The sequence below is a fragment of the Coturnix japonica genome, chromosome 21 (genome assembly GCF_001577835.2).
Source record: "Coturnix japonica isolate 7356 chromosome 21, Coturnix japonica 2.1, whole genome shotgun sequence".
NCBI lineage: Eukaryota > Metazoa > Chordata > Aves > Galliformes > Phasianidae > Coturnix > Coturnix japonica.
In genome coordinates, this window is record NC_029536.1 from 1,665,507 (window position 1) to 1,777,937 (window position 112,431).

The following is a 112,431-nucleotide window of genomic DNA, read 5'->3' on the forward strand; positions in this document are numbered from 1 at the left end:
TGAAAAAGAAGGAAGTAGTTGTTTTTATCTTTACTCTGAAGGCAGAAAAACTGACTCTGAGTCATGCAAGGACGGACAGAAGCACCTCCCGAAACCCCAAGTTGTAGCCCAAGCCCTTCTCTGTAGTTTCTGTTGTTTTATATCCTGCTGTAAGATAGGAAGTAAGTCCTGGGTGTCTATTTTCATATAGAACAAGATTGATTTGCATCCTTGTTTACGCTGTATTTCCATATGGAGAACAGCATAGAGGTGGAAGAGATCTTCTGCTTGGAGTAGTTCCTACTGCTGATGAAGACTTAGAAAACACATGTACATCTTTTTGAATTTCTAGTTGACTTTAGTATGCAATAACAGTGCCAAAATGTCCTTTCACACTCACTCAGTTTACCAGTTTCCCCTTTGCAATACTCTTTACATGTCAGATTTCTCCTACATCTCTCCACTCCCTGTGTTACCTAAGCTTTCTTTACTGGCTGCCAACAGCTCTCAGCTCTATCCTTGTGTTACCAAAGTCAGTCTGTATTGTTGAGTGGATTGAGTGTGGGGCTACACGCCAGCATTCCTGATTGCTTATCTCAGCCATGGCACAGCTTTGTCAACCCTTGTGCAATTCAATTAATCTAGTTCCCAGTCTTTAAAACGAGGATGAAGACATTTACGTAACTATTGGAGATGTTTGTAATTAGCCTGAATACTGATGTGGCATGAGTTTCTCTATACCCTTCTATGTCTTGTGGCACTTTGGTCTGTATAGAAGGGATGTTGGCAGTCTCTCTGTGCTCTATTGCTGATCTGGATGGATAGAGCTCTCCCAGTGGCTGCTGTTGTAACTGTAGCTCTTTATAAATAGGATGTGCTCAGCTGATTAGCGCTCTGATCTGATCTTGGTCTGTTAATGAGGATAAGTGTTCATCAGCTCTGCAGTCGGCTCTTACAAAATATCCAGCAACCACATGAAGTTATTGCTCTAAAGGGGAAACTAAGCTGCCACTTGGTCTGTTAGTCATTGTAGGATCTATGAGCATGAAGTCAATATCTCCATATATTGACTATATAGACCTGTATCTCTGAGGTATTGGCTTCATAGCACTGTGTGCTGTTTCCACTGCAGGCCCTTAAGATACCTCAGAAGTAGCGAAGTTTGGGCTCAAAATAAGCTACTTCCTAAAAAGCACTATAGGATTTCCCCATATCCAGCAAACACTTCCTCTTTTTCAACTCTGCTTCTTCCTTTACCGTCTATCACTGCTAATTCTGCAACTGCTTTCCTGGAAACAAGTGTCATGCAAAATGAGGAAGAGAGAAAACTCCCAAATTGCTGCAATTTGTTAATTGCAAAACTTTGTAGGTTTGCTACAAAGCTGCTCTGAGGGGAGCACTCCATAAGCACCAGTGCGCATGCGCGGCGACACCCTGGCCTGCAGGCCGCCACGTCGCGCATGCGCGCTGCCCCGCCCCCGGGGCCGACTGTGGTGAGGAGGCGGGGAGAGGACGATGGAGGCGCGCAGGGTCCGCCGGTCCCGCTCAGTGCTCGGGGGCAGCCGGTGCCTCCACCACCACCGTTACTACACACATCGCCGCGGCCGGCGCCTCGGGCTCTGAGGGAGCAGAGAGGGAGAGCAGCCGGGTGGTGAGTGCTGGGCAGTGAGGGGAGACCACAAGGGAGGGTGGGCCGCGGCCTCCCGCCGGGCTGAGGGCCGGGCCCACCCGCCCCTCGTTTACCTCAGGGCTGTGTGGGGATGTGAGGTGGGACCGGGTGGGTGGGTGAGTGCGGAGCTGCTTCAGACAGCGAGGAGTTAACGAATGAACTTGTTTGCCCCTGGTGTGAGACATGTGAGAGTCATACTAGCGCTTTTTTTCTTTCTTTCTCATTTATTTTTGGTACGATGTAATCAAAACCACACCCCTGTATTCTGTATTTCACTCAGGAACGCTGTTTGTTTTTTACTGTCAGACGCTGCTGTGTGCTCCGTGCAGTGCTGCCAGCGAGGGTTTGTGCCTCGGAGATGGAGCTGTGTGTGTATGAGTGTTGGAGTGGCTTCTTCAGTAAAACATCATCATTATAAAACCTTATTTACAGAGTTAGAGCACTAAGCAGAGGGGGGATCGGCAGCAAGGTGTGGCCATGTGGTGTTTGGATGCAGTGTGGTCCCTTCCTGCTATAACACAAGTGTTGATAATACGCTAGAGAATTAGGAGTTTTCAGCAGCTGATGCAACCCTAAGAAACGGGCAGAACTGCTGCAGCCTTGGAATCCTATAAAACAGTGTTTGGTTGGAATGGACCCTGTGGTAACCCCCTGTGATGGTTTAGGGCCGTGCCTTTGACAGAGGGAAACTTCCTCACTAAACAGTCACTGACCTGCAATGCTCAACAAAAAATGGTTTAAAGTTCTTAGTGATTCACAGCCTTGTGTTTCATGTGTAGCTCTTTGGAAGGGCACGTTTGTGTGCTATTCCCTGTTATCTAACAGCAGAGAAGATCACGGTTTAAGATGCAGGCACATAACTCTTGGCCAACAGGATGTGGATTACATCTGAATGGAGGCTTAGTAAAATTGTTTCAGGCTTGTTTTATAACCAGGATTCTTACGGTAGATCTGGAGTGTGATTCCTTAGTCTAACAGTGCAGTAAAACATCTGGGATGCTCTGTTGTTCTTTCCTCCCATCTGAAGCCGGTTTGACAAAGCCGCTCTGAAGTTGTGGTTTGTGACGGCGATCATTTGTAGCAACAGAGGAACTGAAGATGGGATATATGACATTAGAAAGGAAACAGCTGGATACTGAGAGAGAGGTGACTCAGCTTGCTATTGTGTGTCACAGTTTGGAGTATCAAAGTGCTCACTCTCAATTGACATTTATTCTGCAATGCTGAACTTCTCAATCTTTTCTCTTTCCTTAATCCGGGGCATGACTTTGACCAGAGCAGCCTCTTTGCTGGTTTGTTGACTCGTGCTTTGTGTTTTTGGATCCAGTCCTGGGAGCTGGTCGGTGATAGTTTTGTCCTTATGTCAGATCTGCTTATTTAATGAAGGTCTTATGAGGGGATGTGAATTAAACAGTACGTGGCGTAAGCTGGAGTTTAAAATGTTCTGAACTGGAAAACGTTACATGGGAGGAATATCAAGTTCTCAGGCTGCGTGTAGCAGTAGATCTGTGCAACATCTTACTGCCAGTTTTATTTTCTTTACTGATAGTATCTGCCAGATGAAGGTGTTTGCTTCCCCCCTCCACCAGTTCCAGTGTATTTTTTTCCTATGCAGCTTATTCTTGAGGGGGAGATCGGTGCCATGGATGAGGAATTATCTCCTGCGTTTTTGTTGGTTATATCTAAGAAACTGAATGCATTTACTCTTAAACACTGATCTCTTTACAAGTGTAAGATCTTATCAATTATTACTGGTTGAGTCTAACTGCAAGTCTCCGGGTAAACCTGATCTGCTGTGAGAGCAAAGCTGTGCTCTGCTGCCATTAGGTGATTATTCTGTCTAGTTTAGTAACGAGCCGCTATTCCTGATAAATTACTGTTTCTTCATGCTTTTGTTATCTGCAAGTTGAGCTGCTGTGAAGTGCAGTGCTTATAAAATGGGTGACATTTCTCATTCTATGTTAACCTTACGGACAAATATTATTCTGTGTTCTCCAGAGCCAAAGTCTATTTTAACAGTTACAGTGATGTCCTGATCTGTTCTGTACGTGATACAGTAAGAAGCTGTTACAGTGTGCAAAAAGCTGCTTGAAAAACATGTGCAAATATCTAATGAGCCAACGTTTTGCCCTGGGTTGAAGTAATTTGAGGAACGTACTGTTCCTTTAGGCTTCATCTGAGATGGTATTTGTTCACACTATATATGTATATTTCTGTATATGTATATTTCTGGATGTAGCAGGAAGTGTGATGCCCTCCAACTAACAGTTTTATGTGGAAACTTCTGTAAATCTAGGAGCACTGGAGTTTGAGCTCTGGTCTCTTTTTCCTTCTACTGTCTTGTGATGACCTTGAAGAACTTCTCAGCTGCCCAGATCTTATTGAGAAGTATCTACCAAAGGGTGACAATTCACACCTAATTCACAACTAACTTTGCTAATACTGGATTTTTCCTTCTTTCCCTTACCTGTCTCTTTTCCCCTGATGTTTTTTCACAGGAATTAAATTTTTCCCTCACTGAGGTTCTTTCACTTCCAGTATGGAGATGAATCGGGAGAAGCTGTGTACCAGTAAGGCTGATGTGAGCTCAGATTCTGCATATCATTGCTCAGCGTGTCATGATGACGAGGAGTGGAGCAGTACGAGCCGGGGACGAGCGAAGTCACGGAGCTTGTCTGCTTCACCAGCCTTAGGAAGCACCAAAGAATTCCGGTATGGCTTCTGTTTCTTCCCTCTTGCAAGAAAAATGGAAGAAGTTCAGATATCCAGTTTTTGCTTCTGGTTTTGTATGTCTGTAATCTTCCTTTTAAGGTAACCTTAAAATGCACTTTAAAAGGTGGTTAGTCCAAAATGAAATCAGGAAGTTAAAGGCTGTGGCTACACCAGGGTCAGACCTGTAATCAAAATGGTACAGCTGTCAAAACCGATATCTGCAGAGTTCACAGTCTCAAAAGAATAGCAGAGGCACACCTGTAATTTTGCATAAATGCTCTAACTAGAGCTGTGGTGCTGTGTATTGAAAGCTGGGTGAGAACTGGGGTTATATCGTAACATGAGGCAGCACAAATAAGCAGGTGCTTGCAAATCTAATCACAACGCTGAGAAACACCCATTTCTTTCATTGAGCCAAATTCCTGATGTATTCGCAATACTCTTTGTCATGTGGACAACTTGGATGGAACTTTTGATTCTGTGATCTTTGGACCTGTTGTAAATACCAGATGGTGTCCTGTGGTAACAGTGAGTCTTGATGACAGCAGAACTTTACCTTGCTCATATTGTGATCCAGTATAAGGCTGAAGCATGGACAGAATCACGAAGGAGTTGCTCAACAAATGAAATTCTCTTCCAGAGTTTCTGCTTTGCTGGCAGGATTGTTATTGCAAGTCAGAGCTTATGTGGGTGAGACCTGAAGATCCCAGGGGAAGCTTTGTGGTGAAAGGAGGGGTAATAAAAGCCTTTCACTCAAGAGATTAATGCTTGGAAATACTTGCTTTGCATAAGTAGCTCAGCTGATACGTTGTATTTGGGAAATATTCACAGAGGACCATACTGTTCTAGCTACTATGTTATGTATCACAGCCGCTAGGTAAGTCTTTACATTAAAAGCCTTCTGTGAAATGTGATTTTCCTGCTCTGCTTAAATCTTCAAACGTGGATGTTTGATGCCTCTTTGTAGGACAAGAGTTTAGCTAAACAGTGACATGTAATACGTACCTCTGTTTAAAGAAGACAGAAAAGGCAGTGAGTGGTAGAGGCTTGAGTGGAGTGAAACGTGGCAGGTGATGTTACCAGAATATTGGTTATCTGTGCTAATTTCATGTTTAACTTCTCATAAATAGAGACTTGGATTTCCCCTTTGCACAAACTGCTACATGCGTTAATCTCTAAGAATGTGCGTATTTGCTCATTTTCCTCTTGTAATATAAATAAGGTAAATTTTTAACATGCTTACGTAATAGTCGTGTGTGTCTGAAAAAACTGTTTGAACATAAGTTAAACAAAACTTCTATGTATTTGTTATGGGACATTAAATAATGTTAATTATCGTAATTAAAATCTGGCACAAACATATTTTCTTAGACATGGAAAAAATATTATGACTTTAATCTGTCATCTGTTTTTGATTTTCAGTAGAAATCTGATGTGTGGGATTTTATAGTGCTCCAAGTGAGTCATCAGGCCAGTCTGAGCTACTGCACAATACACACTATAATAGGCAGAACAGCAGTGAGTTATTACTAGCAAGGAATAGGTTAATTACCAGTTCCTGTGTTAATTGAATTAAGCACAGGAAAGGCATATTTCCCACTTGATTTTAATGAAATAATTTTAATAGCATTTACTTGTTTCAACATGACGCAATGAGTTTTACTCCCATGTACAGATCTGTTGCAGGAGGGAGGCGGGTAAAGCAGAACAGCTCTGACTTGCTCCACATAATCTCATCCTGGAGCTCGGAGCAGCCCTGTGTTCTGGGTGGAATTTAAGTTTGAGGAGAAATGACTCCACATGTATTAACTGTTATTAAATACATGGAAAAAATAGTGATTTTTTTCTCCATACTCAAAGAAATTGTTTGTTTAAGATCTGAGGGGTTTTATACCTTCCTGTTTGTTCCCTCTCTCACTTATTGCTGGAGCTTCTAATTCAGGTTCAGTGCTTAAGGAAATAGTCTGTAAAATATTTTGACTACTGCAAAACATGCCCCTTGGCACTCATTAGTGAGTGATCAAGGTACACTTCCTGAGTGTGTGCTTCCTTGTTAGCAAGTTGGGATTTCTGCTATACGCTGGGAGAGGTAATATTACTGTGCAATCCAAAAGTGGTACCATAAAAGCAAGGTGTGCTGAGCGCTCTGTGTTAGCAGTGCTGCTGCTCCCATTGGCAGTGGCAGGCTGTGTGCTCTACCAGGTTGCTGTGTGGTCTGTTTCTTTATGTGACGGAATTCATGCGTGCCACTAAATGATAGAAGCCAAAAATGCCTGAGCGGTGCTTCATTGCATTGTTTTCTCTAAAAAAGCACATTAATCTCAGGTTGGGATGCCTTTGTACCTTTCAAGGGATTAAATTAACCACATAGTCACTCCTCTGCTTAAATGGCTGAGTTTGTTACCCCAGTCTTTCTTACTAGTTGACTTCAGTAAATTTGATTGGTAGCAATTGAGTTCTTGTTTGTAAATTTCTGTGCTACCTTAAAAGTATTCACAAAATAGCGCTGGTTATTAAATAAACATTATTTCTGCTTTTTTCCTTCCACATAGCATGTTTCCTTTTTGTACTACTGAGACCTTGAAAATAGGTTGTTTTTATAAGTTGGAATTTGTCGACAGGTTTTTTTGTGTCCCTGAGAGGCCCACATACTGTTCTGGTCTGTAATGTCAAGGAGATTTGTGACTAAACATGTTTGACATGGGTTCACAGAACTGCCTTGATCTGAGGCTGTGATCTTACTTTGTGCACAGCGAAGTTTAAATGAATACAAGAAAAATACAAACCTAGTACAAGTGCTTGGATTTAGTGTGTACTCACATCAGGTGGGCACGAACTGTGAGTGTGGCTTCAATTATAAAATCACTGTCAAGGAGGGAGGTACAGGAGTTAAAATTTAGCTTTGAAACGTGTGAGCTAATGTGTGTAAAATTATACTGGCTAGTCACCCACAAATGGAAGTTTAAGAAATGGACTTTGTCCTTCATTGCTTAATGCGGCTCTTTCAAAGACGTTAGGCTTGGTTTTGGTGCTTGGGGAGCTAATTATACCTCATTTGCCATCACATTTATTTTATCTCTTCTTATGTTCAGGAGGACACGTTCCTTGCATGGACCATGCCCAGTGACCACGTTTGGACCAAAGGCCTGTATGCTGCAAAATCCTAAAACGATTATGTAAGTACTGGTCAAGTGACTGATATTATGCTTATTCCATGTGAAAGAAGATAAGCTTGCTTTCCTACTCAACCCAACTTGTCCCAACTCAACGTTGTTTTGTGCTGGGATCTGTATTGCAAAAATTGACTTGCTCTTTGGATCACACATTACCTTTATCTGCATGCTGAGAAATGTAGCATGAGCTTAAATGTCACTCTTGTTTCCTTTCCCAAAGGGCTGACAGGAGATAATCAGTATTTCTCTGTATGGTTTTATAGTGGTTTTGCCAATTGGAATACTACTCACAGGGCAACAGGCATCAATCAATAGGATGAATACTCTTTTAATGTTATTAATTTATGTGATGTTTTGATGATTCACTATCTAAACTAATGGAGTTTTTTCTCAGCACAACGTTATCTATTTTAAGAAGGAAAAAAACTGAACCATTTTGTATTTAAAATAAATAGAGCAGAGCATGCAAATAGTTTGAAGTACCGGAGTTTTGTTTAAATGTATTTTGCATAATCTGCAGTTCCTAAATTGTGGTCAACAATGGCAGCAGTAATAAAGCCTTTCCAACACAGCTGACACTAAACTCCATGTAGCAAACTAATTATGATGCTGAGAAGCTGTTGGTATCATTTCCTTTATTCCATAAAGAAAATGGTTTCTCAGCTACAGAGGGACAGAAATTGTTATGGACAACATGAAAAAAGGTAGAGGAATTGCTGTGTGCACGATGGAGTCTCATCCAAGGAAAGCCTTTTGTTTGAACAAGTAGTTTGAATTTTAGTATTTCATGGGTGTATAAATATGAAGGCAAGTTATTTATAGTCTCTGCTGATGAATTTATTGTGAAAATAAGGCTTTTTCAGCAGTTCTGTCCTTTTGTAAAGTTGTATTCATTTGGCTTTCAGTTACGCTTAAGGTATTTGAATTAAGTATTTCTTTGCTTAAATCTTTAACTAAAGCATAGTGATCTTCCTCAGAACACATTGGTGGTAACCATGTTTCCCACAGAGGTGTGGCAGAAATCTTGCAGTACAGGGGGAATCTGAACTTCCTTCTTTCTGTCTCTTGTAACTTTGTATACCTGCAAACCCAGCCTGCATTGCATGTTTACCCACCTGATTGTGCTGAATATGCTCCTCCCTGTGGGCTGAGCCAGCTTTGCACCATATAATGATAAGTGTCAAGATCAGTTGAGTGCAGAGGCTGTAGGCGATACTCAACACACTGCTCGCCAGGGCAAGGACAGTGTGCAGAAGGAAAGGACTATTTGAAAACCAAGTTATAAATTACTGTTCTTGGTACTTTAAAGGTTTTATTTGCTTATTTTCTGGCTTCTGAAAACAGCCGTATCCTTTTCAGTTGTTTCTTTTTTTGTTTTCTACAGTCAATAGTAATATTGAACTCTTCTCACTGGAGGGAAGGATAACAGAAAATCTTAATTTTTATGTATGGGCATCAATTAATCAGGGTCTCTTCAAGTCACAGTGTTGAAAACCCTTCTGTTTGAAGGCTGTATTTTCTGAAGTGAATTTTCTAAATGTGAAGCCTTGGCTTTTTATTGGCACTGTTGGAAATATTTAGCTGGATGGGGTTTTTTTGAGATAGAAGTTTCTTAAGACTCGATAAAAGCCTCAGCACAGCCTGGTTTTTTGGAGCTGTTGCATTTGCTCGACTTCTGGAAACGAACATGAAGGTCTTAAAGCATGTTATGAATAATTTTTCAATTAGAGCTACATGGAATTGGTGAGTACAGCTGAAATAGGCAGATTTTCCTTTTGGTTTGAAGAAAATCTGTTAATTCTGGGCTTATTAGGTGAAAAGCGATGCTGCAATCTTTAGTTCTCTGCCAGCGTTACAAGGCAGCCTGATTGTGTTGAAATGTATTTTTGGGGGTGGTTTCTATGCACGTGCTTTTTGCTTTTGAGCAATATTCAGATTTGAGAAATTTGATCTTATAAAATTAATGGTTTTTGTCCAGAATTATGCTAGTTTATGGTTTCTGTTCTGTGTAGAGTGAGAGCGTGTTTAATGAAAGTAAAACGAGCAGGTTATTGAACCCCCATTATTATCATCTGTTCCACATTAACTCTTGAAGTACTAAATCCAAATCTCTAAATTTGGCTGTTCAGCATGGATGCTAATCTACTTTGCTTTACGGATTATATCTGCACCTTATGGAAAAGGATGAGATGTTCATTGTATGCAAAATACAGCAGTAAAATTGTGTAGCTCAGCAGTGGATCCAAATGAAGAAGGAAAATACATCTGTGTGTTCCTAAATCAGTGGTGTGTGTTACAGAGCAGCATGAAGTTGAATGAGTTTTTATGATAGGAAGTGTAAGAGTTGCTACAGACTTCCTAGAATAGAGGTTATGTACCAGTTTGTTGTAGCTGTTGAGGCTTCCTTTGAGGATTTAGTACAGATTTGTGTCTTAATTATTGAGATATTTGCCCTTTTCTGGTGATAATATAGTTGTGAGTTAATTCTTATTAGAAAAACTGCATAACTAGTGCCTGTAAAAACCATGACTGTATACTGAAATTGGTGAGATCTTAGTGGAGGAAAGTATTGATTGGTTTCATGAGGGGAGAAGGCATCTTTACTATTATATCCTTCTCTCTATTGTCTCAGCAGTGTGTGTGATAAGATGTAAGTTCTTACCTGGCTAAAATGATGTCAAAGTGAAAGGTAGTAACATATTTTTGAAGATCTGTGGGCACTGCAGTGCATCTCTACCCTTTCTTTCAGTTACTCAGTGCTTTTAGTCCTCTGTTTTTCCTTTATAGTGACATTTTGTGATTTAAAAAGATGATGTTTTTAACCAAACAATCCTAAAGATTTGTGTTTTGTTGTATTCTCATCTGTAGGCACATTCAGGATCCAGCAAGCCAGCGGTTGACATGGAACAAACCTCCCAAGAGTGTCCTTGTTATTAAAAAGATACGTGATGCCAGTCTGCTGCAGCCTTTTAAAGAGCTCTGTGTGTATCTTACTGAGGTAACAGCATGTAAATTCAATTTGTTTTAACTGTAATGAGAAATCTCACACCTAAATTATTTTCAGTTACTGATTCTGTTAAACATGAAATCCATAGAATTGCATGGTGCAAACAAATCATTAGCACAAACTTTATTGCACTGGAAGTATTAAAACGTGTTTCATAGCTTAGGAACAGTACTTGGAGGGAAAATCAAAACCGTTTCCTTCCAATTTTGTGCAGATCTGAAGACACAGGACAGAAAATATAGTCCTTAAAGCCTTGAGCAAACACTGTATCATGTAATTCCTGTTCCAGAGCTGAATTTTATTTACCAGATGGCCTATGTAACTGCAAATTTCTGGTTAGAACTAAACCACGTGTTGTATATTAAAAATAATAGGAAAAAAAGCGCTGCAACCCAAAGATGCAGATCACTTCAATAAAAATAATGTATTTTTATTTGTGTTTTTTAACTGATTCAAAGTCTGGAGTGAATCAAATACTCCGATATTTAAGAGGTTGTTAACAAGCTCATCTTTACCTCCTTTCAGGAGAACAACATGATAGTGTATGTAGAAAAAAAAGTATTGGAAGACCCTGCTATAGCTAATGATGATAATTTTGGACCAGTGAAGAAGAAATTTTGTACTTTTCGAGAAGGTATGGTGCTGAATTCTTGAAAGTCATGTTGAGATGTAGCATTTGTTCATCTTAATGTTTCCTTAGTATTGAATACTGTTGCAAAATGTTGTTGCACCTTACTTGCAGTTTTTTTACATTTGTGAATGAATGCTACAGGAATCTTACAGCAAGAATTTAACTTAAAAACATAATTCAGAACTTGTACTTCAATGTTCCTTCTAGATTATGATGATATCTCCAATCAAATAGACTTTATCATATGCCTGGGGGGAGATGGGACCTTGCTTTATGCTTCTTCGCTCTTCCAGGTTGGTCTTTTTTAGAAATGGGCTTAAAGTCCTCTTTTCTTTTTTAAAATACGTGAAGATAATTTTTTCTGTTGTTAACAAGGACCACGTTTGTCCTTTGTTGTTGATTCCTTGTTTTAATCCAGCCTGTTTTACTCTATACCTTCTGAAAATAGCACCTGTATGAGCTGCTTAATTTAATTATACTATTTGTTTTTATTATGATCAGTTGAAGCTATGTTAATAGTCAAAGTATTTACGGGCAATTAGTTAAAGTATGAATTGCTTTAATTCAGTAGCTTTTAAATTCTTTTCTTTATTGATAGGGTAGTGTACCTCCAGTTATGGCTTTTCATCTGGGATCCCTTGGATTTCTTACTCCATTTAATTTTGAGAATTTTCAGTCCCAAGTCACTCAGGTTATAGAAGGTAAATTTAAGGAGACAAGGTGTGGTGTTTCTTTTTGTTACATTTTCTGTAGCTTTTTCCAAGACTGGTTAATTTTCTTAACCAACTCATTTAGGTAGTCCCGCAGTCGCAAGCAACTTACACTAAACTAACATAAGTACTGTGTTGACCCATTCCACTTCTGCTTTCTGTGCTATTTTGTAAAGAAAAATGGATAAGAAATAACTTTGTCCTGTGTGGAGTAAGCAAGTAAGAGAAGATAGTAGTAAGAGTATAGCTGTGAAGTGTTTGGTAGTTTGTTCCTTTAAGCAGTGCAGAGCTTGAAGAGTGAAAAGTCAGGGAACACCTGAAACAACTGAAGAAATATTTTGTATCTTCGAAAAGAGATGGATTTAAACCCAAAGTAAATTTCTAAAAAAAAAAAAAAAAAAAAAAGGATAGAAAATTCTCACATTGCTGGAATGTTCTCTTTTAATATGTGTTTGTAATGCATTTATTTCCTCTTAGCTAAGCCTTTGTCTCAGTAAGGATCACACAAGCCTAAGTGTTTTCTAATCTTGATAATATCCATGTGAAACTTAAAATATTCTTTTTATATTGTAAGATTCAATTTTGACTTGATTTTTGCTTTTGAATATGAAAAATCTGTTTTGAGCTTTGCCTAGATATAGACAGTGCTCTAGTGAATGATACTGGGAACGTTGCACAGGGAGTAGGTGAATGGTATTTCATACAGATTGCTAGTCATTACCATTTTATTTACTACAGTGGCAAATCATTCTTGTCTTTCTCCTGTATTTCAATTCTAGGCAATGCAGCACTTGTTCTGCGAAGCAGGCTGAAAGTGAAAGTGGTGAAAGAGCACAGGGAAAAGCTGACGGTACAAAATGGGATAGAAGAAAATGGAGTAGTGCCTACGAATATAGAGAAAGAAGTGGGCAAGCAAATTATGCAATATCAGGTCAGAGTTTTAAAAAGAACTAATAAATGCTTTGTAATTTGCTGTATTTGTGTTTTGTTATCACTTTATCATTTTCATTAACTTACATTAGCCCAGTAGAGTGGGAGAGAGATACTACATATAACGTATTGGTATAGTACACAATACCTGCACTAAATAATGAGAAAATGATGCACCTCATTGCTTTCTGCAGCCATAAATGCTAGTATTGTAATTTCCTATATTAATATTTTAGTTCTACTTTGTAAATAAGTATGTAGCTCTGAAATGGGACCTCTTAATTCTTAACATCCCGCAATTACATAAATAAAAATCCTTCAACTGACAACAGAATTGTAAAGAGAGTCTAATTTGGCAGGTACTAAATCAGGGTGAATTTTTCAAAGATCTGGAAAGCATATTTCTGCTTATCATCTAATCCATTGCCAATTTAACAGTGATGATATTTGATGTTGTGGCAGGTCCTAAATGAAGTTGTGGTGGATCGTGGTCCTTCTTCTTACCTTTCCAATGTAGATGTCTTTCTAGATGGACACCTGATAACAACAGTGCAAGGAGATGGTGAGTTTGTTTCTTGAGTTAAACTGCTTGCCAGTTCATTTGTAGGCTGCTCTATTTACTGGTGAATGCTGTTTTTTCACATGGAAAATCTCAAACTTGAGTTCACTGGTGACAGGAAACATGAGGTTGCAAAGAATAGGTAAGGACTTGACTTGTGGAGTGTGTAAGTTGTTAAGGAAGCATTCAGTGTTGTAAGCTTTCTGTTTATGGACTCATGAAGGCACATAGCAGCTGCTTTGGGAATAATGTATTAGATGAAATAACAGGAAATAGCTCGGAAGATACCTGGAATTTGTAGAAGGACTAAAATCTCCTAAAAGGTATAACACAGAAGTTCATCTTAAGAGCTCTTAACCTGCAATCCTTACAGACAAATGAATGTTTCCATTTCTGAAGAGTAATGTGAGATCTAGAAGTTTATGCAATTTATGTGAGCTCATAGGACAGATAATCCAGGCCAGGAGTAGAAGAGTTTCTCGTTTGTGTGCTTCACAGAAGAGCTGTAGGTTAATACAAGCTGATGTAGGCTCTGTTTCATCTTTATTAACAGTTGTTTCTTAGATTTTATTTTATTTTTTCCAAAATAACAGCATTGGTTCTAATGTTTAATTCAAACTAAGTGAACTGTTTGCTTCTTTCACAGGAGTCATTGTCTCCACACCAACTGGTAGCACTGCATATGCAGCTGCTGCAGGAGCTTCTATGATTCATCCAAATGTTCCTGCAATAATGATCACCCCAATCTGCCCTCACTCATTGTCTTTCAGACCTATTGTTGTTCCTGCTGGAGTGGAACTCAAGGTTGGCTTTTATTGGTTCTCTTTTCAAGTTAAAAACTTCTGTAATAACTTGATGTAAATTCTGTACTCAGGAATGTAGGTTTGGGAGCTGAAGTTCAGTTTTTCTCTTTCAGATTATGCTCTCCCCCGATGCCAGGAATACAGCATGGGTTTCATTTGATGGAAGGAAGAGGCAGGAAATATGCCATGGAGACAGGTACAATCTTTCTGGATTGTAGCATTTCCTTAGAAGTGCAAAAAGTACTGATTCATTAACTTCACTCATTCTGCTTAGACTGTCCTAAAGGTTATTGGCAGTGAAGAAACAAGCTTTTATCAAGTCTAATGTCTCTTGCAGCACAAAACTGCGCTGTTTGATTTCTTATGTTCTTTTAGATCTTTGAAAGCAAATGAATTATTAAGACTAAAGCACATAAATGTTGAATTCTTGGCAAGGAGGATGGAGATCTTAGAAATTTCTGTAAATTTATGTAGAAGGTCTTAGACTGAGATGTAAACTAGCAGGTGTTGTGTATAAACAGTGGCTTTGAATGATGCCATATGGTTTAAACCATGTTATCTTAGTGAATGGCGGTGGCCACTTGCAGTTCTATTAATCTTTAGTGAGCAGAATTTTTATGTGAAAAATATGGTGACTTACTGCAAAGAGAGGTGATTTAAGGCCTCTATGTGACATGAGAGGTAGACTTGTTTGGGATACTTTTTTTTTCTTCCTGGTTGCCACTCTGTCTTGAATTATGTTTCTTCGTAGGCTGAAAGATCTGTAGAATAGAGACTGACAGGGCTTCAAGCATCACATTTGGCATTTGGTCCTTTGTTAGAAGCAAGACTTCCTAGTCATGTTGCATAGTGCCAAAACTTGAAATGTCAAGGCCAAGGCGGTGGCTTAAATCTTCCCTTGCCCCAGTGCTGTGTGAAAGCCATGCAGGATGTGCATGTAAACTCGGTTTCTGATTTCACCCAGTTTGCTGAACATAGCCCTAGGTTGGCTAGTGAATAAGAGAGAGAGATTAAAATGCTATTTGTTGCTGTTGACTGATCTGAGGTATTCCTGTGTTGTTGCAGTATTAGCATCACTACCTCTTGCTATCCCCTTCCTTCGATCTGTTTCCGAGATCCTGTGAGCGACTGGTTTGAAAGCTTGGCTGAGTGTTTACACTGGAATGTTCGGAAGAAGCAAAATAACTTTGCTGTTGAAGAAGAAGAATTTTGAGTGTCTACATCTAATGACTCATGGGAATGGAAAGAGGCAGTATCCCTTCTACACGCTTGATTTGTTTTGTTTTATAAGCTTTTGCTAACAGGTGTGGTTGCCATCTCAGACATATATATAATGATATACTTTATATCAGTCTGATCTGCTGGTGGTTGGAAATTATTTTGCTACTTCCTATCCAACAGGAATATTGTGGAAGAAGTGAGGTTATGATTGTTGTAATCCAGTCTGAATTTTCTTTAAATGAGCAGTTGGAAAGTGGGTTATTTCTGATTGGTATCGACTGCATCTGTAGATTTGATTGTAACATATAACTTACCACTAATGTGGCAGGCTGTATGTAGATACGTAACAGAAAAGTGGCAGTAGGAAAGAGGCATTAAAATAGTCTGTTTACTGTGGTATGTATATGATTCCATTTGTTAAGACTTACGTGCACATGAAGGCTCTACAGAAACTGGCTTTAAGGAAGTGCTTTCCTTTTTCATCTAGCTTAAATAGAACTTGCTCAGAACACCTCTCCATCAAAACAGTGCTTAACAGACTTTCTTGCAAGTTTGCAAGTGTGACAAAAACTGTGACTAAGGAACACCTATAAGGAATGTTTTTATTAATAGACAAAACTAGAAAAAAAATAGTTTATATAAGATAGATATCTATCTTGTGTCCAAGAAAAAATGCTTTTTGAGTAGGTGGAACTAGGGAAAAGAACTCCACACATTTATATATATATATAAATAATACATGTGCAAACACATGCATACGCACAGTGACCATTTGTCTGAACAGTGCTTGACCCTTTGCTGTCATCACTGTGTAAATACCCACCAACGAACAGCATGGACAAGCATTTAGCTTGGGCTGAGTTGGTGATTTCAGTCATCTTCACTTTTCTTGCTGAGCTTGTTTCCAGCTCTGCGGTTCCTGTTGTTGGGAAACAGTAGCGTGCTTATTTTTGTTTGATGCTCTGGAACAAATGGTGACATTAGGGACTGTATAATAATAGTGCTAAAAAATAAAGTAATAATGAAAAAAGCTCCAGATATTCAAGAGGAATCTGGAATACTGTATTGCCTAGTGCCACTATTGTCTCAAAGACAACAGTGTCCTGTACAAGGCCCTGAGCGCCCTCGAATTCCACAGGTATTTTCCGGCGCTGGGTACTGAGTAATACAGTAAGGGATACTGCATCGATGGGCTGATAAATGAGGGGACACATTCCCAGCAGAGTAACAATGGTGCCTTCAGCACACTCAAGATATTCTAAGTCTCGTATGTACTTTTTTAAGATGCTTTCAAATGTTTCTAACTTCTCTATGTACATATTTTATTGTATGTGCTTTTATGAAAAAGAACAACAACCACCTGGTTTGGGAAGAAAAAAAATAGAAAGGGTTTGTACTGTAATTAAACTGAAAAAAATCAAACCCACGTATAATGTTTACATTTATGTTCTCTGTGGTGCGGTCTCATGGTCATAAGATCCAAACTTCAGCATTTTTGCTTTGTTGCTGCATTGGCCATTAAAGGAACGGACATTATCAGTTGAATTTAAGCCTATGTATTGTAAAAGAGGTAATTTCTTACTGAATAAGATGGGATTTCCTTGAAAGTGGAGCGAGAAGCAATGATCACTTTTCATGATTGTCTTATGTTGTACATGTGGTCCAAAGTAGTAGTGGGAAATGTATTCATTCCCAAACTCTGCCTAACGTGCTGTGCTCTGATGGATGGTTTAAATCATGTCTGTCATGTTTTGGATGCTGCCCTGGTCTGTCTAATTTTATTAATCAAGATGAGAGCACTTTTCCATAGAAGAGGAGCAAACTCTAATGAGAAAAATCATAATGAAACGGTGTTAATATAAATTCAGTTTGTAAATTTTGTAGAATAGAATATTGGTTTGCTTTGGTCTAAACAGAAAACATTTGTGATAACTTGGAGAATGTCAAGATTAGTTTCTGAGATTTATCTTTCACTTGAATCTGCAGTAATTGTTTTATCACTGTTTTGATGCTGCTTACGGGTTTTCTAGGTGGGGTATTCAGTTATTAAATAGCTGATTACTTTTTGAGCTGTAGATTCATCACACTTTTTGCTTTGAAACTATTATTTAATCATGCAATAACTGAGAGGAGGAACAGGGTATATTGGCTATGAAAATGTATTGTTTGATGAAAAATGAGCAGAATACCCCAGGCATATGAGGAAGGTGGAAATCATTTTGTAAAGGTGAGGTAAAATTAATGAGCCTTATCTACCTAATTTTTTTGTAAAGATAAATCTATATTCAGCACTTTTTATTTATGCTTTTATAATAGTAAAGCTTTCACTGATTAATTTGCAGAGTGCACGTTCATGAAATGTAAGCAAAACTTACCTAACTGCTTTCTCTAAATTAGATCTGCTGGAGTTGTCCTTAAATTTATCACGTACTGCAATTGAATTACTGGCTTTGAGGCTTCTGCAGTTTTGCTTATACAACTTTTCCTGCTTGGTAACAGTATTGCTTGGATCACTGCTCAGCCTAGTAAAGCTACAGTCACTGGCCACAGGAAAGTAAGTCATACAATGGTTTTAGTCTTTTGCTCTTCAGGAAAGCACCTTTGATTATAGTTATGCTGGCTTCATATAAAAAGACAAAGAAATTGTGTTAATATGTTACAAGTTACCTAACTGTACAAAGTCCCTTTTCAAGGCCTTTAATCTGCAAACCAGCCATTTGCAAGCAGGCTAGTAAAGTTTGATCAGCACTCAAGGATTTTGCATTATTTAACTGCTTCAAGTGTGGGTATTGTGTTCTAACTACATCTGAACGTGATAAAAGCTCTAATGCAGACTTGGTAATATTGGCAATAAGAGTAGCTTACTGAACTTGTTTAAACTGTGCTAGTAAAATGAGAGTTTTCCTGATTATGAATGGTATTTCTCATATAAGGGTTGGAAATATCACTGTACCTGCAAACCCTTTCCAGACTACAAAGGGCCAAAATGGAAGCTTTGAAATTGATGTGTTTAAAAACAACAACAGAACAAAGTCACTCTCTATTAGACTTCAAGAAGCTATTAAAAACTGATGTAGTACGGTATAAAGCAGAGTGTACTTAATTTTTAAGAGGAAAAATTCTGTTACATATTGTTAATGCTTTGAAACTTGTTTTAAATATTGCTGAAAACAAATATTTTTCAATCCTTTCAATAAAACCTTTTTGTAAAGTTGAATTTGTTTAACAGCATTTTGACTTTTGAGGCTAATAAATTAGGGATACACAATTAGTTCCTTGGAAGAAAAATATCCAGTGTGGGTTTTTGGTGCATTGTCTCATGCAACAGTAGGTTCTGTTTTCTAGAAATGCTCGTAAGGCTGTTGTGATTGTGTATGTCTGATACAAGCCTTTTCCCAAACGTTTCAAATTAAAAGCTTCTGGATTTGCTGTGCCAGTTAAAGAAAAATCTTCCCTACAGCTAATTGGGCTTCGTTAACTAGTTTTATGAAGGTCCAAAAGTAGAAAAGTGTATGAGGAATTGGTCATGGGCAATAATCTGAGCTGATCTCTGATATTTGGATAGTGCCATTATTTTGAGGAATAAAAACATCATAGGACAAGCCTACTTTTTGTCAGGTAATTTTGGCCAAGTAAAGGCCTACTGCAAAAAATAAGCATTCCCTTGTTGCTACTGCTCTGGGCAAGACCTGCTGCATGCTGGCTTATTTTAGAAAAGTACTGAGTATGCTTAATTGTTTTCCTCCATTTCAGCAACAATACATAATCACATTTGGACTTGTGGAATGAAGTCACAGTCATCAGCTGGTCCTCTCGTGCTTTCTCTTGAAAGTGCCAGCTGTATGCAGCCTGACCATAGATGATTAACCTCTTCATGTCTCCGTTGTGCTGTCTATAAAATGCATTTTTTTCAGTGTTTTTCCCATCCTACTCTCGACTTCTTTTATACAAGTCTTGAGATCCTCCCTACAAATTTCCCTACTAAACTACAACCTATTTCAGCTACTTTATGCAGTTTGGTTCACAGCAAGTAGGAGTTGCAGTTTCAGGCTCTTCCATCTTCGGTTTGTCAACCAGCTTCCCATTGAACTCAATTCAAGAAATAATAACCCATGCCCAAGCTGTGTTTAAATTTTATTAAAAAATACATAACCAGTAGCTAAAGGTTCTGATCAGTAAAATACCAAACTTATAAATAGCATTAGTAGAGACTTATTTCAACAGTCAGCATTGTGTGCAAAATGGCACATGGTTAGATATGCTAGAGGGCATGAAATGACCTTGTGTAGATTTCATGTGTAGCTCTTATGAAGTATTCTTAAGTCAGAGCAGGGACAAGAGCTATAGGTATTATGTTGGGGATGAGCAATCACGTAGACACAGAGGATATCAGAGAATACAGCTGTTGTCAAAACAGCTCATGAAAGTCATATATGAACTGCAGAACAGAGAGCATGTACTGTGGAGCTTTTAGGATCTCTGTTCAGTGACAGGTCTTTGATGAGAAATGAAGGCAGGGCGCTCCTTTCAGCCTCAGTAAGTAAAGGCTGGTGTGCAAATTATCTTATGTTGGAGTATCAATAAAGTGAGCGTTTATATTAACAATGTGCCCCACTCACATGTGTGTTATGAACCTCCCACAGTTACAAAGCAACATCAGGAACGTGAGTGAAAGCTGCAGTGTCCTGTCAGCAGAACCCACCGAGGGTGAGAGGATTACTCTTGTTTTCATGAGCAGACTTTGCTTTATAAGCTGTTAGTGGCTGCACTGCTGTAATCCCATAGCACAAAACAAGCTAAGAAATGTGAAGACACTTTTCAAAGCAACTTCTTCTGTCTTTGTGAAACAGACCCATTATCGTACATCCCAAATGCATGCACTTGATCAGAACTTTCCCAGCTATGCTTTCACTCTGTAAGAGCTGCAGTTAGGATGCAAAGGGGGATGCTCAGGAGTCGATCCTTCCATAGGAAGAAAACACTGTGAAGAAAGGAAGAGGTAGATCAGTCAGAACCACTATCTATCAACATTTATGTCCTCCTTTTAAAAGATACAGGTAGTTTCAGACTGGTGGCTAACTAGGTCCCTTTGTCCCTCTTATTTTAGACGTTTACACAGCATGATAAAGAAGAATTGCTTAGTTAACTTTTTTCAGTACTTACTTCTTTCTCTTAGTCCTTGCCCAAAGCCACGGTAGACGTGAATCAATGCCCAAAACAGAACAGATTTTATTGCAACAGAAATGCAAGAGCCAGTAATGAAGGCAGCCTCTAGAGTGTAAGAATTCCCTCTGCCCCACTCTTTTATCACCTGCAGGAAGATGAAGACATAAAACGATCAGAAAGCTGGGACCCATAAAATGCAATCAAACACTAACTTTCTGGAAGAAGTCATGTGATAAGTGACTATATTACAGCTTTATCTGATAGAGAGTTTCACTATGTACACCAGTGCCCTCATTTGCTGGGCACTCTTAGATACTGCTATGCAAAACCATAAGTAGATCTATCTGTTTTCAAATTGCTTTGCTACTCTTATCCATATTTTCATTCTTAACTGCAATACAATATAACCACCAAAGTCGATGTGTGGCCCTTTTGTGCTTTTCCAAATCAAAGAGGGCTGTAGATACTTGGAAGAACCCGATTTGACTTCAGCCTTTAATAAAACCACAGGAATTGCAGCCAGTGTCAGTGGCTGGAGATCTCACGTGAAGTATGAGAAACAAAGTACTGGCTGCTAATAGCATTTGGGCCCTCCCTGTGATGGATAATCAGCTCTGCCCTTTCTTCTTTCTTGCCTCATTTCCCACATGTGGGAGTTGTTGGGCTGCTCCAGTGATAAGTGCCTTATCACTACAATAGTGCTGAAAAATGCTCAACACTGGGCTTTGTTGTGCCTATAACGGCTTTTGTTTTGTCTACACGAAGATCAGCATCTGGAATACTGCGTGAGATATTCTTTAAAGTGTGACTTCAGACCCTGCAGCTGGTCAAACAGTGGTACCACTTGAGACTAAGTGTAAGGGTGAGGAGGCATTTCAGAACAACTATGCACCTTGTGTTAGAAGATTTTCTTTCATCTTTCTCTAATCATTCCAGATACTTTGCCAGTGGCAGTGAGTTCCAAAACCTCTCCCTTTAGCCTAACAAGTTCAGGAGTAATGTGACATGATTCCTGTCTGGAAAGTACATTCCAATGATGCCTTACATGGCTGCTGCTCTCATTGATTCTAAATCAAGCTGCGAAAAAGGTGTATGCTCAGGAATGTGGCACCATGTTTGCACCCAAGGACCCAGTAAAAAGCAGAGGCTTCCAGCCTTGTTTCCCTTTATCAAGCAAGTAAGTCAGATGGATTACCGTGTAAAGCAGGTAGATGAGAAAAGCTACTTCAGGTACATTCTGACACAGAAAAATCCACACTAGAGGTTTCAGTTCTTTTAAAATCTGTAAAATAAGACCAGATATATACATATGTATATATACATATATATTCTAGATCCAGAAGTTGATTATTATTGGTAGCATAGCTGTTAGCTTAACACTTACTGCAATTATGCTAATGGTCACTTTCAGGCAAGCCCAGAGAACCCCTGTTGCTGAAATGATGTTGTGTAGAAGGGTGATCTCATGGAGGCTTATCAGCAGAATACACAAGCAGAGCTGAAAGAGGCAAAGATTTGCTAAAATTTTTAGTCTGATACTGTATATCCCACCAAAATACTTGACAACAAGCACATGGAAAATGACCATAATCAGGCTAATCTCACCTACCAGGGAAGATACAGACAGGATTGCTTTAGGAAGTTATCGGTTCAGCTAGCTGTGATTCTAAGATACTCTCAACAGGATGAAAAAGTGGGAGAAGTGTTCTCTATACCTGTGCCTGAAGATCAAAGGTCAGCATGGAAAAACAGAGATTCAACATGAAGTATTGTGACTGTAGGCTTTCTAGAGCACCACCCACTCGAAAGGCCATCATGCTTTGACTCTGAATAAGGATGATGGCACAGATGACATCAAAGGAGCCAACCAAGAGGATCAGAATGAAGCGGGCCTGATGGAAAAGAGAAATATGCGTGTGACTGGTCATGCTGAAACAGTGAGAGTTTCTATCTTTAAATCTTCTAACTGGAAATGAAGGAATAAAAGGGTAAGAAGAACTTAACTACCTATTAATAGCATTTAAAATAAATAACAGTTAAATGTGATAGTTTGCCACACTGTTAAGTGGCAGAAAGTGCAGCTTGATCAAGCTTTTGATGCAACCACTTGGTACTTAGTGTAAACTCACACTGCTTATTTTGGCCTACGTTACCCTCAATATAGTAGTTTTATAACAGCTAAGACAGACACTTTGTGATCCCTGAAGTATCTCAGCTTTTAGCTGTGCTTTGTTTGAGGCCTTGTTATACAGTTTGAAGTAACAGCTTTCTTTGATGGCATTAGAATTCCCTTATGGCATAAATAACTGCTAAGAATCTTCCCCACTGCTGTCAGTGGGGGCAGGGGGTTACTCTGAATGCTCTGCTTAATCAATTTTTAAACACGTCGGTTTTGGCTGGGTCTTATTCACAGCTTTGTTGTCTGTCATGCTGAATGTCTGCTACATTAAAGACAGCTGAAGTGGAAAAACATCCTTCATAGTTATATTGATATGAAGCTGTTCAAACAGTAAACATGATTCTGGATCAGTAATTTTGCTCAGTTACAGAGTTACAGTAATCAGTCGCTTTTATAGTACTAAAATCTCCTTAACGGTGCATCTTGACCAGATTTTGCTTGTTTACTTGTTTATTCTTGTTTAATATATAAACTGAAAGCTAGGACACATACCTCAAAGTAATTTGCATCTCTTATGCCTGTTCCTTACTGACTGTCAACTCTGTTTGCTGTAGACCTTTAACTAATTGTATCAATGATCAGCAGTTGAACAGGAAAACTCTGCTTTACCGTAATCTTCCTATCTTGGCTGTAATCTCTTCTATCAAAAAATATTTTTTGGATGACTACAGGGAAGAAGGAATCTCCTCCCATTTGTGATATGTATGCAAATACAAAAGGGAAAGAAGCACGGCAAGGGAAAGTTTAACTACTAAAGTTAGTCACACAGTAAGTTCCTTCTTTACATTTCGTTATGGAAGATAAACAAGATAATCCCAATGGGCAGCACCTGCCTTAACGCTATTGTTTTGTTTCCTTGCAACAGGTCATCACTCTTAAAAACACAACGTTGCAATTATGGATGTTATGAGTTTCTAGTGGCTGCGTCCTTGCACACAGACCTGACATTCCAGTTCCATTCAGTTGGATTTATGCGACTTCAGGCCAGTTATTTTATGGGTGAAAATCTGATACAGGGTGAGTAAACTGATGGCAACACATTCTGCAGTAATTCTGTGAAAGTGATGTTATTTCGTATTTGTTACTTTCGAGTACATACATAAAGAAACCCATAGAACTGTACAGAGGAACAGATTTGTCATTGTGAAGACGTGCATTTTGTTATTCAGTGGTAGGAATCACTTGGCCTGATTTTCTGTTTTCAGTGCCCTTACCACAGGTGCTTTGCCTTTCTAAGATTTTCCCATCCAAGATTTAGAGTAAAGCAAAGTTAATTGAAACCAGGGGACTAACCAGGAGTTTTGGCTTTTGTTCAACAGGGAGAACTGTGAAATTGATAATGGATCGGAACATCACTAGCAGGATGGAAAGAACAAAGACGATGAGCTCCTGGCGGTTCTCCTGCAGGATTCCTCTCGTCACATAGTACACACAGAACACTGGGAAGGAGAAGGAAAAGTCAGTCAGCAGGTGAGCACAGAGTGCACGTGGTGCTGTTTTTCAGTACACTTGATCCAGGTGACAAAGTGGAAGTATCAAGATTGTACAATGTAGATTCCTTAGTCAAAAGCACATCTTCATTCTTACCAAGGAGCCTGCATCCGATTCTTCAGACGCTGTGAGTACTCTCTCCCGTGTTTACCATACAAGGAATGAAATAATTCATTGGACTTTTAAATCACTTCTGAAGTAATGCTTTGAAAACAGCAGCTATCCAAACTAACCAGTGGCAGTGGGATGTTTTATTGGATTAGGACTATAAGGTTGAACAATATATTCAAATGAAATTAAGTAACATTATTAAGGAACTGAAATTACATAATCCTTCCAGCGATGGTAATTCCAGTGACTGGTAAGGGGAAGGTACAGCTCACACACATACCTCCGCAGGGCTGTTTTCATGGCTCTGACCCACTGCATGTGGTTTGAAACACCAAACTATACTGATTCAGGAAAGCTCTGAGGTGATGTTTATATGAACAAATCGAGCTACGTACCTTAGTATCCTACTCTGCAACGACCACACACATAAGGAAGAGGCTTTCCTTGCACAGATACAGGCTGCTCCTATCTAAGTCACTCCTGCAAACATTAGCTCATTCTTAACCATCAACAAAGTAACAGTTTTTTTCTTTTTCCCCAGGGTTATTCTTCCGGGCACATCTGATAATGCAGCTTTGTTAGCCTGGGACACGGATCATAAAAGTTTTCAAAGGAACATAATAACTTGCTCAGAACAAACCTGGAGGTAAGTTTACTTCCTTTTCTGCTATTATTAAAGCAAGTGAGAAAAGAAAAAATGGTCAGCAAATCAAAGAAGGAATCACGTGATTTGGTTTCTTGCGTGCTTATGACCTCAGGAAGACCTGAGAGATGTGAGACAGTGCTTCCTTGTTTGCTAAGGTCAGCTGCTCCAACTGAAGTCTGTACAAATAACTTGGAAACAAACGTTTTCCTGACCAGAGATGGCAGAGGAACGTTTCTGAGATGAATAAAGGACGTCCCTTTGTTTTCAGAAAGTGAAGCTTTAACAAATTAAATCCAAACCTCTCGTAAATAATGTCCAGTGGTCTGTGCTGAGCTAAAGCAGAGGTTTGTGGGAGGTGTGCAGCTCTCCCTCTGTGCTCATTGCATTCCCTAATGATTACTTTGGCAGAAAAATGCATTTCTTTGAAAGCACAGTGGGTGTTTCTTACCGACTCCAACTAATTGTATGAGAGAAATGGTGAAATCTTCCTCGGTCTGTCGAACGAGCGTCTCTATGGTCAGCCCTATGACACTGAGCAGAGACAGAATAGTCACGCAGAAGTAGATCTTCACAGGAAACGACAGCTCTGAACAAGGTTTGATCTGGAAAGGAAGAGAATGTTGAAACTCGTAATGCCATTTGACCTGTTTGCTGTCCCTAAGAAATGCATTAATGCAAATGGACTGATGGAGAACCATCAAATGCATTAATGCAAATGGACTGATGGAGAACCAGGGCAGGGTTTCCCTGGGAAAAGGGAAGAGAAACATCTGACAAGCGAAATGAAACTCAAGAAATGCTGAGGGAGGGAGAGCTCCGACTTCATCTGATGAGCGATCTCAGCCTCCACTTTTCAGGTTCATCCTTGTAAACCATATTCTGCTTTTCTCACAGCACTCTAATTTCATCTCCTGGAATCAAGTCTGGTATTACCCAGATATAAAGCCACCAAAGCAGTACTGTTCAGCAAGTGACCTCCTGGGGTCCTGTGCAAAGATTTTTTACTTTTAGAAAATCATACAGAAACGGCCACACTAAAGCAGACAAAAGATCTGAGTGAGGTTTTGTTTCTGTGTATCCCAGGCAGCCTAAATCCTGGACAGAGATGAACTGATGGTGAATGGCACCACGTTGGAGTTCCCTTGGCAGTGGCACACAGTCCTGGAGAGTCACCTGGAGGCAGAGGTCAGCTATGGCACTGTTACTGGGTTACTACCTTATACAACACATCCTTATACACAAAGACTTTTGATGAGCTGCATTGGAAGCAGTTTAATTTAAGCAAGCCCAAATAATTGAAAGCAATTGAGAAAGCGCTGATTGCATTGGAGCAAGGCTGGCATTCAGTAATTTGGGGGGAGTGTTTGTTTAGTACCGGGCTCGCTCTGCAGCCATAAACACACACCAGCAGGTATGAAAAGCAGCCAAGGAATGAGTTCCAGCGAAACCACACGCTAAGGAACCGCAGGTCCCCCTGGGCGCCTGTCTGACCCAATGACTGTCATTAACACCGCGACCGCAGGCTGAGCGGGCTGCGGTTCTCCTGCGGGAAGGGCCGGGTACTCACGGGGCCGCAGGGCGTGGGGACGAGCTCCCGGTGCCGCGGGGTGAGGTTGGGCAGCGCGGGGCCGCTGTAGGGAGAGACAAGGAAGGAAGGCGGTGTCACTGCGGGGCGCACCCACAGCCGCACCGCATCACCGCCCCCCCGGCCGGCTCGGGCCGCTCCGCTACCTCTCCTCGCTGGGCTCCATGCCGGCCTCGCCGCCCTCCGCTAACGGCAGCTACATGGCTGCGGCAGCACAGCCGTGCGGGGCAGCGCCCGCCCTTCCGGGGCGGTGGGACGTCACTTCCCGCACGGCGCGGGGCTCCCAGCCGGGCTCTATGCGGGGCAGCGCCTCGGTCCGCTGCTCCCACCCGCAGCGGTGGGCGGCGGCCGGCCGGGCTGTGCCGCACGTGGGAGGGCGGCTCGGTACGGTGAACGGAACGCTGCCTGCCGGCCGGCTGTCAGCGCGGCCTCCTTTGCTTTCATTCTGAGCCCTCCAGGCTGGAGAGAGGTGGGTGGGTGGGCGGCTGCTGCCTGCTCGGGGCGCGGGGGTCGCTAGGGGCGGGGGGGAGGGAGGGCCGCTGGTGTGCAGGAAAACGTTCTGCTGTTTTTGAGCGTTTCTTTGTGCACGAGACGTTAGTAGTTGTGAGGAGGTGTGTGCGGTCTGTGCGCGTCTTTGTGCTTTGTTGTTCTGTGAAATAATAATGTTGGCTGCTCGCTCGGGATGCTGAGCTGCCAATGGCACGTGGGCATGTCTGCATCCCGGCCTTCTTTTCGCTGCCCGATTAACCTCGGTTTCACCAATGACCTCTTTTAGTGTTCCTGCTCCTCACTGAGTTCTTTGTGGATGCCATCAAAGGAAGACATCCATCTTTATGCACAGACATCGCTGCGGTTCTTCCCACCCCTGGTTCCTAACTCCTTGTCTTTCTGATAGATGCTGATCGTTCTGAAGCCCGGAACTCTGCCCGTCCAGGAGCTGCTGGGTGACGTGTAACAGTGATGGACAGAATGTGCTCTGCTGCATAAGGCACAGCGAGAGCTTCTGACTAACAGGTACCTGCACTGAGGTCAGCTGCACCACCAAACACATTCCTGTGTGCCACGTTATCTTTTATGTTCACAATAAATTGCATTCAGGCATTGGATGTGTAACTAATCAGTCAAAATTTCATACTCTCAAAGTTTGTGCTCCCAGTTTTTTCACCTTTATTGCACACTTTTTTTTTTCCTTCCCTATTGGTAATGTAGTTTAAAATGGGAGAAGATAGAAGGAAGAGTTTAAAATGCACTGCATGCTGTTCATTCTTGTGAGCTGGAAGATTCCATGTTTGTGTGTAATCCAACAGAAACAGTCTACCAGCTACTGCCACGTTTTCATCTATTGGTAAACATCAGCTGCCGGTTGCTCTTATGGGAGGAGGATTGAATTACTTCCAGATGGAGAGTCCTTTCAGCCAATTTAAGGCTTTCCAGCTGATGTAAGACAGCAGGTCAGTAATTCAGAGGTGTGGTTTTATTCTTATTATTGCTATTCTGCTTCCTGCCACTAGTGGAATTGGTGATGTTAAATATGATAATGTGATGCTGCGCAAAATGGGGGTTCTGTTGGGGTTAGTTGTTTTAGTTTTCAATTAAGCAGGGTTAACGTGAATATATAGTTGAGCACATTGTACCTCAGTGTGTACTGCCCATATTGCAGATGTCCTTTTAGAGGTGTCAGCCTTCATTTCTCCTACTGCTTCTTTATCCAGGAGCAGAAAATGATTCATCATTTTATTCTCATGTGATTAATTCTGATTGCTTTTGCTCATAAAACACAGTCTGCAAATTAGAAAGCACTTAATTCTGATAATATGTTTTAATAATGCAGTTAAGCTTCTCAGGTTCTTTCTTTCTTTGGAACTTGTCAGTATTATGATGCCAAAGGTTGTTTAACTTGAGAAAAGTAAAGGTCATAGTCATGTTAGCAGTCCAAAATACATTCTGAAAGAGAAGGTAGTGAGGTCTTTTTTTGTCTTTCAGAATGAATGTGATATTTTTGTAGTTTTAGGGGTTGATGTACACTGCTATATTTGGTTTTCTTTCCCTATTTTTTCATTCTTAGGCTGAAAAAAAAAATGGAATTGACCACATGAAGAAGCATCTAAAGTTGATTTTCATGTTATTTGGAGGACCAAATACACTTCTGGAGACCACTGCAGATGGAAGATTAATCACATGATATTTTTCTTCCCTACAAAGTCAATGTTGATTTGTGTTAAGGACAGATACTAGTTTTGTTGTGTCAGTATGTCGACTGTGACAAGTGCTGAGACACCAGAGGAACCTAATCCTCCTCTCCTTGAAGAAAAGCCAAAGGGAAAATCACTATTTAATTTGGGTTCGCTTTTTGCTAACAGGAGTGAAAAATTTGTAATTGCTAGGAGCGATAGTGTGCCAGAAGAGAACGTCCTGAAAATAACTATCACAGAGACTACGGTCATCGAGTCAGACTTGGGCATCTGGAACTCTCATGCTCTCATCTACCTCACTTTGTGGTTTTTCTTCAGCTTTTGCACTCTTTTTCTTAACAAATACATCCTTTCATTACTGGAAGGAGAGCCTAGCATGCTAGGTAAGATTGCTTTTCTTTTATGCTTCAATTCCAGTAAGATATTTGATTATATCACATCCTTGCATGTAAAGTTCACTTTAGTTGAATGATTTGCTCCCTCAGAAGGTCCAAGTTAGGAGATGTGGGGGTGGATCTTGGAGCTGAGAACCTGTGCGTGTGATCACAGCCTGCAGTGGAGTTCATGGTGCTGCCCTTCCCTCCTCTCATCCATCCACACGGTGGAGGACAGGAGCTGTGTTTTGAGAACAAAAAAATGTAATTAAATGTTCACTTTTCTGTGCCAGGGGGCAGTGTGGGCTCTTGAAAAATATAATAACATTGACTCAGATCTTGATAGTCTCTAGTGCTGATTGACTTGTTTGATTAACAAGATTAATTTTTATGTGAAGACATAGAAGCTGCCCTTTGTGGTATCTATTATTCACTGGGCTTATTTTTCCTTATTTGTTTTAATAAGAAAACAAAAAGCATTTTATCTGTGGCCTGGGTTATTTGATTTGTTCTGCTGCCTTGCTGGTAGATGTAAAAGTAAAGGGCTGTTGTGAGAATTCATCAAGTCTAATGTCACTACAGACCAGTACAAAATTCTCTCATGTTGCTTAACATGTAACATTCCCATCATCATCTGATATTTTTTCCCATCTCTTTAGGTGCTGTTCAGATGCTGTCAACCACCTTTATTGGCTGTATCAAAATGTTTGTTCCATGCTGCTTGTACCAGCACAAAACACGCATCTCTTACCCACCCAATTTCATCATGATAATGCTGTTTGTTGGACTGATGAGGTAAACTCATTAATTAGAGTTCTGTGCTATTGGCTCACTGCAGTTTTCTGGTCAGAAGCACTGTTTTTATGCTCTCTTCCTTCTCTTTCTTGCTTTCATAGGGTGTAGCTGTTAAAGTCTTGTTTTATCTTCTGCTTAACTTGTGTTTTTCAATTTCAGATTTGCAACAGTGGTCTTAGGGCTCGTCAGCTTGAAAAATGTGGCAGTTTCATTTGCAGAGACAGTTAAAAGCTCCGCACCTATTTTTACTGTTATTATGTCTCGGATGATATTAGGGGAATACACTGGTGAGTACTTCAGTGTTTAAATTTCCTTTCATAAATACTTATTTATGTAATTCTGCCCCTTGTTGGGCCACGGACAGGGAGATGTCACTGAAGTGTGGCAGACAGATTCAAGCAGCTGGAAGAATCATTGTGGCACAACATTAAATCTAACAAAATTATTTTTCCCTTGAAATAAAGAAGTGGTGGTGAAACTAAAACTTAAAACTGTGTTATCTCATGTATGGCATTGAGAGCTATAGAACTCGAGTTAATTTTTTATTTCTTTTCATTTGCAGGATTGCTGGTTAATCTCTCTCTCATTCCAGTTATGGGTGGGCTAGCTCTGTGTACAGCTACTGAAATCAGCTTCAACATTCTAGGTTTCTCAGCAGCTTTATCTACTAATATCATGGACTGGTAAGTCATAGCAGCTGCTCTGCGTGTGGAATAAAGGAATGATGTTTCTTGATAGGTTGAATAAAATCATTGCCTGTAATTATTTCTGCATTTGGAACTAGGAAAAAAAAAACCTTATTATTTTGGTATTTCCATACACAATAAATTAAGTGATTGTGGATTTTGTGTTCCTTTTTGCTGCAAGTTTGCTTAAACATTGTGTTTTTCTTTCTTTACCAGTTTGCAGAATGTCTTTTCCAAAAAATTACTCAGTGGAGATAAATACAGATTTTCGTAAGTATTGAAAATATCTCAGGTTGGGTTATGGATTGACCTTAAGCTGCATAAGAAAACCATGTATTTGTGACTAAGTTGGAATAAACTGCTGTGAACTTCATCAACTCAGTAAATGTGAATTTTACTGCATTTATCTTCAGTCTGTCTTGTCCAAACAGAGAACACAGAATGCAAGAGATTGCTGAGTTGTCTGCAGAGCTTGCTAGATGGCTTTTTGTTAGTGCTTCTTGATGTCTATCAATACCATGATGAGGTTTTTATGTAGATCTGATACAGCTTTCTTCAGCTTTGTGAAATAAGGAACTCTTAACCATTTTCATTTGCCTTTTTGTAGGGCCCCAGAGCTTCAGTTCTATACAAGCGCTGCTGCAGTGGTTATGCTTATTCCAGCTTGGATATTTTTCATGGTAATTTGAATTTCCTAATGCAAATTTGTTTTACTTGTGAGCTTTGCTTTTAATTAGCCCTATTTTACTTGAATCACTTAATCACCAGAGCTTTATCTTTTGTTTGCATGAGCCGGAGAAACACTCCGGAATGTCCTTTATGTTTCAGATCTTGTTCTGCTGATATTTAAATGTAAGACTAATACCTGGTTATAATAATAATGGCTAGGTTGGATATTGGTTTTTAGACTAGGTTATAATCTAAACTCTTAAGAGACCTTGTTTTGCATTTAGGATGTTCCAGTGATTGGGAAAAGCGGAAGGAGTTTTAGCTACAACCAAGATGTAGTTGTACTTCTCTTAATAGACGGAGTCTTGTTCCACCTGCAGAGTGTTACAGCCTATGCCCTGATGGGAAAAATTTCTCCTGTGACTTTCAGGTAAAACTTTATTCCCGTGCCAGTGAAAAGTTATGTGTTTTTTTTTCTTACTCAATATTTCTGCTGAGAAAATAAGTAGTGAGAGCAGTGTGCAAGGAAATAAGTAAATACACAAACATACCAAATGTTAGAACAAGTCTTTTCACATCCATATCATGAAAAGCTTTTGGATTGCTCGCTCATAGTGTGAGAAGATCAGCATTTGGCACGTGCTGTTGAAGCTGTGGAACAGGTGCTGACATTTGCTTTAGTGATAACAAGGCAATACCTATAGATAGCTAATTGCAGTACAGATAATGATCGACCAGCTCTGAAAGGTGTTTCTGAGGCATGACACATAACCTGAATAGTAACACCCAGAAATGCCAGTTATGGTGGTGGTGTTCTATTGATATTGTCTGTGTGTCTGTCTTAGATATGAATTGCTAATGCTGTTCTGTGTGCTTAAAAATAACAAAGAAACAAAACTCTGAGGTGACTTGTTAACTCTAAATTGAAATGTCTTGAAGGATATTAGTACCAGTATGCAAGCAGTGTGACTACAGGATTAGCTGAACTAGGAGAAGTGGAATCTGGTATTTAAAAAGCAAGGAAAAGAGAGATCCCACTACATGAAGGGATGATTGTGTGTAGGATACGGGAGAGCTTTCTTTGGCCTTAACTTCTGTAATTCCTTTCCAGTGTTGCCAGTACTGTGAAGCACGCACTGTCAATCTGGCTCAGTATTATTGTGTTTGGTAACAAAATCACAAGCCTCTCAGCCATTGGGACTGTTCTAGTGACGGTGGGAGTTCTGCTTTATAACAAGGCAAAGCAGCATCAGCAAGAAACTATACACAGCCTGGCAGCTGCAGCCCCACAGCCTGCACCGAGTACAGCTGAAGATACTGAGCCACTGATTTCCAAGGATTTGAAACCATATGATTGATACTGTCACTTATTCTTACAACGTGGTGTGGAAGTGATTGTTCCTGCAGCTGTTGACGCTGATGTGCTTCCTTTGAGGTTCACAGCAAGTTGGGCCTGGGACTTGAAGAAGAAAAAGAACAACAAGAAGAACCCAGGGAACCTTGATTTTCTCAGAAACTGAAATAGCAGAGGACCTGGTGTTATTTAATGTGGTAAACGTGGGCTTTTTGATCTCTTGACTGCAAAAAAACCACACAAGCCTCTATTAGACAGAACTTTGGTGTCTTGTAGGAAAATTATTACTATCTCCATGCCCAGGAAAACAATGTGAAAACTTTGGCCCATCACTGTATTTGGTTTTCTTGCAGTGGAATGAAATTTCGAGGTGTTAATTACTGTATGCTGCATCCTCCATTATCTGTTTGTGTTGCAGAGCTGGAAGAAGGAACCCCTCCCTTCCCCCAGCTCCCATCTCAGCAAATGATTTACTTTGGTAAAGCCCTCGTTGAAGTAAACTACAGACATGAGTCCATGTCTCAAAGCACAATGAGCCACTACTTCCAACGACAAAACAAGCAGTAGATAGTCTATGAAACTCAAAAGGGAAATAGTTTGTCCTGGTTATGTATTTACAGTATTGAAATCCAAATGCACAGACATAGCCGCACTGTGCAAACAGTGCTGAAGCAGATTACCACCAAGATGTGTGATTTTGGTGTGATCGGTCAGGATATCTGTATTTCTATCATTTTTAATAAGTGAATTTCCTGTATTTTGTTATGTTTATTGTTTTTTAAATGAGGAAGTGAGCTTTTATTTCGTAGCACTGTTTGTAGGACTGCAACAACAATGCTGCCTTTCAGGAACTCAGGGTTCTTACCCTACGTGTAAAGTATTTCTGATGTTTCCAGTTATGTGAGGAATCTTGGGGGTATCTGACAAGGCTGAAATGGGACCATGAGCTGCAGCAATCTGGGAATTCTTCCTTTTATGGACAAGCTACATTTCAAGGCTGACCAACCAGAGGTTAACAGCCAACTTCTTGCCTTCCCTTTAAGGAAACCTTAAACTTTATTCATTCATCTCTGCAAATAGAGCACGTGTACATACAGAAACCATCACATGGTCTTTTTGGGGAACAAATTGAACAAAACGAGTTGATTTTTAATAATTTCCTGTTTTGAAAGAGTGTCGCTTGGTGTTAAATCCTGCATTAAATGTTCTTTAGAGTAAAATACTGTTTCTAATAGGAATTTGCATGGGGAATTCTTATGGCATTTCAGCCCCTGCTCACTCTTATCACATGAGGAATCCCATTGGTTTGAGTCAGCTATTCCTACAGCTGCCTGTGTGTCCTACAGCACTTCAGGTTTCTCCCTGTTGGTGGATGGCTGCTTTGAGCAGGAGGGAAATGCCCATTTTCCATCATTGTGTGCTGTTTTGCTGTGTTTGGTTTTATTTTGTTGCTCATTTCGCTGACTAAAAAAGCTGTGCTCTGTGAAACGGAGATGTGTCCCTTAGGTTTTCCTTTATGCTTTCCAAGAATGCGGCAGAAAAACCTTGTTTTGCAGCATGGTTTTACTCTTATGGGAGGGCAGGGACCTAAGGGGCTTCATGGCTCCCTCTGACCCCCCGGTGCTGCCATGAGCGGTTCCTCGGCTCCGCCCCGTTTTGACGCCATCAGCCGGCGGCGGATGTGACGCTCGTACGGCGCTGCCCGTCGGTCTCCGGTGGCGGTGAGCGGCCGGGCCGGGCCCGGTGCGGGATTAAGGCCGGGCAGGGCTGGGCTGTGCGGGGCCGGGGTTGCTGGGCTGAGAATGTCGGGCTAAGGGGGGGGAAGAACGATGCGATGCCTGGGGGGGGGGTCTATGTGCGGGGAAGGAATTGGGGCGGCGCGTTGATTAAAGCAGGAAGTGCCGCGTTTCCGTAACGTCTCGTTCTTTTTTCTTTCCTTTTTTTTTCTTTTTTTTTCCCCCTTTTATTTTATTTTTTTCCAGAGTTGGTTTTTTTTTTTTTTTTTTTTTAATGGTTTTTGGAACTCCAATGGGTGATGAAAAGGATTCTTGGAAAGTGAAAACCTTGGATGAAATCCTTCAGGAAAAGAAACGAAGGAAGGAGCAAGAAGAGAAAGCAGAGATAAAGCGCATGAAAAACGTGAGTGCTGGGTTGGGGCGGCACTGCTCTGAGCTGCTGAGCCACAGCCAGACGTGCTTTGGTTCACCTGCCCTTTGTGTGTTCCTCTCGCAGTCGGATGATAGGGATTCAAAGCGGGATTCTCTTGAAGAGGGAGAGCTGAGAGATCACCGCATGGAGATCACCATCCGCAATTCACCGTACCGCAGGGAGGACTCCATGGAGGACAGGTACACAAGGGCGCCTTGTGGGTTAAAAACCCTGAGCAGATTGCTCTGAAGCACTGCAGGGAAAAGCAGAACGTTCTGAGGTGTTTGATGTTCCCTCCTGGCTGTGCAAAGTGCTGGACGGCTCTTGGTTCAGGCAGTGCACTGTGCCAGTTTTGGCCGCTCCTTTGTAATGTGATATTTTGCTTTAGGCACTGTTAAAGCGCAGCTACCTGGTGATCTCTGTAGCATGGCCTTAATGCTTTAGTTTGGGGGTGTTGTGGAATAGAGGAAAGGAAATGTTTGGGTTTTTTTCAAAAGGAATAAAAGAGGAAGTAACATTTGGTCTATCAAACAGACTGTGTAACCTCCCTGAGCTTATCAGTTTCTGTCTTTATTGTAGAGGAGAAGAAGATGATTCATTGGCTATAAAACCACCACAACAAATGTCACGGAAGGAAAAAACCCATCATAGAAAAGATGAGAAGAGGAAAGAGAAACGGAGGCACCGCAGTCATTCAGCAGAAGGTGGTGTTACCCCTCGCTCACACTTCTGGTAGCTTCCCAGGGCTGTGCTGAACAGGCACTATATAGAGAGGAAATAAGAATTGTAGACCAGAGAAAACATATCAGATGGATATGATAAAATAAGTTAAATTTGCTTTTTGTTTTTCTATTTAATTGTGTCTGGTGCCCCTCCAAAAGTAACAGGTGCACATCTGTGCTTGAGAGGACAGCAGCTCTCTGGGACAAGGACACAGAGTTTGGTTTTGCTTTTGGAACTTTGTGATGCTTCATTGTGGCCTCACGGTGTCAGGGAGATGAGCTGTGGTATTTGTACCTGAATGGAAAAGAACAAATACCATTTCCGTGTAAATAAGGAAGCAGAAAGTCTAGAAACGTCCACTTTGTCTTCCTGTTACTTACAATCTTTCTGATTTAATAGAAGTGTTTGTGCAAGCTCCTACAATTACTTATTTAATGCCCTTTCAGATCAAAGAAAGAACAGAGAGCATAGAAATATGCTGTCGTAGGTGGTGTCCTTTCTACTTCTCTTTTGAAAATAGGAGTACAAAATATTTTGAATGGTAACTCCAAAATTCATTTTTGCCTGTTTAGGGAAACATGCCAGAGTGAAAGAGAAAGAACGGGAACACGAGCGTAGGAAGAGGCATAGAGAAGAGCAGGATAAGGCCCGACGTGAGTGGGAGAGGCAGAAACGGAGAGAAATGGCAAGGGAGCATTCCAGGAGGGAGAGGTACATCGTTCTTGGCAATGAAATTGAATTGCCCTGTACTTGGTTACAGAAAAACAGTTCTCTTTTACTTTGTGTATTAAACTTGTTCTGAACTGCAGCGTAACAAAAGGTAACCAATTAATTTCTAGAGATCGCCTGGAGCAACTTGAGAGAGAACGAGAGAGAAAAATCAGAGAGCAGCAGAAAGAACAAAGGGAGCAAAAAGAACGTGAAAGGAGAGCTGAAGAAAGGCGTAAGGAGCGGGAAGCCAGAAGAGAAGGTGATTATTGGTGTCTGAATGCTCTTTGGATTTACTGTCTGCCACGGTGGTGGAATGGGGGTAGAGGAAGCTTTTTCACTTAGGTCAATGCCAGAACTTAAAATAATAGGGTGGGATATCTGTCTGGGAAAGAAATGTTTGAAGTTCTACACAGGGAAATAAAACAGATGTCGGATGCCAGGAGTGTGCTGGCTTTTGGGCTGGTCGGTAAGTCTTTGCCTGACTTCCTTCAGAAACAAGATCTATGTCATCGCTGTAGTCTTCGTGTGTGTACATGTGTCATGATTGCAGTTGATTCTGAACTCTTTGGCTGAGTCTAATCCAGTGTGGTAGAGACCAAAGTCTCAACATAAGTGTAGTAAAGTTCTGGGAAATAAATGGCACGGGATTGGGAATGGATGTTGTAAGTCCTCCAGCTGTGTATGAGGCTGATTGTTTGCCATCTGGGTTCAGATCATTTTTGTTTAAAAGATCTGTTTGTCCAGACTGTCAGAGGTAAAAATCAGACCCAGAATCTGTGCTCAATTACAAAGGTTGCTCAAGGGTAGCAGAAGTCATTGTACTTATTGCTGTTCTTTCTGGTTCTGCTCATGCTGAACAACTCCTTTTTGTGTTTGGTATTTACACTGGTTTTGGTCTCAATTAATCTAGCTTTCCGTTTTAGCTCTTTATTGCTCTGAATGTTCTGTCAGCTCCTCCTAACCCTCAGCTGTTTTTATTCCTTCATGCATCTCTCTGGTTTGTCTGCTTCTCTCTTGCCTTAACGCTGTAGGTTTGGGTTGTGTGCTGTGTAGCACAGGGGGCATCTTGCATCTGCTTTCTAAGTATGGCAGCACCTTTCTCTCTTTGGTCCAAACCCACATAGCATTACGGTCCTTTGCTCTCCTAGATGCAGTTAGGTTCTGCTTCCACCCCTCCCCATTGCCATTTGTTCTGTAAGGATAAAATATGCAGAGCAGGTGGTAGTGGTAGACTGAAGTACTCTAATTAGGGCAGGGACGTTTAACGATTTTTGTTTTGGTTTTGTTTTCACTAGTTTCTGCACACCATAGAACAGTGAGGGAAGAATATGGAGACAAAGTGAAAATGAGACCCTGGAGTCGCAGCCCATTACGACAGCAGAGAGACAAGCCTGAGCAAGCAGATAGCAGGAAACCAGGTAGCATTTGCCACCTCAGCATCTTTGCCTGGGGGTTAGCAGCTGTTCTGGGGTAGAGTTTAATTTTTAGTATTAAACATTTATATCCCTGGAACCATATTGAAAGTATTGTCCGCTTCAGCTATGGTGGCAAACTTCTGGAATTGTTGAGAAGGGTGGCATGTGCACTGTTACTAAAGCAATGCTGGTTTTGTTTCTTTGCAGATTGAAAGGGATTGTTTGTACCAACTCCAGTTGGGTTTGTTCTTAGGAAATAAGCTACCTTAAAAGGCCACTTTACAGGGAACTATCTAGTTTAAGTGTTGCTAATGGTTGTACTGTAGAAGAAAAGCAGTGCTTAAGGCAGTGTTCTGGTTTAGATGGTGCGTTTATTCTTCTAAGATAGAAAATGGTCCTTTCCATGCAGAGAAGGTCCCAACTGTGACTGGAGAGCCCACACAATTGGCATCAAAATGTCATTGGTTAAAGAAGAAAAGCTCTGTGTCTGCTTTGTTAATGTGAATAGTTTGAAAATTGTTGTACAGCCTTGAGGTAATGCACAGTGCAATCAGCTGAGATTCCAGGCAGGGGCAGGCAGTGATCCTTAGACCTTATGGTCTGATCAATCAGCATTTATTCGCATGTGCTGTTTCACAGTGATGGACTGCAGTAGAAACACTGACTGCAAGTGCTGTGTGAGTGTCCATTAGTGGGACTCTGTGTTGTGGTCATGTTTGTTACCATGTTACACTTGTCTTTTTTAATACATTTCTTGTAGAGAGGTGTGGGCACATGTCATGTTTTAAAAGGTTAGCATTCCACATTTTTGGCTGTTAATGTTCAGGAAAACTGTTTGGCTTTTGAGCAGACTGTGAAATGTTTTGGTTACCCAGTGTATATGTATGTATATGAACGTTCAGCACCAATTTGATAGCCAGAGAATGTAGATATCTGGGCATTCAGAGTCTTAAAAACAGAAGTGAAATTCAGTTGGCACCTTGGTTTTGATTTTCATGGTCTCTACAGTGAAAGAAGAGAAACCAGAAGAGAGAGACCCGCTTTCAGATCTGCAAGACATCAGTGACAGCGAGAGAAAAACAAGCTCAGCTGAGTCTTCATCAGGTAATTAAATGCAGTGTAGCAGATACTCATTGTACAGTTGTCCATTGAGGAAACACTGTTCTTAGATAGCGTATCTCATTATGTGTGTTATCCTTCCTCAGCAGAGTCTGGGTCGGGCTCAGAAGAAGAGGAAGAAGAGTCAAGCAGTGAAGGATCTGAGGAAGAGGGAGAAGAGGAGGAGGAGGAGGAGGAGGAGACAGGGAGCAATTCTGAGGAGGTGTCGGAGCAGTCAGCTGGTGAGTAACAGAACACAGATCCTACTGTGGGCCGGTGGGGTCTTCTGGCTTCTCTTTGTGTCTCATTCTGTGTTGTTTTATTTGAATGTTTTCCTTTTTTCCTAGTCTAGGATAGGCTGAGACCTCACAGGTCAAGATAACTAAAAAGAAAAAAACAAGTACAAGTCATATTCTATCCTTTTATATAGAGGTAATACCAATTATTTGTCTAAGACGCCGGATTAGAAAACTGAAAGCTGTGTTTGTCTTCATAAGTAGTGCAACACTAACATCTTCAGTAATTCTGTGTTGCGCAGTAACAAATGCTCAGTAGAGAACACTCTGCGTGGGGGTGGTGAAATACAAATATCTCTGCTGTTTTGAATAGTTTCAGTTGCAAATACCAGATTTTTTTGTCATGCTTGTTACAAATATTTGAACATTTGAACTTTAAGAAAGGTTGAGCTAAAAAATCTTAGAGTGATTTTGATTATAATTTAGTAAAGAAGAAGTCACTGTAGGCTACTCTGGTTGGGTGTGTTTCTTTGAAATGAAGCAGGATGAGCAGGCAGATACTCAGTAGTCTCCCAACTGATGCTGTTGAGATTGAAGCTTTTGTTTTCCAAGTGAAACAGCAAATGTGGTGTCACTAAATTAGATAGTGGTGCAAAAAGTGTGATGAATGAGGGAAGCGTTTGGACAGTGGTCTGCATTGCAAGGGATACAGAAGGGTTGATTCAGCTGAACTTGATTCTGTCTTGCAGAAGAGGTGAGCGAAGAAGAAATGAGTGAAGAGGAAGAACGGGAGAATGGAAACCACATCCCAGTTGGTACAATGCAAATACTGATTATATCAATTTACTCTGTTTTTGCAGTCAAGTCTGATTCTGAAAGTATTTTAAATGTGTTTAAAATCTATTTGTTGGTGCAGTTTTGCCATCGTTTTAAGGCACTGTGCATTTCATAGCTTAGAGCTGTTATGTTAGAATCAGAGCTCTGCTCCAGGGTCTGTATGTGGGAATGAGAACATAGTCTTAACGAGGAAATATTTTCTACTTTCTCATTCTGGGCTTCTTGTCTTGCCCCCAAAAGCCTTACAGTCAGATTAAGAGATATTAGGTCACTCCTTTTGTTTTTTTTCATTCTGTTAGTGTAAAGATTTATTTTTCTGACATGCTGCATTCATCTAAAAATTGTATGTAGAAATGTATGTACCTGACAGTAACCTGGAGTGTCTGAAAGCATCATCTCCATAAGCTGGAGAAACAGGGCCTTTTCATAGGTCTTCACTTGCAGAAGTTGCATGTCTTCTATCTCATAGTGAGATCCCTTACTTGTTCTAAGCTGAACTTAACTCTGTTCCAAAGGACTCCCTATTTCCACGACTGATTCTGACTTTTAAAGTTACAGAGTCGAGGTTTGATCGTGATTCAGCGGGCAGTGAGGTCGAGGAAGAGGAGGTGGGGGAGGGCAGCCCTCAGTCCAACGCGATGACGGAAGGAGACTACGTTCCTGACTCACCTGCTTCTTCCCCTATCGAACTGAAACAGGAGCTTCCTAAATATCTTCCTGCACTTCAGGTAGGCGATCACTTAAAGGATGCTTGGAAGCATTACATGCAAATAAGTTTCATTAACATGGGAAAAATGTTCACAGTAGCATTATTGATGAGCAGAATTTGTCTTGTTGATTCACTGTTGCCAAGTACACAATTGTGTGTGAAATATGTACTTCTCTTGGTTACTTGTAACTGTTCCTGTGAAGTTGCTTAGGTTTATCTTGTTAAACAAATGACTGCTGTGCTCTTGAAGACAAGTGAGTAGTGAATGCTCTTTCTCTGTTTCCTCAGGGGTGTCGTAGTGTGGAGGAATTTCAGTGTTTGAACAGGATTGAAGAGGGAACTTACGGTGTGGTGTACAGAGCAAAAGACAAGAAGACAGGTTTGTATTATCTGCATGGTGTTAACTAAGTATTATGTCATAAATGTCATCTGCAGTTGTGTGCAAATCGTGGCTCTGCATCTCATTAATGAACCAAATCTCTGCAATACTTTGTTCCTTTTCAGGGATAATATATGCTTTTTAATAGGATATGGATCTTGACGTAAACATTTTGCTTGCAGCTATTTGAGTTCAGAATTAATTTCCGTATTGCTCATGACACTGTGGAACTGCTTAACTTGATTTCAGTTGCTGGTCCATTAGACAATTATTTCTGGTTTGTGATTTGCTGCAGTTAATGTGGATTGGTCGGCTGGTTTGTGCCACTAGGTGCCCCTCTAAGCACAGCCACTGGTCAGAAAATTCATGAAAGCAGTGTTTGTGTGCCATGAATGTGTGCAGCACTATGTTGCCGTGGAAGGGATTTCATATACAAGTGGATTTATATTTTTAGAACTCAAAATGCTTCTTATCTCGTCTGTGTGCATCTTGTGGAAGTGACTGCATTGCCTAGGAAGAGTGCAGGAGCCAGCACCGGCTCATCCATGTGTCTGTGCTCAAGTAGAAGAAATACTTGGTTGGATTCTGTAGGGAAGCCTGCAGCTAATAATTCGCTTTTCCTTGCAGATGAAATCGTGGCTCTGAAGCGACTGAAGATGGAGAAGGAGAAGGAAGGCTTCCCCATTACTTCTCTCAGAGAAATAAATACTATTCTGAAAGCACAACACCTCAATATCGTCACTGTCAGAGTAAGACCAGCAACTTTTCATTTCCAAAGATTTTTGTTCTTGTTCAAGTGTTGCCTCTTGGCTTTTAAAATGCCTTGTAAAAACATCAGTGTTCCTAGCAGAGCTTGTTAGTATGCCACCCATAAAATAAATAGGCTGTGCTTGTCTCTACTAAATTGTATGTGTCTCGAAAATAAGCTGTGCTTTGATCACTTGTTTTTGTGTTTTTAGGAAATCGTTGTAGGTAGTAATATGGATAAAATCTATATTGTTATGAACTACGTAGAACATGATCTCAAGAGTCTGATGGAAACAATGAAGCAACCATTTCTACCAGGTACTGATTGCCACAGTCTCCTCTACTTCTCTAAAATGGAAAACTGACCTAGAAAGACCCCATTCCCTTTGGGCTGTACTGACATCAGCAGACTAGCTTGTGTGATGACGTGCACTGCCTTGGAATGTCCTCTGAGTGTTCTTTGGAATAGAGACTACTGCTTTCTCACCATCCAATTTGATTCTACTGATAGAGGTTAAGAGAGGAAGGTCAGCTGGCAGTGCTGGTACATACAGTGATGATAGGCTGATGAATCCAGCTGGCAAGCTCTGGGTGAAACTCAGGTTCAGATGTGAAATGGAGAGGGGAGTTTCCCCTGTGAACACTGCATTTTACTTTTGGCCAGTTCCTATGTTGGGAAGCATTAATTTCTGAGCATTTTGGATGCATTCCAGCTATCCAGATTCATATTACTGTACTGGCAGCTCTTTGGGTCTGTTTTTGTTCTGTGACACATTTCTACACTGCACACTTTAGTGTGCTTTTAACTTAATATCTCTCCCTTTACCCCCCACCCCCAACTCTGTCCTTGTTCTTTAATTAGGAAAAAAAAAACCAAACCAAAGAGAGATTTCTTATTTTAAATGTATTTGGTTTTTTTAATCATCTCAGGTGAAGTGAAAACCTTGATGATTCAGTTACTACGAGGAGTCAAGCATCTTCATGACAACTGGATACTTCACCGGGACTTGAAAACTTCCAACCTGCTGCTCAGTCATTCGGGCATTTTAAAGGTAAGAAATGTGAAATACACCATGCTTACAAGAAATTTAGTATTGTGGAGTTGCACTGCATGGTAGTGATGTTAAGAGCTGGGCAGAATGTTCTGCATTACTGTTGTAAAACAGTGAACTTTGTAATAGATAGAGACTGCCTTGCCTCAGCTCTTAAGATTTATATTAGAATGTGACTAATAAGTGTGGCATGTGAGTGCTGAATTCCTTATGGCACAATTGGAAGTCAGACTGGTGTTCTCTTCCTGCTGATGCATGACAGTGCCATTAACCTTGCCTGTATCAACATCTGTGTGGCTGTTTTTGAATGCCAGAGGCCATGCAGTAGTCAGAATGGCCAGTATGTACTGGTGCTGTCCATTGGTATGGTTGATGCTGATAGCACTAATGATAACTAATTTTCATCCAGGTTGGAGATTTTGGATTGGCCCGAGAATATGGATCTCCACTGAAGCCTTACACACCAGTGGTGGTCACACTTTGGTACAGGGCTCCGGAGTTGCTGCTTGGAGCCAAGGTATGCCTGTGTCTTGAGTCTTTGTACTGACATAGTGGAAATTCTGAAGCTTCAATTTTATTTTTCCCAATAATGCTAAAAAGGTTTCATCTTCCTCAGAGGATGGATGGGTGGGTGACAGATTGAGCTGTTCTCCTTCACATTGCTGCTGGACTTCTCAAGGATTGGTGGGAACTGTCAGTCATTAAGCAGCTCAATTTCTTTGTCGTGGTCTAAAATGTCTGGCAAAAAGAGCAGAACAGAGGACTGTGAACGTTCTAGCAATGCTCCCTTCTGGTTATCTGTTCTGTTACTGAAATTGGGGTGAAATCAATGGGGCTCTGGAATGCTCCATTGCCAAGAGGCACACCAAAATAACCCGAAAACATTGCACTATCACTAAAATACCTCATTAAATTATTTCACCGGTTTTGTAAAGTACATTCTTTCTTTGCAGGAATATTCAACAGCGATAGACATGTGGTCTGTAGGGTGTATCTTTGGAGAGCTGTTAACTCAGAAACCGCTGTTTCCAGGGAAGTCAGAAATTGATCAGATTAACAAAGTTTTTAAGGTAACATTCTTAAAACCTTTCCATTCTCACTGGTTTTAGAGCAATAAGCAAATAGAAATGTTTGTTACTCTTTGATAGAAACTCAGCCTTAATAAAAGCTCGCTGCTTTGCTTTTCTGCTTTACAGGATCAGTGGTATGCTAAGATAATGTTTTATATTTTATCTGTTTTCTCTGGATTTTTATCAACTCCTGTAGCTAAATAATGAATAAGCAGAAGGGCTGCACTCTAGAATGAGTTTATTAAGGAGACGTTTTAATCTATAGGATCTGGGAACTCCAAGTGAAAAAATCTGGCCTGGTTACAATGAGCTGCCAGCAGTAAAGAAGATGACATTCACAGAATATCCCTATAACAATCTACGCAAGAGATTTGGAGCGCTCCTCTCTGATCAGGGCTTTGATCTGATGAACAAGTAAGTGCTGACTTCTGCAGTCCTTGGGAAAGTGTGTTGTTACCTTCATTGTAAAAAATGACTGAATTCTGAAGATTTTATATCTTTTAAGCTAACATTTTTCTTTCATCTTCTCTCTAATTCATTGTCTTCCTAAATTCTTTTCAGCTTTTTGACGTACTACCCAGCCAGAAGAATTACTGCTGAAGATGGTTTGAAGCACGAGTATTTCCGAGAGACTCCCCTTCCTATTGACCCCTCCATGTTTCCTACATGGCCAGCCAAAAGTGAACAACAAAGGGTGAAACGTGGCACCAGCCCCCGCCCACCCGAGGGAGGCCTTGGCTACAGTCAGTTGGTGAGCATCACATACTTCCACTGTCCTAAAACAAAACAAAACCTGCTCCTTTTCCAGTGTTTGGAAGAGAATCTGTAAAATCCAAGGCTGTTGTTCTTTCAGTGTGTGGGAATTGGACTGCTAGTTTTGAAGAAAAAGCTGGCCAAAAAGCAGATCCTTATAAGTGGGACATGGTACGATCTCAAATGCCTTAATTATGACCAGCCCTTTATTAACAATTCCGTGTCTCAGTATAGATGAAATGACACCATACAGCTATTGTGCTTACTGTAATACCAACAGAAAGAGCACGAATAACGGTCTGCATTGAACTTAGCTATGATGCCACTAAATCAAGTATGTACTTACCACCTCCTACAGCTCCTTCAGGTTTTGTTTTGTTCTTTGTTTCTATTTATTTTAATTAATTTGAAGCCTTGATTTTTGTGTTGCAGAGGTGAATGTGTGTGCACAGACACTGATAAATGGACTGTGTTTGTTTCCTACAGGGTGATGATGATCTGAAGGACACCGGTTTTCATCTGACCACCACAAATCAAGGAGCATCTGCTGCTGGGCCTGGATTCAGCCTCAAGTTTTAAACTCATTGAGAAGGGGGGAAAAAAAAAGAGAGCTATTCACGTGAGTGGATTTCTGAGTGCCCCAATTCTGTTCTTCACGTCAGGGAAACTAGATGGTTTTCACATGGGTAAAGTCAAATGTCGTCCCAGATTCAAAGACTTTTGCTGGGTGTGGAGAATGCTGCATTCCATTAGTGGACTGGATTTAACAGGAGAAGCCAAGGGTTGTTATGAAATTTGACAGAGGAAAACTTGAAATACAATCCTCGATCCCTTTTTTGTTTTTTTCCTTTTTTTTCTGTTGTTCTTGTTGTTTTCACCTTGTAAATTTGTAGAATTAAAATACATTTCTAATTGTTTAACAGCGTGAAGGATGTCATTTCCTCTCATGCAGCAAACATGGATGTTGGTGGCATTAAGTCTTCTAGAGTGGAAACGTGAGGATTTTTTTACTTCTTTTTTAATTCCTCTTTCCTCCTCAAGTCCGTGCTGACAATTATTATAGTTACTGCCAGGCCAGCAAAAGAAGCTTTCTTTTTAAGAGGTTCTTTGTGTCTGAGTGTTGCTGTTTGGTCAGGAAATCATAATGTTTAAGCTGTTTCTCTCCTGTTGTGTACCTTGGAGAAAGCTAAGCTGGGCTGGGCTCAACACTCACTGATGTTTTTGAGTGCACTACTGGTTTGATGTGTTGTATAAATGTATTTACAATGGCGCTGGAGCAAAAAAATGTACTATATTGTTTTATAAAACAAAAAAAAAATTAATGTTGAAGCTTTGTTTTCTAGAGAACCTTCTTTTAAAAACATCCTTTTTCCATAAAAATAACAACTTGTCATTTTACTGGTTGTATGTTGCCAATTCCAGTCTTCCCTCATAAGTGTCTTCTGAGTCTCTAATTTATAATGCTATCATCCTTTTCTGGGACAGGAAGATGTGGAAAATACTGGGGTGTTCATGCAGCCAGAACTGGGCACCAGCCCAGTGTCATCTTAAATAACAGATTTCAACCGTGGAAAAGCTGCAAAGATAAATCTTTTAGAAAAATACGGAGGTTCCAGTGCATAAAGTGTGTGGTGTAATCACAGCGTTGTTGTAGGTCAGGTATTTATTTTGTTGTTGGCTTACTGCAATTTTTATTGTTATAAAATCAAAGTGTATTCCAAAGTGAGTTTTGTTGCTTACCTTGAGGGTATCACCAAATCTATCAGCTGTTTTCCATACCAGCAAATCTAATTTTCAGCTCATGGAAGCTGCCATGCAGTGATTCTGGGCAGGAGATGGAGAGCTTGTTTTTTTGGTTGGCTTCTCTTTTTTTTTCTTGAGTTCCTTTAAGATTTTATTGAGTTAGGCTTGAAACTGCAGCCAGAACAAATGTGCCCAGCGAAGTGCTGGGCTGTGCCATTTGTGTCAATGGAAAACTGGATGCACTGCATTGTTAAGTTACGAAATGAAGGACTTTGGATCTGCCCTAGGATTAAGCATCCTTGCAGCGCAAGTGTTGACATCCCCTTGTGGTAGCTATTGAAGGCTATGCCGATCAGCTCAATGTTGTTTTGTTTCTCCATATCCCAAAGACAGAGCTGCTCTGATATGCTTGGATCATAGAATCAAAGAATCACAGAATCACTCAGGTTGGGATCCATGTGGTGTTACAATTACTGTCATTGCAATTGTACCATTATTAGTTTCTTACTTTTTTCTTGTGCTTTTGCTGTCCTGGTACAGAGCTTTTCCTAGAATGCTGACCTATTCTGCAGTACATGAGATGCTTAAGGTAGGAAGAAGAGTGTTTGAAGAGATTAAGACAACAACTAAACACGGACGAACCTAAGCAGAGAATGATGTAGGCTGCCTTAATACTGGATAAGGATCTTTCAGGTACTCATTAAACACAATGACTGTCAGGGTTTGTAACTGCACAAATGAATTCCCAGCTGATAGATGTTTGAGTGCACTGGGCTTTGCCTAGAAAACAAATGCTATTTTTCTTTTGGATGCTGTGCATCCGCCTCACCTGGTAGTGACTGAGTGTGATGATGGAAATGATCTTACCTCTGGTGAAGGGGTCAAGAAGCTTATTGATCAGACACCAAAAGGATGAGTTTTGAGGAGCTGCAGATGGAAGTAGATAGTATACTGGGCTAATATTACACAAATAAATAGTCACCTCAGGAAAGTGGTTGGGAGTGGAAGGGAGATACTCTGTGCACAGCTGAACTGAGTATGTCAAAGTGTGAAATGGAGTAATTTGGGTTTGTTGTGACCCTACATCTCCCTTCTGCCCACTAAAAGAAATTACTTTTTTAACATTCGTATAGACCCACACGTCATGATATAAAAAAGATTTAAAAAACCACTTACAGCGCATTTACTGGTCATTCTCTTTCCACAATACCTCTGATTCCATTATAGCTGAGCCATCAGTCTGTTGATCCATTTGTTTGCTGAAGGGTTACGATCTCCTTTTTCTGCAGTCCATTGATCCAGGTTAACTGCAAAATCTTACACTTGATTTTTTTTAATTCCTTTTTTAATTCTCTGTACAGCACATGCTCGATGAATTCTTTACCTTTAAAAGTAATTTGGAAAAGCTCTTTTTTCCAGTAACAAAGTCCCAGAGTCTCTCTTGCTCAAGGTATGGAAGCAGCTGAGTTAGAAGTTCACTTGCACTACTGGAGTTTAAATACAAAATGCTTAAGACAGATTGTGAATTTGAAATAGAGAAGTTCTCATGCCAGAGCCCTTGTTAATGTCTCAGTCTGATCCTCCAGGAATAAGTGGTCAAGATTCTTTCTTTTTTCTTTACTATACAAGTGTAAGTTCCTTCATTAATTGCATTTGCAATGATGCTCATGTGATCCTCATTTAAGGATAAGTAACCTGGATATGAGTATTCCAGAAGCTCCTTATCTTTATACCAGCTGTCATAAGAAAAATAATAGAAATTAAACTATAAGGTATTCAGTACATGCAGCCTGTGTATTGTCCTTCTCTCTGCTGTTAAGCTGTGCTTGAGGTAGGCACAATGCAGCACAGACGGACTTGCGCAGTAGAATTTTACCTCATCTTCAATGATTTCACATGGATGGTGGCAGTTATAACATGATGTACTATCCTGAATCTTACTGAAAACAAATAAGAATTTGGCTCCTGAGTCTAAACTAACCCCTGGACATGGACATACTTCCCTCAGGTTTAGATACATCTAGAAGTAACATGCTCATTATTAAGAATTAACTATGAATTAAATGGGTAAATTTAAGACAGGAGGTTTTTTTGCAGAATACGGCCCAGGGACTTTGACATGGAGGTAAGAATTATCCTTATGCTATATATATGTATTGGATTTTATATTTGCTGAGCTTACATCTGATAGATCTGCTTCTGAAATAAACGCTTCACAGCGTTATAAACAGTATTTGCACATTCCCTTCCCACAGTGAGTCTGCCACCCCTCCTTCTACTCAAGAGTGCCAAATCAAAGACAGCCCCACGTTCCAAAAGCTAAACTGCACTCTTATGAACTTTGTTTTGCCATACTTTTTCCTTCTTTGGGGTATTTGTGCTGCAAAGTGTTCTAAAAGGCTGGAATAATTGACAAGTACTTACTAAACTTTGCCTTTTTTATGGATGATCTTCTGTCCACAGCGGAAGGTGACATTCCTGCCTTCAGAAACGGTCTTGGTTTTTGTCCTTGGAGGTGGCAGAGTAGGAGGAACTGTTGGAAATGGGAATTCTATCCACCAGAAATAGAAAGAAAGTGCATTAGTTACCGTATCTCATTATCAAGCTTGAGTCATTCCAAAACGCTTTCAAAGAACTGTGTTATAATCTAAGAAATCTTAAGGTTATTCATTAAAAAATGACTCTAATTGAGCAGTTCTGGGCTGCACATTTAATATTGTTATATTTGCATATGAACACGATTCATGTGCATGGAGGAATAGAAGTTCAGTTTATGAGTGGTCTCTTGTAATACATGTATTTGTAGCTACTTGCCTGCAGTTGTGTTAATCTGGTCTAAAAAATGCTTTTTCTTCTGGAGAGGGAAGTACTAGTTACATGGGGAAGTATTAGTTATATGGTGCATCTTTGAAGTTTAATTCCTCAGCTGTAGTAATATAAGGTGATCATGCATCAGTCCCTTACCTGAATTCATAAAACAGAGACTAGGTAAGGTGATAAACATACTTTATCCCTCCTTTTCTGCGGAGCAGCTCAAGTCCAGCTGTGCCTGAGATTTCATATGCCTAGTTCTTGTCCCATCACTGCATCCAGTGCTGCACTGCCAGGCCTTTGATTTGGCTGAGGTGTACAGGAGGATATCTGTGCTACACTTCTTAGAACTGGGTACAGCCAATCACTTGCAGCCTCTGATCTCTAGCATAGAGTTAAGATCCTGCCTATCCCTGCAGTAAAGGCTGCTTAGCTTTACCTCCTCCCTTATGCAAAACCCACCACCATCCCAGAAGAGAAGTTGGGTACCGTAGCAGAAGTCACAGGTGAATGGACAGTGTTTCTTCATCAGCTTCTCACGTTTCTCACAGAAACCTTTTTGGGCCCACAGCGGGCACATAAACAATCTGTCCTTGCATCCTGAAACAGAAGTTCAAATTGTTCAACATAAATGGTAGTGTGGAGATGAGAAGGAACCTAAGATTGGGAATATAATAGAACAGGATGCTGTTACTAGAAGAACAGGAGCTATATACTGTGATTCCTCCATGCAGGAACACCTTCATATCCTGCATAAAAAGGAAGGTGATTCTTCCCGAGGTGCCGCTGAGCACCTCACAAAGAGCTCCACAAGATCTGACCAGCACTTCAGGCAAACGTTCCTTATAAAGAGGAGCCCAGAGCACAGCCCTCATTTCCTTACCGTAAAGTCTGTGAATTCCCCAGACTTCATCCTGAGAGATGGTCTTTTTCCCAGTCAAAGTGGCATTGATGTGCATGAGAGCATTTGGGTTTTGGGAGTGCATGAGTCCTAAGGCATGTCCTATTTCATGAGCTGCTACGTGTACCAGGTCTGTAAGCCAAACACCTGGAAGAAGAATGGAACAAAGCTAACTGTGGTGAAGAACATTTGCTAATCCCAGTGTAAAGCCAGAAGGAGAATTTTAGCACTTGGAAGGTGTGGTCTTATCAAAGGTTGCCTGTTCCCTGTAGCTATTTGGGTGTAAACTGTCAAGAAATTATTTATCTGTGCTTCTAATTTCAAGCAGCAGCTCCTGCCAGACTCAGCAGACTGCTCTGAAAGACCAATGACTGAAATATGGAGCAGGTTCCCCCAGCCACTCTGGGCAGCTTTCTGCTGCTTTGAGCTGTAACTGGGAATGATGGGGAGCGAGATTTCTAGCTAGAACGCTCCAGTCTGAAAAAGCCTCCGATTGACTTTTGCTTACAGGGTTGAACTGATGTTTCTCAGCATTGCCCTGAAGCCTGCTTCCAGCAGAGATGGATTTTAACTGAAAGATGACTCACAAGAGGAGCTGCTGCTGACACTCAGCCTGATATCTTGAGTAACCATAGGAATAGTGCACAATTCCTGTGTTAAATCCCACTGCTTATGGGAAGAAAGCATCTGAAGGGGGTGGCTTGTATACGTGCTGCATTTATCAGTACATTACATAGGAATCCTTGGTGGATTTTTTTTGGCTCTTAAAGGCTTCTGCTAAACCTCACTGACGTGACTTGGAAGAACAATGTTTTGATTCTGCTTTGTTTCCAAATCTCTTAAAGCCAATAGCTGAGCTAGTTCTGTCATTGTTAGCAAGTATTAATACTCAGCCTCATGCCTGCCTGCCTTCTGAAACCAAAAACGCTATTGCCACAGAGGTGGCAATAACTATCTCCATGTAAAAGAATGGAGTTACGCTGCCATGAGAGAGAATCAGTGGTAGAAGTGGCACTTGGGAGTAAGATATAAATCCTGCTGGCATTATGAATGTCCCCCCAGAGCCACGTCTTACCTTTCTTCCAGCTGAACCGAGTATTTCCTAATATCCAATATTCGTGGTCATCAAAATGGATTTCCCCGTTGGGTGGGAAGAAGGCATGGGCAAGTTCCCCTGTTGTTCCGTCAAAGCAGTGGTGAATGAGAGACTCCAGACAGTCTGTGTGATTGATTGAGTAGAAGCCTGCAAAAAAGGAAGCAGATTTAGTCTATGTAGCAGGGTAAGCCCCTCCAGGACAGACATCTGTAAACTTGTGGTTTACTAACACATCTCCTGCTGTATCCCACATGTTTTCTAACTTACACACACAGCAGGAAGAAATCAATGCAAAGCAATTGTATGGAACGAGGGCTGTGATGCAAACTGGAGTCGGCTCTGAAAGGACTTCAGATGTAGAGCTGTCTCCAATGCACACAAACTGATCTACTGTTCAGAAAGGAACACTGAGCATTTCTTGCAACATCACAAGGAAACTCAGGGGTGTTTTTTATGTGAAGTCGGACACTGAGATGATAACCTCAGAACGTAATAGTTGGACAGTGAGATGTTAACCCCAGATCGAAATCAAGCCATTTTAAACACAAATAAATGGAGAGACGCAGAGTTGCAGCTGCTTGCTGTCCTGTTAGCATCACAATAACTTCATAGCACACACTGCGGCCACTGGAATGGGGCCACCTGGAGCTCACAAGTGGCCGCAGGACAGGGCCCTGATGGCACATCATGTGCTGGAAAGGAGCAGAATGAAGAGCAAATTGCGAAACAGTGGAAAATCTGCTCGTTATTTCAATATTGTGGACATCTGCACAAGAACTAATTATTGCACACAAGCCATAATCCCCAGGAAGAATTTACATCTGGGTTTGAGGCTGAGCAGATAAGACCTCAGCACTAACTTAGTTCTAGGACTGAGAAAGTCAGGAGGTAACTACTGTCATAGTGATGGGGGAGGGCAGGAGGAAGAGGAGGAGAAAAGACAGTGCTTGAGGCACCCAGCATTAGGGAGCCAGCACACACACAGCAGGTCGTGCAGCCTCACCTATTTTCAGATCACTGGGTAGGTGGCGTGGCACTTCTCTGAAGCTGAATGGAGAAACTTCGCTCCACATTCGGAACGCAGCTGCCAGTCCCCTGCGTGTGTCCCTGGCGTTTATGAGGTTTCTTGGGAAGGACAGGATTCTGTAATAGCACAGAATAGCATCAGGGAAATGCTGTTCCTGCCCCAGACGTCATTTGAATGTCTTTATCAGACAATCAACCACTTCTGAGTGGTTTTAGGAGCTATCCAGTCACCCACAAAAGGATTATCAAGATCACGATTGACATCCATGCCCACAGCAAAACAAAGAAGTTCAATGCAGGTCCATACTTGTAGGTGAGGTTGAAGTGATCCCATTTCAAGTGGCCAGGTGTGATGGTGTATCGCTTTCTCCGTGCTGGGGGCCGAGGTGGGAAGGCTGGGCTGTGCAAAGCAGAGGCACTCACTGCACGGAGACCAGGAGATGGGGTTTCTTCCTTAAAAGAAAAAGAAAAGGTTGAAAAAGGTGGGGGCACTGCTGCCACTCCTCTGCTCTTGGAGTGCAGCACAGGCGGCTTCTGGCCACAGTCAGGGCTGCAGCTCTTCCTGAAAAGCTCTCATTTCCTTTTCACTTTGCTATTGCTCTCCAGCCTAACCACAGAAGAAATAAAATACTGAATAAATGCGTCAAACAGGCAACGCTTTGTGCTGAGAGCACTTTATGGAGCTGGATTGCGAATCTGAAATGCCTTCAAAGTACACTGGAGCTCTGGAAAGCCTGGAGTGTGCTTAAAGCCATCACACTTGGTGACATGCCTGACTCAAACTGTACCAGTCTGTTAGTCCTGAGTAGCAGAAGTAAAAGAACGGGACTCAATAAGGATGTCTGGAAGTTTACCTGCTCTGCTTCCCCTTCTCAGCAATAAAACACTGACCATCTCTGGCTCATCTTTGCTCCAGAGGCACCATGGCAAGCACGAAGCAGGATGTACAGTGGCAGTGTTACAAAAGCAACACCGGTCTGACTTAGCTCAGCCTCTCAGCACAGTCTACAGAAGGCAAGTTGTCTTCATTTCAGACATGGAACAGCTGAAGCTTTGAGAAGCAAAATAGCATATCCCTGGCCTATAGCAAAGCAATGGCAAGGAGAAGCAGCAGCAGCTGCCAGGTGCTGCTCAAAGCGCTCCATGACTGCAGTCCTGACTGGTGAAGGGCTGAGGGACTGTATCCCATCAGGAGATTCCAACAGGAAACCAGTCTCCTCTGCTCCTGTCTGAGGTTACAGTTGCAGCAGCACCAGCACACACAGGCAGATACAGTCAGCATCTCCCTTCTGCATTATTCCCCATTGATTTACTTCACTGACACGTAACAGATGTAATTCTCTCTCTCTCTGATGCAGTTCCCCTCCAAAACGAAACAGTAACTTAACTATGTGACTTAGAACCAAGTTAAGAGCCCTGAACATGTGATACAAGTGAGGGATGTCATCTAACAGTAAGTCCAGCATTAACTTCCACTTTAAATCTTACACCACGAGCCCAGCGTATGGAGTTCCTAGGAATCTCAGCTGCCACATCACAGCAAGCTGGGAAAGCAGAGGGACTGGGGATAGCTGTAGCACTGATGGAGCTGTGTGCACATCCAATTGTACACGGATGCATCAGTACCTCTTAGGATCCCATGCAAAAAGCGACTCAAATGTACATAAACAAACATATCTGGTTGCCTTGACAGTTACTTACATATTGTTTAGATTGCTCCCTGAATTTGGCACTCTTCTTAAAGGGACACACACACGTATTTCATATCCCCTCTCCCTTCCCGAGCTGTCCTGAGCAGCAGATCCTTTCCCTACCTGACTTTCCTGAACTGCAGCTCCAGCTGGATCTCCTGCAATAGCCAGCAAAGCCACCACGGGGAATATGCACAGGAATCCCACAACGGTCCTATAGCCATTGCTCTTTTTATTGTCCTCTGAGAGGAAGCTCTTCTTTCTGTCAGCAGAAACTTGTTCTATTTGATCCATGTCGTTCCTTAATGCTTTTTAGAGGAGATGAGACAGATGCTCAGACGGTCCCTTCGCAGAACGCATTGGGAATCCTTTTGCTCACTGATGCATCTGGAGCATTTCTGAGCAGTCCTGCAGTCACTGCCAAAGCTGTGCAGAACCTCTGCTTTCAGAAAGCTCTGAAAAAGTAAAGAAGAAGAAAAAAAAAAGCAAGCAGACTTTACATTAAGCCGCTTTCCAATGTGCCAAAGATTCTCTCGGCCTCTGCCAAACCGTATCAGATTACTGCAGCTGAAAGTTGGGCTGGAAAAAGGAAAAGCAGCAAAGTGAAACAAGCTGGGATGGCCATGAACTCTCCTCTTTAACCGACTGTATAATCAACAGAGGACAAATCTGCAGTTGTCAGCTTTATGTAATGAAAAAAATTGGGGGAGGGGGGCAGAGAAAGGAATCCAGGAGCCAGCATCACGGCCGTGGAATGCCTGATCCGGGATGCTGCGTGATAGAGGAGCTGTCATTTGTCAGGGGCCGTCCTCAGGAGCAGGATGAGAAATGAGATGCTGTGCAAGAGCAGGGATGATTTCTGCAATCAGGAAATATCGGTCAGGGAGTTCACAAACTCAGATTAATGCAACCATCAGCTCCCTCATCCATTTGCTCCTGCAAACTCCTTATGTACTTGAGAGCTAATGAAGGGTTATGATGCTGAGATAAATGTTCCAGAATCACACTGATCTGGGGGACCTCAGCTGCAGCACCCCACTGACCCCTGCAGAAGCACAGTGAGCAACCCTGCCTTCCATAAGGTTAGTAAGAGCCAGTATTGTTTGGAAAAGATCTCACCTTGTGCTCTGTTACGTGTGCCCTCTTCTCTTGCCATTTTGCCTCACATCTGCCTTGAAGTGGGGGCAGATTATTATTGTACTGCTCTTATTATATCCTGCTGTTATCTGGATCTTATGGGTTAAGACCATAGCACTGTGTAGGAAAGACATCCCTGAGTTTAAGTACTTATTGCCTTACTGTTTCTGAAGATGACTGGCACACCTGGGGATTAAAGCCCAGACTGAGAACTCATGTTAGGGAGATGCCTCAGTTCAGATCTCCCCCACAGGTTAAGTTGGGATCTAAAACTTTCATAGAAGCACATTCTTGAGAATCCCATTTCTGAAGCCTCTCTCAGATGCTTCCAAGGAGCCACCACTGCTCCATCCAAACTGAAGCTTTACCTTTGGCTCTTCCAATAGCTGAAAATACTCTCTGTGATTTATCAGGCATCCTGACCCCCTGAAATGACTGCTTTTATTCAAGAGCAGAAAAGCACTGCTGTCACTTCAGAGTTCCCTGAATTCTGCTAGTCCCATGTCCTCCAGTGTGGATATTTGGTTTGGATTACAGGCAAGAACTGTCAGCCTGACTATATTTGGTCAGAAAAAACATTCCTGGCTTTATTTTCTGCACAGTGTCTCAATGCAGTGGAACACATTACAGTCTGAGGAAATCCATATGGTGTAATGGGGAACAAGAGAGGAAGGCAAGGGACAGAACTGGCTTTGGTTTATCTTCATGCTGTCAGAAGCAGTGACAGGGACCTAGATATCATTTGTAGAGAGCAGGGATTTCCTATGCAGTCAGTGGTGACTTACCTTGAGATCTCTGCATGCAATAGATGTCACACAAAAAGGCTGTTTGTGAATGGCTGTCAGAAGGGAACAAACATTGCACAAAACCCACAGCAATCAGCTACAGCCCCTGGGGAACATAAAGGAGCAGATCATTTGCACAACACACCACCCTTCCCTCGTTAAGGCACCGCAATCTCAGTTTACTCTTTTCAATCTTAATTGCTGTGATAGCGCATATTATTCAGCATTGGAACAAACTGCTCCCACCAGCTTCCCCCATCATAAGCAGAGCTCCTGCACAGGGGTGGGGGAGACAGAAAGAAGGACCTCACCATGTCTGGTGACTTGGACCGAGAGCTGCAGTGTTTCATCTCCAAGGCACCGATCCAAACCCAGGGGAGGGGGGGGAATGCACACAGCTGAATGTGATTTACCACATATTGGCTCCTTGGTGGCCCACGTGAAAAGAATTAACAAATCCTCATATAGCTCTCATTTTAAAAGGATCTTAAATATTTATCCCTTCATCTCACAGCTCGGAAAAAGAAATTCCTGCGTGGTTCCTGTGGGAATGGCAGTTAGAAGCTGTGCTTTTTCAATAGGTCACCCACTAAAAAGGGCTCTTATCTGCTGTACCAGGAAGCAGAGCTCCCCAGGGAGGAGGAGAATTGAGGATGCCCTTTTAGTCCCCAGATATTCGCCTTCTTTCTGTGGCGCAGCCCCTTGCAATCTGCTGATATTCCTAGAAAAATCCACGGTCTGCTGAATAGCAAAAGAGCTGAAAACAAGGGCTCGCTCCAGCTGGCAAAGGGAACGGAATACTTTGCTCAAGTGTCAATCTGAAGCTGCAGCTCACAGAAGTGCCTGTGCTGTGTTACCAAAGAGATGTGGCCTTGACCCCCATTAGGAGCTCAGCATCCCAGGCCTGACCAGGTAGTGATTGGAGCTTCAATAATATCAGGTGTCCATAAAGGAATAAGAATTACTTCCCTGGGCTGTGGGGGTATTTCTCTTGTTGTCCTTTGGTAGGCTACATCCATCAGTTGTAATCCGTTTGTGGATGGACCCGTCTTCCTCAAATCATGGGACTAGTGGGAAGAAAATCAAAGGAGCGATGGGTTATTCATGACTCTGCCTTTAGACAAGCTCTCTCCCTCCCTCCACTCCCACAGTCTCATGCTGTCTGTAAACTGTGGAGTTTTGGCCGTGCTTCCAAGGGATGTGCTTTAGAAACTCTGTCTGAAAACAATAGTGGACAAGTAAATTAAGAACAAACAACCTTGAGAAAAACAGCAAGAAATCCGCAGAACTGAGTTCGGTTTTGACACCAGTTGGAGGAAGGAGCATCTGTACCAGAAAAATAAACAGCAATGTTACTTCATGGATAAAGGAGGACTTTGAAAAGGGAGGGCTAATAAACACTGAAGAGCAAAGAGATAACATTGCTCTACTAAAGGAATTCTCCTTATCTAGACAGGCCTGGGAGTCTGTTCTTCCATGCACAGATGCAGCGCCTCACATTCTGCTGCAGATATTAATGATGTTTCCAGAGGATCCTTTTGACCATGCCCTGAGTTTTCCATTCTGTAAAGCTATTCCTTGCCCTTGGTGGAACAATGCAGCACTCAGTGCAGAGCTCCTCCATGGTATTCGAATGCCCACCCCAGATACAGCAAGGAGCCTCCGAGGGGTATCAGCGGCTGCTCTGAGTTTGCTCCAGTTTTAGCCAAGTCACTGAGTTGTGCTGAATAAATCTTCTGTCTGCTCAGATGGAAGTTATCCCCAGTGGCTGTTTGTATTAATTCAGAACACACTAAACCTTTGCGTAAGGAAATGCTGCAAAAACTACATGGTTGTATCACAGCAGTGATGATAAATGGGGTGAAACCTCCAGATCTCAGGATGGGGAACAGGATTTCGCTCCCTGCAAACTCGTGTCCTCACTTTGCCCAGAATAATGGCAGGTTTACAAAACCAATTTTCCATGAAAATCCAGCTGCAAGAAAAGCCTGCTCATGAGACCGGCTGCCAACTCAAATACCAGCCTCCCAGCTGGATTAGCACAGCACCTGCCAGGAAAAAACTAAGTGACAGCATGAATAAAAAACTAAGAAAGTAAAAGTGGTCAGATTTGTTATGAAGCGTTTCCTGAGGCTTTGCTAAAAGGGAACAAACAAGGAGAGAAGCACATCAGCTCCTTTGTATTCTAAAGGAAGCAAATAAATTCCTCCATAAGAGGAGACTGAGAAGGAACATCTTCATTTGGAGGCTGATCAGAGCAAATAAAATCAATGGTGGCCATTTGAAAGTGATGGCCAAGGCTGCATAAAGCAGCAGGGTCCACACTAAGAGTCTGAGGATGCACTGAGAAGCATTCACAGCAACCCTGAAGACTGCAGAAAAACTGCAACCAGGAGAGCCTGTATAATGGCAAGAACAAACCTCCTGCTTTTGTAGGTCAGTTGAGAAATGCGAGCTGACATTTCAGTTAGGAGGATTACATAAAGCCCATTAGTTTTAGCATTAACCTGTCTCAGCTGCTGCCCCGTGTTTAAGGTTTTATACCACAAAGACTCAGCAAGATCTTTCCCTGTCAAAACCAGCAGAGCTGCATTTTGGGAGGAGGCAGAAGACCCACAGAAAACATGGAGCTCCACATCTCATTTCCAAAAGACCTTTCAGTCTTTATGAGAAACCAACTAGTAAGAAACAAAGTTATTCTCTATCCACGCTGAATAACTAACAGCTGCATTTGCCTTTTGCTTTTTAAAGGAGCATTTACCCATTGCTGTGCCATCTCCTCACCTCTCTTCAAACTCTATGTCAAATACATCCTTAATGATGACACCTTCAAATGAGCATCTGGAGAAAGAACATGTATAAGAACCAGAGCTCTGACCCAGGGCTTTCTCACAGCACTAAGGGATGGAGAAGAAGAAACAGCCATATCCATAGCTACCACATATTGCACAAGGATTCCATCCATTCAAATACTTGCCATCTCTTTGCTAACGAAGAAAGATAGCAGAGGAACACAGTATTGTTGGTTGGTTGGTTTTTCTTTTCTTAAATAGTGCTTGCAAGGTATAACAAACAGCATCACTTGTGTATAATTGTGTCATTAAAGATGTACACCACACACGCAAACACATATGGATACATACACACCCTACAGGTGGCCACTTCTGCCAACAGTAACTTTACAGGACAGAATCACCAGGTAATATTTCTTCAGTCAGACAGTTGGAAAACACAAGTACAGCCAGATCCACATTTCAGCTACTGTTTGTACATTCATTTTAATGCTCAGGAAAATATAATTTTATTTTATTAAGTTCTGCTGCAAAACAAAGAAACGAAAACCGAAAACCCTTCTCATTTCTTAATTATGACTCTGTTTTTCTTTACACTTTGATTGGAGCGTTGAACACCTGCCTTTGGCATCATGGTTAGAAAGCTCAGGAGTCTCTGAACGCACGGTTGTGCAAAAAAAGAAAACATGGAAGAGTGTCACTTAGAGAAGTTTTTGTTGTAACAACGTATTTTCTCCAATCAGTGCTCACTACTTTATCTCTAAGGCACACACACACTCTGTCTCTAGGATCTCATCACAGCCACATTTGTCTGTCAGTCCAAATCTCGTCGAGCCTTCAAGTGCTCGTTCAGAGAGCATGCTGTCGTAGGACATGACCTCCCTACCACTGACAGGCAGCAAGGAAAACCAATGGCCACGGCTGATCTCCGGTATCTCCTTGCACAAAGCACAAGCAAACGCTTTACCTGCCGAGGTAGAAGGTACATCCTCCTACAGCATCGCCTTCAGAGCAACGAAAGGCTGCAAGTCTGACACTGCAGGGCACTAGACACGATGCAGTCACTGGAGCACTCCAAACTCCAAACGTCTGTTGGCCTCTGGGCTGAAAGTCTCTTCTGCCTCCAGCAGACAGCTCAGCGTTCTTTACTTCGTGTCTTTCCAAAGGACAGGCAGCACAAGGTGAGGTGGCTGCCTGCCCTCCAGCACCATTCCTTGCCCTTACAGTGCTACAAGTGGAGGACACTCCCACCCCTTCACCTAAGTCACATTTGTTTCCCCCCCTCTTTCACAATGGCTTTGCAGGTAGCCAGACCGAGCAGCGCTTCTCATCTAAAATGCAAACAAAAAGGATGTAAAGGAGGTGGGAACAGAAAGGGAAGCAAGCATATCCTTAGACAAAGATCTGAATCCTCTCCCGGATAGCCTGCCGGCAGATGGGGCACACAGTAAGGGCTGTGCTGCAGTCTGGGCAAGAGCCATGTCCGCACTGGAAGACCAGTTTGATTTGGTCATCGATGCAAATAGGGCAGGTGATGCGCTCTTCCATCTGCCGGTAGCGGTTCTGCAGCTCCTCCATGAGCTTCCTCTGATCTGTGGATTCAGAGCTGGGGCTGCACTCCACCTCGGTGCTGTCTGCAGGGGTGGGAGAGCAGGGAGAGTTAGTTGCTATTGTGCTCTGTCTCATGCAGTGTCTCCTTAACCAGACTGTCACTCCAAGAGCAGCAGTTTGTTCAGTCCTTATCCAGGGATTCTGGATAGCCTGAAATGATGCTTTTTATCAACTGGCCAGTGGTGCTTTCCTCTCTTCTGCTGCTTAATCCAAGCTGTCTGATACTTCCTGCCTTGCTGCTCTGCAATATGTTGGTGCTACCTTTAAGTAAAAGCTTTCAAAGCTGGTTATGACGTTTTGCCACACAGTCCATGAATCCTCACACTGATGTCAGTACTGTGTTCTTTCAACCTCCTTGATTACACTTTGGATTTAATTTTCCCCTTATGTCTTTCAGGACACACGAGGTATGAAGCAAGAAACCATCTGACATCACCTACATCAACATGCATAGAAGCAGCTACACGAAGCAGAGTCCTACAGTCAACACTATGCACAGAATTCAGTGGACCTTAATGAGATCCTTGGACCCTGTTCCTCTGTGCTTTTGTCCAGGCATCAGGACAGAAAACCTGATTCCATGAAGGACGAGTTTAACACTAATGCTATGGGTACCAGATCCCCTTTCCTCCCCCACTCCTGCAAAAAAAATAAGTTAACTCTATTTCTTATGTTTTGGGCTTTTTACCCCCACTGAGAACCACTGATTGCTGCTGGGACAAACACGTACAGCAAACATACCTTGCTTGAGTTTTTTGGTTATTGTCACTTGACATTTGATGCACTTCTTCATTCTTCTGGAGCATTCTACCAAAATGATAGAAGGAGTGATACAATTAAGCCCACTGCTGCAAGAACAATAGGAAGACAATAGACTCGAGAACATGGCCTGAGGACTCCCTGGATAATCAAGAGATGGAAATCAGGACACTGCCTTCTATTTTTGAGCTACATCCTCGTCTCTCACTTCAGTCTATCCTATGCAGTAGCAAACACAACACGACTTCTCAATGCTCTGTGTTGCCAGAACTGCTGTGCTATGGATGCCATACAGCTCTCCATTCTGTGGCTCTGGACACTCCATCTACAGTGACAGTGCTGAAATCATGCTGGGGCTGTTCCAGCTCATGGACAGCTTTGCATCCCAACAGACTCTGATTTATGAATCAGGGAGGCTACGTGGCAGAACAGGAAAGGAAAAGAAAGACAGAACGGACTTACCCTCACACACAATGCTGTGCTGGCATGGGAAGAAATGGATGAGCAAGGCCAGCTCTGAGCAGACCAGGCACTCTGTGGGGACTGCCACACTTGAGACACTAAGGTTGGTCATTGTGTTGGGGGTGGTGTGCACGCGGCGAAGGCTGCAGGTGATGGCTGAGCAGTCTGAAGAAACCTGCTGTTCCCTGCAACCGAGAACATGTAATCAAATTCAGTGAGCTGATAAAATCGTTTTGATCCCTGGCAAACAATTCCATGTGAAGACAAAAATGCAGATGCTCAGGTAGCACAAACTTATCAATCTTCATTGCACTAGTGAGACCAACTCAGCCTCCTGACAGGGAGCTATTCCACAGGACACTGTTTACCTGAATTTCTGCGAGAAGTCTTTGATGATTTGGACAATCCTTCCGTCTGTAATAAGGTCTAAAGGAGACTTTCCCCGATGGTTTGCATAATTAATATCTGCTCCTTCCTGTGCTAAGTAACACGCAATTGCAGTCCCAACATTCAGCTCTGTGTTTCCAAGAAAGCCAGAAGCCTGCAGCTAAAATACATTAAGAAACACACTGTTAATAGAAAGATTCTGTTACGTAGCTGTACCAAGTTTAAAATTAATCATCATAGTGACTATCTGAAAGCACAGTTTTGCATTCACAAAATGCAAGATGATCCTTCAGTGTATAAACAGCAGATTCAAACCTTGTGTTCCTGGAACAAGTGGGCATAAAACAAGTCCCAACTGGTACTGATCATTACTGCCCATAGTAAGGGGTATTCACTTCTTCAGTCAGCAGACAAGAGCTACAAAGTGTATATTGAAAGCACCACAGTGAATATCAGCTGATGGGCAGCTGGCATGTGGAACCTGAAATGGTAGCTATTTAAAAGGCCAACCTTGTGTGCACATGATCCCAAACTCATCTGAAGTCAAAAACAATTTTCTGCTGACATGAAAGACATGGGCATGTCCTTCAGCCATGGCCTGATATCATACATCCATGAATATGGTGTAACACAGATAAATCCAGTTCAGGCTTTAGAACAACAAAGCTTTCATCATATATGGTATGTCTCATCTCTCACACATCTGCAGATGAAGAGCAGATACTGGGGTGCTTGTGGTTTAGCTGGCCTCTTATTTTCCATGCCATCAGACAGAAATGAATTTCTGTGGTTCGGGGGCATGAATTAAACCCAAAGATTCTTGGCTCTGTGAGCAGATTCGTGACCTTTCCCATGTCACGCAATACTGACAAAAACATTTACAGGACAAATTGGTGCATTATGGGAAGCTGAGCATACTCTCAACCAATCTATTCTCCTATAAGCAAGACTGTTTGCTTCCATGTGCCTTAACAGGACAGACTCTGTGCTATTTCATTGCCTTCCTCCACCTATTTAGAGTTCATTCCACAATCATCAAGCATTCTCCTGCCCTCAGTGCTGGACTTTCTCCTATTCCCAGCTCACCTTGGAAAACAGGGATGACCCCATCTCCCCTTCACGCTTCTCCATCAGGACTGACATTAGCTGCTGTCGTTCCAAGGCAATGTGCATGGCCGTGTCCCCATCCTCATCTTCAGCATTTACATCACTACCTTCACTGACCAGCAGTTGTACCAGCCCTACATGTCCCTGGATGATAGCGAGGTGCAGAGGTGTTTGGTTCCGGCTGTTCTTGACATTGACATCACAGCGACCCTTGAAGAGAAGAATTGAATCAGACAAAAGGAGCTGTTGCTGCTGCTGAGTTTGACCGAATAAGAGTACTGCAGTTGTGCTGCTTGTTGATGTCCCAGCTCTCAACTCCATCTTCAGGACAGAAATGTAAGTACCTCCAAAATAATGTTCTATGTTTCAGCCCTCTGCATCTGGGCCACATGACCAACACACCTCTATACCACACACAGCATTAACTCAGCAGTGCCTAGGAGAAAGTATGGGATTTGTTTTGCTCCTTACCTCTTTGATTAGAATTTCTGCCACTTCTCTGTGATTATTGAGAGCAGCGAGGTGCAGGGCAGTGAAGCCATCTTCTTTTTTGGAGTCAACCAACTGTCGAGCTCTTGCTAGAATCTTCTTTATGGCTCTGTAGTGTAGGAGGTAAACCAGAGATAGAAGTTACTCAATCAAGAAGGAAAGCAATGCAAAAGAAACAGGCCTGCCTCTGCTGATCAGCAGTGATGAGTGATCTTTACATTTAAAGAAGCAGCACTGGGCCTGTTCAAACTGAGCTGGCAGATGTGATGTTCATTCACTTACAGCTTGTTGCCTTTTAGAGCAGAATAGTGGAGCAGATTGAAGCCTTGGCAGTTCTGGACAGTGAAATCGATGTTGGGTACCTCAGTGAGAATCTCAATGATGACTTTGTAATCTGCAGTGATAGCATAATGCAGGGGGGTGTCTCCATGAGAATCCTATAAATGAACACCAAAGCAGAACATAGGTTTATTTAAGAGGGTCCAATTAAGTACACTGTGCAAGACAGGAACATATACAGTCTTCCAGGTCACATTAACTCCAGATCAAACATCACTGTCATGCAGAGCAGTTTTGTGATGCAAGACAAAAGATGCATCTTCTCCCCCCAACCCACTCCAGAAACAAAAGAAAAAACATCATCACACACAGAACACCAAAAGGAACCCAAAACTTACTGGGAGGTTGACATCACAGTTGAGTTCACAGAGGGCCTGCACCACTTCTGTGAATCCTTGACTGACAGCAACATACAAAGCTGTGCACTTTGCATTGTTTAACAGGTCTGCACCAGCTCCTTTAGCAATAAGCACACGGGCAACATCAGCTTGGTTTCTGATTTAAAGGCAAGGAGTAAGACAGAGTCAATGTATGTTTGCACCACTCCACCTCCTTTTAAAACAGTCTGATTTAAATCAATAAGTATCTCCCACTCTCAGTAATGAATTCTTGGCTTACAACAGGCAACAAATCAAACTAATCCCAACCAACTTAACCTCACACATCACTTGATCTGATTCCTCACAAATTTTATAGCACAGAAACTGACTTAGCTGTGGACTGAATTAGTGTATTTGTAGTCCTGAAGCTTATGGGCCAATTTCTAATGAAGTAAATGTAAGAAGTCACCCTCTTCCCCTTCTCACACGCCGCACACAGGTGGTTTATGTGCATCTAGGAGTGCCCTTTTTTAGCCCTTTCAGTCTCGTATCAGAGTGCAAGAAAAGATCTCCTACCCAAAAGCTGCATAGTGCAGTGCTGTGTCCCCCTCTTCATCCCTCAGATTGACAGTGGCGTGTGCCTGCAGCAAAATCTTCACAACATCCAAATGCCCCTGATAGGAGGCGATCTGTAGTGCAGTCCTGCCCTGATTCTTGTTGTCGACCTACAGGGAAGACAGAGATATAGCAAACGTCAAGGAAAGACCTTGCCTTGAGTTCAGTCTCAGCAGGATGACAGTCACTGGCTGCAGAACTGTGGTGTGCTCAGAAATACTGAGCAGAATCTGTGCTCTGTTGGCTCTGCTTTATGTACATCAACTACAAGGCTGACTTTCTCCCTAAATATTCCTAAGGGGGAAGAGGAGAGCACGTTAATCGAGAAAGGAGAATGAAGCAGAGCTGGAAGCCAGGGCTCTGATTGCAGCACTGATGCCAAACCCCTCTATGCCTGCAAGCAGAATAGTTCTTGACATTGCAGCCAACTATTCCTTTTCTAATTGGAAAATGCATGAGGAGATCAAATTGGCTTCGAAAATGCCAAGTCCCCATTGCTTAATGTTACTCCAGGTACTTTACCGGGCATGGTGCTGGAGGGTAAATCAGTGTCGAGGTGCTGCAATGAGATTTCTCACAAAATTAAAGGGACTGAAGAACAAAAAGAGGCTGTATGAATGGCAAGACAAAAAAAAAAAAGGAAAGGGAGCTACTGAGATCAGCAGGAGGCTAAAGAGAAGAGATGGAGGAGCTGGCAGAACCTCAGCTGACTGGCAAGCAGAACAGCTTTATTCTTCCTTGCAGCTGGTTCTATGCAGCAATCAGGAGAGCAGGACAGGCAAGGCTTCCCTTGATAGACTCATAACTATGGGTGAGTTGCTCCAGCAAGGAGGCTTTAGAGACCACTGTGTTATTCTTACATTTACACAAGAAAGACAGTGCTGATAAGCTGGAAAGCCCTAGGCAAGCAATTCTAACTGGCACTATGAAGTGATGAGCCTCTCCTTGGTGCATACCAGAATAGAAATAAAATATAAAATAGATATCTAAGAGAAATAAAGAGTAACAAGGCATTCCAGACTCTTGGCACTTTCTTATCTGAAAACAATCACGCACGTTCAGCTCCTCCTACCTCCAGAACCCCCATTAACTTCATAAATAAGGATGGAGATGGAACCTTCCAATGGAGCGCTTGAAAAAGCAGCTGTATGAGTAGATGGGTTCCTAACAGTTTGGCACACTGCGAGAATATGAATTGTTCCAGCAAGCCAAGTCCGGTTCCCTGCTCCAGTCAGACACCAGATAAGGACACTGCACAGACAGCATCAGAATCTGGGCAGCTTTTCTCTTTCCTGTTTCCAACAGTTCTACTTAGCAAGGTCACGTAAGGACAGATGCATTCAGTCACACACAACCTGCTGCTTTCTTCTCCAACAGGGCCTTGATTCCTGCACATCTGGCTATTGTCTTTGTATATACATGAAGCACTAATTCTACAGCTGCAGTGTCCATGTAGGACAGCTGAGAAATGTAACACAAGGTCTGAGCAATCTATCCTTTCTCTCCCACTCCTCCGCTCATTCAAATACAAAATGTTATGATCTCATTTTAAAGCACATCAAAAAGTAAAAATTGAGGATGTCTTCAAAACTTGCCTTGTCTGGATACTTCTGAAGGAGCTCCCGGACTTTGGCTGCATTGTTGAGTGCTGCCCAAATAACCAAACACCCCGCGTGGTCTGATTCCGTCTTCTGAGACAACAGTTTCTCCAGTACAGTAATCAAAGTGCCTGGACAGGAACAAAAACAGACACAGGTTAACTACAGTCATCCTGGATGAGCACAAAAATACCTCAGAACATTACACAAGCTTTCAAGCATTAATTTTCTCCTGCAGGGAAATGCAGCAGAATAGAGCAAGAAACTGAAACATTTAGGCAGAATCAATTAAGGCACAGACTGGTTTTGGAGCTTCATCAAGGGAAGAACATGTAGCTGGAATTTAAAACTGTGGAAAGTGTAGTGCTTTTATTACAACCACAACAAACATTTTCAACCCCCAACAATCCAGACATCTCCATTCTCGCTATCTCACTTTTTGATTCCTTTGCATTCTCTGTCGTCATGAGATTTGCTTCCTCATCTCTCTGATAGGCTGTCAGGCAAGCTGGATTAAATGTCCAGGACTGGTCTCCAACTGACACTCGAAGATCTCCATCCCCATACACTTTGATCACTTTGCCAATGTGCCCCAGAGTCTGCAATTAAAGGACAGTAATGATTTTTAAAAGGAAAGATGAGTTATGCTTTTTATCTCAGAACCAATGCAGTGCTCCTAAGAGAGGTCTTGCAGGCAGCACCCCTGCAGTGTGAAAAGAAACACTAAAACACCCACAGACAGCTCCCACTTTAAGGATGCCACAAAGTTCTCAGCAGTTTCTCTGTTATTGGTTGTACATAAAAAGGGTTTCCCAGACAAACTACAAATATCTGGAAAAGGCTGATGAATCAACAAACCAAGAACTGATAGAACTGAGATTAGGAAAGGTTTCCTCTGTGCCTTTAACTACTCTGAGCCCAGTCACCATTATTAAATGCTGAGAAAAAACGAGGGAGTTGCTGGACAGTCCTGGAAGTGATGCATAACTCACAGGTGCCATTTCGTCTGTCCACTCCCCATGGCCAGGTTGGAATCGTTTCACTGTTTCCATGTCATCAATCACTCGGACAACATCACCAACCCAAAAGGTGTTGAGCTGCAAGAAAATAAAGTCATAAGTTTTGGAGAGATTAAGCAAAAAAGAAAAACAAAACAAAACATAAATCTATAAATCAATAAATACACACATACATGCATTAATATATATGAAGATATAAGTCTAAATTATCAAAAATCAGTTGTTAACACTCTTAGCACAGGAAATACTAGCAGTATATTTCTTTGACACTCGTTGGAGATGCACTGTGCCCTAACACAGCACGCTAAGTTGACAGCTATTCCCTGCAGTGTTTTATTCTGGCCAAGCTCAGCTCTCAGTACATACCTTAGTCAGAGCACCAGGATGGAAAGTCCAGCGGGTTTCACTGTTGAACTGGACCCTCACATCTCCTCTGTCTGTGATTCTGTGCACAGTCCCTGTCTGGCCAATGAACTTTGGAGGGGGAGAAAAAAAAGCAGAGAAAAATCCCTACATAAATTGCATTCTGAGACAGTGACTGACAATGTGCTGAGAGAATAAAAGCAAGCTGTAGCATACCTCAGCCATTTTAGGATTCCAGCCCCCATGGCCCTCCTGCATCTCCCGCAAGATGTCGATGTCCAGCAGGCATTTCACTTTGTCCCCGTGCTGGAATGGATGCCTGTCTGTGCTTTCTTTCCTCTGCAGTTCAGCTGGTTTTCCTAAAGAGAATGACACCATCCACATACATACAGGATGTAGTCATAAACTTTATGTCTCGCCTGCCTTTGTAAAATGGTTTGCACGTTAACGTAAGGCTCAGTGGGTGCAAGATAAAGCAAAACCTTTTATCTAATTGTAGAGCATGCTGTACACACTCTATGGGGCAGCATGATGTAGGTCACAAAGACTTTGTTCTTACTTGATAATGGTATGAATTAAACATGAGGTAGTTCTGAGAAGACAATTTAGTCCCTTCCCAGAAGAGAATGTGTTTGGATGAAGCCTGTCCTGTCAAACATCAGTGACTGTCCTCAGCAATGCAGTCACCCAAACCGTTGTTCAGTGGGCACTCACACAGTGCTCAGAACGAGTTCTCTTCTCTTTGAATTAACAAAGCTGACATTTGAATCAAACTCTTTGCTCTCGGATGCAGGCATTCCCATGGGAATTTCACAGACCTTCACTATCATGACTTGACAGAAGACCCTTGGGGCCCTCCTGTGGGATACAGCTCTGGGCATCTGATGATCTTATGTGACCTTACCATTGAAAGGACAAATAACTTTGTTAAACACCCTGAAATAAAACAGTATGTTCACAAATACGTATTTTTTAAAGCACAGGCTACGCAGAAGTTTTCTAAAGCCACATTCTCATGTCCTGTACTCCAAGCAAAATGGGCTTCAGTGTCAGGAAATGGCAATGCAAGTAACAGAATTGTACCCACGCACCTAATTTTGGGAGATGCTCTTTGTAGTAGAAGCCACCGGATGCCTCCACAGTACATTTCAGGTCCACTTTTCCCTTGTGTCCAACTCTGTAGACATTTGTGGTGCCATCAGACCATGTGACACTGGCCACACTCCGTCCAGTCTCTACATCCCAGCCACGAATATCAACCACACGACCAGTTTTGCCTTCACCACCTGGTATAAAGAAGAGGGAGGAAAAAATAATATCCAGCTTGAATCTTCCCAGAGTCATGGCACCAAACTGTGGCAAAACAGAAACATGATGTTGTAAGATCTGCTCAATTCTTTAATCCTTCCGAAGTACTTGTGAGGTGGAGGATTCAATCACATTCCTCAACTAGATGCTACTGTCTTCAACACAGACACACAAGGTCTTGTAATTAATACACACCTTTACCAGGACCCAGTGTCAAGAGTTTGCAAGGCTACATATTGTCACTGCTTATACCTTCCTTCCTTAAATGGAATCAGAGCTGCTGTGCTGGTGCTATCAGGAATCTAAGTTCTGAAGAGCAAACAGCAGATGGGGACAGCTCAAAGAAAAGGCAGCATCAATGGAGAACAGCTGAGCACCTGCCCTTATATTCCCCCTCAACTGTTTTGCACACAGCGCTGCTTTCAGGTCACGACCATCACAACCAACACAAGTCTCAGACATGTAAATGTTGATCTGATCTCAAAATAATGGATAAGCTGGACTGAGCATAAGCCTCTTTTGCTCTCAGACTCCACAAGTAAATCAAGTCCTCCACTGAACCACAGAGCTGCAGTAAATGGTGGAACCTTTGGACTTGCAACTCAATTATCAAGAGGAAAATGAAGCTGTAAACAGTACAGTATGTACAAAACTCAGAGCAGGAACACACAGCTACACTGTCATAACCTTAAAGCACTGCACAGAAATTGTTGTCAGTGAGTTGCAGTCATTATACCCCAAGAACAGCTCTAGTAAAGGCACTTTACCTCTGCATTTTCAGCCCAAAGTTACAATTCACACAGAAAAAAAGAAACCATCTCCAGCAACAATAACAGATAATTCTCCATTAGTGCTCCACGTCAAAGACTATTCCTCTTCACTGTTCTTAAGTGTCCAAATAAGAATATTCCAAAGCCTTCCATGGGAAAAAGAAATACTATCACAAAGTCAGACAAACCTCAATTCCCACTCAGTGGAAGCTCTTTCAGGAGAAGAGAGGCCTTTATTTCCTTGTAACATGGTGTACATTTACAGCTCTATATAAAACCTTTCAGGATGGCTCCCATGAGTATTTACATCTATGAAATGGGAGCAGCAAAACTTCCACACCCTGAATGAACGCATACAGTACATCACAGATACATTTCTAAACAAATACAATAAATAATGTTTCATTCGCTAAAGGACAGAGATCTGCCTCATCTGAACAGTTCCCCTAAGAGCTACTGCTCAGAACATGCATTTTCAATGAGCAATTTGGCAAAAACAAGGGGAAAATAGTCTAACAGTCTCTATAGGCCATCTCAAAAGCAGCTTACCATCCTGGTTACCCCATTCCCAGTCTGGGCCACGTACTACTTTAGCCCCCTGGAAAGTCCCTTTTAACGTGATGCGAGTCAGATTCTGTCGAGGACTCACCAGGACTCTGAAAAACAAAATAAGAGAAAACAAATTGATTATTGCTACTTCGACTCTATAAAGCTTTGCTCCATACTTACAGCAAAGCATGGCTTGAGCTCTGAAAAACATGTAAATCATGAAAAAAAGCAATTAAAATAAAAGAGACTTTGATGCTACAAGCTGGTCTCAGCAGGAAGGTCAGAACTCTTAGGTACTGTTGCACTGATAGCACAGAGACAACTAGTGAGTAATATACCGACTTCCAGCAGCTCTCGAATCCCACTGTGACTTTAAGGCAAAGTCTATGGGTGTTACTACAGTGTACACTGCATGAAAGCATTAATGGCTCAAGCAGTCTCTTAGCTCAGTCGTGAGGAGTTCAGCACATTTCATAACTTAAGCTGCAGACCGCACAGCCTAATTCACTTTCTGAAAAGCAGAGCAGATTAGAGTAGCGTTATGGCTAGACTGTTTCCAGGATAACAAAGACCTTTATCTACCCAGCAGTCTGTATCTCAAGCACACGCACTGATCTTAAGGAAACTGAGGAAAAAAAATTACCTACGTGATAGTAAACAGGGGGTCTGACGTCCTGTTAAAGCAGCTTCCAACTCCCATAGCGTTACAGCGACTTCTCTGCTGGTCTTTCTGTGTGCTGTTCTTAGTTTCTGTTCCTTAGCAGAACGCTTTTTGTAAGATACCAAGCCACTAAAGCCCTCACTGACCTGCTTGGTTTGGTCTCCTAGGGTACAATCTGCTTTTCTAGGTGACTGCAGAGGTGCTGCAATCCATACCCTTAACTCTCCATCTCGTCCTGACAGGCTCCCAGCAACTCCCAGCCACAGCAGCTGCTCTGCAGGGCGAGGGGGGGAGCCTACCAGGAATAGGGCTGGCCTCAGAATACTGTGTTCATTTCCCATCTAATGCCTCCAGAGAGAAGGTGGAGACTCAGAAGGATAAAAAGCTTATGCTTGAACTCATTGTTTACTTATCCATCAAAAGCCTAAGTCTTTTACCTTTCTTAACTCGCTAACATATCTCCTACCTGTGCTTTACATCCCTTTACATCCCAGTGTATTTAAGAAGAGGGAGATTATACACATGTTCTTCCAATAATTTATTTCACATTACCCAGATCACAGCCCTATGTGAGGAGGAAGATGACCATATTTTTGAATGGTTGTGTCATATCTGTGCCTTAAAAAGGGACACATTGCTACAAGACTGGTTTCAAAACCAGCATGGATTTGTGTATTATCCCACTCCAATGCTGACCATGTCTTGAACCTCATTACTGACCAGCAGCTCAGAAGAATGATACAAGATCCAGATGCCCTGAGCCAACACATCTTAAGTTTTAATTTAATTCAGCATGTTTTCCTCCAAATGCTGGACAAGAGCCAAAGTTATTAGCGTGTTGCAGAAATACCCAAGGGATAAATTTAATGACTGCAATATTGCCTTTAATAACAATTTTAATTATTACAGCCATTCAAAGTCTGCAGTCATTTCTGTCCTACAAATTCCAATGATATTAAATTACTCTGGAGTCCAGAAGACACTTGGGAACATGTTCCGTACAGAATGAAGCTATTCATCTCTTCAGCTCGCTGGGAACCACCCCCTGCTGATACTCTGCCTGTGCTCAATTCTCACTGAGGTGTTTACATCTCACATCACTGAGAGCCACGTTAGCAAAACAGCATCATCCAGGCTTTACAGATAGGATTTACAGGCATAAAGATCCTGCAGAACCTACAGGTAAAAACTGACATCAACACAAGAAAATGCAGATTCTCTAATCCTCCCTAACAAAGCCTTCCTGAAGCACTTCCAGCAAAGGATAAAGGATGCTCTGACAGATGGCGGGCTCCAGCATTAGCCCAGGCTTTCATTATAAGTGACCACAGAAGGAAGGAAGGAAGGAAGGCTGGGCTGTTAAAGCTGCACACACTTGCTTGTGAAAAACCTGGTGAGTTTTGCTTTGCTGTCTTGCTTACAGAGCCTGACTTACCTTCCAATTACTAAGCATACAAAATTCAGCAAGTGGATAAAAGATCATGAAAAAAAAACAATGAAATTGAGTTGCCCAGCCTTTTAAATAAAGAAAGAAAGCCACACTCAGAATTAAGCCATAAGGTGCAAATCAAATAAGATCAATAAAGAATGCCAGCAATTGCCAGACGTCAGGAGGAGAAATTCAAATGGCAAAAATCTACAAAAATCAATACTTCCCACTACCAGCAGTTCAAAGTAGGTCATTTAAGACCCAAAATAGCTTTCAGGTAACGGTGTCTTCAAAACCTCTTTAGAAAACTGATTGGCAATGCTCTGCAGTGCCTGTCTGGACTTAAGGCCTCTTAAGACCCTGGGATTAGTGAGCTGCTACAAACAGGTACTTGTTGGTCGTGCCTATGTTTAGCTGCACAGGTGTCATGGGGTAAGGATGGCAATGAGTGTGCAGGTGGCAGCAGCTCAGTGTCATCTCTGCAGCTGTCCTGCCAGAGTTCTTGCCTTCCTCTTTCAACAGATGAGCAATGGGAGCAGTTACAACACTGGATCCACGCTTGTAGTCCATCTCTTCACAAAGGGATGAGACCAGGGAAAACCTGCCAAGTTCCAGCTCTTGATCTCTGGTTAAAAGGACAGTGGATGTGAAAGCTCTGGAACACAGATGCACTCCATAGGGCTTAATAGGATAGACAACTGGGGATACAATCATTAAGCACGGGGATACATCTGTAAGTAGTCCCATCATTATGGGATGCTGTCGGATCTGCTGGGATGTCCCACCCCAATCGCATAAGCTTTCTTACTAAGTAATGCTCTCATAGTCCCTGCACAGCACTTTGTCCAAGTCTTGAAAGCACACAGCACTGTGCTTGAGGCTGTTCATGTCCTCATTTCAGTAACCATAAGATTGCCATTCTCTGCTGGAGAAAGGAGGTGAGGGCCACATGATCTCTAAAAGATCTCAGTGCTGTATTGCAGAGCCATTCAAACAACTGCAGGTAACAACAACAAGAACGCAACAAGAAAAGCCAAATCCACACAGCAGTGACCATGCTTTTAAATATGCAGCTTTATAGTCTTTGGGGAGCTGCCAAAGGTTCTCACTTGTACATTATTGAGCAAGAAAAAATGGAGATGAATGATCTAAGCAACAGGATCTTCACAACACTGAGGCTTCAGTGATTCATAAGTAAGCAAGTTTTGTTCTTTGAAAAGGATGCTGCATTGCCTGGGGCAATGTGTCTTTGCAGCTCAGACCTGGTTTTTACTCTCCCCTTTTCCAAGTCTCCCAAAAGCCGTGCTGGCATCTGACAGGCTCACTTTGTGTCCCCCGTGTGTTTTGTAGCTTTAGGGATTATTTTGTTAATTATTTTTATTAGCTGCCTGATAGTTCCTGCTAACATGTAGCAATGTCTTAGTGAAAAACTTCCTCCAGAGAACCCAGCAGTGCTTAGATGTTTTGCAGGCAATATTCCAGAGCGGTGCTGCAGTGTATTGGCAAAGTCAGACAAGTCACACAGGACAATCCTAGGTCTGGCAGGTTTACTGGCAGCCTTCCACACTCTCTTCTCACGCTGGCAGCAAGCAGTGTACTACCTAATTAAAGCAGCATCCTGGATAAGGTCAGATGAAAAGCAAATTTTCTTTTCAAGGCTTATTTATGTCTTTTGCCATCCAGGTTCCTCAGAAAACGAACCAATTTCTGCAGCATTGCTCAGCCCAAAGATGCAGCATCTCACAGATTTTCTTGAGTCCAGAACTCAAACAAGAGAAGCAAAGAGACACCCCTGAGCAACCACCTAGGGTTAACTATAATACTGAGAGTAAAAAATACACATATATATTTCCACTAAACACACACAGTGGAAATCATGACGCTCATTTCACAATAGGATCTGTCTGGATTGTGATATTAACACAAGCTCGGGAAATATCCTAATCTGGTGGATAAACACAAGCCTTAAAGCTCAGAGACCATCTCCTGGGACAGCAGCATCACCCAGTAAACGGGCCTCCCCCTACAAGCACCACTTACGGCTGTGAATGCGCTGTCTCGTAGCGCTCAAAGGCATGTGACAGGTCGTGCTTGTTGTTCATGTAACACTGTGTGCACAGGTCATAGTCAAAGCACATCTTGCACTTCCACCGCATCCCTCGTATGCCGTGCTTCTTGCAGCAGTCACAGATGATGTTAGGATGACGGACACCTAGCAGAACAGAAACAAAGGGACATAACCCCACATGAACTTCAGAGAAATCAGGCTGACAAGGCTGTCAGAACTGTAGTAGAATATTTTAAGGGGAAAAAAACTAAAGTATTTTACTGCTGCTCGGCATCAGTCCACAAACAGTGGCAAAAAGCTCACGTGCTAGCCAGTGTTATACCTGGTACAGGTGGCTGTACAGCACTAGAGTTTATGCTCCATTTCCATGCCACACTTACCTATTTGTGCGTTATCATACAGAAGAAGGTCATAAGCTCCTTGAAATCCAGTCCGATAGTTGGTTCTGTTGCCTTGATCCCACTGCACGACCACAGTCTTATCCGGGGTGGTTGGGCTGCCTGTCCGACCAATCTCAACCACAGTCCCAACGTTCCCTTCACCATTGTCCTGGCTGCCCCACTTCCAGTCCACTCCACGAACTACCCGCATCCCAACCTGCATGCTGGCATAGGGGTCCAAGTCCATTGCTCTGCACAACAACCCTCAGAACTCCTTCATGGAGGCGGCCTTGGAGACGGACAGCATCAACAGCATCGCACCCAGCACCCTCTGCTGCATTTTTAGCACACCTGCAAAGGCAACATAAGATTCAGTGATGTCATCCAACACATCACAGCAATAACTTTTGCAGCAAGGCAAGTAGATGCCATTCCAAACACATACACAAACTCATGCCGAGTTAGCAGGGCCAGCAGGTTTTCTAGATTTCCTAAACACAAAGAACTCGAATCCCATCTCGAAGTATTTATCCCACTCTGCTGTAATCACCATCAAAAGAAACGCAGAGTAAAGTAATGACATAACTGAGATCCATCTGACTGCCTTCCATACAGCTGCATTGGTGAGCAAATCGGAAGTCGTGTTTCTTCATAGTATTGGGGTAAATTTAACACCAACCCCACAGAAATAACTCAATAAATAAATGCAAGAGATTATTTTCTTCTCCTCAGAATGACCAGGCTCCAGAACAGGCCTGACCTGCTGAATAGAGAAACCTGGATTTTATTTAAACACGCACCCTTACAGCTTTAACACACATGGAAGGATGTGCAAATTAGCCAGACCACACAGGCACAGAGAAATCTGCACCAAAAACCCAAAGATTCATTGCAGAGCATTGGGTGTGAGGGGTGTGAGCAACTCTGCTGCCATTTATCAATGTAAGCTATAGCAGGAACAAGAGGGGGTGAGCAGCTGATGCAGACTGGGATCAGTAGCAGCTCAGGACAGCCCTTCCTACTGTTGTCATGACAATCAGTAAATGAGGTGAATAGCACAAGAATGCAGCACATCCACAAGTCTGAATTAAATCAAATCGATTGTCAAAGGCCAGTTTATAGGTTCACAGATCTCTTTACTAGAACAAGACAGGGGAATACAGTACTGAGACAGGAGAATTTCAGTACTGAGGGCCATTGCTGCTGCTCAGACTTCTGGAACAATCTGCTCCAGCAACGTTTTATCTTGAGAGGGAGACCCAGAGATGGCCAAAAACATCTGTAACATCCACAATCTTCTGAAATATGAAAAGAAAGCAAACAACAAAACCAAAACTCACACACAACAGAAGAACAGAGAGCCAACGGCCAAACTGTGCCGCTTCCAAACGTGCAGCCAATGTCAGCAAGTGGCACAGCACAGAGGAAGCACAGCCAGGGCTGACAGAGCAGCTGAGCTGGTAGGACGTGTGTGCTCAGATGCAGCTGCAGCTCTGTGCCATGTGACATGCAGTTAACACAACCGCCTACCAATACAGCAAGAGAAACCACCGAGGCCTAAAAATAAACCCTTCCTCCAGCCAAACATCCCCTTCTGAATGTATGGAGGAGTAATGTGATGCAAAATCGAGTTTCTAACATGCAGCGAGCCTGATTTCTGTTCAGCTATAGCAGCTTTAGCTTCAGGCTTTTTCTGCTGCGCATCGCTGTGACATCCCAACACCTCTCACGCAAGCAGCACCAAAAGCAGATGTCCTTGTGAACTTCATGGCATCTTCGGTTCTAATCATTGCAAACAGACGCCTCAGGCAACGCTTTCATCTCCAATCCCTCTGTGGAGGTGGATGCAATATTGCTGAGTTCGAAGCACACCAGTATTCATTGCTTTTAGGAAACTAAAACCTCATGAGATTGTTACCATCTCAGAAATAGAAGATCTCATTATCAGAGAGAAACAAAAAAGACCACGACAAACATTCCTGTTTCATCCAAATGAATGCTCCAATGGCACCTGCGAACAGCAGGCACAGAGCTCAGCAGCTGAGGGTGAAATCCTCCCCTTGGTGAACCCCAGGGGCCTGGGCAGCTGCTGCAGGAGCCAAGGTTCCCTCCACAAATTCCCAGTCAGGGACACAAAATACGTAACGTTGCTGGGAGGAGAAAACACTCTGTCCTTTGCCTGACAAAACCAGGCACATGGACACTGCCCAAAGCTCACTGTCTGTTTGCTCAGTACCTCGTGTGTTTGCACTGCGCTCACAGCTGTGCCACGTAGCCACAAACCCACTCTTCCCCATAACCTTTTACCATGCAATGTGTAAGAGAACTTAAGCTTTTGCATCCTCAGCACAACTGGGAGGTGGGTAAAGAAGCTTATTTTAATTAGTAGCGGATCCAAGGAGTAATACATCCTGCTTTGAGGCCCATGACCCTGCCCCGAGTTCTGTTCTCATAAAGGTGTGAAACAGCAGCAACAAAAACCACTAACCATGAGCTTGAGTTTATCAAATTGGCTGCAGCAACTTGTGTCTCAGCTGTCTCCACGGCCTTTAATTCACTGTGAAACAGAGAAGGCAGAAGGAGCCTTTGAGTCTTCTCTTTTTACCTTGTCTGAAGTTCTGCTCTTTCAGTCTGTTCATACTGAGCCCCATATGGAAATATATATTCTAATTCTCTCCCATTTCTTCAGAGCCACATTTACTATCTCAGCTCAGACAGTCTCTTGTTTTCAACCAGCTTCCCTACTACTGCTGACAGGGTCACATAAAACCCTAATAACCCATAAATGTATCTCTGGTATAAGGACTAATCCTACATTGTAACACATTAGTAAGATGTTTTGCTTTCAGAATAGCTGTTACAATACCTTATTACTTTACAAACATTGGGCTGTAACGCTGCCTCATAACACAGCACCACTCCCACTTGTTGATGTGGAAAAGCACACAGCCAGACTCTTTTCATTGTTTATTGTTTTCCAGATCTCATTCCACAGCCCATGCTCACACAAAGAGCAGCTCTGTCAGATCACGTCTTGTTTATCCACTGAGACTGAAGGATGGCGACGGAGTTGCAAAGTTAGGCAAGCAGGAATTGAACACTGTAACAGAGCGGTTCTTTTACTTTCCAAGCCCTACTGGTAAGAGCAGAGAACAGATGGCCAAGACAGTGAGCACACTCCAATTGAAACACAGTTTGGATTTGGCTTGGTTTATATCCTAGAAGATGAAAGAAAGCTTAAGGCAACAGAAGCAATGCTGGAGATTAAGGCAGTGAAGGCCGCACCTCTCTCACCCAGCTCTACTCTGTATCTGTTATTGAAGTGTAACACAGCCCCGCTTTGAGAAGGCATTTCCAAGTCCTCATCTCCAGTGGCTCAGACAAAGAGGGCAGAGAGAGCCAAGAAATACCACAGTGCCCGACCACAGCTCAGCAGACACAAGCTGGGAGCTTTCCCAGCACTACCAGATCTTCCAGATTAGAACCATGGCACCATCTCAGCCGCTCTGTAGCAAATTTAACCAGCAAGAATTAGACTAAATTCATGAAATTCCTCCTTAGCCCACCAGAAGGGGACAGAGCAGGAAAAGAAGAGCAGATGATGCTTCCGTGGGTAAAGTCTCACTATCAGCTAAATGAAGCCATCCTTACTGAAAGGCTATTCTCAGCAGAAAGAAAACTTAAAAATAGGGTAGCTGCTTTTTAAAACCCATCAACCATGAAAAAGCCTGAGTGAGGTTAAACAATTTCCATAGCCCATACCTCACCTGCTCTCAAAGTATATTTAACCGTATTACATAAACAGAACAAAGCAGGTCATTAATATGCCTTTGCTCGGGGATTAACATCTTGTCATTTCAACTCCACTGTAATTGTTTTGTGAAAGAGCAGGGACACATCCTGAAATACTGGGACACGGGGCGAGGAAACACTAAAAATAACTTGCTAGGCTGTGTGCTTAAGGACAGTCCCACTGACTGCATTTCACCTCTGCAATCCACACTTGTCCTTTACAGACACCAGCCTGGTGATCCCTTCTGTCTCAGCTGAACTTTGCATTCAGCTCATACTGATCATATTCTTGTACTGAGCAAGACGAGAACGTTGCCTTCCCTTTCATGCTGTGCTCTCTGTGGTCATCATACCCATTTATTATTTATTCTTCCAGCTTCATAAAGGATACTGGCTTAAAAGCAGCAGCAGCTTTGTTAATGTTTTGTTCATAATAACAGTAATTTTGTGCAAATCCTTCTATAAGAAGCTTGACTCCTCGCCTTGAAATCTAAGCACTCATCTGCACAACCTCAATCCAGGAGGACCCGATTTCCTTAGTGTGAAATAATGAGTGAAAAAGAAAGTGGCAGAGTAAGCCACACTCCCTGCCACCAGCAGCAGAAATACAACTGTATTTTTAATGAATCAGCCCAGTGTTGACTAACAGACTACGCTGACGGAATACTGAGTTGCAAGTAGGTCAATATTTACTTTAGCCCTTACAAATGAGAAAACAATCTCCAGGAGACACCACAGGTCAACCAAAAATCAACAGCTGCCACAAGCTTCCCACAGTAGATGCTGCAATGGACCACAGGGAGGTGGAGGACCTTTTGTCAAGACGGACATGCCTGACATTGAGTTACACGTCACCATCAGCCCAATGCTACGAAACTATTTCCCTCCACTGAGCACAAAAACTTCAGTCTTCAGATTGGTGGGATCAGTGCACATCTGCTCACTGGAGAATTAAGAGTGATTATAAGTGAAAGTTCACACTGGGCATCTAGTGCATCTCTTATTACATCCCATAAGATAATTGCTCATGAGCCTGATGAAATTTCCTTCTGGCTTTTGATGAACTGTGCTCTCTCCAGGAGGGAGAAAAACATATCAGCTCCAGCCATTTGCTTTAATTGAAGCTGACAGCTTGCAGATTGCTGCCTAAAGCCTCGAAAAGCTCAGGAGCTGAGCAAAATCTACTTTTTCCTCAATAGCGTATTTCATAAAACCAAATACAGCCCATCCAGGGAAACTGAAAAATCTCTGCTACTTAAAGAACGAGCTCAAGTCATCTATTAGGAATGGCTCAGATGTAGCTAACTGCGCCTTGTGGCAAAGCATGGGCTCAGCTGCCTCAGGAAAATCCCTCCCAACCTTATTTTCAACTGCTTCAAAATGCAGAACCACACAGAATCATATCCCCAAGTCCAGAAATCTCTCCTTTCTTCTGTTCCTGTTTGTGCTCTTACTTAGTCATTGGTCTGATATTTCTCAGAGGCAGGAGTACCTGACCTCTAGCAGGTGGTGCTGAGCCCTAGGCAAAGTTAGGTTGATGTGTCCTTCACACTGGCTGTCAAATCCTATTTTGCCATGAAAACAAGGATTCATTAACTTAAAAATTCACAGACCTCCAATCTACTTACACAACTGCCTTGTCTGTCCAGAACGGCAGTTATTTCCCCTAGCAAGACATTAAAAACCAGGATGCTAACATTACTGCACGCATAAGAATCAACAGGAGAAGGGAACACGGAAATCAAGTTGATGGGGCTGAACAGTGGGCTGAGCAGTGAATTGGAGAAAACACGTTGTTATGATTCTGTAGGATGGTTATTTGTAGGTTTTAGATTCAGGTGCCCTCAGTGGTGATTCGACAGGATCAAGAACCATCTGAGAACAAAACTTTCTCCAACTTTTTAGAATGAAAAGAATCCTCCTGCATTGAGCAAATTGCAGCATAAAACCATGTGAACCTCTGCTGAGCCTTGAGAGCTCATCCTACTAACCTCCAGATTCTCCTTCAGGCTTTTATAACAGTCAACATTGCACTCCTGCCATTTTCCAGCCTAGAACTCACCCTTTCTGTGCACTGGAAGCAGATCAAAAGGTTTAAGTCTAATCTATCCTGACATGCCTTTGGCTAGAGAGACATCAGCTGCGTAGGAGCAGAATGAATTGACTAGTAAGCTGTTACTTTCCTTCCTGGTACTCAATAAAGGTTTGCGGGTCAGTACATACACCAATTCTCTTACAATTCTGCACATTTTAGGAGCACAGATGTCATCTTTCAGCTCTGGATGGCTTTAGAAATGGAAATTGGAGCCACGGTTATGGATGGGATTGGTGACAGAGCCAATAGAACGTATATCCTCATTCTGTTCTCCAGAACCTGACCCATAGTCACATACATAAAAAAATAAAGAAAGATAACAAGGAAGAACGTGGATCAAGGTCCAAGATCAAGCCATTTACTGTCCTGATAGTACAGATACAATTCCACTGCTGCCTCTTCCCACATTCAGCTGGTCTAAATGCTAGAAGACTCGCTCCCTATTCTGGGATATTTCAAACAAAACTACAGAGGGAGCAGAAACATTTAAATTCTGTAAGTTTCCCAAGGAAAAGAATCTGCCCATTATTGAGCAGATACATGTCCCTCCCCATTCCAGCCTGTTATTTACCTGACTGAAGTACACACACCCAGCCCCTTCTGCAGCAGAAGAGCTCTCCAGTGCTAATGGAACTATAGCTTTGATAAGAATCAAAACAATCAAATAGGCAGAGCAGTTCCTTTCCACTCCCAAATACCAACCACAACAACAGGAGTTACGGGACCACGAGTCACCTGATATGCCATCTATTGCCAAATTAACTGGCCACCTTCAGGAAGATCTTCATGAAGGGAAACATCACTGGCCCAGTAAGTGTTATGTGCTCTAGATACAAAAGTAGACAGCTGTAACTCAGAGCATAAAGCAAATCCCATACAGGCACGCAGCTCACTAGCTCTGCCAAGGCTACTGAAGCCTTCTTGTATAGGATTTCTGCAATCAATATGACACAGATGTGCATTATTTACAGTAAATGAGGCTCTCGTTTTATTCTTACTCAAGAAAGCAAGTTCTAGAGTTGAGCATCAGCAAGAAAATCAGACCAAATGCACACACTGCTTGCAATACAACTGAAGCATCTCCTTTAAGTTTGGCCTCTGCTGTCACTGCTATTTGCCATCTTTTCTGAACTGACAAAGATCACAGAGACATGGAGGGGGGTAGGAAAAAAAAAGTTCTGAGTTATATTCATAACACAGTATATGCTCCAGTGATAGAAAATGCACGGCAGGAATAAAGCTGTAATGTCTCAGTCAGTTTTCTCAGTAGCAAGTGAGGACATCACTACAGAACCTGCTTCAGAGCAGGGAATAGCTGCATTCACAGCCTGTGGGGCAGCTAGCACTGATCATCCAGAGGAAAAGAAGCAGAAATCACTCAGGAGCAAGTAGAGACATCCCACAACAGGATCAGCCATAGCTGAACACAGCAGAAAGCAAAGCAGCCACTGAGAGCTGAGCTAACCTACGCCAGTGGAAGAAAGAAAGGGAAGAAAATAAACGGGCACAGACCTGACAGAGAGGAGAGACAGCAAAACCCGCTGAGCCCTTCAGACAGCCGCTGTCCTTAATCGACGGCCGCGTTTGTGTCCTTCCCGTATTCATTCTCGGTGCAGGAGCCTGAACGCTGACCCGCTCCGCCGGCCTGAGGAGAGAAGAAAACAGACGCTCAGGTGACAGCACAGACAGGGGGCAGCAATGGATATGGACCCCCGGGATGGGCACCAACCGCGGCCCCACAAGCCATAGGGCCCATATGCGGATCCCATAGGGCCCATATGCGGTTCCCATAGGGCCCATATGCGGTTCCCATTGGGCCTCAGGCCTCCCCTGCAGCCCCGTGGGCTCCGTGCCCGCTCCAGGATCCCGCAGCCCCAACACGGCTCCTCCGCCGCTGTCCATGTTCCCCCTCAGGGCCGCGGCGCCGCCCAGGCCGCGAGGTGCCCGCACACCTCACTGAGGTAACCTCAGCCCGGACACACACGGAACCCCCACCCGCTCCCGGCAGCTCCGTCCCGGTGTTTCTTACCGCCGGGGCCGCGGCCGAAGCAGCGGAACAACCCGGTGCTACAACGGACCGACCCGCTGTTACAGCGGCGGCTCCTCCGACCCCGCTCCCCCGGGACCGCCGGCGCGCCCCGCCCAGGCCTCTCCCGCCGCGCTGACAGCCGCGGGGCACACTGGGATATGTAGTTCTCCACGCGCGCTGCCCGGTTCTCGGGAGGCGCCGCTTGACTACAAATCCCATCATGCAGCGCGCGCGGAGCCCCGCGGCGCGGGTCGGGCCCGCCAAGCCTCGCCTGAGGTGAACTGAGCGCGCCTCAGTGCTGAGGTGGGTGTCAGTGTGTGTCCAATGGGGCGTTAGTTAAAACATTCAGTGTTAGATTGTGGGGCGAATTAACTGCTTTAAGGGCCGTGTGTGATTCTATGTGGGGACTCGGTGTGCCATCAGATAGTCCTAGAGCTCCAAAGGGCTCCACAGGCACCGCTTAGCACTTAGAAAGACTAAAATGACCAAAAATCTGAGGGAAAAGCCACAGCATGGCAGCTGCTGGCAATAAGAAGACCTGCCCAAAGCCAAACTCCTCATTGAGTGGTAAAAAACCAAAGAGAACACAGTGCCTTTGTGCTGTGTAAAAGCAGTGTTGGCTGGACCACTAAACACCTACATTGGGATGGTTGTGATGGTGTAAAGGTGAAAAAGTGTGCAAAATCTGACAGACTTCTTGTCAAATTGAACCTCCCCGTCCCAGAAGGCCTCATGCTGTGTTTTTGGTTTATTATTTTCTATTTTCCTGCAGAAAACTGTAGTTTTCTGTAAGTTCCAAGTACTGGTCGTCTTCAATATGGCCTATGAGCAGCTCTGCCCCATGGATGTCTCATCCCAATAGGAGACAAGGAGACAGTGCTGTGGAATTGGACTTCCTCAGAGTTAATTCCCAAAGCCGGGTGTTGGATGTAGGTCACTTTCTGGCTGAGTTTGAAATATGGCAGTTCTCACTACAAAGGAGAAGCCTCACATACCCTTTGTGTTCTATTCAGGTAGGAGACAAGGAGACATAGCTCTGGATGCTGGAGATAAACGTCCTGCAAGGTCCTGGCTGCATTTTCCAGTCGTGTTGCATTGAATCTCTTTTTGCCCACTGGATGCCGCTGTTACACAGAAAGAGTCACACAGGCTGCAGGCTTCAGCCCCAGGCACCTCACCTAACGGGTATGCAGGGCAAAATACAGGTTGTTTGGGGGGAAAACGGGGTGTCCAAGGTGTGTCTTCAGGTCATATATAGAATGCTTTCTCCAGCAGCTATGTCCTGCCTGTTTTGCATGTTTAATACCAGAATTTGCATACAGAAAGATTGCCTTGGAGAATTCACTCCTTCAAAGCAAAGCCTGGAAATGGCACCTTTCCCTGGTTCATGCATTGCAAATCTGTGCTGAGGTTATGATTACGCCTTGTGGTAATGCCTTCAGAAGCAGCGACCTGAATAGAACAAAAAGGATATGTGAGGCTTCTCCTTTGTAGTGAGAACTGCCATATTTCAAACTCAGTCAGAAAGTGACCTACATCCAACACCCAGCTTTGGGAATTAACTCTGAGGAAGTCCAATTCCACATCTAGGTCTCTCCTCTGAAGCAAATGGAAACACAGCCTAATAGAATCCACACCCAAGGGGAATCCCTCTTTGTTCCTTGCCAACAACTTTTAGCACTGAAAAACTGCAATCCTGAAGAAGTTACGGCTTCAGACCAACACAGACTTCAGGGTTGGAATCTTTGAGATTCTAAGAACTGAATGATTTCATTTTATCCTGAGCTTTGGCCTTTCGAAAACTAGTCTAAACAACAGGAGATTTGAAATAAACCAGGAGTCTTTTCAAAGCAAATGGATGTCTATGTTAAAAGGTCCGTGTCTGTCCTGGGATGCCATCTGTATCCAATAAACCTAAGGGCAAATAAGGCAACTGATAAATAATAGGCAAAGCACAAGTCCAGCTTTGTGTGACATACAGGGGTGTAAATCTGCTAACTTGAATTTGGTGGAGATTTTCCAGCTTTAAAATGGTGTAATTAACAGCAGTGTAGTATAATTGGTCTGTGATCATTAAATAAATTATTCAGGCAAGCAAGACCAAGGCAGCGATATTGTTTGTAACGTTTTGCAGTGGGTATTTGAAAAACTGATTGGAACTGGTAGTTTCTGTTGACAAAGTACACAAAGACTCATCTGTGCCAGATTCTGTGTTGCTATTACATGGTTATTTTCACAAATACAAATGAAGTGTAAAATAATACTGAGAAGCACATAGCATTCTGATCCCATAGAAGCTGAAACAGAATGGAAGAAATGTGTTGTGCTTCCATTCTTTTGCTATGAACCAATGGACATGAGAGGGTACTTAAAGGTGGCTCTTGGCCTGACTTCCACCCCACCCACTTCAGCATACAAATACACCTAGGAGCAAGAGAGAAAGCTGCATGATAAAAACAGGCATATGGTCATTCAGTTCAATTACTAAATCTATTTCTAGCCTTAAAGTTAGAGGATTCCCAAATCAGAAATGTTTTTTTAACATTTTTTTGTCACGCTGGATGAATATGGCATATGGAATTCTGCAATGGAAGTCTGTCCGTGCTGCTATAATTAGCTAGCAATGGTGACAGCAGGCAGCTTTGCTTCCTTATTATCCTAAGATTCTCAGTGCTATATTATGGCATGAATTTCTATCACATCAGAATGCTAATGCTTGAGAAAGCTTGTGAGCTCAGCATCCTGCAGCATCAACGTAGCCTTCAATATCCCAAAGTGATCCCAAGTGTGACTGCAGTGAAGTCAGTGGGATTACATCAGCGATGAAACAAGATTTTTGCCTTCTTTTCACAGCCACAGAGTAGAGAAGGAAGCTAATCTTCCATTTTTCCTGCTTCTGCATTTACTTGAGTGACTTATACATGTACCTGGGATCAAGTTCTACGTGGCTGTAGGAGAATATTTGGCATTGAACCTCCCTGCAAGGGGAACAAGGATTTTATGCTTCTCTGGCTGTACTTAGTATGCTGTGTACACAATCTCTGTATGAAATAGCCAGATTTGCAGCAGGAGAATTAAACCCTCTCATAAAATTCTGTCACTTTTTAAAAGTAAACACATGAAAAGCAAGCGCACCCTTTCAGTCCTTAACAAAAGCAGGCAGCCCTTTGCAGGTCCGGGTTTAGAGATCACTGCAAACTTCAGCTTTGCTCATGCAGCATCTGCAAACCCAGGCCATGAAATCCTACTGCTGGTGCAGACACTGGGGAACTTGTTGGAAGGGATATTGCATCTTTGCTACAGGACCATCTGAGCAGGCAGATGAGTAAGGAAAGATGGGAGCAACTGGAAGGGTTTCAGAGGTAAAAAGCTTGAATATTATCCTAACCATCCAATGTTGTGTCCATTGTAGTATTCAGCAGTGCTTCTTTGTGCCCACCATTACCAGTTCTTCATCACTGGGAGAAGAGGACCTTGAATTTGTATGCACCGAAAGGGCTTTTCCCTTTTCTAAATCATATAAACAGAGCCTGGAGAGCTGCTTTCTGTGAGGTTTGTTACTTGGTGTTATATAAGAATGAGAGCTTGTGTGATTATAATTGCTTCTTGAGGTTGAGCTTACAGGCAGCGCTGGCTAGAACATGCATTTTCGTGCAAGAGCCAAGTGCCTGCATGCCAAATGGGCTGTTTGTGTGTACAGCCACAGGATCTGTGAAAGTAACAGGCACTTGTGCAGATTTTATCTCCAAATATGGCCTCTGTTATTATAGCGGGGAGGAAACAGGCAATAGTACTTTGATTCTTTCATGCTGGTCAGACAAGTAGAGCTGGAAATACAGGCAGGTAACAAGTTCTGATGTTTAGAGGTCTTTCTCTAAGTGGTTTAATATCAGCTTGTTGGCTGTGGAACTCTCCTGTACACTAAACCACAGTTGAGGTGTGATTGGCCATGGCCTCAAGGAGCTTAACCCCAAGAAGATAACCAAGATAGCTGGGCCAGCATGCCAGACTGAGGCAAAAAATATGAAAAATACACTATGAGAAATGGCCCCACTGGTTTCCTATGGTTCCTTCTAGTGCACCCTAATTAGGTGCTGTCATTTCTTGTTACAGGAAGGAAGGAATGGTTCAGCTTTCCTACCCCTTCATGTTGGAGAGGCTGAGATGAAAGCTGCCCTTGAGAGCTATTTAAGGCTCTCATTTGCTAAATGTCTGTATCCCTCACTTCTTATACACTGGACACCTGCTCATCCTGTGCCCTCCAATATCTGGGCTCTGATACTTTGAGTGTGTCTACCTGGATATCAATTGCAAGACGCATAAAGGATTTAGGGTTACAGTGTACTGCTTAGTTGCATAAAAAGGGTTGTGGACCTTTCTAGTTTGACAGGTAGGTTTATAAATACAGCTGTGAGACTGCTGCCATTAAACAATGAAGCCTCCCCTCTGTATCCTATTAGCACAAAGGTACATTTCTGACAGGCTTTATTTTTTTTTCAGGCTTCTTGGCAGCATTTACATAACCTGGTTGAAAACACTCCTGCAGCCAATTAGATGCTTGCTCTGAAATCCAAAGCTCTGATTAAAATGATGGACCTTTCCAGGGCTGTAATACCTGCACAGATGGTTAATATGCATGGTTTGCTCTCCAGGGGAAAAAAGTGGCATTTTTTTTATTGCAAGTACCTACAGTCTGAGCTTTCCAATGGGAAGTGCTGTTTTGTTCAGATTATTATTTGAAAGCCATCATCAGATTAGAGGAGGCGAAAGGAGATGATCAGATAATCCCTGAGGCACAAAGGGGTTTGATATGGATTTCAAGAGCGCTGTGGTCACTTCTGAGTGTCACTTTTTGAGAGTCACTTTGTGAGCACGAGCGAGAATCAAACCCTTTTGCTGGGCCACAGTTTCCCTGGTTCTGTATCTGGTGCAGGAATATGGAATTAAAACTGTAACTGAGTTTCGTACAATGGTAGAATTAGTTAAAAGTGATATATTGGAGTGAGTGGTGGAAGCTCTCAGATTGGCATTCCCTAATTCAGGATTTTAACCTTTTCCAGAGTCCTCTCTGTCAAAACCTCAGGAATCCCCAGCGTTTCTCAGGCAGGAACCAGCACATGAGGAAGTAATTAATGAGAGCAGGGGAGGAAAAGGGGAAAAAAAAAAGAATGTGCTGAATAGAGGCAAAGCTGAGACTCAAATCCTTCTTTCCCCAGGCTGCCTTCTCAGTCCTCAAGATGCAGACAAAAGACATTCCAGCTCCTGACCAACAGCCTGGGGAGATGCTGAAGCATCCAACAGCCCCACAGGACATTCCTGACTTCGGCAGTGGACTGAAGGCTGATGTGCAGCGTGGGTGGAGTTCAGAACTGAGGATACCTGAATCAGCAGTAAGATATCTCTGGTACTGTGTCAAATGATCTGGAAGGCATAGGTTGAGTTTGTACCATGTTAGAGGGAATCTGGTTTTCAGAAAGACCTGTGCACTAAACATCAGCTATTTTGTGTTGGCATTCATGCTGGCATTCACCTCGAAAGATATATCAACTCCATTGAAAATGCTTGAAAAGAATAACTTTTAAAACATAGTGGATAACTCATAACCTTACAGGATGCTGCACCTCTGTATCCCCATCTGCAGATTATGGAAACATTCTGCTATTTCCCAGCAGTACCACAAAGCTCCTGTGATTAACGTTTATAAAACAGTTCCTGACTCTTAGATGGAAATTGCTGCTGAAGCATTAATTGTGATGATTTTTGCTTATTCTCCAGATGCCTGAAACGTGAAACTTGGCAGAACTCCAGAGGAAGCGTCCTTGTGAGCTCAGATAAGGGACGAGCCAACCTGGCAGCTGGGCTGCTGGTGCAGGCAAGATTCATTACAAACCTGGGGGCTTCAGCTGAGCTCAGCACACAGCTGTGCTGTGCAGGAGGGCTGTTCTTTCATGCTCTTGTCCAGCTGAGCATCATCACCTGCATGGGTAAAGTAGGTCGGATTCTGCCAGAATAGAGCAGCTCACATAGAATCGTAGCACCAGTTGAGTTGGAAGGGACATTTAAAGGTCATCATTCCCTGCAATGAACAGGGATGTGTAGTGCTAGATCAGGGTGCTCAGAGTCCCAGCCAGCCTACCCTTAAAAGCCTTAAGGTTTGGAGGCTGTTTCCCTTGTTAACTGTTGTTAAATGCCAGTGTCCCTCCCGATATCAACAAGTGCCCACCATGTAGGCTTTGGGCTCCTCGGCTTGTTTATAAAGGGGAGGGGAAAGCAAACACGTGGAAGCAGTTGGTCGTTCCAGTTGCTCCTGGGTGGGAGCAGAAATGCCAGCTTTACTGTTCGCAATGGGCTCGGCAGGCAGCTGGGAGAAGGCGGAAGGGCCGAGGACTCCACGCCGGCTTTGGGGGCAGCGAGGGCACACTCAGCCCCGGGACCGCCGCTTCCTCCCGGCCCCCCCGGCAGCCGCAGGCGGGGAGGGAAGCAGAGGGGAGGGAGCAGCAGCGCTCCTCATCCCACGGCTTATTTTTTCCGGTCGGTGCTGGAGAGGGGGAGGTGGGACAGTCCTCCCCTCCTCCTTCTGCAGCACATGGGAAGCAAAAGTTTCTCTGCTGCTGCTCCTCCTCCTCCTGGTCCCCTTCCACCGGTTCACCCCGGCCCGGACCCCGCCGCGGTTCGCAGCTGAAGGATGCGGCGCTGCTCGAACGGCGTTGGGCTGCGCTCCGCTGGGCGATGAGGAATAAACCGCTTTTGGAGCATCTTCCGCTTCTCCGGGGGCTGGGGAAGAGTGAAGGCGAGACTTGGATTGAATCTTGCAGAGAGTAACCTGAGGGATCTGTAGATTTCTGGAGCAAAGGAGCTGTCTGGGGGAGAAAAAAGAATCAGATGCTTTAGCAGCGCCAGGGAGGCAGCGCTGCATCGCTTTGCTTCAGCCTCACCATGGGCACGGGCATGTGTTCGAGGAGGCAGAAGGGGCTCCTGCAGACTGGGTTTTGCCTGCTGGCAGTGGCGTGCCTGGGCTCGGGAGCTTTCCTGTACCACCACTTGCAGCAGAAGGTGAGGAGTGCCGAAGCCCTTGCCCAGAAATACAAACAGCAGCAGGAAGCGCTGTCTGCCCAGCTCCAAGGTGAGTGAGCGGCTGCGTGTGCCTGCTGAGCTTCCTTTGCTCCAGCACAGCCCAGTGGATGAGTGGGGGGCCTTTGTGGAGTGAGGTTCATCTTTTGGCTTGGAAGAGCTCTAAGACGATGCTGTTCCCTGTTTCTCCTCTCCCAGCTTTGCATCCTGGAGTTAAATGGCCTCGAGGCTGAATTGCTGCACACAGCAGCATTTTACTTGAGTGGGGAGTGCAGCATCTCACCCGTTCTGCTTCTCTCTGTAGTTCTTTGACCATAAAGGATAACCCTGTATCATTCTAAATGTGGAACAGGAAAAACGCAAACAGGACCTGTGTAGGCAGACTGTGAGACCTGACTGCTCTCTGGATCCAGAAAGTGAATAAAGGGGTCCATCAGTAGATTTTTATCATCATATCGTCTCATCTGTTTCCTTTGCAAGGAAACAAACCCGTTGTCATCTTCTCTAGTGATGTTTGGGGCTGTTTGAATGCCTGAAAAAAGGGAAAAAAACATAAAACAGGGAAAGGTGATGAATGGGCTTTTCCAAGCTCCCTTACCAGGTACATGCTGGTGAGCAGTGAGGGCAAGAAAACCCAGTCATCTGGTGAGAGCTGCTGGAAAGGAAGCATGGTGTATATTCCCACCAGTCTGCCTTGCTTACAGAACTGTCTGCCTGGGGGAGAATGATGCTGTAGCCTGCAGAGATGTTCCTGTGGGGATGGCTGAGGATGCATTATGCTGTTCCATTGCTGAACTCTCTTCTTCTGCAGATCTGCACGCTTAAGACTTCCTGCCCAACCATGGCAGAGCTGCACTGCCAGCAAATCTCGCTGGGTTTGAGCTCCAGAGGGCTTTGTTGAGCTCATTCCTGGGTAGATATCCACTCTTTAGTAGCCAGTGGTTGTGTGTAGTGCAGGACGATGGGTTGTTGTAGAGTGCCCACAGCATGGCTCATATATGGACGTGATGCTGGCATGTGGAGCCTGTGCTCTGAGGTCAGGGCACTCATTTAGGGCTGTTTTTTCTCGGAGTGAGCAGGATTAGATTATGGCTTTTAAATCCAGAGCTCTTCCTGGGACTGAAACCAAACGCAAGGTATCTGTTATGGCCTCTGTTCACACACAAAGTGACATTGTTTCTATCAGCTGCATGGCTGGAAATACTCTGGGTTTGCAGCTCAGGATAGTTGGGCTCTGGGTTAAACCTTTTCAGGTGGTTTTGTGTGCGGTGTTGTGATGATAACTGAGCACTGGCCATAAGCTTCCTGGGCTGTGCATTTCTACCTGTAAATTCAGGAAGGAAGGTGTGATGTGTGTGCTGGGGTGGTCTGGGGTTTTTGGTTTGTTTGTTTTGAAAGTTTCCTTGGGATACAATGTTGTGAATCGATCTAGCAAGTATATGGGCTTACTGCAGTTATCTTAGTTTGCTTCCATTTCTTCTTACTCTGTTGTGAGGCATTCAGACACCTGCAGCTCCTGATGTGCTGCACAGCCCCAGCTACTGCAGTCTCCTCCTGCATCCCATGTTTGAGATGCAGACACCAGCAGAGCAGGAGCTGGCCCACATTCCTTTCTGGTATGTCAGCATCTCTTGCCCTGGAGGGGAGCTGGCTCCTTAAGGAACAAGCTGACAGCAGCAGCCTCAGGGAACCCCACTTCTGTTGGCCGCAGCCAACTGTGGAGACAGGCTCATAGTATTTTTCCTCTCAAAATATGTTTGAATAGCAGCGCTGTCGCCTGTTGCTGGGGTTTCTAACCCTCTGTGAGTCCTCCAATTCCTAAATACAGTTGTTGCCATGGATACACTTTGTATTTTCAGAAGCCACTTGTCCAACACTTTTAAGAGGCAAAGATATATTTCTTTCTTTTTTATTTTAAATGATGTGGGAGAGGTGCTTGGCAGGTAGGAGCGCACTGCATGCCTGGCTGTGGCTGAGAGCCTGTTCTCCGGGGGCTCTTGTGCCCCATATCACCTTAGTGCATGGCTTCAACTATCTTCTGCATCTGATTCATCTTTCCAGCTCTGCTAAAAGAAGATCAGTTGTTATGAGATGGAATTTGGTGCTGTTTATTTACTATTCCTCATGCAATGTGCTCTGAGATCTCATAAAATGAGAACATGTTTGTGGAAGGCCTGGCCTGCTCTCCATTCCCAAAGGCAGGACGCTGCGTGGGATTTCATTGTTTCAGCAGTTCAAGTTCTGCATTTTTAGCTCATTTGTCAGCAGGTGACAGTGCTTTAGTGCTGAGTTCTGGCTGGATTCCAGCCTAGTTTTAGGCACCGATCACCCTCCATTCCCTCTTATGATTGCAAATTGTTAAAGACTTCCTGGCTTCCTGTCTGCTGTAGCTATAAGTGCCATTTTGGCGTGCTGAGCTGTTGCTGGGTCCCACTGCAGAGGTGAGCAGGAAGATGGCTTTATGCAGCAGCTGCTGAACTCTGCGAAGCTCAGTCCAACTTCTCTGGTTTGTGCAGACCTGGTGATATAGTGGGGAAGATGACAGCTCCTCATCTGCTCACTGGAGATTACTTCAGGGGCAACTGCTTGGGTGTGATTTTCTGTCTCTGGGATGGCTCCTTGCTCTGGGGTTGAACTGAGCTTGTGTCACCATGAGGCCATGCTGGCAAGCCTGAAAAACAGTCCTCATCCCTGCAGTGACTGAAAGTGTACTCCAGGAAGAGCTGGCTGGTCTGTGTTGTACTGCTGATGCTTGATTTCAGTCCAGGAAAAGTCACCACCTGGAAGTACTGAGGTTGCTCCTTGGGGGTCAATAGGGTGCTGAGGTATTTGGATTCAGCTTGTGCTTTGAAGCTGGGCCCTGTGTCAGCCGCTGCCCTACCTGGCTGGGTTTTGCCTCCAGGTGGCTTCAGAAAGAACTGGACTACTGAATTACCAACATCATTAGGTCTCAACCCTTTATTATTCCTGGCTTGAATTATCCCTTTTCTCTTTCCTTAATTTGCTTAGACTCTCAGTTGTTGCTGGAGATGACTGTAAATAGCAACGGATCTGTTGCTGGTAAACCAGAGTATTGCAAATATCCCAACCTTGGACCCAGCCATTGTCATGATTTAGCTTAAAAGTCATTGAGTTAAACCAGCTGGGGTTTTTCTTTCCGGGCACAAGAGGCACTTCCAGCTGGGAAGGAAAACATCACTCATTGTGAGTCTCCTTAGTAAAGCTACCAGACTTGGATCTTCTGTGATCCAACAGAACACTCAAAACAGCAGCTCCCCAAAGTTCTTGAAGGAAGTGGTGTGGGAGCACAGGCTGGGAGAGAGGCAAGTGTGCGTGCAAGATATTGGAGAGTTTTTCTATCCACCACTTCATTCAATGCCATGCTGGGTTTGTGCACCCGGCGCTCCTGTCGCTGTGCTGTGATCAGTCTCTGCTCTCTCCTTGCTCTGCCTGCAGGTTTGCTGAAGGCTTGGCAGTTATTTAAAGTGAGAAACAGCCAACTCACTCTGACATCTGGGTTTTGCTTCGCTTGCAGGGAGTCTGAAGGCTAAAACCCACACATGGTTATGAGATGTGACTGGTGCTGGGCTGCCATTTATCAGTGAATAGCTGTGAACTTCATAGTTGCCTGTTTGCAGAAGTGGAAGCTCAGGAGATGGGTGGCTCGAATCCCCTTCTCAGAGAGAAATAAGTGAGGTGTCAACAAGCTGCTTTTCTTTGGGTGGTTTTTGTTTTCCTTCAGGGTCTGCAGAGGCGCAATATCTGCTGGTGGTAAGGTAGGGAGGACTAATCTGATCTAAGTTTGTTCCTCAGCCTTGCAATTTCTGGTTGGTCTGCAGTATTGTTTATGAAAGTGTCCTGGCCTTACTTCTAGGATGTGAGTGGATATTGTTTTATGTGTGATGATATCACTCCCCTTGGTTAATTTTCCTGGACATTGTGCAGCACCCATGGTGTGATTTGTCCCAGAGTCCTTGGCTTTGGAGGTAAGGTTTTACTGCCCTGCTGTCTGAATTGCCTGGAGCTTCATGCTGTTATGTGGCAGTCTCTGCACAGAGGGGTTGGAGTAGCTTCTGGTTGCAGCTGAGTGCTGTGGCTCAGGGATTGCTCTTTGTTAGCACTCAGGCATCAGATTGCATTAAAATCATCATCCATCAGGAGGCTTCTCTGGCACTTCCATTTGTCATGTGGCTGATGCACAAAGCAGCCTCGTCCTTCTATCTTCTTGCTCCTCTGTGCAGAGCACAGATGCTCTTTTGTGTCTAATGGGAGAGTGGGCTTCTGGCACACTCTTCCTTAATGTCCTTGAGGGCCAGTTAATGGTTGGGATGGAGAAGGGGAGAAAACATCTCTCTTGCATGCTGCTGGTGCGAGCAGAAAACTTGGCAGTCTCTGGTTATCTTAATCCTCATATTGGACTTGGCCTATAAATGCATAGTATAGCCACTGTCCACTGTATCCAGCTCACAGCTTGAGTTCTTAAGTAAAACCTGAGTGCAGAGACTGGAAAAGCTGTGAAGCCCATTTGAAACAATAGTGGCCTGTTGTTCATGTTTGATTGCTTGGGCACTTGCTGGCCTGCTCTGTGGGAGGAATTGAGGTCCAGCTGTGTCCCTGTGTGCAGAATAATGTCTGGGAAGAAATGTCAGGGTTTATCTCATGCTCTACCTCTTTCTGCTTCCCCAGTTGTGTATGAGCACAGATCCCGACTGGAGCGATCCTTGCAGAAGGAGCGAGGGGAGCACAAAAAGACAAAGGAAGGTAAGCCACTGGTATGAGTGGTGGAGCAGCAGCCAGCCAACCCTCCATCTGTGGGTAGATGCATGTGTGGCATCCAGAGGCACTTTTTGCCTTCAACACTGTGTGTGTGTGTTGCTAAACACTCACCAGGTGAGGCACATCAATAGAATGTGCATAGGGAATAGCAAGCTGACTTGTCTACTGCCTGTGAGCTGGGAGGTGGGTTCTGCTCTCTCATGTCCCTGTCAATATTCTCAGTCTAATCCGTGAGTGATGGCACCCATGATTTGGTGTCTGGGCACTCTAGAATAGATAGCTATATCTGGCATTAGACTGCTTTCTTCTTGGAAATAGCAAACTTCTTAAAAGTGATCTGAAGATGCTGAGCTCTACAAGGGCTTGTTGACAATATTAGCATCTTTGCACTTTGTGATATGTGGATGCTACAGACTGATGCATATTCTAAAGCTGATGTACAAGATTAAATGTTCACAGATGAGTCCTTGTAAATCCCTGCTCATTTAACTGTCTTCCATTTCTAGATTTTTTAGTGTACAAATTAGAAGCTCAGGAAGCTCTCAACAAGGAGAAGGTAGGTACAGTTTATTCCTCAAGGTATGCATGTGTATTTGCATGGACATGTGTAAGAATGGTGAAGACCTTTTTTAGTACTGCCATGCTTATAAGGCTGGGATGCTGTCTTGAAGGTGATATGACAAGTGCATATGGTACTTCTATCTTGCAAGGCTGTTGGTGTTGGAAGATCTCTTGCACTTTAGGGAGAGACTGTGTTGTGCCAGAGCTATTGTGCTTATTCTCTTGTGCAATAGCACGGTGGAAGGCTTGATTGTCAGCTGTTGGTGTAGCTGTTTTCATGGTACAGAGGAGTCCTGGGTGAGCTGAATTCAACATACACTGTGGGGGGGTATGGAGAACAAAGGCCATGAGCGAAGCCTATCCAGTTTCTTCTCCAGGGCTAGGCAAATGATTTCTACTGGCCTGTGAGTGGCAAAGGTGACAGGGAAATGTTGAAGAGGAGTGTGTTCAGGATGTTCAGTGTACTCATTACTGTTCTAGGACAAAGTGACATGTTCATACTTGGCTAATCTTTTGGCTTTTCTGATACCTAGTGGCACTGTTGACTCATTTATCTATTTATTTTTCCCTAGCAAGACTCTATGAACAGATATGGGGCCCTCAGTTCCCAGCATAAGATCCTGAAGGTAAGATTCTGGTCTGATTCCAGTACTCACTGTGTGCTGCAAGTTAGAAAGTGCCCTGGAAGGCAGGTCTGGGCTGTTCCTTACCACAGATGCCTGGGACAGACCGTGGGCTTCCTGCAGCTAGTGCCAGCCCAGAGGGAGGAGGCCACACTGTGGTGTTGATTCACGTTCTTTCCTGCCTATTCAGGTTAATGGGAGTTTTCCTATTTGTTCTGTTGGACTTTGCATCAGATTACAGCCTTGGTGTATACCTCGTTTCAATGGCAGTCTTTGTGCAGCTTATCAGGCAGTAGTTTTGTTGCTCAGCACGTTCTTTTCTGTGTTTCTTACTGTGAAAATGGGCCTCTTTGCTACCGTTTGCCCTATTAGGACAGGAGAATGTGTTTGAGGCCACGTAAGCAGCTCAGAGAGGGGTTGTTCATAGTGTTTTGTATCTTATGTACTCTACCTGAACGGTATCATAACAATAAAATTGGGTTCTGTTAGCACAGTGCAACTATGGTCTGTCGTTGCTGGTGACTTCTGTAATGTCTAAAGTTGGATTGTTCCCAGCCCAGTGGTGACTTAGTGCTGGGGCTCAGAGAGCAGGCTGGCTTCCAGCAGCACTGTGCACCACTGAGCAGAGCTGGACACCCAGCTGCCTGCTTTTGGATCCCAGCCCTGGGAGGAGAGGAGCACAGCTCTCCTGGGCATTATTCAGCACTACAGACTCTGGGAACACTTCAGTCATTTTCATCCTCATAGCAACTACAACTCGAGCAGCATGGTCCAGCTTGCTTCTCTCATGGGGACAGTGAGAGCACTTCATCCTGGCTTCCTTTCTCTTCTTGCTTCCTTTTATTAGAATAAATTCTTCATCTATTTTGTAACTGCATCTACAGCTGCTGAAAGATGGGCCCTTGGGACTGAGGTCTGGTGGATTGCAGCTTCTTCCCTGGAAATGCTGCATTCAACTCAGCTTGTAGCTAGCTATGGGGCTGTGAATAATGTTTATTTTTGGAGCACAGGTGAAAAATGCTTCCCACATGGATTATCCTCTTCACAGGAGATGCTGCTGCCGACTCTATCGCTATTGAGGAAGCAAAAATGGGTGATTGAGGATGTTCAGCATCGAATAGAAGCAACTAGCCCTGTTGAGGTGAAGGTCCCAGATGTGACCAAAGACTTCCATGAAGCCTCATCAGCATATCTGGCTTTTGTGTTTGTGGCCACTGATGCTGCACATGGCAGGCTTGGTCATGGTTTGCATCCATGGATAGCTCTGTAGCCTCCAGTTGCCTTTTGCTGCTTAGGGAAAAGGGATCATGCTTACTTGACTCCTGTGGTGTCATTCTGATCTGTAGTGAAGTTACCTGTGTCTGATTAATGACTGCAACAGGCAGACTGATCTCAGGGGCTTGGCTCTGTCCAGAAATAGCAGCTGGAGCAGTTGCCTGCTGGGGCCAGATTTCATCTCCTTATAACTCCTTTTGCCCTCTTGAGTGGAAATGGATTTTTCTTCTTTTTTTAGCATCTTTCTGCCTCTTAGCACTCCCAGAATATACAGGCAAGGAGGCGGGTGGCTTTAAACAAAGAATTGTTCACATGAGCTTCCTGAATCTGCAGGAACCTGGAAACTTGCAGCGAGGTGTGCCCTTCCTTTGCTTGTAGGCAAAGCATTCAACCACTGATCCTATTTTTGTATGATGTACCATACATGGGAATGAAGATGCTCTGGGTGCTTAACAAACTAGACCAGGACCAGGTGCTCTGTGATGGAGCTGTAAGTACCTACAGTCTCTGAAAGCAAGAGCTGGAATCTTTTTAGTTCTCTATCTTTCTTCCTGATCCTGTGATCTGCTGAACCCAACACCCTCTTTGTTCTCTTGCTGGGACCTTTCCTTACAGAAGGCTTTTTATTCCATATTGCATTTATTTTTGGAGCACAGTTATTTCTTTTCTTTTTAGCTGAGGATAATTGCTGCAGGGGAGAATGCCCAGGACACAGACACTTTGTTTTAGTGGGGATAAATGTCAGCATCGATAGCATCTAAATTAAAAAAGGAGAGGGAAAGAAAGGAAAGAAGACATTTGTTTCATGGGAAGCAATTGAAATTGCTGCTTGAGTTCTGAGGAGCTGCTGTGTGGAAAGGCCAGGGTTCACCTGTGAGCCAATCCATCTGCATATGTAATCGGTGTTGACAAACTGCATGTGGAAGTGTCTCTGGGTTACCATGGGAACTTGAAAGGAGGTGAATTCTGGTTCAGTGGGTCTCAGCAAAAGGATGTCTCGGTGTGTTGTGTTCCTGGGCTCAGCAGAGGTGAGAGGAGGAGGTAGAAGTGCATTGGAAAGCTGTTATCAGATGAGTTCTGGCCTGCTTCAAATATGGTCTGTGGTCTTGTGAGGGACTGGAAGTGTTCTTGGCTGTGTCCCAGAGTCTGCATCTCTCTGTCTCTGAAGCACTGGATTTGCTCACACACTTGTTTCATTTTAGTGGCTTCTGAGGAGACTTCTGTTCAGTTTATTTGGCATTTTACATCCCTCCTACACTACAAGAATGCTTTATTTATTTATTTTGTGTCTGGGATGTTTAGTTACTGTACTGGAGTAACCAGAGGCTCTTCTGCCTCCCCAGGCAACTCATTAAACAGAGGCACTCGAGTAACACTTGACAACAGTTAAATTAATTTTCTCCTCCTTTGTTGTACTGACTGTGATGCTGCTTTCTGTATTCAGAACCAGCATGAAGATGTCAAGAAACAGCTGATTGACCTGCAGCTGCAGCACAATAGCTTGAAACTCGAACATCGTAAAACACTGGAGACCCATAGCCAGAAGTATGCCCAGCTCCAGCAGGAGAAGGATAATGAAGTCACAAATTTGCAAGGTGAGTATGATGGAGAGCCAAGGAAACACGAGGCAGGGAAAAGGCTGAAGATCTGTGCTAGGGAGAAGGCAATAATTGATCTTCAGACCTCACAAAAGATGTTCAGGCACTGTAGGAAGACCTACATGAGAGAGCGTGCAGTGCTAGCCCTAAGCACAAGTAAACGAGACCTAAATATGTGACTCAATCTCTCTTCTTGAAATATGCAGCCACCAATGGAGTAAGAAAATGAATTCTGCCACAGGAAAGAATAACACTCAGAAAAGCAATGGGAAGACTGAAGTTAGCCAGGAAGGTCAGCTTAAGGCTGAGATATATTAATATTCTCTGCCTGTTTTAATAGGCAGCTGTTTATTTCATCCTATCTCTTTTCTGTGCTTTAAGCTCGAAGATGGCTACTAACTCTTCCCTAAAGAGAAAGTACTGATGACTGTGGCATACAAAAGAGCAAGGAATTCTCTTGAGAGGTGACAGACACAGAACTAGCAGCGTTACTAATACCTCATTTCCTTTCCTTGTGTTCCATAAATGCTTTCTATTTATAATGTCTCCCAAGGAGAGGTGATGGAAGATGTGCCTCTGTCAGCACGTAGAATAAAGAACGAGAGACAAATCTGAGTAGAGGACATTGTTCCAAGTTGATAGAGTGGAACTGAGGGATGTGTGCTAGGTTCAGTTATGAAAAGGAAACCTTTGCCCCAGGTGTGCTGGAAGAAGGCAGAAGCCCTCAGGGTAACATGAGGGGCTGTTTTTAGTATTGGTTCTAGGTTCAGTAGCTCCTCGTGGTCATCCAGCTTGCTTTGGAGCTTTGGGTAGCTTTCATGTTGCTGACAAAGCTATCTATACACATGTGATGCAGGCTGTGGGGATGATGCTGGTGCTGTTGTGGTGTCCCTGCCCTGTTCTTCTAAATCCCTCCTTCTGGAAGCGGTTTTTGATTGCTAATTAACAAGATATAAGCATATGCTCTTGCCGAGCTTGCTGAAGCTTCCTGATTCTGCTAACAGGAGCCTTTTAAATCCTGTTTGCATCTTCCCCCTCCTGCTGCATTATGATCTATTTTCTCCTCTACCTTGTAAAAATTGCCATCTATTTATGCTGTGTTTCACACCCCAGCACAGCCTGTCCTCTGCTGCTCCCCCACTCTCATTTTACACTTTCCATTTTTCCCTGCACAACCTGTTCTGAAGGCAGAGGGTTGGGTTTGATCACTGCTGAGCTTGTGTTACAGATAAATGGACCCCATTGTTACAATTGAAACTTTTGTCCTACTGATGCCATTGATTAAAACCCCCCAGTGATGTCATTCGGAGCAAGACTTCACTTTTCTGCCTCTTATCTTGGCACGAAGGTTTTGACTTCCAGGTTCTGAACATGCTTTGAAGACCCAGATGTGACTGAGACATTGGCTCAGTGAAACTGCTTCATCTCTCCTACAGCGAGAGGCCTTTGCTACTCTTGAAGGCTGAGGGAAGTCTACACCACGGCCAGAGATCTTAGCACTAGCAGTCCTGGAGCCTTCTTTGTTCCTGCTGTTGTTAACAGCCTTCACCATAAGGGAAGAACACAGCACACAACCTCAGTGACACTGTCCTGTCCCAGGGATGGATGTTTAAGAAAGCTATACCACTGTAATAACAGCTCAGCCACTGTTGAGCTGCAGTCGAGCATATGATTTGGCCTGCAGCGCAGTCCTGTTATGGAGAAAACTTCCCTTCTTGTCAGGGCAGATGCACCAATGCCTCTTTGCAGAGAAATCACTGTGTGCACAGTTATGGTGATATTTTGAGAGAGCTTCAGGCTCTGAAATAAGGCTGACTTTTTTTTTTTTGATGCTGTCTTTCTTTTTATTGGAGAGTACACAATAATCTGCAAGGCAGTGAAACAGAAGTTTATTGTGTCTTGTCACTGAAGCACTAAGCGTGCAAAGAGCTTGAAAGGACCCAGTTTGGGAGCTGCAAGGCACAATCTTGCTACTTAACAGTACGGGAGCGAGCATCCCTGGGGACTAAGTTGTCCTGTTTGCTTTCTGTATGTTGCCTGCATGGTTTTGTTTTGCTTGTGTTGTCCTTTCAAGGCACAGCTTGTCTGTGCGGCTGGAGGGAAGCTCTGTGTTGAATCTGCAGGGTGGATTCAAGAGCTCTGAGGTTTCAGAGGAATTTATGGTAAGGAAGAGAGACTGTGATTGCAGAAACAGCTTCTTACATAAATGTGTTCTTCTCTTGCAGATACAGTCTTTAAACTTAGAGAAGAGAGCAAACTCCTCCGCAAGGCCCACCAAGAAGTTCACTCTCAGCTACTTAACGCCCAGGTAATGGACAGAGGGGCACCTAGGGCCACGTGGGACAGCCATACACTGGGGCCTTTGTGCACCATGAAACGTTCTCTAAATAATAAATCTACTTAGCAGCTCTATTCCTTCATGGGAGCTACCTATGACAGTGCTAGAGGAGTAAAATAGGGGCTTTTGGACAAGTAAAATTCTCCAACCTGGAATCTGTCCTGGTAGCTGAAAATAGAGATATGCAAATGAGCATGAACCAGCTTATTCTCAACCCTGGGATGCCTCCTGTCACTTACTTACATCTCAAATTCTTCCACCATAAATGATGACAAATTGCCTCTGCTTATGCCTGTGAAATTAACTGCAGAGTGACACATCAGTGCAGAAATGCCTCGACTAACTTGCTGGGAATACAATCAGGAAGTGTCTCCTTCCATATCTGCTTTTGAAGCGTTACTAGAGGGTCAGATATTGAAAAAATGTGGAAAATCTTTGTAAATAAGATGTCACAGCTCCATAGCAGAGGTGCTGGAGGGAGGCTTTGTATCTGGAGGCCAGAGGTGCAGGTGGTAGCACTGTTAGCAGAAGAGCACGGAGTCCAGTTGATATGGTGTCATGCTCATGCTCTGAAGATTGTGTGAGCCTTTCCAGCACCCTACAGAAGTTCTGTCCCCGCTCAGTGCTGCTCACTCCTGCTGAGTGCCATTGCATTGGGCACAGCTGTTAGGACCGATCTGAATTATTGTGCTGTATTAGAGAAAGCAATCAGCACATCAAGTGTGCAAACTTGCACATACTCTGAGTAGTATATATATAAAAAAAAACTTGGCTGGAGGTGTTAAGACTCCCAAGCTGAGTGCTTACAGACTGCAGAACACGATGGCAGCTTCTGTGCTGCCAGCCTTAATGCGTGGCCCCTCTTCAGCCCTGTGACCAATGGGAACAGCAGTTTGCAAGGAACAGCTTACTGTCATTTCTTGCCAAAAGTGGAAGTGAGCAAAGAGTAAAAGGATTTGCTCAGAGAGTGGGAGACAGAGCTCAGCTCCTTGCTCTGAAGGTACCAGACGGTTGTGTTATAAAGCCATGCTCCAGCCATCTGTTTGCTCTGCTATTTCTGCTTCCTTGGGAAGCAGTAGGGCTTGATCCAAAGAGTTCAGGAAGCACTTTGGAGCTTTTTTGACAAGGACCCTACTGTTAAATCCTACAGTTTTCTGTTCCATTTTCTGATCGTTTCTTTCAGGCATTTCATCAGTGTTTTATAACACCAAGGTGAAAGGAATCACGTTGCCTTTGTTGGGGCTGAATGCCACATGCCAGGGACCCCATGGGCACACAGCCTCTCCCATCACAGCTGGGCTTCATTGTGGTGCCTTTGTGCTGGGTCCTCTTGGTGCTCTGGCAGAGGATGGCCTACAGAGGAGCAATTTGCACTGTAGGTGCCACATACATCCTTCAGAGATACAAATGTGTTCCACAAGCCCTATCCTCAGGACTGAGCCTGCAGTGGCTGTCACATCAACTGTTGTGCAAGGTAAAATGTGGCACAGGATAACAGAGCACAGTGCATACAGCTTGGGATAGGGTACCAGCAGCCCTCCAGCCCAGTCCTCTATGACACAAGGTTGCTCTGAATGGAAGCAGTCCCTTACCAGGGCTACACCCCCTGAACAGCTCTTGGCTTTCTTCTCTTTTCCTCGCTTGGTGGATCATTTTATTTTGTTTCAATGTTTGTCTTAAGGTCAAATTTCAGGGGGAAGAACTGAAATCAACAAAGCCTACTCAGGAATTAATTTCCTGCTAAACTTCCCTTGCTGCTTTTTCCTGCTCTGCCCAGTCCCTGCTCTGGTCCACTCCCAGGTACCTTGGCAAGCACATGAAAAGCTCTCTCTCCTCACTTCCCTATAAATAAAAGGGGGGTAGGAGTGGGGAGCTTTTCCTGGATGGCTTTTCTAAGTCCTACTTTTCAGGGTTGGAGCTGGAAGAAATAAGCTGCACTAGAGAGAAAAGTGTTTCATTTGGTGAATAGTCCAGGAGAATTGATTTTTCATTTGTCTCACAAAGTGAATTGAATTGTCAAGTGGAATTATGCCAATTGTGTTCATCTTGGAGGGGCTGACAGTATCTACAGTGAAATGCCTTCACAGAAGGAAAAAAAAGGCTGATGTGAATGTAGATGAGAAGCACAGGAGGAGAGGGAGCCTACGAGCCACAACAAGATATTTTTTGTGCAAAAGCAGGGATTATGTTAATGGCTTGTGCAGTAAATAGCATTGCTCAAAGAATTGCTGTTGCATGTCGCTGTTTCTAAGGTAAAAATGTGTAATAAAATAAGATGCAAGACTTACAAAGGGGGATACAGAATATCTGTGAGATCTGGAGGGAAAGCTGAAGACTAACTTGATTTCTCCATTAACAGTAGTGGATCATCTCCAGTCCTATGGCTGTCTTTTTTCCAGCTTGTCCAAGCTGCCCAACAGGCTGTGAGAACTCGGCAAGGAATTGTTCAACCCTGTTATCATTATGTAAAGTTTCTCTTTATTTTTTTTTTTGCCCCCTCAGACCCAGATGGAGGAATTCAGACAGCTCAAGGAAGCTCTGCAGAAGATGCCAAGCTTCAAAGGAGGAGGAGGGAAGGGGCAGCAGCAACACCAGGTGCTGAAGGAGCAGCCTCTGGATCCAGGCAACAGCCAACTGCAGCTCACAAGGCAGAAGGTGTGGTGGTACTGGGGAGCTGGGAGTTTTGGATGATCTGGGGCTTTTGAACTGGGGGGAATAGTCCTTTCCTCTGGAGCTCACTCTTGTCCTTCCTACTCTGCAGGCTTTTCCAGTCAATCCAGAGAACCGCCCTGCAGGGAGCTCACTGGCATCACAGGTCTCTGGGGTTCGGAAGCAGGCAGATGGCCCTCTGCTGCGGGGCCAGAGCTCCAACAGCAACGATGGCCTCAGGTCCCAGGTGAATGTGCTCCTCACCCACCCGGCCCCACTGCAAGATGCCAATTCACCACCAGAGGCTCCGCCAGCCTGGCCAGCAGGACACGGGGATGGTCACATCATCCGATTCACCCGCACTGTGAACAGCCTGCCAAATGGAAACCCGGTATGTTCTGCAGACCCGGGCTTTGTTTTTGTCCCGAGAGCAGGCATTACAGCCTGAGCACTGGGCAGGCCTGCTGCATTTGTCTCGCTTCACAAGGCTGTATAAGAAAAAAGAAAAGCATTCATTTGTCTTGAAAAAGGAAACCAGTTCACTGGGGACTGGGTTTGCCTTCTGTGTTATCCTTGCTTGCTTCCTGTGGTCTGCACTGAAATAAGAAGAGATTCACATCTTAATTTAGGGCTGTGAACTGCTATGGGAATGCTTAGGAGTTGCTGTACATTTTGTGGGTCTATGTTAGGGAGCACAGTAAAGGACAATAATTGACAATGTGACAATCAACATATAGTAATTACTGTAATTTCTCTCTAATTGCAACTTTTATTTTTAAGAGGTAGTTTTGCTGTCCCTTTTATATTGGCTACCCATGATAAGGCAAGCTTGGATCTCATAGGATTCAAATCTCTTCCTCTTGGCTGTGTGGAGGGAGAGTGACCTCTCATAGCAGGGGGTGGCTGGGCAGGGCTGTGGATTTGTGCTGGGCCACTTCTGAGTCTGTTGTTCTCTGGAAAAAGATGTTCTGGCCCAAGTGCAAGGGGGGAGGTGTACAAGAACACAGTAAGATTAGGAGCTTGTGTGTATTCTGAAAGCATTTGTATGCATTCTGTGCAGGACATGAACATGGTGATGCGCATTCAGGTGAGCAGCCATGAGGAAAGCCAAGCTCCTGGATTGTTACTGTCTGATCTGAAAAAACCTTCTGCTCCTGAGAAAACCCAGATGCCAGACAACCACCACTCAACAGGGAGCAAACCTGTGCAAATGCAGAGGTTGGTGATGCTCCCTTCTGCTCTCTAAGACCTGTCATCCTAAGACTTCTGTATTCAGAATGGGATAAAACAGCAATAGCTTGTGCCAGAAATGAGGACACAGTCAGAATCCCCCCTGGTGTTCTCCAGAGCTGCTCCTGGGCTAAACGGGGAGGGAAGCTGTGGGGAGGGCAGCTGCCTTAAAAGGGCTTTCAGAGGAGGATGTGATGGGGTCCTTCCAGTATTGGGATGGGCAATTCCCACAGTGCAGTTACTGTTTGCTGAACAGGCATGGGAGGAACTGCTTTCTGTCTCAGCAGTACTAGCAGAAGACCAGGCTGCTTTGCAAAAGGAGGAAAATGTCTTTCAGAGGCTGTAATTCATCAAATTCTGGCCAAAATCCAAAAACTAACTCCAAAAATAGGGCTTCCTTATGTAATTTATTTGTCCCCAACTTCTGGTTTTCCTTCCAAACTGTCAGCCAGACTCCACTCGTGTCTTCTCTGCCCTGATTCTGTTTGTTCACTTAACCTGTAAACCTCTCGGGTCAGAGGTTGTTCTCTGAAGACGTCTGAAGATATTTCTTCAGGGTAATATCACTCTGCTTTAACAGGCAGCATTTGCAGGGGCACACAGTGACAGCACAGAGGTCGTGCTGTGTGGCCTGTCTTTGGCTGCTCTGAGTCTAGAAGATGTTGTCATTGCTCTGTGAAGCACCGAATGCAAATGTTGGCCATGTTTTGGCAAGTAACTTCTCAAAGGCAAAGAGTATGGTATGCTTTTCCTTTCCTGGATCTATCATCAAGAAATTATTGAGCAGCTGGAGGCTGTTGTTTAGACTGAGTGTTGTTTGTGATATGAGCACATAAGCCAGCTTTTTCAGAAGGTATCAATGCCAAGAGTAACACTGAATCACAGAAGGGGCCGTGTGGCTGGTGCCAAGAACCCTTGTACAGGGTGGCTGAGACCAGCAGATTCCAGACAAACTCTCTTGACAGCCAGTTTGCGTGTTGATGGCTTTGTAACAGGGGAACCTGAGCTAAAGGCTGGGATTCTTACTGGGGGTTTGTGTGGTGGTAACGTGCTGGGTTCAAAAAGCTGCTAAAGCTGAGGTGTTACATTAGGACAGACTTCTGTGTGTGTTGCATGTTACATGTTGTTGTTTGCTGTCTTTAAATGGCATTTTGAAATATCTCCATATACTGAGGTGGCAAGATGGGATCTGTTCTGTTTTGTGTCTTTGGTGCAGCTGGAAGGACATAGTCAGCAAAGTGAATGCCCAGATGGATGATGTCCAAGTGCACAGTTATCCCAAGAGCCTTCACCTCAACCCCAGGCCTGGGCAAGAGACTCAGAAGGGCAGCTCACAGCCATCTGGTCAGAAGAGAGGGGCAGAGAATCAAATAGGTGATCAGGAAGGAGAGAAGGAAAGGACGGATAATGAAGAGCTTGAAATGGGTATGGTTTCTGTAATTATCTGCTGTACAGCACTAATGTATTGCCAGCCAAGGCTGGAAGTTAGAAAAGCTTTCTGCATGTGTTTAAAGGAAGACTTGTAGCTTCCACAGAGCTCTTGATATTGTCTGGGCAAAGCAATTAAATATTACAGCTACCCAAGCAGCGGGAGGCTCAAATGGGCTTTTGGGTACAGAAGTCCAGTCTGAGAATATTGCTGAGGTGCTCTGCTGCTCTCAAAGGGCTTGAATGCAGAAGGGAGGGAAGCTGGGAACTGAGGCACTGGAAATGGTGATTTGCATCCTATGGACATTACGAGGGTTACCAGATAAGTCCATATCACTGTTCTCTTTTTGCCTTTAACCCAGAGACTGCACTGATAACTATCCCTCTTCCTTGCAGATGCAGGAATGATTGAGAGGGAGAACTTGCATTCTCAGAAAGAGACTGTTGTTCAGGAGCCCATGGTAAGAAATACTGCTGTGCTGTTATCAGGATTCCTTCTTCTCAATAAAAACCCACTGTTCCACTTTAGTAGGTGCTTTCCTAGAAGTCTCTGTGACATGCAGCTCCCAACTCTTGTCTGCTTCTGGAGGGTTTTGGGGTTAAAACTATCAATTTGCTTGATTAAAGGTGTGGCTGGTGAAGTGATGAGCCAATACTGGCACTGTCTTCTTGGATTTCAATGTGCTTCTTCATCTCAGTTCCCCCACTTCAAATAAAGAAAGCAAACAAACTTCAGCAGCAGGAATAACGTGGCTGGCTGAGTATTTTCTCTGTACAGCTGAAGGAAGGTTATTTGCTGATGACTGACATGGGCACAGTGAACTGACAGGGCCAAATTCTCTTTAGAGGCTGATACCACCTTGCCTCTTTCATATGGTGTGGTGGGAGGGTAACTGTCTTGGATCCAAGCTGAATGGGCAGGAAGGCACTGGAGGAGGTTGAAGCTCAAGAGAAGTGTAAAAAGGAAACCACTGAATTTGTGGAAAGCAGCTGCTTGATGTTTGTAAAGCTGGTCAAATACAGAAGAGAAAACCTACTGATATCATTTCTGGGAAAGCAGTCAGCTGCAAAACAGCCCTGCAACTATTTTGCTGACAGTGAATTGATCTCCCAAGGAGAAACCAGCTCTAGAGAGAGAAACAAAGCCTGCAGCAAGATCCTTTTGTGCCTACTATACAGCTTCATTACCACTCAAACGAGAAGAGCCTGAACTGCCAAGAGCAGATGAAAGATTGAGATAGGACAAGAGAATGGGGAAAGGCAGGGGAATACTGCTAAGAGTAATCAGTGGTCTCTTCTGGGTGAACAATATTCCTGTACTCTTAATCATGTAGTGAAGATTCTTCCTCCTGAAATCTGTGTTGGCTCTGGGCAATAGCTTTTCCCAGCTGGTGAGGGTGGGCTCATCTTGGCCTCTGCATCCCATGTAGATGTATCTTGTGTGGTACTCACATGAGGTTTTTCTTGTGCAGATGCCAGATGATGCTGCAGATCCTGCCCAGGATCCCAATAACCAAGGCGAGGATGAGTTTGAGGAAGCTGAGCTGGAGAGACCTGACTTTGAAGAGAAGGTGGGAGGTTTGGAGAAGTTCAAGGAACCCAGCACAAAAGAAGAGTCTAAGGAGAAGCCGCTGAAGGTGACTGAAACGAGGGCAGCCAACAGGGGGGCTAGGGAGAGACTGCCAGCTGTGAATGGAGGGATGCAGAGAGCTTAAGGGCTCAAAGGGAAACTGATCAATAATCCCATTGCAGGGATGGGGCAAGCAGGAGAAACCACTTAAGGATCATTGGGTCAGTACCAGAATTTGTTTTGGCCCTGTCCTTTCTGTTTGTTGAAGCCTTGTTGTTCCTGGGCACGTAGCAAACTTGACAGCAGTGACAAGGTGCAGGAGTCCTGACTTTTTGTTTGCCTGCTTGCAGGTGGAAGCCATTTATTTCATAAAGTGCTTCTTGCCATCTGAAGCCAGACTCTGCATCAGGGAAATGTTGGCTTGTTTTGACATGCAGCTGAGCGTTGCTTGTTTTAAAAAGGAGTGTTTTATCTGTCAGGCTCTAAAATCGTGATCAATAATGAAGTTAAAAAGATAAATCCAAGCCAATGTAATCAAGGAGGAGAACAAAGACCTTTACAGTGGGAGGGAAAGCACAGATGGATGTGGGCTTGTTACACTGCCTGGTTTCTGAGCTGTAGCCTGGTGTCTTCCAGACCTGAAGCACCAATGCCAGAGAGCTGCCTCCCTGCAGGGAATGGAAGTGGGTTAGAGCAGAGCTAATGATGTCTGACCTTCTGTATTTCCCAGGATGCTGGCAGACCTGTCAAGCCCAGGGAGGACCCAATGGATGACTATCAAGAAGATCAGGAACAAGAAATTGTATGACACCAAGGTTTCCCTTCTTTCCCTCTCTAGTGAAATTGTTACCTGAGTATGCTGGTAGCCAGGAGTTGAGCACAACTCAGCTTTTAGACAAGCAGATGTGAGAACTGCTATCAGTTTTGTCTCTGCTCAATGGGATGAGTATCCAGAACAAACCTGGAACCCATATATCTATGGTCTCCAACAGCTCCACGTCTTTCTTGTGTTAGGGACCCAGAGAATTGGAGTTCTTGTCCTTTGCAAGAACCTGGCTTGTGCACCGACTGTCTTTACTTAAAGGTGCCAAGAGATGCTGTGCTGGCTGCTGCACATCTGGGTGGGATTTGTTACACTAGTTTTAAGTGTGATGGAGGTAGGATATCTTCTCATGCAACAGGCTGAGATGTTAAAATTGCACTGCAGTGCTAGTTTATTCGGTGTTCTTTCAATGAATGTGGCTACTTAACTCTACTTTTTGGTGAATTGCCAGCCTCATCTAAAGGTCCTGGGCAGAGCTGAATTATTCCCTGTTTTCCTGGGTTTCCTAAGCTGGGCTGGTATGGCATAACAGCTCTATTCAGAAGCAGCATGATACTGTCTGTTAGGGTCTGTTTTCCAGCTGGCCCTTGCTGATTTTCCTTCCTGGCTGTCCCTCTGCACCCAGGAGGACCATGGCGGTGAGGTAGATGACAACGATGACCTCGAACTTGTCCAAGAGCAGAAGAACCATGCAGGCATCCAGGGAGCTGTCGGCAAGAAGGATGACTACTACTGAGAGGTGCTGAAGATGGGTGCACTAGGAATGAGAGGACAGGAACTCCTCCCGGGGACTGGATGCTGTACTGTGCACAGCCCAGAACAAAGGCAGGAGGACATAGCTGCCTTGGCAGGCACTGAGCAGGGTGTTTGCAGGTATGCATCACATCTACGTGCATGGGGCCATTGCTGCCTCTCTGGTCAATAGCATGGAAGTGCCCTCAGACTGTCTGAATGATTTTATATTGCTGCTTCTAAAAGAAGCACTCGTTGATTTATCAAGTTCTTGACCTTCTGGTTTTCCCCATCCCCTCCCTGGATAGAGAGTTTGTTTTTTTTACTGCCTGGGCAGGGGAGGGGTGAAGGACTACAAAAGGAGGGTATCTGAGCTGGTTCCTGGACTTAATCAACAGATTGCTAATACAAAAGAATCTGTCTTATAAAATATCTTTCTCAGTAGTGTTTCTTTAAAACGTCCTTTGCTCCCATCAGGGCAGGATGGAGAGGAATTGGAACCTGCTCATGTCTGGAGCAGCATCAAGGTGATGGCTGGCTATGAGCACCAGAAGAAAGTACTGCATGCCAGCTAATGTAGGTGTGTGTGTATACAAAGGAGAGGATCCTCTTCCCAGTGCAGGGACCCTTCCCTGTGTTATTGTTTTTCCACTTTTCCATGGCTGAACTGCTGGGGTGAATGAAGCACTTTGTGGCACAGTCCCTGTGTTTGCCTGAATAGTCCTTACGCTTCATACAGCATTTTGATGCTGTGGATACCCCCGAGTGGGGCATGACCACCCATCCAACAGCTTGTGGGTGAGCATTGTAATAAAGCTCACAGGAGAGATCTTTGTTCCCTGTTTGCATTAGAATTTAATGCCCTGTTTTGAGGAGTGTTTTGTGGCACTTCCAGACACTTGGGAAAACAACATTTATGTCCCAGAAAGTTTGATCTTCTTCATTCAGGCAATTGCTGCTTTTTCTTCCAGTGCTTCTAATGGGGCTTGAAATTAACATGTCAGGGTTTTCTGGTTGTTCTGTTTTTGTTTTGCTTGGTTTTTTACCAGTGCAATCTATGCAAGTCAAACTCTGGGGTAGTCTGGAGTAATTCATGTGCTTGGGCTCTGCTTGTGTTATGTAGAATCAACAAGAACTCTGCTTTTCCAGCTGCTGCCCCTTCCCCAGAGCTGCAGTGTCAGGGCAGCTGGGGGTGCTGCTGGTTCTTATGGAACTTTGAGGGAACATCTTGCTGGGACCTCACAGACCTGATGGCACTGGGAGAACCTCACTGCAGCAATTTTCATCTCTGTTCCAAAAGCACGTGGGGAAACAAACCTCCTAACAGGAGGACATGAGGCTTTTGGTAGGACGTGAGCTCAGAGCTCGTGGATGGTATCTCAGCTGGAGGCTGTTCTGGGAGTCCAGGAGGAGGAGGTCTGTTAGCCCAGTGCCATAGCTGCTCAGGTAACTGAGTTCACTGCACAGCAGAAATGAGGTGTGAGATATCCAAAGTGACTTACAATGATTAACACAGTGCTGGTGCTTTATCCTGCCAGCCTTGCGACGTGACGCAGTGCTGCTCAGCCTCCACCACTGCTATAAATAGCACGGTCAGGATGCATTAGCTGGAACTGCTGTTCTGTGTTCAGATGCATCCTCATCAGCAATGCCCCCAGTTCTCAGCTGGGCAGGCAGAATCTCTTTGTTTCACAATAGCTCAATGACCAGCACAGTCTGTAGTAAGAATTTCAAGGCTGCCCCAGTGAAAGCCGTAGTGCAGCTGTCTGCTGAGCTACATTCACCCCTGCTCCATGCTTCTCCTACCCCGTGGCTGTCAGTGCAGAGGTTCGGACCTCACTGCAAGTGAATCAAGTGCTGGAAATAGAACCCTGATGGAGCGAGACCACGCGCTGAGTCAGAGGCTGCAGGAGATAGCAACATTAGGAGGCAAAATCTCTGCTTATGCGTGTCTGGGATGAGTAATCCTCCAAGCTGACTCCAAGGGAACTGTGGTAACTCATCCTAAATGTAAAGCTCCCTGCTAGGAGAATGCTTTAGTAACCATATGTTGCTCGCTGCCCTGAGCCGAGAGCTGAGCAGCTCTGCTCTAGGGACTGTCTGCCTCAGCTGTGGGCAGGACTGAAGTTGGTGCAGTGCTGCATGAGTTGTTAGCTGTATGTGGTGAACGCTTCCTTGCCTGGCCTCTAGCAAGTTGCCACCATTTTAATACAAGTTCAGGGCTTCCTGTAACAGGATACAATAAACCCAGGGGGAAAGAACCAGAAAAGCAGCAAACCTGTGGTGTTAGGTCTGTCTGAAAGCCAGTAAAGCACCACAGGCCGTTATTGATTTTGATATGCTGCCTGAGGCTCGGGGCTTAAAGCAAACAACAGTGTTTGCCCAAGTGGTGATGTGTTGAGGCAGTGTCTGAGAAGTGCTGGCTGACTTCTATTGCAGACTGAGGCACGGAGGAAGGTCTGAGGAACAGCTGAGAAAGCAAAGGAGCAGAGAAGGATTCACATGAGGTCAGTGCTGGCAGACCAACCAAGCCAAAGCAATTGGTTTTTGTTTGTCTCATATAAAAAATGATCTTTTGCTTGGAAACAGTGCAAGGCTGAAGGATGCGGTGCAGGATAAAGGGTTCATTCACCTGGCACGCTGTTGCTGATGTTTGATGCTTTGCTCTCTATTTGCCTTTGGATTCCAGCAACGTGATATAGATGAGATTGCTGTAAACAGATGCATTTCCAGGGTTCATGTGATGACAAAGTGATTTGGCCGCATCTTTAGTCAGATGATGAGAATTAATTGTGCATTCTGTGCCTTTACAAATAAAGGCACAGATCAGGAAAACATATGCACATCAATTAGTTAAATTGCTGGGCTCATTATTCATTTATGTGGCATTTTTAGGGCTTAAAATGTGACTAATACTTTAATGAAGAGTTTTCTTGAAGGCATCCAATGTAGTTGGAGGAGAAAATGCCCTAAAGGCCTGCATGATGTAGGAGTGAGCTGTCTGCACCTCCCAAACCAAGTACATCCTCCCAGTTCGATATATAGGGGGTAGATAGATAGGGGGAGATATATAGGGGAGATGAGATATATAGGGGATATATATAG

At 43.5% G+C, this 112,431-nt stretch overlaps 7 protein-coding genes across 21 annotated transcripts; 4 read left to right on the forward strand and 3 right to left on the reverse strand.

The window, feature by feature from the left end:
* Positions 1 to 1,451: 1,451 nt before the first annotated feature.
* NADK (NAD kinase) lies at positions 1,452 to 18,611 on the forward strand. Of its 4 annotated transcripts, none has more exons than XM_015882194.2 (12): positions 1,452 to 1,630; positions 4,187 to 4,360; positions 7,453 to 7,536; positions 10,402 to 10,531; positions 11,066 to 11,174; positions 11,379 to 11,464; positions 11,770 to 11,872; positions 12,661 to 12,812; positions 13,274 to 13,373; positions 14,017 to 14,174; positions 14,287 to 14,369; positions 15,239 to 18,611. In XM_015882194.2, exons 2-12 carry the CDS (start codon positions 4,188 to 4,190, stop codon positions 15,384 to 15,386), a joined length of 1,326 nt encoding a protein of 441 aa, XP_015737680.1. In that variant the 5' UTR covers positions 1,452 to 1,630; position 4,187; the 3' UTR covers positions 15,387 to 18,611. The 4 variants fall into 4 exon arrangements, with proteins under 4 accessions (XP_015737680.1, XP_015737681.1, XP_015737682.1 ...); XM_015882195.1 differs by having other exon boundaries at positions 1,478 to 1,630; positions 4,147 to 4,360; XM_015882196.2 differs by lacking the exons at positions 1,452 to 1,630; positions 4,187 to 4,360 and adding an exon at positions 4,458 to 5,237.
* A 904-nt stretch (positions 18,612 to 19,515) lies between these two features.
* Positions 19,516 to 26,827, reverse strand: LOC107323293. The gene is made up of 9 exons (XM_015882212.2): positions 26,719 to 26,827; positions 26,555 to 26,618; positions 25,436 to 25,589; positions 24,033 to 24,178; positions 22,276 to 22,452; positions 21,945 to 22,058; positions 21,756 to 21,842; positions 20,558 to 20,705; positions 19,516 to 20,375 (listed from the first exon to the last, which is right to left on the reverse strand). Exons 1-9 carry the CDS (start codon positions 26,736 to 26,738, stop codon positions 20,344 to 20,346), a joined length of 942 nt encoding a protein of 313 aa, XP_015737698.1. The 5' UTR covers positions 26,739 to 26,827; the 3' UTR covers positions 19,516 to 20,343.
* Positions 24,121 to 33,880, forward strand: LOC107323290 (solute carrier family 35 member E2A-like). 4 transcript variants are annotated; one of them, XM_015882205.2, is made up of 13 exons: positions 24,121 to 24,209; positions 24,883 to 24,987; positions 26,071 to 26,172; positions 27,468 to 27,586; positions 27,880 to 28,023; positions 28,638 to 29,147; positions 29,798 to 29,933; positions 30,093 to 30,220; positions 30,496 to 30,616; positions 30,836 to 30,889; positions 31,227 to 31,299; positions 31,573 to 31,718; positions 32,400 to 33,880. In XM_015882205.2, exons 6-13 carry the CDS (start codon positions 28,823 to 28,825, stop codon positions 32,644 to 32,646), a joined length of 1,230 nt encoding a protein of 409 aa, XP_015737691.1. In that variant the 5' UTR covers positions 24,121 to 24,209; positions 24,883 to 24,987; positions 26,071 to 26,172; positions 27,468 to 27,586; positions 27,880 to 28,023; positions 28,638 to 28,822; the 3' UTR covers positions 32,647 to 33,880. The 4 variants fall into 4 exon arrangements, with proteins under 4 accessions (XP_015737691.1, XP_015737690.1, XP_015737692.1 ...); XM_015882204.2 differs by lacking the exons at positions 24,121 to 24,209; positions 24,883 to 24,987; positions 26,071 to 26,172 and adding an exon at positions 26,843 to 26,956; XM_015882206.2 differs by lacking the exons at positions 24,121 to 24,209; positions 24,883 to 24,987; positions 26,071 to 26,172 and adding an exon at positions 26,919 to 27,041 and having other exon boundaries at positions 27,782 to 28,023.
* A 376-nt stretch (positions 33,881 to 34,256) lies between these two features.
* On the forward strand, positions 34,257 to 45,849 carry LOC107323285 (cyclin-dependent kinase 11B). 6 transcript variants are annotated; one of them, XM_015882190.2, is made up of 20 exons: positions 34,257 to 34,363; positions 34,686 to 34,781; positions 34,875 to 34,990; positions 35,370 to 35,494; positions 36,086 to 36,224; positions 36,353 to 36,483; positions 37,520 to 37,642; positions 38,648 to 38,743; positions 38,845 to 38,979; positions 39,723 to 39,788; positions 40,363 to 40,538; positions 40,808 to 40,898; positions 41,526 to 41,647; positions 41,858 to 41,963; positions 42,576 to 42,697; positions 43,107 to 43,214; positions 43,651 to 43,767; positions 44,033 to 44,181; positions 44,329 to 44,518; positions 45,007 to 45,666. In XM_015882190.2, the coding sequence occupies exons 2-20, from the start codon at positions 34,773 to 34,775 to the stop codon at positions 45,097 to 45,099; spliced, it is 2,214 nt and encodes a 737-aa protein (XP_015737676.1). In that variant the 5' UTR covers positions 34,257 to 34,363; positions 34,686 to 34,772; the 3' UTR covers positions 45,100 to 45,666. The 6 variants fall into 6 exon arrangements, with proteins under 6 accessions (XP_015737676.1, XP_032304691.1, XP_015737674.1 ...); XM_015882188.2 differs by lacking the exon at positions 34,257 to 34,363 and having other exon boundaries at positions 34,614 to 34,781; positions 38,848 to 38,979; positions 45,007 to 45,849; XM_015882187.2 differs by lacking the exon at positions 34,257 to 34,363 and having other exon boundaries at positions 34,615 to 34,781; positions 45,007 to 45,849.
* Positions 42,535 to 54,736, reverse strand: MMP23B (matrix metallopeptidase 23B). 3 transcript variants are annotated; one of them, XR_001559200.2, is made up of 9 exons: positions 53,912 to 54,736; positions 52,405 to 52,550; positions 52,075 to 52,214; positions 51,051 to 51,218; positions 49,958 to 50,122; positions 49,564 to 49,674; positions 48,688 to 48,814; positions 47,440 to 47,999; positions 42,535 to 43,435 (listed from the first exon to the last, which is right to left on the reverse strand). XR_001559200.2 is itself a non-coding variant. In XM_015882207.2 (8 exons), the coding sequence occupies exons 1-8, from the start codon at positions 54,080 to 54,082 to the stop codon at positions 47,825 to 47,827; spliced, it is 1,203 nt and encodes a 400-aa protein (XP_015737693.1). In that variant the 5' UTR covers positions 54,083 to 54,736; the 3' UTR covers positions 43,989 to 47,824. The 3 variants fall into 3 exon arrangements, 1 of the variants encoding a protein (XP_015737693.1); XR_001559201.2 differs by having other exon boundaries at positions 42,535 to 43,460; XM_015882207.2 differs by lacking the exon at positions 42,535 to 43,435 and having other exon boundaries at positions 43,989 to 47,999.
* Positions 54,737 to 58,729: 3,993 nt separating this feature from the next.
* Positions 58,730 to 82,786, reverse strand: MIB2 (mindbomb E3 ubiquitin protein ligase 2). Its single transcript, XM_015882185.1, has 20 exons — positions 82,653 to 82,786; positions 82,136 to 82,268; positions 74,737 to 75,087; positions 74,329 to 74,500; positions 70,199 to 70,305; positions 68,663 to 68,857; positions 67,788 to 67,930; positions 67,575 to 67,682; positions 67,182 to 67,286; positions 66,626 to 66,788; positions 66,187 to 66,320; positions 64,553 to 64,701; positions 63,995 to 64,151; positions 63,600 to 63,754; positions 63,300 to 63,426; positions 62,808 to 63,038; positions 61,703 to 61,881; positions 61,335 to 61,519; positions 60,855 to 60,920; positions 58,730 to 60,136 (listed from the first exon to the last, which is right to left on the reverse strand). The coding sequence occupies exons 3-20, from the start codon at positions 74,981 to 74,983 to the stop codon at positions 59,895 to 59,897; spliced, it is 2,865 nt and encodes a 954-aa protein (XP_015737671.1). The 5' UTR covers positions 74,984 to 75,087; positions 82,136 to 82,268; positions 82,653 to 82,786; the 3' UTR covers positions 58,730 to 59,894.
* A 6,432-nt stretch (positions 82,787 to 89,218) lies between these two features.
* Positions 89,219 to 110,151, forward strand: LOC107323286 (Golgi integral membrane protein 4-like). 2 transcript variants are annotated; one of them, XM_015882192.2, is made up of 14 exons: positions 89,219 to 89,775; positions 94,410 to 94,484; positions 95,006 to 95,055; positions 95,633 to 95,686; positions 98,403 to 98,553; positions 100,782 to 100,864; positions 103,397 to 103,549; positions 103,656 to 103,934; positions 104,604 to 104,761; positions 105,990 to 106,198; positions 106,598 to 106,662; positions 107,674 to 107,838; positions 108,502 to 108,573; positions 109,220 to 110,151. In XM_015882192.2, exons 1-14 carry the CDS (start codon positions 89,589 to 89,591, stop codon positions 109,328 to 109,330), a joined length of 1,812 nt encoding a protein of 603 aa, XP_015737678.1. In that variant the 5' UTR covers positions 89,219 to 89,588; the 3' UTR covers positions 109,331 to 110,151. The 2 variants fall into 2 exon arrangements, with proteins under 2 accessions (XP_015737678.1, XP_015737679.1); XM_015882193.2 differs by having other exon boundaries at positions 108,502 to 108,586; positions 109,220 to 109,328.
* The last annotated feature ends 2,280 nt before the right edge of the window (positions 110,152 to 112,431 follow it).

Coding starts and splice junctions, on each gene's coding strand:
- LOC107323290 (XM_015882205.2), top strand. CDS start 28,823: ATGTCGACTGTGACAAGTGCTGAGACACCAGAGGAACCTAATCCTCCT. Junction 30,890..31,226: donor GGAGATAAATACAGATTTTC/GTAAGTATTGAA, acceptor GCCTTTTTGTAG/GGCCCCAGAGCTTCAGTTCT. Junction 31,300..31,572: donor CAGCTTGGATATTTTTCATG/GTAATTTGAATT, acceptor TTTTGCATTTAG/GATGTTCCAGTGATTGGGAA.
- LOC107323285 (XM_015882187.2), top strand. CDS start 34,653: ATGGTTTTTGGAACTCCAATGGGTGATGAAAAGGATTCTTGGAAAGTG. Junction 38,744..38,844: donor CTCAGCTGAGTCTTCATCAG/GTAATTAAATGC, acceptor ATCCTTCCTCAG/CAGAGTCTGGGTCGGGCTCA. Junction 43,215..43,650: donor AGTTGCTGCTTGGAGCCAAG/GTATGCCTGTGT, acceptor CTTTCTTTGCAG/GAATATTCAACAGCGATAGA.
- NADK (XM_015882194.2), top strand. CDS start 4,188: ATGGAGATGAATCGGGAGAAGCTGTGTACCAGTAAGGCTGATGTGAGC. Junction 11,175..11,378: donor ATTTTGTACTTTTCGAGAAG/GTATGGTGCTGA, acceptor TGTTCCTTCTAG/ATTATGATGATATCTCCAAT. Junction 12,813..13,273: donor AGCAAATTATGCAATATCAG/GTCAGAGTTTTA, acceptor ATGTTGTGGCAG/GTCCTAAATGAAGTTGTGGT.
- LOC107323293 (XM_015882212.2), bottom strand. CDS start 26,738: ATGGAGCCCAGCGAGGAGAG. Junction 20,706..21,755: donor TCATCTACCTGCTTTACACG/GTAATCCATCTG, acceptor ATCTTCCTGCAG/GTGATAAAAGAGTGGGGCAG. Junction 20,376..20,557: donor GCAAGGACTAAGAGAAAGAA/GTAAGTACTGAA, acceptor CTTTCTTCACAG/TGTTTTCTTCCTATGGAAGG.
- MIB2 (XM_015882185.1), bottom strand. CDS start 74,983: ATGGACTTGGACCCCTATGCCAGCATGCAGGTTGGGATGCGGGTAGTT. Junction 70,306..74,328: donor GAGACAGCGCATTCACAGCC/GTAAGTGGTGCT, acceptor TTTGTTTTTCAG/AGTCCTGGTGAGTCCTCGAC. Junction 68,858..70,198: donor GGAATGGGGTAACCAGGATG/GTAAGCTGCTTT, acceptor TCTTTATACCAG/GTGGTGAAGGCAAAACTGGT.
- MMP23B (XM_015882207.2), bottom strand. CDS start 54,082: ATGGATCAAATAGAACAAGTTTCTGCTGACAGAAAGAAGAGCTTCCTC. Junction 52,551..53,911: donor CTGCAGTTCAGGAAAGTCAG/GTAGGGAAAGGA, acceptor TTTTCTTTTAAG/GAAGAAACCCCATCTCCTGG. Junction 51,219..52,074: donor ACCCAGTGATCTGAAAATAG/GTGAGGCTGCAC, acceptor CCTTTTTTGCAG/GCTTCTACTCAATCAATCAC.
- LOC107323286 (XM_015882192.2), top strand. CDS start 89,589: ATGGGCACGGGCATGTGTTCGAGGAGGCAGAAGGGGCTCCTGCAGACT. Junction 89,776..94,409: donor GCTGTCTGCCCAGCTCCAAG/GTGAGTGAGCGG, acceptor CTGCTTCCCCAG/TTGTGTATGAGCACAGATCC. Junction 94,485..95,005: donor GCACAAAAAGACAAAGGAAG/GTAAGCCACTGG, acceptor TTCCATTTCTAG/ATTTTTTAGTGTACAAATTA.